This window comes from Scyliorhinus torazame, chromosome 2, assembly GCF_047496885.1.
Source record: "Scyliorhinus torazame isolate Kashiwa2021f chromosome 2, sScyTor2.1, whole genome shotgun sequence".
Classification (NCBI taxonomy): Eukaryota; Metazoa; Chordata; class Chondrichthyes; order Carcharhiniformes; family Scyliorhinidae; genus Scyliorhinus; species Scyliorhinus torazame.
The window spans coordinates 235,433,245-235,576,886 of NC_092708.1; positions in this window are offsets into that span (position 1 = coordinate 235,433,245).

A 143,642-nucleotide genomic window follows, 5' to 3' on the forward strand; every position below is an offset into this window, starting at 1 on the left:
ACTGTACTTTAACCCCGTGCGGCGAGCAACGCATTGCTGCCATTTCCGGGGTGCTGGCTCACTGGCGCCTGGCCCGATTTGGAAGTTGGAGGCTATTCTCCGCCCAATCACGTTTTGTAATTTTGGAGTCGGCAAGCGGAGAATTCCGCCCGACGTGTTGGCGCCAGCGCAGCATTCCTGGAGTTCCCCGACAGCAAAACTGCCGCCGCACCTGGACGGATTCAGCTACTGGCAAGGGCCTCGCACCGGCGCCACGTGGAACACAATTGATTCCAATGAGAAACGGTGCCGGATTTGCCGGATTCACGATTGACACTCAGGAGGCTGACAAGCTGCAGCCGCCTATACACACTTCACACCGCACACACACCATCCCAGACAACAAGATGGCAGCAAGGAGAGCAGCGCCACACTTCACTGACGCCGAGCTGGAGACACTCCTGGACAGGGTGGAAGAGAAGTGGTTGGCTCTGTACCCCGGCCTGGGAAGGAGGCTGCCAGCTGCTGCCGTTCGCTGTGCCTGGGCACAGGTGGCAGAGGCAGTCAGCGCCACCAGCAACAGTGTCCGGACGGCCGGCAGTGCCGGAAGAAACTGCACCACCTCCTCAGGGCAGCCAGGGTGAGTAGGCAGCCCTGTGCCCCTGGCACTAACCCACATCCCAACACCCCGAACCCGACCCCCCCCCCCCGCCCCCCCGCCACCCGGGGAGGCGGACGGTACTCCACGTTGCACAACGTGCCGGTACCCATACCAGCCGCCATGGCTGGGTGTCCTGGCCACTGAGGCCACCAGATGCCTACCCCTGGGATGCATGTGACGAACTGTCTGACACTGTCACTTTCCGTTTGCATTCCCTCTCCCCCTCACCCCCCCCAAGGAGAAGGCCGCTCATTACCCCCGGAAGTGGGGGGAAACTGGAGGGGGACCGCCGGACCTGCGACCCCTGACTGGCAGAGCAGAGGGCCGTGATGTGGTTGGTGGCCCGCAGGAAAGGTAGGTCACTGGGATGGAGTTCAGCTGCGGGCAAGAAGTGAGACCCTGCTGAGTTGCGGTTCCCCATGATACGAGTGTCAACCCCCTCCCCAACACAACCCTCACCACCATCCTCACCCCACTCCATCCTCACCCTCACACTCACACCTACTGGCGCCAAGAGCAGCGTGAACCACTCCGGCATCGGGCCGCCTGGAAGTTGCGGAATCCTCTGCACTTCCGGGGGCTAGGCCGGCGCTGGAGGGGTTGGCGCCGCGCCAACCAGCGCCGAAGGGTCTCCGCCGGCCGGGGCATGCGCAGGACTGCCAGCGTGTTGCTCTTGCCGCCAGTACAGGCCGCCCCGCTGATTGCGGGATAATCTTGCCCAAGGTGTTCAGATCACTTTATAATTTAAAAGTGATAACTGGTCTCTGTAGAGAATTCAAACCTACTGCCTTTGTTAAAAAGTGTTTTGGCTTATGGATGTTGTTAGGAAAGTTACTAAGAGTTACCGATAGAGTACTGTACCTTTTTGGGGGGTTATCAGTGTTGGTAGTTGATAAGATGTTTACTGTGTGTTTATAAAATGTTAACTGGATTCATAGTGTCATGTGAGAGTACCTTTAAGAACTGGATGTTTAAGCACTGTACCTTTAAGAAAACAGTGATGTCATAGAGTGGGTGGAGCTCAGTTCAGCCATTTTGTAGTTTGGTTGTGCAATTTAAAAAGTGCCTGGCTGGTTTTGCTGAGAGCAGTTTAAAAGTAGAAAGCCAGTTTGAGACAGCAGCTTGAGAAGTTCTGGTTTGCTGTGAGTGCTTGAAGGGAGAAAGCCAGGTGTGAGAAAGCAGCTTGGGGTGTGTCTGTGTGTTTCCAGAGAGTTTGCAGGAAGAAAGCAAGGTGCTGGAGCTGAAGTCACCCAAGCTAATATATCTCTGCCATTCTACAGAAAATATATATATCCTTTAACCTGATGTGATACTGTTTAAAGGTGTTAAGTCTCTTGGAAGTTTGAAGGAACATTTTAAGGAGTTATTTACTGTTGCAATATTTTCTGAGTTATCTTTGAAGTAAGGGGTCTTAAGAGATCCAATGTTTATTTAAGATAAACAGTGTTTTGTGTTTAAAAACCCACGTGTCCATAATTGTAATCCCACACTTAGGGAACAAGCCGTGTGCTAGGAAAAGCAACAAATACATTAAAGGGAGAGGTTGGTTGAACTCCATGATACATTTTGGGGTTCTGAAATCGCCTCGCCCATAACAATAGAATAAACATTGTTTTTGTTTAAAAGTACTTTAGATCTCTGTTTCATCACACCTGCAAAGTGGGACCTTGTGCTCCTCATAACTAAAATCTATTAAAAGTTGTGGGTCAGGTGAACTCCATGATACACTTTGGTGTTCTCTAACCCCTGGCCCATAATACATAGATAATGATTGTGATGACAGCGGCTTGGAGATAGCAGTAGTGGGCAACTCTGAGACTGAACATAAGGAATTGATGACAATTGCATTATGCAGCTCCACAGACCACTCACACATTTGTGAGTCTGACCAAGATGACCCAGTGCCTGGATCAGCTCAGCCAGAGAGTATTGTCATCTCGAGTGACGATGAGCAAGTGAGCGATGCTCCAGAAAGCCAAGAAGGGGGGAGACCTGCGACTCCAGTCCCAACCTTCACACAGGCACCAGAAAGCGAGGTACTCCAACATGTCGGTGAGGCCACAGAAGTGGGCGTGGTCATACCGCCCAAAGATGATGCGACGCCTGAAACCCTGCAGACCTCTCAGAACACAACAACTGCCAACACCACACCAGAGGCTGCTACGAAAAAAAAAGCAACAGACGCAAAAACACCCATCATCGTGGTCTCAAAATAAAGAGGAGGAAGATGAGACGACTGGGAGAGCTAGCTCAACCCACCAACAAACCAGCAACGATAACAATGGCAAGTAGCATACTGAATCATGAAAATTTGCGCAAAGAGGGGACATTCGGCGACGGTGATGAGCAGACGCACATCAGGTCGCTCTCCTCCCAACTAGAACCAAAACAGTTCATTTCAGAAGAATTTGGCCTGAGAAGCCAACGGAAAAGAATCCCAAAAGTTAAGGAGATACAACGGAGAAGAAGATGCCGGCGAATGGAAGCGCGAGTGGATGACGAGAGGGTAGAAGTGGTGGAAAGAGACACGATCAGCGAGCCAGTGGACCCACGAGGTGAGGTGGAAGCCCCGGCCGCCCAAGAGCGGGGAAGATCGGCTACCGGGGGATTTGCCGGGGGTGGCCACTGCCCCTGACCGGCGCGGCGCGATCCCCGCCCCTGCCCGAAAACCGCCGCCGGAGAATTCGGCAGCGGGCGTCGGAGCGGTGGGGCGGGATTCACGCCGCCCCCCGCCGGGTCGGAGAATCCTGCCCCTTGTTTGCCATACAGAGAGAGAGACCAATATACATCTGCTTGGTTTGAATGCAGCTCTCCAACTGAAAACGAATCTAAAACACAGAGCCAAATAAAGTACAGCTCAAAACTGTAGTAAAAAGCCAGAATCACACTCCTGCTCCACCCCCACAATGACATCACTGCAGCCAGTTGATAAAACACACTTCTCTTAAAGGGACTCTCACATGACAATGACCTCCCATTTGTCATCGTCGTCGATGGTATGGGAGTGAATTACAGGAACCTTGCCAAAGACCTGGAACGAGTCGCCAGGTACCTCCGAGGCCAGTATTTTTAAGGTCAGTCAATGGCTGATCTTCTGTTGTATCAGCAACTTGAATTTCTAAATACATCTCCAAACTCCTGCTCTCCACAGAGTCCAGTGCAGTCTGGGCCCCGTGATCTCCTCGCCATTCCTTTCAGACCATCGGAGCCGTGCCTCTGGAGCTTTGTCTGTGCTGCTGGAAAAGAGATCTGCAAGCACGGTAGCATTGTGGATCGCACAATTGCTTCACAGCTCCAGGGTCCCAGGTTCGATTCCGGCTTGGGTCACTGTCTGTGTGGAGTCTGCACATCCTCCCCGTGTGTGTGTGGGTTTCCTCCGGGTGCTCCGGTTTCCTCCCACAGTCCAAAGATGTGCAGGTTAGGTGGATTGGCCGTAATAAATTGCCCTTAGTGTCCAAAACTGCCCTTAGTGTCCAAAATTGCCCTTAGTGTTGGGTGGGGTTACTGGGTTACGGGGATAGGGTGGAGGTGTTGACCTTGGGTGGGGTGCTCTTTCCAGGAGCCGGTGCAGACTCGATGGGCCGGGTGGCCTCCTTCTGCACTGTAAATTCTGTGACAATCTATGAAGCAGCTCATAGTGCTCGTCACTTCCATGTCATCACTTTCTGCATCATCGCCACACCGTCGAGCAGATATTTGTAGTAGTCGTTATCGGATTCAGCATCATCCGCAATGATTTCCCCTGTAAAATACAACAGTGCACACAGAATTGTGTGTTTATGCAGTCGGCCGCCAATTTCAAATTCAGCCTTGTGTTTGGCTGCCAAACTTTGGCTTAACATTGCACGCTATGAAACGTCAGGAGGACTGATGAAATTAAAGAACGATTCATTTGGTACAGTTTTCGTAACTGTCCTGGGAGCGCTGCGACCTTTATGCTTCAGTTTTGTTTGAATTGTTTTCAACGTTACATTTTTGCCCCCCGCCCCCAGTCGATCTTCCAGCCTGTGCACCCCATGATTTCTGGTTTATCAAAGAATGATTCAAGCGGCCGTGATCACCTCATTTGTGAAATACTCATTAGGCCCGAATGTAAACTCCAGAGTGAAGCTCCGGGCTTCCCATGCTCTGTCCATTGAACACTCACACCTTGTAGATGCTTTAATACTTCATGCTCCAGTATCATGTCACTGAGCCTATGTACGTTCTTGAAGACTGTTCAGCAGAGATGCGGAATGCTCGCTGGCTGTTTCGTCCCCTCGTCTGATTTGTCATCCTCCACCTGGATTTCACCCGAATCCTCATAAACCTTGCACACTGTAATGTCTTGTGGGGATCTGGTATTCAGGTAACTAGCCATCTTCTGAGACACACAGTCGCTTGACTAGGTTCAGGTAGTCACATCACTCTCCTCCTAGGATGGAGTCAACGTCCATGTCCACAATGTGAAAAAGTAATGTGTGCTTCATGTCTGGCACGGAGAGCACTAGTTCGCAAACATCGAAGGTCTCCATAGTTCTTGTTCCGAAGTCTATCATCAGCCCTGGCCGATTAGCGAATTTCCACTGCACGTTTAGCTTTTGCAAAGCTGACCGACTCACGAGGTTGGCTATTGCTTTAGGGTCAAAGTCACAATATATTAAAGAATTGTTCAGTATCATCATCGATTTCAATTTAGATGTAAAGGTTTTCAGAGAGTTCTTACTTGCTTCAGTCTTTCTTAAGATTTTGTTTTCATCATTCTTGTTTGGACTCTTCTGGTTCCTGGCCGCGATGAGATCGATGAAAAGCTGTTCTTCGGTATTTATCTCATCACTGCATTCACCGATCGTGCATGATCCATTGTGGAACGCGCAAAACATTGTTTTGCAAAATGCCCAATATGGTTGCACCAGGAACAGACTTTTCCAAAGGCCAGACATTGCCGTGTGGCATGTCGAGTGCCACACTTCTGCTCCTGTCGGCTGCTTAAAATGGCCGCCCGCACTGAGACCACGTTTCTTCATGATGTGTGTTACAGCACAAACGGCGCTGGCACTCTCTTCCGAATTGGCTCTAAATAATTTGTGAACTAAGTGCGCTGTTTTGCTGTGAAGGCACCTCTTTCACAAGACACATCTTAATGTGGCTTTCTGATTGAAGCCCTTTTTCTGGGTACACATACGAACTATATTACATTCACATGCTTCGTTATTTTTCATAGAACAATACTGATGCACGATCAATTGCACAAAGACTAAAGTTGGGTACAACTGTGGCTTTATTACAGTCAGATGCGTGGCCTCCTGCTGCAGCTGGCGAAATGGCAGGGCACTGGAGGTCATACATATTTATACAGGTCTCCGTGGGCGGTGCCAGCTGGCAGGAGCTACCGGCGAACCTGCAGGTCCTACCTTACATCTCCTATTACAGTGGTTCACCACATTCACCCCCTGTTAAAAATGAGTCCGGTGGGGGTGACGTGAAACTATATACAATTAGTGCAATTATGTACAGTGGTAGGGAAACAAAAGTCCATGTTGACGGTCCGGAGTCCGTCAAAGGTTCAGCCGGTCCGGTGCTTTGGTGCTTCGTTGGGAGCGGCGTAACGGTGGCGGCAAAGTCGGTGCTGGCGGTGGTGGAGGTGGCACCGATGGCGGTAAAGGCAGTGCTGATGCTGGCCAGTCATCAGGGAACTCCAGGCGCGTGCCAAAGTCCTCTTCGTCCTCTTGTGCGGAAAAGGGGAGGGGGTGGTCTGGTGGGGTCAATATTGGCGGCACGGTGGGAGGTGGGGGGGGGGCGCATTGGTGGGGGTGTGTGTTGTGGTGGAACCTGATGGTGCCAGGTCCCGGAGTGAGACAATATCGGGGAACTCAACGTAGGCATATTGAGGGTTGGCGTGGAGCAGGTGAACCCTGTCCACCAGGGGGTCCACCTTGTGGAGTCAGACGTGCCTACGGAGAAGGACCGGTCCTGGAGCAGCGAGCCAAGTCGGGAGCGACACCCCGGATGTGCACTTCCTGGGGAAGGTAAAAACACGTTCATGGGGTGTGTTATTAGTGGTGGTGCACAATAGTGACTGGATGGCGTGCAGAGCGTCAGGGAGGACCTCCTGCCAGCGAGAGGCTGGGAGGTTCCTGGACCATAGGGCCAGCTGGCCGGCCCTCCAAACCGTCCCATTCTCCCGTTCTACTTGCCCGTTTCCCCGGGGGTTGTAGCTGGTAGTCCTGCTGGAGGCTATACCCCTGCTGAGCAGGAACTGACGCAGCTCATCGCTCATGAATGAGGATCCCCTGTCACTGTGGATGTAGGCGGAGAAACCGAACAGAGTGAAGATGGTGCTGAGGGCCTTGATGACGGTGGCAGACGTCATATCGGGGCATGGGATGGCGAAGCGGAATCTGGAGTACTCGTCGACCACACTGAGAATGTACGTGTTACGGTCGGTGGAGAGGAGGGGCCCTTTGAAATCCACGCTGAGGCGTTCAAAGGGGCGTGAGGCCTTCACCAGGCGCGCACGGTCTGGCCAGTAGAAGTGCGGCTTGCACTCCGCACAGACCTGGTAGTCCCTGGTGACTGTCCTTACTTCCTCGACGGAGTAGGGCAGATTGCGAGTTTTGACCAGATGGTACAATCGAGTGACTCCCGGGTGACAAAGGCTGTCGTGTAGGGCCCGGAGTTGGTCCACTTGTGCGCTGGCACATGTACCTCGGGAGAGGGCATCTGGGGGCTCGTTGAGTTTACCGGGGCAATACAAGATCTCGTAATTATAGGTGGAGAACTCGATTCTCCACCGCAAGATTTTATCATTTTTGATCTTGCCCCGCTGTGTGTTATTGAACATGAAGGCTACCGACCGTTGGTCCGTAAGGAGAGTGAATCTCTTACCGGCCAGGTAATGCCTCCAATGCCGCCCCGCTTCAACGATAGCTTGGGCCTCCTTTTCGACGGATGAGTGTCGAATTTCAGAGGCATGAAGGGTGCGGGAAAAGAATGCCACAGGTCTGCCTGCCTGGTTTAGAGTGGCGGCAAGGGCGATGTCTGAAGCGTTGCTTTCTACTTGGAAAGGCAGTGACTCGTCCACTGCGTGCATCCCGGCCTTGGCGATGTCTGCTCCGATGCGGGCGAAAACATGTTGTGCCTCGGCTACGAGGGGGAATTGGGTGGTCTGGATGAGTGGGCGGGACTTGTCCGCATAGTTTGGGACCCACTGAGCGGAGTAGGAAAAGAACTCCAGGCAGCGTTTGAGGGCCTTGGGGCAGTGGGGGAGGGGAAGTTCCATGAGGGGGTGCATGCGGTCGGGGTCGGGCCCGAGAAGTCCTTTTTGGACTATATAGCTGAGAATGGCTAACCGGGTCGTGCTGAACACACACTTCCCTTTGTTGTAGGTCAGGTTGAGAAGAGTGGCAGTGCAGAGGAATTTATCGAGGTTGGCATCGTGGTCCTGCTGATCATGGCCGCAGATGGTGACATTATCTAAGTACGGAAAGGTGGCCTGCAAACCGTACTGGTCGACCATTGGGTCCATTTCTCTTTGCAAGACGGAGACCCCATTTTGTCATGATATTCAGGTAAACATCATGGTGCAAACATACATACATACTGATGGACAGATCAGCGGGCCAATCAATACACACACACAACACCACAGCCAATCACAGGCAAGAGCATACACACTATAAAACGGGGAACACGACACTTCCCGCTCATTCCAGCAGGAGACAGCTCAGGGCACAGAGCTCACATCAAGCCACTCAGACATCCACCATGTGCTGAGTGCCACTCCAAGATAGTGTTGGGGATAGGTCCACAGATTCAAGGGTAATGAACGAACCACAGTAACCAATTTACCATTGTAAATATTGTTAGTAATAAACTGAGTTGTACCATCCGCAACCGTGTTGGTTCGTCTGTGTAGCAGAGCACCCAACACGACATAGTACCAGGATTGGAACCCGGTAACTGTGAGACCTACCTACGAATCCTCAGGAATCCGCCATCCTGCGCCATGGACACCGTCAGCACGCCGCAGCCGTTACAAATCGCTGGAAATCTCGGCGTCAATTGGAAGCTGTTTAAACAGCGCTTCCAGCTCTTCCTGGAAGCCACCGAAAGGGAGAGCGCTTCGGACACCAGGAAAATCGCCCTCCTCCTCTCCACGGCAGGGCAACACGCCATCCATGTCTACAACTCCCTGGTGTTCGCGGAAGGTGAGGACAAGACCAAGTACAAGACGGTCCTTCTCAAACTCGAGCAACACTTCAGCCTCGAGGTAAATGAGAGTTTCGAGAGGTATCTCTTCCAGCAGCGCCTGCAGGGTAAGGATGAGCCGTTCAAATCTTTCCTTACACACCGCCGTATCCTCGCGCCGTCCTGCGGTTACGACACCACCTCCGATTCAATGATTCGGGACCAGATTGTTTTTGGGGTCACTTTGGGCGCCCTACGCCAGCAGCTCCTCACAATTACAGGCCTCACCGTAGCCTCCGCAATCGAAGGCTGTGTCCTTCATGAAAACGTGACCAGCCGCTACTCCCAATTTCAAGCGGCCGAATCGGCGCGGCAGGGGTCCTACGCGGCCGGATCAGCGAGGCAGGCGTCCTACGAGGCCGAACAGGTCCAGGAGATCGAGTTCCTCCCGACCCACGGCCCGGATGAGGGCGGCCATTTCGCACGCTTTCCGTGGCCTCCCGTGTTTGTGCGCGCCAAAAAAGACATTGACGCAGAGGGACATGATACGCAGGCTCGCTCGACGCAAGACCAAACTGCGCATGCGCGGTGGCGCAACGAACGTCATGACGTCACGGCGTGCGGCAACTGCGGAGCCGCACATTTAAAGCGGCAATGTCCGGCAAAAAACCGACAATGCCTCCGCTGGGGCAAGATGGGCCACTACGCTGCCTGCTGTCGAGCAGCTCAACCTGCCAATGCTCCCCAATTCCGACAACTTCGCAGGGACGTGCGGGCCATTCAGCCTCCTTACTACGAGTCGTGCCCAGACGACATCCAAACCAGTGACACAGACGACCGGGACGCCTTCCGTGTTGCGGTCATTGATAGGAACCGGGTGTCTCTAGGCAGGACCCACCAGCCGATGCCAGTGTACAGCGTTAATCCGGGTGATGAATGGTGTGCCACCCTAACGGTCAACCGATCACCAATCACATTCCGTCTGGACATTGGTGCCTCTGCCAACCTAATAGCATGGTCAGCCTTCTATGCCTTGAAGGTCAGACCACTAATTCAGCCATCCCGTTGTAAGATGGTCGACTACAACGGAAACGTTATCCCGGCCATGGGATCCTGCCAGCTGCAGGTGACACACAACACATACACGGCCACACTGTCTTTCGAAATAGTCGGATCATCAAAGGACTCCCTGCTAGGCGCACAGGCATGCAAGGTTCTCCACCTGGTTCAGCGGGTACACGCTCTGTCTCCAGAAGGCACATCAGACTTCCCGGATGCGGAATTTAGGGCACAGCTTCAATCGCTCCTCGCCCACAACCAGGAGGCTTTCGAGGGCATGGGCACACTGCCCTACACTTACAGAATACGGCTCAAACCGGACGCCACCCCGGTCATTCACGCACCTCGCAGGGTCCCAGCGCCACTCAAAGACCGCCTCAAGCAGCAGCTGCAGGATCTCCAGGGCCAAGGGGTCCTACCCCGGGTCATGGAGCCCACGCCATGGGTCAGCTCCATGGTGTGTGTTAAGGAGCCCTCTGGCGAACTCCGGATCTGCATTGACCCGAAAGACCTGAACAACAACATCATGAGGGAACACTACCCCATACCCAAACGGGAAGAGATCACGAGCGAAATGGCCCGGGCTAAAATCTTTACAAAGCTCGATGCCTCGAAGGGTTTTTGGCAGATCCAACTGAACCAGTCCAGCAGTAAGCTGTGCACCTTCAACACTCCTTTCGGCAGGTTCTGCTATGACAGAATGCCGTTTGGCATCATCTCGGCATCCGAGGTATTTCACAGGATCATGGAACAGATGATGGAGGGCATCGAAGGGGTGCGCGTCTACGTTGACGACGTCATCATCTGGTCCACCACACCACAGGAGCACATCAATCGTCTCCAGCGCGTCTTTGCGCGGATATGGGAAAACGGCCTGCGCCTCAACCGAGCCAAGTGTTCTTTCGGCCAAACCGAGCTGAAGTTTCTGGGGGACCACATATCCCGGTCAGGGGTGCGTCCGGATGCAGACAAAGTGACAGCTATTGCAGCCATGCCGCAGCCGGCAGACAAGAAAGCAGTGCTACGCTTCCTAGGCATGGTCAACTTCCTGGGGAAGTTCATTCCCAACCTTGCCTCCCACACAACGGCTCTGCGCCACCTAGTCAAGAAGTCCACGGAGTTCCAGTGGCTGCCCGCACACCAGAAGGAATGGGAGGAGCTCAAAATGAAGCTCACCACAGCCCCGGTACTGGCGTTTTTCGACACATCTCGTGACACTAAAATTTCGACTGATGCCAGCCAGTCCGGCATTGGGGCGGTACTCCTACAGCGGGATGACACTGCATCATGGGCCCCGGTCGCCTATGCCTCGTGGGCCATGACCCCCAGAGAACAGCGCTACACGCAGATCGAAAAGGAGTGCCTGGGTTTGTTAACCGGAATAGACAAGTTCCATGACTAAGTGTATGGTCTCCCCCAGTTTACCATTGAGACTGACCATCGCCCCCTGGTCAGCATCATACATAAGGACCTGAACGAGATGACCCCTCGCCTCCAGCGCATCCTGCTCAAACTCAGGAGGTACGACTTCCAGCTGGTCTACACCCCGGGAAAGGACCTTATCATTGCGGATGCCCTATCTAGAGCAGTGAGCACACCGCCCGACTCGGAGGGGTTCGTCTGTCAGGTCGAAGCGCAGGTGGCCTTCACATCGGCAAATCTGCCAGCCGACGACTCCAGTCTGGCCCGTATTCACCGGGAGACTGCGGCTGACCCCCTTCTACAACGTGAGATGCGCCACATGACGGGCGGGTGGCTCAAAGGACAGTGCCCGCAGTTCTACAATGTCCAGGACGACTTGGCTGTCATTGATGGTGTCCTCCTAAAACTGGACCGGATTGTGATTCCGCACAGCATGCACAAGCTGGTCCTCGACCAACTACACTAAGGCCATCTGGGGGTCAAGAAGTGCAGACGGAGGGCCCGAGAGGCGGTATACTGGCCGGGCATCAGTGATGACATTGCCAATATGGTGCTCAACTGCCCCACCTGCCAAAGGTTTCAGCCGGCGCAACCTCCTGAGTGTCCAAAATTGCCCTTAGTGTTGGGTGGGGTTACTGGGTTATGTGGATGGGGTGGAGATGTTGACCTTGGGTGGGGTGCTCTTTCCAAGAGCCGGTGTAGACTCGATGGGCCGAATGGCCTCCTTCTGCACTGTAAATTCTATGATAATCTATGATAATCTATGTTAACGGAGCAGCGCCTTACCGTATTTGGGTGTACAAAGCTCTCGGTGCTCCCGGAGTCCAGTAGGCAGGAGGTCACATGGCCATTGACTTTCACGCTGGTGGATGCGTTGGTCAGGTTATGTGGTCGTGACTGGTCGATTGCCATGGAGGCGAGCCGTGGTTGATCGTCGGGTAGTGAGGTGGCCGTTGAGTTGAAGTCCTGGAAAGCCGTTGGTATCCATGTGTCGCGGGGTGGACAAGATGGCGGCGCCCGGAGATCCTGGGGAGTACAAAATGGCGGCGCCCATGGAACACACGTTGCGGGGGTGGAGCAAGATGGTGGCGCCCATGAAACACATGTGTTGTGCGAGGGAGAAGTTGGCGGCGCCCATTGGTCGCACATGGCCTGGGGGGGGAGGAGGATGGCGGCGCCCATTGTCGGTGACCGGGGGGGGGGGGGGGGCGACCGCGGCCGCTGAGCGGGCCTAGCGCACCGCAGCGAAGTGGCCCTTCTTCCCGCAGGCCTTACAAAGGGCAGCGTGGGCCGGGCAACGTTGGCGGGGGTGTTTTTGCTGGAGATCACTGGCTGGCGCATAGCGCAGGCGTGTTGGGTGGGTAGCGCCCCCATTGGGGCGGCTGCCTGTGGGGCCAATGAAGCGTAGGAGAAGTGGGCCGCGCGATTGGGGGCCTAGGACTGGACATTGCACAGTGCGACCGTCACGGAGAGCGCTAGTGTTTTAGTCTCAGTGAGGTCGCGCGTGGCCCCTTCTAGGAGCCGCTGCCTGATAACATCAGAACCAATCCCAGTTACAAAAGCGTTCCGCATAAGGAGATCGGAGTGCTCCTTAGCTGTAACGTCCTGGCAGTCACAGCCCCGAACTAGTGGGATCAGGGCCCTCCAGAAGTCCTCGATTGACTCACCAGATAGTTGAGTACGCGTTGCGAGCGCGTGTCTGGCGAAAAGCGTGTTCGTCTTCTGTTCGTAATTTTCTTTGAGTCGAGTCATGGCATCAACGTAATTGGGCGCATCCTGGATCATGGAGTACAATATTTGAATCTTCTGAGCCTCTGGAACAGGGGTCGGTGCCGCGTTGATATACGCTTCAAAACAAGCTAGCCAGTGCTGGAAGTCCTTTCTGGCGTCGCTTGCGTGTGGAGCCAGCTGCAGGCGATCTGGTTTAATCTGGAGGTCCATCTTCTGAATCAGATACTAATAAATTGAGGCACGATCAATTTGACTGGAGACGAAGTTGAATCCAAACTGAGGCTTTATTAGTATCAGATGTGTGGCCCTCCACAGCAGCTGGCGAAATGGCTGCGAGCTGGAGGCCACACATATTTATAACCCGCCTCTTGGGCGGAACTAGTATGCAGGGGCCACAGCTGAACCTGTAGTGCAGGTTCTACCGTACAACCCCGAATATCAGAACACTGGTTTACCACAGAAACGCCAATTTTTTCCCACGTTACCCGTGAACCGGAGTTGGCGGGGTCGCCTGACCTCGTCCATCTGTAGTTCCCGCATCTTCTAGTGCGTTGCGTCGCTCAGACTGCGGTTCACCGGATCGGTCTTCCAGCCGAATACCGAACATCATCACTGCCATCGCTATCTTTAAATCTTCAGCACTTAAATCTTCAGCCGGGTCGGAGAATGGCCGTTGGCCGCCGTGAATCCCGCCCCCGCCGAAGTCTCCGGTACCAGAGATTGGGCGGGGGCGGGAATTGGGCCGCGCCGGTTGGCGGGACCCCCCGTTCAATTCTCCGGCCCGGATGGGCCGTAGTCCCGCCCAGAAATTGCCTGTCCCGCCGGCGTAAATCAAACCTGGTATTTACCGGCGGGACCAGGTGGCGTGGGCGGGCTCCGGGGTCCTGGGGGGGGGGTGCGGGGCGATCTGACCCCGGGGGGTGCCCCCACGGTGGCCTGGCCCGCGAACGGGGCCCACCGATCCGCGGGCAGGCCTGTGCCGTGGGGGCACTCTTTCCCTTCCGCCTCCGCTACGGCCTCCACCATGGCGGAGGCGGAAGAGACTCTCCCCACTGCGCATGCGTGGGAAACTTTCAGCGGCCGCTGACGCTCCCGCGCATGCGCCGGGAAACTGTCAGCGGCCGCTGACGCTCCCGCTCATGCGCCACATTTCCTCGCCAGCTGGCGGGGAAACAAACGCCATTTCCGCCAGCTGGCGGGGCGGAAATCCCTGCGGCGTCGGCCTAGCCCCTCAATGTTGGGGCTAGGCCGCCAAAGATGCGGAGCATTCCGCACCTTTGGGCCGGCGCGATGCCCGTCTGATTGGCGCCGGCTTTAGCGCCAGTCGGCGGACATCCCGCCGTTGGGGGAGAATTTCGCCCCAGATTCTTTATTGAGTCTCGTGTGGTAAGATAGCAATCTGTTACAGAGCACATTATCATGGAATCTGCTTATTACTCCTCTGGAACTGCACCTAGCACCGCCATTCACTTGTTTGTCTTATCACCCTCTCAATCGTCTTCTGAAGATGGCCAGATGTGTCCCCCCTAATATGGGAATCGCTTGGTCCAACGTTACCTTGGTCTTGGGACCGCATGGTGTGTCTGCACCGCCACCTGCTGGTTGGAGGTCGCACACCATCCATGTCTGATATTGCCCATAGGCATAACACCACATGAGGGTACTGTTGTTGGTGCCCCTTCCGTTCTCGCCGGTCAGGTACTCCATGAGCTTGGTGGTGGTATAAGCACTGAGGATTTGGAACTGGTGTCGGCAGCACTTTGGACTGAAAGGCATGTCTCTGTGGGCGGCGATTTGCAATTATCATAGGTTTGCTCTGGTGAGGTTGGATGCATGTTTGGGCAATAATGTTATGAAGTTTGAAGATGAAATGAAGATGTTGGAAGCTATCCAAAATTGTCACTCGCTTCAAACTCTGGCCCAGGAATAGGTGGAAGGGGAAACACAGCAAGTGAAGAAAAATAAACGGCTACATAAGAAATACGAGCAGGAATAGGCCATTCAGCACTTTGAGCACACTCTACCATTTATGGCTGATTTTCTACTTCAGCACCAGTTTGCGCAACCCCCGCTTCCCATTTAATATGTAGAAATCTATCGATCTTGGTCTTGAACATACTCAATGACGGAGCCTCCTCGCGGATTCGGAGCAGCGAATTCCAAAGATTTATCCCCCTCTGAGCGAAGACATTCCTCCTCATCTCAGTCCTACATGGCTTGTCTCTTATTCTGGGACTGTGTACCCCAGTTCTAGACCCCCCCCCCATCCCCAGTCGGTGGTGGGGGGGGGGGTGGAGGGATCGAGCTCTGTAAGAATTCTGGATGTTCGAATGAAATCACCGCTCATTCTTCTAAACTCCAGAGAGCAAAGTCCTAGTCTATTTAATGTTTCCTCATTGAATAATTCCTCCACCCTAAGAATTAGTTTGGTGAACCTTTGTTGCATTCCTTCTGTGACACGTAAGGAGACCAAAACGCCATACAATACTCCAGGTGTGGTTTCACCGAGGCACTACATCAGTGGTTCCCAAACTGTGGTCTGTGGTGATCCACAAGTGTACAGCAGGTAGTCGGCAGGGGGGGGGGGGAAATACAATTACGTGTACCTCGTATGTATCATATTCAATGTTACATTATTATTCACAACGTAATTTGCTTCATAAACATCCTTGTGCAATATAATCCGCAATGCGTTTGCGAGTGTGCATCATAAACCATCAGAAATGGCTCCGTTTTTAATACCTGTTAATATGTAAATTTGACTCCCGTCAGCCGTAGACCATGTAAAAAATAATGATTAAAACTGTTTGCTTACATTATGGCCCGCAAAATATTTTGATGGCTATCTACAGTCTACATAAAGGGAAAGGTTGTGTACCGCTGCTTTATATATTTGCATTAGGACATCTTTATTCTTATACTCAAATCCCCTTGTAATAAAGGCCAAGATACCACTTGTCTTCTTAGTTGCTTGCTTCATGCCTCATGAACAAGGAAGCCCAGGTTCCTGTGAGGTTCAACACTGTAAAATGGGGGTAATCTTAAACCCTGCAAAATAGGTGGGTTAGGGTCAGATGAGGGGGGGGGATGCCTGGAGAGATGGGCAAAAGGTTCGGAGGTCAGCCCGCATTGTGGAAGAAAGTGACGGAGGCATCATAATGGTGCAAAAAGGTGTTTAATGTGTTTTACGATCCCCCACTCTCCCGATGGTGCCGCCCCCCCCCCCAACCCGACAATTCCCCATCCCCCCTCCCCACCATTACCTGCCTTTTCCCCCAACCCCTCCCACGGTGCCCTAAGGGATCCTCAACGTGCTTGGCCCTCCTAGCTCTACCGCTACGTCTAGATGTACATCCAGCCAGCGGTTTACATCGTCCCATGTCCTTCGATGCCCCTGGCGGGGATCCTCTGGGGGCTCTGGGGCTGGAGGGCCCCGGCTCACTTGTGGTGGCACATAAAAAGCCATGTCGCCCTGGCCATGTGCTGACTTTGAGATGCAGCCTCATCAGAGGGGTGGAGCCCGGGGGAGCTGGTGGCCACCGTCACCACTCCTTGGGATGGGTCCTGGTTGGCGCCCAGCAACCCCTCCTCCCAGTCAGTGCCCATAGGGCCCTGGGGTTCACCTTGAGACAGAGGGGCACAGCTGGTTCGAGCCCCAGCTGCCCCTGCATCATCTGGCTCTGCCAGCCCTGGCGGCTCCCCGATGTCTGCACCATAGTGTCGACTCCCTCGGCGATGCTCCTCAGTGATTGGGCCATGCTCTGCAGTGCCTTGGCATTGCCCACCTGCAACTGGGACAAGATCCACAGCACCTCAGTCATGCCCATTTTAGAGCGGGACATGTCCCACCGAACTTCATCAAGGTCAGGCTATCGCGTGACATCCCCCAGCGAGTCGGACATTCTACCGAGATCCTTAGCCGTGGCCGTCACCGACTGCACGACGCCTTGAACACCTTCACTCATGTTGCTGACATCGTGCACCAGGCTCTCCACTGCGGTCGCCACCCTAGCAGTGTTGGCCTCGGTGCCGCTCATTGCCGGCGACATCTCCCGCGCCCGTAGCCTCTGGGACTCCTTCAATCGGCTATGGATCTGCTGGAGTGATACTGACTTCTCCTCCTGAATGTCCCGGCTGCTCCCTATCGTCTCCAACAGCTCCGGGTATCCCTGTACCACAGGCTCAGCATCAGGCTGGGACCCAGCTGGGTCCTGGGATCCAGCAGTCCTCCGACTGCTGTCTCGCCTGGGGGTTCCTGCCTCCTCCTGATGTGCATCAACAACAGTGTGGTGCTCACCAGATTGTGCCCCAGAAGCCTGACCACTAACATTTCCTACCGAGCTGCTTACATCTGCGCTGGTGAAGAGTGGGGATGACAGCTGAGCTCTCCTCCGAGGTGTTCTCCTCAGAGTCAGGAGAGGGGGCCACCCGGGATGAGCTGGTACCGTCGGCTGGAGGACCTGCAGGAGAATAGACATGTGGTCAGTGGAAGGGATGGATCAGTCAGTAAGGCAACAACAATTCACGTTGGACAGGTCCTCTGGGTGGAACCTGCTGGCTCCTCATCTCTGCGACGTCCGCCAGCCTCCACGTTGGTGGCCAATCTGTCCTCGGCCACACCGGTCACCTCCAGGGCGCGCTCATACAATCGTAGAATCATAGAATTGATACGGCAGAAGGAGGCCATTCGGCCCATCGAGTCTGCACTGGCTCTTGGAAAGAGCACCATATTTAAGCCCATGCCTCCACCCTGTCTCTGTAACCCAACCTGACCTTTGGACACTAAGGGGCAATTTAGCATGGCCAACCCACCTAACCTGCACATCTTTGGACTGTGGGAGGAAACTGGAGCACCCGCAGACACGGGGATAACATCCAAACTCACAGACAGTCACCCAAGGCCAGAATTGAACCTGGGATCCTGGAGCTGTGAGGCAGCATTGCTAACCACTGTGCCACCATGCCACCCATAAAACTATACAAATACAACTATTTGAATAGAAGGCAAATTGTATGTCAGCCTTTATTTCAAATTCAAAATGTATATCTATCCCCAATAATGGTGGCACAGTGGTTAGCACTGCTGCCTCACAGCGCCAGGGACCTGGGTTTGATTCTGATCTGGGTGACTGTGTGGAGTTTGCACTTTCTCCTCGTGTCTGCGTGGGTTTCTTCCGGGTGCTCCGGTTTCCTCCCACAATCCAAAGATGTTCGGGTTGGGTGGATTGGCCATGATAATTTGCCCCTTAGTTTCCAAAGGTTAGATGGGGTTATGAGTAAGGGAGGAGGATTGGGCCTAGGTATGATGCTCTTTCAGAGGGTCGGTGCAGACCTGATGGGCTGAATGGCCTCCTTGTGCACTGTAGGGATTCGATGAAACCGCTCATCATATTTGAAACTAGAGCTTAGGACAGCATGTTACGAAGAAGTTCTTTTTTTCCCCTTAAATTTAGAGTATCCAATTCATTTTTTCCAATTAAGGGGCAATTTATCGTGGCCAATCCACCTAACCCGCACATCTTTGGGTTGTGGGGGCGAAACCCACGCAACCATGGCGAGAATATGCAAACTCCACACAGACAGTGACCCAGAGCCGGGATCGAACCTGGGACCTCGGCACCGTGAGGCAACCGTGCTAACCACTTGCGCCACCGGGCTGCCCTACGAAGAAGTTCTTAACCTTTTTTAAAGGAGTCTGAAATGGATGTGAGAGAGTGGATGGGGGAAAGTGAAATTGTCAGTGGCTGGAGGCCAGATTATTTGTTCTTTCACCGGATGGAGGCATCGCTAACTAGGCCAACATTTGTTGTCCATCCCGAATTCCCTTTGAGAAGGTGGCGGTGTGCCACCTTCATGTGGGGTTATGGGGATAGGGTGGGAGAGTGGGCCTAGGTAGGGTGCTCCTTCAGAGGATCGGTGCTGACTCAATGGGCTGAATGGCCTCCTTCTGCACTGTAGAAATTCTATCGTTCTAAGACTATTTATCCACAGGAATAACTCGACAGCAAGGTCCAATATACCCTCACTCCATATCCATCACATGCACTCTTTCCACCAGGATCCCTGGCTATTTGCCTGGATGTACTGAGGTCAATTCGACGTGGGATCTTCCCAACCTGTCTGGCTCAGTACCGGATTACACTCTGCATTTGCTCACTAACTCAGGTGAGTGAAGTGTTGGGTACTCTGAGACACAGACGAACCAACACGGTTGCGAATGGTACAACGCAGTTTTATTTCATTTAACTATTGACATAGCAAACTCTGGTACTCAGCACATGGTGACTGTCTGAGTGGCTGGCAAATGAGGTCTGTGCCCTGAGCCGTCTCCTGATGGACTGCCCAGGAAGTGTCGTGTTCCTTGTTTTGTACTGTGTATGCTCTTGTCTGTGATTGGCTGTTGTGTTGTGTGTGCTAATTGGTCCGTTGATCTGTCCATCATTATGTATGTGTGTATGTGCTGTGATGTTCACTTGAATATCATGACATCCTTCCCTTTTTAAAAAAATTTTTTTTTTAATTCTCCTCCATTTTCACATTTTCTCCCACATTTACATCCATCAACAATAAACAATAATCAGCAAGATATGTCAGTCCCCATAATAACAACAATGATCCCATCTACCCACCAACCCCCAAACCTCAACCCGCATGTTTACATAAACAAATGACAAAAAGGAATCAGGGATTACCCGTAGTCACCCTTAATCTTACACAGCTCCCACCCACCCACCCCAGGTCTCCAGCTCCTCCCGTCCACTGCCTCTTGTAAAACTCCTCCCCCTACCCTCGGTTCCTTCCCCCCCCAACTTTCCACCCCGGCTAGACCACTCGGACCCTGTTCTGCCAGGCTCCGATGACCGCAGCCCCTCCCCCACCTCACTCCCGTTCACTGGCCGGCACACACCGGCCGGCGTGGAGGCCCCCACCCGGGTCCCTTTCCCACTTGTCCGGCCCCAGGAAAGCCCAAAGATCCCCTTTTAGCACACAAACCCCATCTATCCACCTACACCCCAAAGAACATAAACATGTTAATACAGTGGTTGCATGAGTTCAACGTGTAAAAGTCTCATAAGTTCAGTCTAGTAGGTGGGTGACGAATTCGGGTTGACCGTCTCAAGGGTAGGTCTGGAACCACCGGCTGAGGTGCGGGCCTGGCCACGGGCGACGACGGAAGGGGCATGGTAGCAGGCAGCTCCACGAAGTCGCTATCAGGAACAACAGGAGCACACGGTGTCAGTGTAAGGACTCGTAGCGAGCGTGGAAGTAGGCGAAGAGCCCGGCGATTGCGCCTACGAACGGATTCATCAGGCGTGCGAACCAGGAACGAGCGGAGAGCCACGCATCAGAGTACTTCGGCAGGTGCTGACCAGCCACCTTCTGGTAGGTGGATGCGGACGTCGTCTCCAGGGGCCAGGGCGGGAAGATCGGTTGCCCGTGTGTCATATGACCTCTTCTGGCGACCGCGCTGCAGTTGCATCCTGTGCAGTACCGGAGCATGGTCTATTGTGGGTGCCAGGATGGAAGGCACAGTGGTCCTGAGGGCGCAACCCATCAGCAGCTGGGCTGGTGAGAGGCCAGTGGCTAGTGGGGCCGAGCGATAGGCCAGCAGGGCGAGGTGAAAGTCCGATCCGGCAGCAGCAGCCTTGCAGAGGAGCCGCTTTACAATGTGAACGCCCTTCTCCGCCTTTCCATTGGACTGGGGGTGCAGAGGGCTAGACGTCACGTGTGTGAAGCCATACGAGGCAGCAAACGATGACCATTCCTGGCAGGCAAACAGGGCCCATTGTCCGACATGACAGTCATCGGAATGCCGTGGCGAGCGAAAGTGTCTTTGCAAGCCCTTTTAACAGCAGACGACGTCAAATCGTGCAGGCGTATGACTTCTGGGTAGTTGGAGAAGTAGTCAACGATGAGGACATAGTCCATGCCGAGCGCATGAAATAGGTCCACACCCACCTTCGCCCAGGGGGATGTCACCAGCTCATGGGGCAGAAGCGTTTCAGGTGGTTGCGCCGGCTGAAACCTTTGGCAGGTGGGACAGTTGAGCACCATGTTGGTAATATCGTCACTGATGCCCGGCCAGTATACCGCCTCTGGGGCTTTCCGTCTGCACTTCTCGACCCCCAGGTGGCCTTCGTGGAGTTGATCGAGGACCAGCTTGTGCATGCTGTGCGGAATCACAATCCGGTCCAGCTTTAGGAGGACACCATCAATGACGGCATGTGGCACATCACACGTTATAGAAGGGGGTCGGCCGCAGTCTCTCGGCGAATACGGGCCAGACTGGAGTCGTCAGCTGGCAGATTTGCCGATGTGAAGGCCACCTGCACCTCGACCTGACATACGAACCCCTTCGAATCTGGCGGCGTGCTCACTGCTCTGGATAGGGCATCCGCAACAATGAGTTCCTTCCCTGGGGTGTAGACCAGTTGGAAGTCGTACCTCCTGAGTTTCAGTAGGATGCGCTGGAGGCGAGGGGTCATCTCGTTCAGGTCCTTGTTTATGATGCTGACCAGGGGTCGGTGGTCAGTTTCAACAGTGAACCGGGGAAGACCATACACATAATCATGGAACTTGTCTAAACCGGTTAGCAAGCCCAGGCACTCCTTTTCGATCTGCGCGTAGCGCTACTCTGTGGGGGTCATGGCTCGCGATGCATAGGCAACTGGGGCCCATGACGCCGTGTCATCCCGCTGCAGGAGCACTGCCCCAATGCCGGATTGGCTGGCATCAGTTGAGATTTTGGTGGCACGAGACGTGTCAAAAAACGCCAATACCGGTGCAGTGGTGAGTTTAAGTTTGAGCTCCTCCCATTGCAGCTGGTGTGCGGGCAGCCACTGGAACTCTGTGGACTTTTTGACGAGGTGGCGCAGAGCTGTCGTGTGGGAGGCAAGGTTGGGAATGAACTTCCCCAGGAAGTTGACCATGCCAAGGACGCGTAGCACTGCTTTCTTGTCTGCCGGCTGCGGCATGGCTGTGATGGCGCTGACCTTGTCTGCATTCGGACGGACCCCTGACCGGGAAATATGGTCCCCCAGGAACTTCAGCTCAGTTTGGCCAAAGGAACACTTGGCTCGGTTGAGGCGCAGGCCGTTTTCCCGTATGCGGGCAAAAACGCGTTGGAGACGTTTTATGTGCTCCTGTGGTGTGGTGGACCAGATGATGACGTCGTCCACGTATACGCGCACCCCTTCGATGCCTTCCATCATCTGCTCCATGATCCTATGAAAGATCTTGGATGCCGAGATTATGCCAAATGGCATCCGGTTGTAGCAGAATGTGCCGAAAGGGGTGTTGAAGGTACATAGCTTTCGGCTGGACGGATCGAGTTGGATCTGCCAAAACCCCTTAGAGGCATCCAGTTTCGTAAATATTTTCGCCTGGGCCATATCGCTTGTGATCTCCTCCCGTTTGGGTATGGGGTAATGTTCCCTCATGATATTGTTATTGAGGTCTTTTGGGTCAATACATATCCGGAGCTCACCGGAGGGCTTCTTGACACACACCATGGAGCTGACCCACGGCGTGGGCTCCGTGACCCTGGATAGGACCCCTTGGTCCTGGAGATCCTGCAGCTGCTGCTTGAGGCGGTCTTTGAGTGGCGCAGGGACTCTGCGAGGTGCGTGAATGACCGGGATGGCTTTTGGTTTGAGGCGAATTCGGTAGGTGTATGGCAGTGTTCCCATGCCCTCGAATGCCTCCTGGTTGTGGGCGAGGAGCGATTGGAGCTGTGCATTAAACTCTGCATCCGGGAAGTCAGACGTTCCATCTGGAGAGGGCGAGTGGACCCATTGCATGAGGTGGAGAGCCTTGCATGCCTGTGCGCCTAGCAGGGAGTCCTTCGATGAGCCGACTATCACGAATGAGAGTGTGGCCATGTGTGTGTTGTGTGTCACCTGGAGCTGGCAAGATCCCATAGCCGGGATAACGTTCCCGTTGTAGTCGACCATCCTGCACCGGGGCGGCCGGATTGGTGGTCTGACCTTCATGGCGTAGAAGGCTGACCATGCTATGAGGTTGGCGGAGGCGCCAGTGTCCAGGCGGAAAGTTATCGGTGATCGGTTGACCGTCAGGGTGGCACACCATTCATCACCGGATTGATCGTGTTAACTCGGTTCCCATCAATGACCGCAACCCGTAAGGCGTCTCGGTCATCTGTGTCACCGGTCTGGATGTCGTTGGGGCCCGATTCGTAATGGGGAGGCTGAATGGTCCGCACGTCCCTGCGAGGTTGTCGGAGATGTGGAAGATCGACAGGTTGAGCTGCTCGACAGTAAGCACTGTAGTGGCCCATCTTGCCACAGCGTAGGCATTGTCGGGTTCTTGCGGGACATTGCCCTTTTAAATGTGCAGCTCCACAGTTGCCGCACGTCGTGACGTCATGGCGTTCGTTGTGCCACTGCGCATTCGCAGTTCGGTCTTGCGTCGAGCGCACCTGCGCATCACGTACCTCAGTGTTGCCGTAGGTTTTGGCGCTCTCAAGCGCGGGAGGCCTCGAAAAGCGCGCGAAACGGCCGCCCTCGTTCGGGCCGCGGGCCGGGAGGAACTCGATCGCCTGGACCCGTTCGGCCTCGTGGGGCACCTGGCTCGCCGATCCGGTCGCGTAGGATCCCCTCCGCGCCGATTCGGTCGCCTGAAATTGGGCATAGCGGCTAGTCGCGTTCTCGTGCAGGACACAGGCTTCGATTGCAGAGGCTAAGGTTAGGCGTTTTATTTTTAAAAGCTGCTGGCGTAGGGTGCCCGAGGCGATCCCAAAAACGATCTGGTCCCGGATCATGGACTCTGAGGTGGTGTCGTAACCGCAGGACTGCGTGAGTATGCGGAGATGCGTCAGGAATGACTGAAAGAGCTCATCCTTACCTTGCAGGCGCCGCTGGAAGACATACCTCTCAAAGCTCTCGCTGACCTCGACGTTGAAGTGTTGGTCGAGCTTGAGGAGGACCATCTTGTATTTAGATTTGCCCTCGCCTTCCGCGAACACCAGGGAGTTGTAGACATGGATGGCGTGCAAACCTGCAGTGGTGAGGAGGATGGCGATCTTTCTTTTCTCCGAGGCGCTCTCTTTGTCGTTGGCTTCCAGAAAGAGTTCGAAACGCTGTTTGAACAACGTCCAATTTATGCCAAGGTTCCCAGCGACTTGCAACGGCTGCGGTGTGTTGATGGTGTCCATGGCGCAGGATGGCAGATTTGTGGGTAGGTATTAATTCACTTCTGGTACCATGAAGTGTTGGGTACTCTGAGACACAGACGAACCAACACGGTTGCGAGTGGTACAACGCAGTTTTATTTCATTTAACTATTGACATAGTAAACTCTGATACTCAGCACATGGTGACTGTCTGAGTGGCTGGCAAATGAGGTCTGTGCCCTGAGCCGTCTGCTGATGAACTGCCCAGGAAGTGTCATGTTCCTTGTTTTGTACTGTGTATGCTCTTGTCTGTGATTGGCTGTCGTGTTGTGTGTGCTAATTGGTCCGTTGATCTGTCCATCATTATGTATGTGTGTATGTGCTGTGATGTTCACTTGAATATCATGACAGTGAGATGGTGGTGTAGTGTAACTGGGTTATTAATCCAGGCTAATGCTCTGGGGATATGGGTTCAAATCGCACCACGGCGGCTTGTGGAATTTACATTTGATTAATAAATCTGGAATGTAAAGCTAGCCTCAGTAATGGTCTCCGTGTAACTATCATCGATTATTATAAAAACCCATCTGGTTCACTGATGCCCTTTTGGGAAAGGAAATCTGCTGTCCTTATCAGGTCTGGCCTACATGTGAGTTCAGTCCCACAGCAACGTGGGGTTCCTAACTGCCCCATTGTGGTGAATGTATTCACCTAATGCATGATCTGCCTGTATAATGATGTGACCTATTGTAACCTATGACCTGGAAGTGATGATACGGGCTACTTCCAGGTACTGTACTGAAACCCCGGTGGGCTCCGCCTCTGGCTCCTCCCTCACCGGGGCCATATATAGACCGGCCACCTGTGGGTGGCACTCATCTCTCCAGCCGACTCTGGCTAGGCGAGTTAATGGTTAATAAAGCCTAATGTTCACTCACTCTCATGGTCTCTCAGTGAATTGACGGAATCACACCCATGAAATGACTAAGCAAACCATTCAAGGGCATTTAGGACAGGGCAGCAACAAATGCAGGCCTTGAAAGAATTTTTTTAACTCACAATCGCAATCAGGTGGAGAGGGTGGGGAACATTCACCAAAACAAAATGTCCACCACCCCGCCCCCATGTATAGAAGCAACAACTGGCTCAAAGTTAGTGTGCAGTACTGTGAGGCACAGGTGTACCATCAACATGTGAACAGTGGCTACAAGTCAATGACCGATCGTGCAGGAAGATGTATCGATATGTGGCTTCATTTACTACTGCATTGTCGTCAGCCATGCTGATAACCCCTCGTGTTTACCTGTGTCACGTTTACACATTGGAAACATTTACTTTGATCTGAAGTTCCGAGTCAGAATGGTCAGCAAAATAAAAGTTCCGGGAGGCTTCTCTGGTTATTTTAAAATAAAAATTGGTTAATTGCTCAGACTTAAATATTCTTTTTTTTTAAATAGGCGGGCTCCTTAATGAACTCTTTATCCCACGGGGTCCAAAAGGCAATTTTCAATGTAGTTTTCTTTCCATTGGGAGAACAAAAGGCATTGGCTGCATTGCCAGACCAATGGCCTTATCATAGCATCTAGTTGGGGCAGTTGTGATGGAAACGTTTGGTCCCCAAACCAAACCATTTTAATGCCCATTGCCTGGCTGCAAAACACTTCATAGTGGCCAAGTATCAGATCCCAGTTGGACATATAAAGCTGCAAATAAAACAGAAATCATTTATAAAACTACACTTCAAAAATTAAATTGTGTGTTGTATCTCAAGCAGATTTGCTAAGGGACCTCAAATGTGTGTGAAAATCAGACTTCACAGCATTCCATAGAACAACAGCATAGAAACAGGCCATTTAACCCATTTGGTTTATTCCAGTGTTTATGTAAACACCAGGCCCCTCCTACCTTAATTCATATTTCATCTCACCCAGTCAGTGTATCCTTATATTATATTCTCCCTCATGTGCTCATGTGGAGCTCACGCTTGCAAAACCCAAAACAAAACATCTACTGTTAGGTGTGAATCTGTGATTGGGCAGCGCTTACTGAACAACCTTGAGTGTGCTCATAGCTACACTAGCAACCAATTTAAGATAATCAGCCGAGCTCAAAACAAGGCTCATTTACTCTTGCTAGAAACTACACATATTCAGCCGCAGGCAGATGTCCTCTGCAAACAAAATGTTCAAGCCTTGCACCTTTTTTGAATTACCTAAGAGCTTGGGGAGCCTATCGTTCCCCACTGCATTCTCCAGTGCAATGCTTCGCCCAATCAGAGTTGACTTGCCAACCATTCAGCACCCTTTTTTTGCAGTATGTATTATAGTGATTCGAAATTTGACATTTTTGCGTCAGCTCTGATGAGTGCAAGGCAAAATATTTGGGCAACGTGTCTCTCCAGCAAAATTCAAGTTCTGTAATAAGCCGTGACCATTCCTTAAACGCCTTTCACATCAACTGCTCTTTATGCTCCGTATTTTCACCAATTTCTTCTGAATTCCCTATTGGAATTATTAATGACTGTCTTAAATTATGGCCTTAAGTTTTGGTCTCCCTCATAAGTGGAAATATCTTCTTGATGTCTACCCGATAAATGAACGCTTTTTGTTTGTTTTGACCATGGATGTGTGCATTTGCGGATTGGTTTATCAGAACATTTTTCACATTAGATGGATTCACTGGTTGCCAACTCTGGCTGGACATATTCCTGCAGACTTCATCATGTAATCTCCTGCCTTCAATGGCCTGCCAGGTCAAACAGCTTGTCTTTTCCCCCTCCATCTCCAATACTTTTACAACTAATAAATGATAATGTTCAAAGAGGATGAAAAAACACACAATTTACCTGCCGAATCATCCCGTGCAGAAGAAAATGTTGAGCGATCAGTAAAACCAGGCTGAGAAGAGTTGGGGCTGTGGAATTGTCCTTTTTTTAAATTCAGAGTACCCAATTATTTTTTTCCAATTAAAGGGCAATTTAACGTGGTAAATCCACCTACCCTGCACATCTTTGGGTTGTGGGGGTTAAACCCACGCAGACACAGGGAGAATGCGCAAACTCCACATAGACAGTGACCCGGGGCCGGGATCGAACCCGGGTCCTCAGCGCCGTAGGCAGCAGTGCTAACCACTGTGCCGCCTTAGAATTGTACTTTTTAAGGTGAATAATGAAGGTATCTTGGACAAGTCACACTGTCAGCGAAGAGCTGCTGATAAAATCTGAGATCAAAACAATTCTGTTGACCAAGATCAAGAAGAGACAGTTGGACTTTCTTGGGCATGGAATAAAATCTGATGCTGGTGGGAAGGATCAATGCTAAAAGAGATCGAACAATCTTTTTAAAGCACCTCACAAACTGGATGAATGTACCACCAGCTAAGATGATTCATGCCTCTAGAGCAAGATTAACATGAAGGTCCATGGTCGCCAATGTCCTCGACGGAGAGAGAGAATGATTTTCCTCCTGGAATGCCCTCAGCAGTGGGCACTGTTCAGTGAGGTGGGCTGAGGGTGGTGCTGGAAAGCTAGCTGGGTTCCGAACTCTGATTGCAACCGAATGACTGTCGCAGGGAAGTGAGCAGCTGTGAATGCTTTCGAGCAGAATTAAGATGACAAACACATCACTGATGGGCTGGCGTGCCACATCAGCAGTGCACAAATCACAGGAAAACATGCTCAAACTGTAGAGTGGTCTAATCAGACCGCACCATTAACATGTTGAATTCCTGTCAGCAATACGCAAGGGAAACATTCAAGCCCTAAACACTGTTGAGAGAAAGCCTGACATGTTGACCATTTGAAAGAACAAAATACATTTAATTTTGTCTCTTGGAATGAGAGGGTTGTGAATTTGGAGTTTTAAAAAAAAATTATTTCCCGGGATGTGGGCAAGTCATCGTTGCTGCCCATCCCCAATTGCCCTTGAACTGAGTGACTTGCTCGGCATCTCAGAAGGCAGTTAAGAGTCAAACACATTGCTGTGGGTCTGGGGTCACACCTAGTCCAGACCACGTAAGGATGGCAGATTTCCTTCCGTAAGGAATATTAATGAACCAGATGGATTTTTATGACAATCGATGATAGCTTCGTGGTTATCATGACTATCTTTCAATGCCAGATTTATTAATTGAATTTAAATTACTCAAGCTCCCATCATAGGATTGGAACCCATGCCTCCTGAGCATTACCTGGGCCTGGGCATTGCCACTACCCCACCAACTCTCCTGTAAAATCTTGATCCCTGAGAGCTGTGGATGCTCATTCATCGATGCTCAAGGCTGACACCAATCATTGAGTGCTAAAGGAATCAAGAAAAATGAGGGTTGGACAGGATACTGTCGTTGATGTAAAAGATAAAACATTGTTAAATAACAGAGCAGACTCCAGGTGGTTTACGCCTGTTCCTTTTCATAAGCTAAGCTCTTATTAGCAGCCATACAACCCATGGATCGCTTCTGAAGTGCAACTGATGTGCTCAGTAGGCCACAGGGGTGGCTAATGTGGACACTACAAGACCATGCAAACAGCAACTGAGAGAATAGCCAGACTATCTTGTTTTAATGATGTTCATTGACCAGAGAAAAGGAATGGCCAGGAAAGAAAAGAAACTCCCTGCTCATTTTTCAAAATGCCACGGATAAGCTGAGAAGGTTGAGGCCTCGATCATTTACCTAATCCGGAAAACTGCACCTCCAACAATCTAACATGTCATCAGAACTGTCTGTAAAAAGCCGAGATTCCACACTCACATCGAGAATAAAGATCAAATCCGGAATCCTGTGGCCCAGATAAAAGAGCGAGACGCAAGGTGACACCAGATTCAGCTACAAGGGTCAATTACAAGAACGAAAATTCTTTAGTTTAAAAGAAAGAAAATGATGGCGAAAATCTCTAGCTATACAAGATTTATTTTTTTATAAATTTAGAGTTCCCAATTCATTTTTTCCCAATTAAGGGGCAATTTAGCATGGCCAATCCACCTTCCCTGTGCATCTTTGGGTTGTGGGAGCGAAACCCACACAAACACGGGGAGAATGTGCAAACTTCACACAGACAGTGACACAGAGCCTGGATCGAACCTGGGACCTTGGCGCGTGAGGCAGCAATGCTAACCACTGCGCCACTGTGCTGGCCCTGCTATGCAAGATTTATAATGCAAAATTTATAAGGTAAACGTGAAACATTTCTTCAAGGGAAGGCATAAGGGAGTACAAGTTGAAATTGGCATAAAACTAATATTGGATTGATGTCAGGAGGATTCACTTCACGTGGAGCACAAACAACACCAGAGTGCAGGGTTTAAACTTCACAAAGCACAGGTGAGATGAAAATCTTCAAGATGTCAGGGGGTGGAGAAGCTGCAGCCTTTACCTTTATGGATGGAAGAACCAAGGTGCCAGAATAGCCTTTCTCATCTCAAGAGCTTTGTCCAGGATCTGGCTCGTCTGGTGGCCAAAGATCCTGCTCCCACATGCTGCCAAGGAATAGTTGAAGAATGGTTTTATCACTAACGTCATGGATGACAATTTGTGGAACGCAGTTCAGTTACAGACTCTGCATCTTTAGGGTGTTAATGGGAGAAAATTGAGAACTCTTTTTTTTTTTAAAGTATTATTTCACAAACTTTCAACATTTTTACAATTTACAACAAACAAACAAACCCCCCAACCCACTAAGCCCCCCGCCCCTCCCCCAGCAGTCAATAGTAACCAACTCTCCAAAATGCAATATAAACAAACCCCAACTATTGGAGAACCCATTATTCGCCCCCCTAAATTTTTTCCAGGGCCAAAATCTCCAGCAGGTCCCCATGCCACACCGAGGGCGGAGAAGCTGACCTCCACCCCAACAGGACCCGCCTACGAGCAATCAGCGAGGTGAAGGCTAAAACATCTGCCCCTGCACCCGCCTGCATCTCGGGCCGGTCCAACACCCCGAATATGGCTTCAAGGGGACCGGGTTCCACCTCCATATGTAAAACCCCCGAAATGGTGCTGAAAACCATCCTCCAAAACCTTTCCAACTTCGGGCAGGACTAAAACATATGCACATGGTTCACATCGCTCTCCCACATCGCCCACAGACACCCTCCACCCTTTCGAATTGTCGGCTCATCCTAGACTTTGTAAGGTGCACATTCAACTGTATCAGCCCCAGCCTCACACATGAGGTTGAGGCATTTACCCTCCGGAGCACCTCACATCACAATCCCTCCTCCAGCGCGGCCCCCAACTATTCCTCCAACATCACCATAATCCCCTCCATGGACACCCCATCCTCCTCCAACATCCTCCCATGAATCGCCAAGATGACCCCCCCCCCCCTTCTCCAATCCCCTATCCTTACTGACAGCACCGCCTCCAACAACGATGAGGCAGGTGCTATCAGGAAGGTCGGGAAGACCTTCCTCGCAAAGTCCCGCACCTGCATATACCTAAAACTTCCGCCCCGCGCCAGCCCAATCTATTCGCCCAATTCTCCAGACTCGCAAATCGCCCTCCCAGAAATAAATGCTTCATTTCCTCGATTTCCCTTCTCTTACCATCCCTGGAACCTTGCATCCATCCTCCATCGCTCAAACCCATGATTCCCCCTAACCAGCAACCCCCCAACCCAGCTGCCAATCTAAAATGCTGCCGAAGCTGCCCTCACATCTTCAGCGTGGCCACCACCACCGGACTAACCGAAGGCGCCCTGGAGCGATCAGGAGCAGTGCTGTTGCAACCCTGACCCCCTACATGAACTCTCCTCATCCTCACCCACGAAGCTCCCACCTCCCTAGTCCATCCTTGAACCTTCGCTGCATTCGCCACCCAGTAGTAATGCATCTCATTTGAGAGGCCTAGCCCCCCTGCCTGCCATCCTCTCTGATGTATCACCTTCCTTAACCTCGCCACCTTCCCCGCCCAAATAAAGGAGGAGATCAGCCTATCCACCTCCCTGAAGAAAGACCTTGGGCAAAAAGACTGGTGGACACTGAAAGAGAAACTAGAATAAACGACAGAGGAAGGTTGCCCAACCTCAACAAATCAGCCTCCCCACCAAGCTAACGAAATTGAACTTCCAGAGAACTGCCCAGTCCTAGTCCCAGATAGCTAAAGTGAGGTGCTGCCAAATGAAATGGCAGCCCCCATCCCCCACCCCAGCTCCCACCCCTGGAGAGGAGATAAAATACTCACTTTTCCCAAAATTCAATTTGTACCCTAAAAATGTCCCAAATCTCTGAAGCAACCCCATTATGTCCTCCACCAAAGAGCTCGTCTCTGAAATATACAACAAGTCATCAGCATATAAGGACACCTTAAGCTCCACCCATCCCTCACTATCCCCTTCCACAAGCCTAAACTCCTCAGCGCAATGGCCAAGGGCACTATAAAAATGCAAACAGAAGGAGAAATGTGGGGCACCCCTGCTTCGTGCAAAATATCCTGAATTCATATTATTCATGACCACGCTCACCATCGGCTCCTTATACAGCAATTGCACCCACACCACAAACTTTCTCCCAATCCCAAATTTCTCCAACACCGCAATCAAATAACTCCACTCCACCCAATCAAACGACTTCTCCGTTTCCAACGCCAACACCACCTCCGCCTCCCTACCCGTGCCGGAGAAAGCACCACATTTAGCAGCCTCCGCACATTCGGGGACAACTGTTCTTCTCTTTACACATCCCATCTGATCCTCCCCAATCACCTTTGGAAGACACCCCTCAAACCTTAATGCCAGCACCTTTGCCAATACCTTGACATCTACATTCAGCAGAGATGTGGGCCTGTATGACCCACACTCCACAGGATCCTTGTCCTTAAGCAACAATGAGATGGAGGCCTGTCCCATTGTTTTCAGCAAGATACCCCTGTCCATGACATCCTTAAACATTCCCACCATCAATGGCTGCAGCCTATCCTTAAATCTTTTATAAAATCCGACTGGGAACCCATCCTGCCCCACCGCCTTCCCTGTCTGAATCTTCCCAATTGCCACCTTCCCTTTCTCCATCCCCAACAGCTCCTCCAGCTCTCCCCTCTCCACCTCACCCAACCTCAGGCATTCTAACCCACCCAGAAACTCCCTCCTCCCCCGCTCATCCTCTGATGGTTCTGACTTATACAAGCTCCTATAAAACTCCTCAAACACCTTGTTGATCTGCTCCGGAGCCACCACCAACTCCCCCTTCTTGTCCCACACCCGAACTATCTCCCTCACCGCAGCCTCCCTACGAAGCTGACCTGCCAGCAAATTCCCTGCCTTCTTCCCATATGTGCAAACAGCCCCCCTCACCCTTCTCAACTGACACACCGCTTTCCCCATGGACAATAGGTCAAACTTCGCCAGCAACTCCTTCCTCTTTCCCAGGAGCCCCGGGTCCCTCACGTACCTCACATCTAGCTCCAAAATCTCTTCTATCAGCCGTTGTGGTTCCTCCTTCTCCTCCCTATCCACCTTGGCCTTAAACAAGATCACCTGCCTCCTCACCACTGCCTTCAGAGCCTCCCAGACCGCTGACAGGGAGATCTCCCCTGTGCAATTGAACCTCACATACTCTTCAATCACCTTCCCTATCTTGTCACAGAAGCTCCGATCTGCCAACAACCCCACATTCATCTCCACCCCAGCTTCTGGGCTGCCCCCTTCTCCAGTACCACATCCATCCAATATGGAGTGTGATCCAAAATCATTTTTTTTTTTTTAAATATAAATTTAGAGTACCCAATTAATATTTTCCAATTAAGGGGCAATTTAGCATGGCCAATCCACCTATTCTGCACATCTTTGTGTTGTGGGGGCGAAACCCACGCAAACACGGGGAGAATGTGAAAACTCCACACGGACAGTGACCCAGAGCCGGGACCGAACCTGGGACCTCGGCGCCGTGAGACTGCAGTGCCACCACTGCGCCACCGTGCTGCCCTGTGATCCAAAATCATAATTGCCGAATTCTCTGCCCTCTTAACTCCAGCCAACAGCGCTTCTCTCATTACAAAAAGGTCAATCCTTGAGAACACCTTGTTCACCGAGGAGAAAAACGAATACTCCCAGTCTCTTGGGTGCAAAAATCTCCATGGGCCCCCTCCACCCCCATCTGCCTCATGAAGCCTGCCAATGAATTTTCCCCCCTCCCCCACCACCCCGCCCCCGATGGGGTCAATGAGCGTGTCTGTGACCGGTCTACCCTTGGCTCCAGCACTGTGTTCCAATTCCCATCCCCACTATCAACTCGTGGGTATCCAGATCCAGAATGGCAACCAACTTTCTTTTCATGAGCCGCATCATCCCAATTGGGGGCTTATATGCTTACCAGTACCACCAGCCTCCCCTCCAACCCACCCGTAACGATCACATACTTGACCCCTGATCCATACCACTTTCTCCATCTCACCCACTTGCCCATCAGGATCGCCACCTCCCAAGCCCTACTATCAAACCCCGAATGAAACACCTGGCTCACCCACCCCTTCCTAAGCCTCAGATGGGTCCTTTGCAGCATCACCACATCAGCATTTTAAACTCTTCAAATGTTTAAAAACTCTCGCTCTCGTCACCGGTCCCCTAACCCCCTCACGTTCCACGTCACCATGCTGGGCAGGGGTCTCCCACCCACTCTCCTATCTCCCATCACAATTACCCCGGGCCCCGCCCATCCGGCCAGACCCACCCCATCCTTTTGTTACCGTTGACTCCCTCCCAGAGACCCCCATCCACTTCCTCTCTTGCAAACGCCTCACCCAGTATCGATCCCCTCCCCCCATCATTCAGACCTCCCAAGTTAAGAACTCTTTTTTAAAAATATTTTTTTTTAATGAGTTTACCACAACACAAAGTGGGACGGAGAGTCAGTACTGCAAAAGGTTACGCCCGAAACTCGTTTTCATCTCATGTCAGAAACTGAAATTTCTGTTTTAAAAACTTTCTTTGAAACCAGACAATGAGCAAAATCATATGCACTCAGAACCTGACGCAACATCGGGACCATGTCCGAGTTGGCAACCTGGCCCTTGTAAGTAGCAGCCCTGCTGGGCCAGCTAATTAAAAGGCACCTTGAGGTCTGCCACCCAAATAGGAGAAGTGGGTGGGAGTGGGAAGCAGTCAGGAGTCCAGTGGAGGGCACAATGTTAAAGGGGACCCTGCAACATGCACGGTGCATTTTGGACATTGATAGCTACAGACGCAAAAAGGGAGAAGATGGATGCCAGAAGGGGAAACACAGCCCCACGATTTACTAGCGTGACACTTGAGGTGATGCTGGAAGCTGTCAGGGCATGGAGGCATCTTCTCTTCCCAGAGGGCAGCAGGAGGAGACCAGCCAGCAGTTGAGTAGCACTCCCATGACGAAAGCAACCCCTGTTCATATGTAGGTGGGTCAGTTGTCAAAACGGCCCTTAAGACCACCAGCACCCAGAGGGCATGTGCCACAGACATCACAGTGGCACAATGGGTAGCACTGCTGCCTCACAGCACCAGGAATCCGGGTTCAATTCTGGCCTTTGGTAACTGTCTGCATGAAGTTTGTACGTTCTCTCCATGTCTGCGTGGGTTTCCTCCGGGTGCTCTGGTTTCATCCCAATGGTGTGCAGGTTAGGTGGATTGGCCATGCTGAATTGTCCTTTGGTGTCCAAAGATGTGCAGATTAGGTAGGTCTAGGGCCGCGGGCCTAGATTCAGAGGGTCGGTGGAGACTCAGTGGGCCGAATGGCCTCCTTCTGCAGTGTAGGGATTATATGATTCTAAGATTTTAGGTCCTGGAACTGGGCAGCTTGCCTCCAGCTCTGCCGCGGCGACCGGGGTAACATATGTAGAAGTGAAAGAAAGAGGATGCCGACAAAGTCTTAGTGGCACAAAGTGATTTATCTGGATGCAGCTTCCTTTGTTATTGTTGAATAATCTTAAATTTTCAATTCAACAAGTCCTCCTCTTGTTATCTGGGATGTGTTACCCTCTTTCTCATTTCCAATCTCACAATGGCAAAGAGGTATCGGAGTGCCCAATGGTTCTCAGTGAAGGTAGAGCCATTATGTGGGGCCATCTTACCAGAGAGCCTTCTTTTCAGAAGGTGAGTATGTGTGACAATGTCAGTGCCAGGGCAACTGCTGCCATATTAAGTTGAACTGAGAACATCGCCGGCTTCTCTGGCGCACAGGTCTAAGCCAGGACATGTCCTTTGGGTCTCTGAACTTTCAAGCTCAATTGGCACATCCTCCTCATGTTCCTCTTCCTCCGAGGAGGCTTGTCTGCCCTCTTCCGGCCCCTGCTCCACTCCTCTTTGAAGTGCCAAATTGTGTCGCACACTATTAACATCCTAGGGGGTTACCATTGACCAGAAACTGAACTAGCCATATAAATACTGTGGCTACAAAAGCAGGTCAGAGGATGGGAATCCTGCAGCAAGTAACCCATCTCCTGACTCCCCAAAGCCTGTCCACCATCTACAAGGCACAAGTCAGGAGTGCAATGGAATACTCTCCACTTGCCTGGATGAGTGCAGCTCCAACAGCACTCAAGAATCTCAACATCATCCAGGACAAAGCAACCTGCAAGATTTCAACCCCATCCACACACCTCCCTCTACCATCAGTGCACAGTGGCATGTGTGTCATCTACAGCATGCACTATAGGAACGTACTAAGGCAGCACCTTCTAAACCCACCTCTACCATCTAGAAGGACAAGGACAGCAGACCCACAAGAACATTAACAGCTGGAAGTTCCCCTCCAAGCCACACACCATCCTGACTTGGAAATATATTGCTGTTCCTTCACTGTCGTTGGGTCAGAATCCTGGAACTCCCTTCCTAACAGCATTATGGGTTTACCTACACCAAATGGACTGTAGCTGTTCAAGGAGGCAGCTCACCATCACCTTCTCAAGGGCAATTAGAGATGGGCAATAAATGCTGGCCTCGCCAGAAATGTCTGCAACCCATGAAGAGGTTAAACTGCCACAACTACAGAGAAGAGCCTTGCTGCCCATTTGGAAAGTGTCTCCAGAGGGGCCAAGGCACCTGAACTAGAGTATAAGTGAACCAATGGCCCTGGTAGGTAGACGGCTGTGGATGTTCAGCTGTGGAGCCCATCTCACGAGTGGGTAGAGCCCATTGCCCAATACAAAGACACAGCTTTAAACACCGGCACAGCCCATAATGTCTCTCTCACTGCAAAGTAAACAAAATAAGTGCTGCACCAACAACACTCAAGAAACTCGACACCACTCAGGACAAAGCGGCCCGCTTGATTGGCACCCCTTCCACAAACCTTCCTCTACCAATGCACACTAAGAGCTGTATGTACCAGCTACACGATGCACTGCAGGAACTCGCTAAGGTTTCTGAGGCACCACCTTCCAAACCCACAGCCACTACCATCTAGAAGGAAAAAGATACCAGATAGTTGGGAACACCATCACCTGGAAGTTGCTCTCAATCAGCTCTTCCCTTACATTTACGGTCATTTTCCCCTTAATAGTTCTGAAATGATGGCTGTTTGATCTGTCAATGCCTTCCCATTGTGCTCTCCCCTTCCTTCCTTACCACGTGACCCATTCGATGTTGGGAAAGAGCCACTGCACCTGTAAATGGCGCTTCATTCACCAAACAGTGGGAGGCAGGAAGACAACGGGTTCCTGGTCCAATATCCATTTCCACGAGTCTGCCTACCTACCCAACACTGATTCCCCCCCACACTCTCCCAATTGCCTAGTAAAATTCTACCCTTGGTCTGCTCCTGGACCTGGCCAGGATGGTCCTACCTTCAACCAATCCATGGTTTGATCATGATAAAGCACAAAAACAGAGCTTTACATTATTGTTCAACCAAGGTTGATTCGTGACTGGGTTTGAGCACACGTGTGCACTAAGGCCAACCTCTCCCAGCAGAGCTTTACTGTGGAATCCAACTCAGAAGCTTTGCTCCATCCATCAGTAAGGGGCAATGTAGTGTTGCTCTTTTCTTTATCTAAACCACAGTGTGTGTTTGACCCGTATACGGTGGACAAATGATCACATGAGTTGTTTTAGTACAATAATAGTTTATTAACATGCACAGGTTATTTACTTAATTAATCATGCATGTTGGACTGTAAACTAATACACTTAAACGACCTTGACTTAATTTCCAGATGACCGGCAGATAAAGAGTAGATAGGCCTTATCTGGATTCTGGTTGTCTGGCCATGCTGAAGTTCTGGAAGGTGGTTTGGAAGGTGTTCTAGTCCCTCTGTGAATGGCGTGGGCGCGTCTTGGCTGGTGATGGATATGGATTCACTGTTGTTGATGGCTGCCGATGCTGCAGTCGAGAGAGCGAGTGATGGCCTGCACAGTGCCTTTTATCCTTCTGCCTTTCGCTCCCTTTTGGGCGGTCCCAGGTGAAGGTCCAATGGACTGATAGGGTCTCGATCACCCTGATCGATCCTGACCAATTTGGGGCGGACACCTTGATGGCTGGGCGGTACCTGGTCGGCCATGGCCGTTAGTGTCCAAGGCACCTAGGCCTTCCCAAATAAGGAGAGCAGCGCCGCTGAGTCTGCTTATTGTTAGTTTCTACCTGGAGCCCATTGTCCCGGGAAGACCTCCAAATGGCCTTTCTCCCATGTCAGTTTCTGCATAATCTGAGCATAAACAAGAAGCGCCCACGCCATTCACAGAGGGACTAGAACAGAGGACACAGACCACCTTCCAGAACTTCAGCACTGCCAGAAAACCAGAATCCAGTTTGTATATTTGCAGGCTGAAGCCTGTCTGTGTTCCAGCTTGGCCCAAATTTCCCATCACTCTTTGCAGGTGGCCATTTTAGATGGCTGTGGTAAACCACAGTGTTGCATTGTGTTGTACATGCCTGGGCTTGTCCCGGCTGGCTCCGCCTGTGGCTCCTCCCCTCGGGTCCTTGTACAAAGGTGGCTAATCTCCGCCCCAGTTTGGGACCAGAGGCCAGGAAGCTAGCTGTTTAGTGTAATAAAGCCTCAGTTACATTCATCACTCGTCGTGTGCTTATTGAAGGCATATCAATTTATTACACTAAACTTCTAAGATGAACTCATCACTCAAGCCTGATCGCCTGGAGCTGGACCCACAGGCAGCCGACGCCACAGAAACTTTTGAGCACTGGCTAAGCTGCTTCGAAGCGTACCTTGCACCTTCACCGAAGACTTCACAGACCTCCAAAAGAAGCAGATCCTCCATGCACGGGTGAGCCCAAGAGTCTTTCTTCTCATCAGGGACGTCCCCTCGTATGCGGACGCAATAATTTTGCTGAAGGGACAATACGTGAATCCGTTAACGAGGTGTATGCTAGGTACCTCCTCGCCACGAGACGGCAACGTCAGGGGGAATCGTTTCCAGAATTGCTGCGTGCCTTGCGTGTACTCTGCCGGAACTGTGATTGCCGGGCGCTATCGGCTACCCAACACGCGGAGCTGCTGATCAGGGACGCTTATGTCGCAGGCATGAAATCAAATTATATCCGCCAGCGATTACTAGAAGGGGGTACAATCGGCCTCCCAGAGACAGTGCAACTCTCCAACACGCTGGAGGTGGCCTCCCAGAACATGGAGGCCGCGCGGCATGGAGACCTCGTGGGTGCAGCCATCATCCGACCCGGGTGTGACGCAAGACTGTGCCGCGCAGCGGTCCGCCAACGCCGGAGGTCCGAGGTGCTACTTTTGCGGCCAGGGCAGCCACCCCAGACAACGCTGCCCTGCACGGAACGCAACTTGCAACGGCTGTGGGAAGAAGGGCCACTTTGCAAAAGCCTGCCAGGCCCGATCTCCCCCTAAAACGTCTCGGCCCAGCAGCGCTGTCTGCTGCCTGTTGGGGCTGCCCCCAGCTGCCGCGCCACCCACCATGTGCGACCCGTGGGCACTGCCATCTTCAATTTCAGCAGCCACGTGCGACCCATGGGGGCTGCCACCTTTAGCGCATCCTCCAACCGCCACGCGCGACCCACGGGGGCCGCCATCTTGGATGCCGCACTTCTCTCGTCCAGATAGAGCACACCTAGTAAAGGCCTCTCGCCACTTTGAGCGCCTCAGCATCGATTTCAAAGGGCACCTCCCTCCACTGACTATAACGTGTACTTCCTCAACATTGTTGATGAGTGCTTAAGATTCCCCTTCGCCATCCCATGCCCTGACATGACCTCTGCCACTGTCATCAAGGCCCTGCACAGTCTTTTCACCCTGTTCAGGTTCCCCGCCTACATCCATAGTGATCGGGGATCCTCCTTCATGAGCAACGAGTTGCGTCAGTTCCTGCTCAGCAAGGGCATCGCCTCCAGCAGGATGACCAGCTATAACCCCCGGGGAAACGGACAGGTAGAGAGGGAGAATGCGACGGTCTGGAATGCCGTCCTCCTGGTCCAACGGTCTAGGAGTCTCCAAGCCTCCCGCTGGCAGGAGGTCCTCTCCGATGCGCTCCACTCTATCTGGTCGCTCCTGTGTACAGCCACCAACGGGACTCCTCACGAGCGTATGTTTGCTTTCTTCAGGAAATCCACCTCCGGGGTCTCGCTCCCATCCTGGCTGGCAGTCCCAGGGCACGTCCTTCTCCAGGAGCATGCAAGGAGCCATAAATCAGATTCCCTCGTCGAGAAGGTCCTGCTCCTCCATGCCAATCCACAATATGCCTACGTGGCACATCAGGATGGGCGACAGGACACAGTCTCCCTTCGGGATTTGGCACCTGCAGGCTCCCCAGCGACCATCACCGCCACCCCCGATCCTACACCCTCTTTCCCCACCCCGCCCAACTACCTCACAAACTAGCACCCGCAGGCCCACCGGCGAGCAGCACCACCACCTCCGCCCATACGCCGCCCCCCCCCCCCCCCCTCCCTTCACCGACTCAACAACTGGGTGAAGAAGAGGATAAGATGCTCCGGGCGCGCAGGTCTCGACACCGGTGCCCACACCACAGCCGGGACTGAGGCGATCACGGCAGAAGGTCAAGGCCCCCGACAGACTTGATCTTTAAGACCACTTCACCCCCGCCGGACTCTTTTTTTTAAACAGGGGGTGAATGTGGTAAACCACTGTGTTGCATTGTGTTGTGTTGTACATGCCTGGGCTTGTCCCGGCTGGCTCCGCCTGTGGCTCCTCCCCTCGGGCCCATGTATAAAGGTGGCTTGTCTCCACCTCTGCCCCAGTTTGGGACCAGAGGCCAGGAAGCTAGTGTAATAAAGCCTCAGTTACATTCATCACTCGTCGTGTGCTTATTGATGGCATATCAATGGCCACAGTAACAAGGCCAATCCACCTACCCTGCACATCTTTGGGTTGTGGGGGTGAGGCCCTCACAGACACGGGTGAATGTGCAAACTCCACACGGACAGTGGCCCAGAGCAGTGATCGAACCTGGGTCCTCGGCGCCATAAGGTAGCGGTGCTAACCACTGTGCCACCGTGCCGTCCTCGCCATTTTTATTTTCATTCCCTCTCCCAAACTAAAGAAAAAGCCAAAATGCTTCATAGGTCATGTGCAACTTTATTAACTAACTCCAAAAATTGAGACTGACCAGAAAAATAAGTCACAAGGGGGTTTTAAGCCTAACAACTCTACTGCACCTGTCCAAATAAATACTGCGCAAGATGTTGGTGACTTTATTCCATAAGTGAAGGTGACCACATCAATTTAGAATTAAATCAATACCATCAGTGCCAGGTCTCTGGCGTCATTTATTTGATTTCATTTCACCTTGTTAATGCTTTTAAATAAACACGCCTTCTGGTGTCAGAATTTTAGACCAGACTTGTTTGAATGTTTTATCGTTCACAATGCAGAGTTCAACAAGTTAGCAGTTTGTTACTATAGTGACCAGCTGAATACTTAATGATGTTCAGGATTTTGGGCTGGAGTGAACCGGGCTTTGTGATGTACAGGAAGCTGTCATTATGCTCCAGTTTCTAACTCGGGCTCTCATTCACCAATCTCAAAAACTAGCAAAACTTGAGCAACAGAGTGAGAAAACAAGTAATTAAATGCAAGTCCAGTGGGACATAGGCTTGGAACTGGAGTTGTAAATACACCAAGTAATTCCTTCCCTTTCTGAAAGCATTACAAAATGGGTGTACTCCAATTACTTTTAGGTCATAATTGAATAGATTAAAAATCAACGAGAAGATACATGCTGAAAATCTGATACGAAACTGGAAAATGCTGGAAATGCACTGTTCAGAGCACTGCGCTCCAAGTTTCCTCTCCAACTCTCTCTCCCTCCCAACCCAGGGGTTGCTGGAGTGCTGGGGGGCTGGTGGAGTGCTGAGGGGGCTGGTGGAGTGCTGAGGGGGGGTCTGGTGGAGTGCTGAGGGGGGGCTGGTGGAGTGCTGGGGGGGGCTGGTGGAATGCTGAGGGGGCTGGTAGAGTGCTAAGGGGGGGGCTGGTGGAATGCTGAGGGGGCTGGTGGAGTGCTGAGGGGGGTCTGGTGGAGTGCTAAGGGGGGGCTGATAGAGTGCTGAGGGAAGCTGGTGGAGTGCTGAGGGGGGCAGGTGAAGTGCTGGGGGGGTGCTGGTTGAATGCTGAGGGGGGGCTGGTGGTGTGCTAAGGGGGGGCTGGTGGAGTGCTGGGGGGGGGCTGATGGTGTGCTGAGGTGGGCTGGTTGTGTGCTGGGGGGCTAGTGGAGTGCTGGGGGGGCTGGTGGTGTGCTGGGGGGGAGCTGGTGGAGTGCTGAGGGGGGGCAGTTGAAGTGCTGGGGGGGTTGCTGGGGGGCTGGTGGAGTGCTGGGGGGGCAGTTGAAGTGCTGGGGGGGTTGCTGGAGTGCTGGGGGGCTGGTGGAGTGCTGGGGGGGGCTGGTGGAGTGCTGGGGGGGGCTGGTGGAATGCTGAGGGGGGGGCTGGTGGAATGCTGAGGGGGCTGGTGGAGCGCTGAGGGGGCCTGGTGGAGTGTTGAGGGGGGGGAGCAGGTGGAGTGCTGGGGGGCTGGTGGAATGCTGAGGGGGGGGGCAGGTGAAGTGCTGGGGGGGAGCTGGTGGAGTGCTGAGGGGGGCTGGTGGAGTGCTGGGGGGGCTGGTGGAGTGCTGAGGGGGGCTGTGGAGTGCTGAGGGGGGGCTGTGGAGTGCTGAGGGGGGGCTGTGGAGTGCTGAGGGGGGGCTGTGGAGTGCTGAGGGGGGGCTGTGGAGTGCTGAGGGGGGGCTGTAGAGTGCTGAGGGGCTGGTGGAGTGCTGAAGGGCAGGTGAAGTGCTGGGGGGGAGCTGGTGGAGTGCTGAGGGGGCTGGTAGAGTGCTGGGGGGGCTGGTGGAGCACTGAGGGGGCCTGGTGGAGTGCTGGGGGGGGCTGGTGGAGTGCTAGGGGGGGCTGGTGGAGTGCTGGGGGGGCTGGTGGAGCGCTGGGGGGGGCACTGGTGGAGTGCTGGGGGGCACTGGTGGAGTGCTGGGGGGGCTGGTGGAGTGCTGAGGGGGGGCTGTGGAGTGCTGAGGGGGGGCTGTGGAGTGCTGAGGGGCTGGTGGAGTGCTGAGGGGGGGCTGTGGAGTGCTGAGGGGGGGCTGTGGAGTGCTGAGGGGGGGCTGTAGAGTGCTGAGGGGCTGGTGGAGTGCTGAAGGGCAGGTGAAGTGCTGGGGGGGAGCTGGTGGAGTGCTGAGGGGGCTGGTAGAGTGCTGGGGGGGCTGGTGGAGCACTGAGGGGGCCTGGTGGAGTGCTGGGGGGGGCTGGTGGAGTGCTAGGGGGGGCTGGTGGAGTGCTGGGGGGGCTGGTGGAGCGCTGGGGGGGGCACTGGTGGAGTGCTGGGGGGCACTGGTGGAGTGCTGGGGGGGAGCTGGTGGAGTGCTGGTGGGGCTGGTGGTGCGCTGGGGGGGTTGCTGGAGTGCTGGGGGGCTGGCGCAGTGCTGGGGGGGCTGGTGGAATGCTGAGGGGGGGGCTGGTGGTGTGCAAAGGGGGCGCTGGTGGAGTGCGGGGGGGGGCTGGTGGTGCGCTGGGGGGGCCTGGTGGAGTGCGGGGGGAGGCTGGTGGAGTGCTAAGTGGGGGCTGGTGGAGTGCTAAGGGGGGGCTGGTGGAGTGCTGGGGGGTGCTGGTGGAGAGCTGAGGGGGCCTGGTGGAGTGCTGGGGGGGCTGGTTAGTGCTGAGGGGGGGCTGGTGGAGTGCTGAGGGGGGGCTGGTGGTGTGCTGGGGGGGGGCTGGTAGAGTGCTAAGGGGGGGCTGGTGGCGTGCTAAGGGGGGCTGGTGGTGTGCTGGGGGGGCTGGTGGAGCGCTGAGGGGGCCTGGTGGAGTGCTGGGGGGGGCTGTAGTGCTGAGGGGGGGGGCTGGTGGAGTGCTGAGGGGGGGCTGGTAGAGTGCTAAGGGGGGGCTGGTGGCGTACTAAGGGGGGGCTGGTGGTGTGCTAAGTGGGGGCTGGTGGAGTGCTTGGGGGGGCTGTAGTGCTAAGGGGGGGTCTGGTGGAGTGCTGGGGGGTGCTGGTGGAGAGCTGAGGGGGCCTGGTGGAGTGCTGGGGGGGCTGGTTAGTGCTGAGGGGGGGCTGGTGGTGTGCTGAGGGGGGCTGGTGGTGTGCTGGGGGGGGGCTGGTGGTGCGCTGGGGGGGCTGGTGGAGTGCTAAGGGGGGGCTGGTGGCGTGCTAAGGGGGGGCTGGTGGTGTGCTGGGGGGCTGGTGGAATGCTAAGGGGGGGCTGGTGGAGTGCTGGGGGGGGTCTGGTGGAGTGCTGGGGGGTGCTGGTGGAGAGCTGAGGGGGCCTGGTGGAGTGCTGGGGGGGCTGGTTAGTGCTGAGGGGGGGCTGGTGGTGTGGCGGGGTGCCTGGTGGTGTGCTGGGGGGGCTGGTTAGTGCTGAGGGGGGGTTGGTGGTGTGCTGGGGGGGGCTGGTAGAGTGCTAAGGGGGGGCTGGTGGCGTGCTAAGGGGGGGCTGGTGGTGTGCTGGGGGGGCTGGTGGAGCGCTGAGGGGGCCTGGTGGAGTGCTGGGGAGGGGCTGTAGTGCTGAGGGGGGGGCTGGTGGAGTGCTGAGGGGGGGCTGCTGGTGTGTTGGGGGTGCTGGTGGAGTGCTGGGGGGGCTGGTTAGTGCTGAGGGGGGGCTGGTGGAGTGCTGAGGGGGGGCTGGTGGTGTGGCGGGGTGCCTGGTGGTGTGCTGGGGGGGCTGGTGGTGTGCTGAGGGGGGCTGGTGGTGTGCTGAGGGGGGCTGGTGGTGTGCTGGGGGGGGGCTGGTGGTGCGCTGGGGGTCCTGGTGGAGTGCTGGGGGGGGGGCTGGTAGAGTGCTAAGGGTGGGCTGGTGGCGTGCTAAGGGGGGCTGGTGGTGTGCTGGGGGGTCTGGTGGAGCGCTGGGGGCCTGGTGGAGTGCTGGGGGGGGGCTGTAGTGCTGAGGGGGGCTGCTGGTGTGCTGGGGGGGCTGGTGGAGGGCTGAGGGGGGCTGGTGGTGTGCTGGCAGGGCTGGTGGTGTATGGGGGGGGGGCTGGTGGAGTGCTGAGGGGTGTCTGGTGGAGTGCTGGGGATGGTCTGGTGGAGTGCTGCGGCAGGGCTGGGGGAGTGCTGAGGAGGGCTGGTGGTGTGCTGGGGGGTGTTGCTGGAGTGCTGGGGGGCTGGTGGAGTGCTGGTGGGGCTGGTGGAGTGCTGAGGGGGTCTGGTGGAATGCTGAGGGGGGTCTGGTGGAATGCTGAGGGGGGGGCTGGTGGAGTGCTGAGGGGGGCTGGTGGTGTGCTGGGTGGGCTGGTGGAGCACTGAGGGGGCCTGGTGGAGTGCTGGGGGGGGGGCTGGTTGAGTGCTAAGTGGGGGCTGGTGGAGTGCTGAGGGGGGGGCTGGTGGTGTGCTGGGGGGATTGGTGGAGCACTGAGGGGGCCTGGTGGAGTGCTGGGGGGCTGGTGGAGTGCTAAGTGGGGGCTGGTGGAGTGCTAAGGGGGGTCTGGTGGAGTGCTGAGGGGGCCTGGGGGAGTGCTGGGGGGGGGGCTGGTGGAGTGCTGGGGGGCTGGTGGAGTGCTGAGGGGGGGCAGGTGAAGTGCTGGGGGGGGCACTGGTGGAGTGCTGGGGGTGGGAGCTGGTGGAGTGCTGAGGGGGGCAGGTGAAGTGCTGGGGGGGAGCTGGTGGAGTGCTGAGGGGGTTGCTGGAGTGCTGGGCGGCTGGTGGAGTGCTGGGGGGGCTGGCGGAGTGCTAAGGGGGGGCTGGTGGAGTGCTGAGGGGGCGCAGGTGAAGTGCTGGGCGGGTTGCTGGAGTGCTGGGCGGCTGGTGGAGTGCTGAGGGGGGGGGCTGCTGGAATGCTGAGGGTGCTGGTGGAGTGCTAAGGGGGGGCTGCTGGAGTGCTGGGGGGGTCTGGTGGAGTGCTAAGGGGGGGCTGGTGGAATGCTGAGGGGGGGCTGGTGGAATGCTGAGGGGGCTGGTGGAGTGCTGAGGGGGTGGGGGCTGGTGGAATGCTAAGGGGGGCTGGTGGAGTGCTAAGGGGGGGCTGGTGGAGTGCTAAGGGAGGCTGGTGGAGTGCTGAGGGGGGGCTGGTGGTGTGCTGGGGGGGCTGGTGGAGCGCTGAGGGGGCCTGGTGGAGTGCTGGGGGGGGCTGGTGGAGTGTTGAGGGGGGGAGCAGGTGGAGTGCTGGGGGGCTGGTGGAATGCTGAGGGGGGGCAGGTGAAGTGATGTGGGGGCAGCTGGTGGAGTGCAGGGGCGGGAGCTGGTGGGGTGCTGGGGGGGCTGGTGGAGTGCTACGGGGGAGCTGGTGGAGTGCTGAGGGGGGGCTGGTGGTGTGCTGGGGGGGCTGGTGGAGCACTGAGGGGGCCTGGTGTAGTGCTGGGGGGCTGGTGGAGTGCTAAGGGGGGGCTGTTGGAGTGCTAAGGGGGTGCTGGTGGAGCGCTGAGGGGGCCTGGGGGAGTGCTGAGGGGGGCGGCTGGAGTGCTGAGGGGGGCTGCTGGAGTGCTGGTGGGGCTGGTGGAGTACTGAGGGGGGGGCAGGTGAAGTGCTGGGGGGGCACTGGTGGAGTGCTGGGGGGGGGAGTTGGTCGAGTGCTGAGGGGGGCAGGTGAAGTGCTGAGGGGGCTGGTGGAGTGCTGAGGGGGGCTGCTGGAGTGCTGGTGGGGCTGGTGGAGTACTGAGGGGGCCTGGGGGAGTGCTGGGGGGGGGGGCTGGTGGAGTGTTATGTGGGGGAGCAGGTGGAGTGCTGGGGGCTGGTGGAGTGCTGAGGGGGGGGGCAGGTGAAGTGCTGGGGGGGCACTGGTGGAGTGCTGGGGGGGGGAGTTGGTCGAGTGCTGAGGGGGGCAGGTGAAGTGCTGAGGGGGCTGGTGGAGTGCTGGTGGGGCTGGTGGAGTACTGAGGGGGGTTGCTGGAGTGCTGGTGGGGCTGGTGGAGTGCTGGTGGGGCTGGTGGAGTGCTGAGGGGGGTTGCTGGAGTGCTGGTGGGGCTGGTGGAGTACTGAGGGGGCCTGGTGGAGTGCTGAGGGGGGCTGGTGAAGTGCTGGGGGGGCAGCTGGTGGAGTGCTGATGGGGGGCAGGTGAAGTGCTGGGGGGGAGCTGGTGGAGTACTGATGGGGGGCAGGTGGAGTGCTGAGGGGGCTGGTGGAGTACTGAGGGGGGGCTGGTGAAGTGCTGGGGGGGCTGGTGGAGGGCTGAGGGGGGGTGCTGGTGGAGCACTGAGGGGGTCTGGTGGAGTGCTAAGGGGGGGCTGGTGGAGTGCTAAGGGGGGGCTGGTGGAGTGCTGAGGAGGGGGCTGGTGGAGTGCTAAGTGGGGGCTGGTGGAGTGCTAAGTGGGGGCTGGTGGAGTGCTAAGGGGGGCAGGTGGAGTGCTAAGGGGGGAGCTGGTGGAGTGCTGAGGGGGCTGGTGGAGTGCTGGGGGGGCTGGTGAAGTGCTGGGGGGGAGCTGGTGGAGTACTGAGGGGGGGCTGGTGGAGTACTGAGGGGGGGCTGGTGAAGTGCTGGGGGGGCTGGTGGAGTGCTGAGGGGGCTGGTGGAGGGATGAGGGGGTCTAGGAGAGTGCTGGGGGAGAGGGGAAGGTGCAGTGCTAGGGGGGAGTGGGGAAGGTGCAGTGCTGGGGGAGTGGGGAAGGTGCAGTGCTGGGGGAGTGGGGAAGGTGCAGTGCTGGGGGAGAGGGGAAGGTGCAGTGCTGGGGGAGTGGGGAAGGTGCAGTGCTGGGGGAGAGGGGAAGGTGCAGTGCTGGGGGAGTGGGGAAGCTGCAGTGCTGGGGGACTGGGGAAGGTGCAGTGCTGGGGGAGTGGGGAAGGTGCAGTGCTGGGGGTGGGGAAGGTGCAGTGCTGGGGGAGTGGAGTAGGTGCAGTGCTGGGGGAGTGGGGAAGGTGCAGTGCTGGGGGAGTGGGGAAGGTGCAGTGCTGGGGGAGTGGGGAAGATGCAGTGCTGGGGGAGTGGGGAAGGTGCAGTGCTGGGGGAGTGGGGTTGGTGCAGTGCTGGGGGAGTGGGGAAGGTGCAGTGCTGGGGGAGTGGAGAAGGTGCAGTGCTGGGGGAGTGGGGAAGGTGCAGTGCTGGGGGAGTGGAGTCGGTGCAGTGCTGGGGAGTGGGGAAGGTGCAGTGCTGGGGGAGTGGGGAAGGTGCAGTGCTGGGGGAGTGGGGAAGGTGCTGTGCTGGGGGAGTGGGGAAGGTGCAGTGCTGGGGGAGTGGGGAAGGTGCAGTGCTGGCGGAGTGGGGAAGTTGCAGTGCTGGGGGAGTGGGGAAGGTGCAGTGCTGGGGGAGTGGGGAAGGTGCAGTGCTGGGGGAGTGGGGAAGGTGCAGTGCTGGGGGAGTGGGGAAGGTGCAGTGCTGGGGGAGTGGGGAAGGTGCTGTGCTGGGGGAGTGGGGAAGATGCAGTGCTGGGGGAGTGGGGAAGGTGCAGTGCTGGGGGAGTGGGGAAGGTGCAGTGCTGGGGGAGTGGGGAAGGTGCAGTGCTGGGGGAGTGGGGAAGGTGCAGTGCTGGGGGAGTGGGGAAGGTGCAGTGCTGGGGGAGTGGGGTGCGCTGGCGGGGATGCTTGGCCTGCCCGCAAAAGTAGAAGCGGGGCCCCCCGGGATTGCCTGGCCGCCTTGCAGCAGAAGCTTGTGGGGGTGTGGGGGAAGTCTCTGTGTCAACCGTGGAGGGGTTCCATGCTGCCCAGGGGGCTGCAGCGCGGTCAGGAACGTAATCATGAGGGTTTCTGGAGGCCATGTCCAGGGAGCCTGCAAGGGCCCGTGCCTCCCTGAGACCCAGGGTGTCTTTTTCCAGCAATCGCTGGCGGATTTGGGAGGACAGTATACCTGCCACGAAAGCGTCCCGGATCAAGAGTTCTGTGTGGTCGCTCGCCGAAACCTGCGGGCAGCTGCAGTTTCTCCCCAACACCAGGAGTGCACGGTAGAATTCTTCCAGCGTTTCCCCAGGGGTTTGTCGCCTTGTTGCAAGCAGGTGCCGGGCCTAGACCTGGTTTACCGGGCGAATATAGTGTCCTTTTAGCAGCTCTATTGCTGCATCGAAGTCTTCCGCTTCCTCGATGAGGGTGTAAATCTCCGGGCTCACCCTTGAGTGCAGGACTTGTCATTTCTGTTCTCCCGTGGGTGCGTTTTCGGCTGTCCCGAGATATCCTTTAAAACACGCCAGCCAGTGCTTGAATATTACCGCTGAGTTCGCCGCATGGGGGCTGAGTTGCAGACACTCGGGCTTGATTCGGAGCTCCATCCTTTCTTCTTAAAAAACTAGCTTATTAAATTGATGCACGATCAATGACCACTAAAGCGAGGTTGTAGTCCAACTGAAGGCTTTAATAAGCTAAATGTTTCCCCCAGCAGCTCAGGTACAGAATTAAGGCTGCTGGGGCGGCAAGGGTTCTTATACCCCGCCTAGCAGGGCGGCGCTACCATACATCCTAACAAATAGAAAGCATACAGTTTCCACCAATGGTGCTTCAGCCTATCAGGTATCGAAATACCGATAATACCACAAGGTGAAGTGCTGGGGGAATGGGGAAGGTGCAGTGCTGGGGGAGTGGGGAAGGTGCAGTGCTGGGGGAGTGGGGAAGGTGCAGTGCTGGGGGAGTGGGGAAGGTGCAGTGCTGAGGGAGTGGGGAAGGTGCAGTGCTGGGGGAGTGGGGTTGGTGCAGTGCTGGGGGAGTGGGGAAGGTGCAGCGCTGGGGGAGTGGGGAAGGTGCAGTGCTGAGGGAGTGGGGAAGGTGCAGTGCTGGGGGAGTGGGGTTGGTGCAGTGCTGGGGGAGTGGGGAAGGTGCAGTGCTGGGGGAGTGGAGTAGGTGCAGTGCTGGGGGAGTGGGGTTGGTGCAGTGCTGGGGGAGTGGGGTTGGTGCAGTCCTGGGTGTGGTAATACCAGGTATTGCAGTAATTGAGAGGTGAATGACCATTGGCTAGACCGCGGGGTCTACCATTGAGTAATGTACATAGCCCCGCCCTGAGAGGCGGGGTATAAGAACCGATGCCGTCCCAGCAGCCTTCACTTCTGTAACATCGCTGCTGGGTACAGTTCTATCTGATTAAAGCTGAATCGATATGACTCCACGTGGACTCAAGCGTATTGATTGTGCATTAATTTAATCAGATAAGTACTTTTGAAGGATGGATCTCTGCATCAAGCCGTCGTGCCTTCAGCTCAGCCCGCACGCAGAAAACTCCGCCGCGATTTTTAAGCATTGGCTGGCGTGCTTTCAGAGCTACCTCGATACGGCTGCCGACACCCCCACGGAAAGGCAGAAGATACGCTCGCGGGTCAGCCCGGCGATCTACCCCCTGATCGAAGGGGCGGCGAACTATGATAAAGCCATGGAACTGCTGGAAGGACATTACATTCGTCCACTGAACCAGGTCTACGCCCGTCACCTGCTGGCAACGAGTCAGCAGAGCCCAGATGAGACAGTCGAAGACTTCTACCGGGCACTGCTAGTGCTGGGCCAAAACTGCGGCTGCCCAGCGGTGACGGGGAACGAGCACACTGAACTTTTAATTCGAGACGCTTTCGTGGCAGGTATGGTTTCCCCGGACATCCGCTGAAGGCTCCTCGAAATGGACACACTGGGCCTCACCGAGGCCCGGGCCCTGGCAGGGTCCATGGACGTGGCGTACAAGAACGCCCTTGCGTACGCCCCCATGCGCACCGCGCCCCCCTGGGCTGCGTGGCACCCCGCCGCGGCAGCCCCCCAGACTTACCCGCTTAACCCGCAGACTTACCCGCTAACTCCGCAGGCCTGCGCGGCAAGGCGCCCCGCTACCGCCGCCGGCCAACGCTGCTTCTTCTGCGGCCAGGCGAATCACCCGCGCGCGCGCTGCCCGGCCCGCACCGTCACCTGCAAAGAGTGCGGCAAGAAAGGCCATTATGCCGCGGTCTGCCTAGCCCGCGCGGTGGCCGCGGTATCCAGCGAGTACCCACAGCCGTTTTTCCAAGTCCCTGCTGTTCAACCGTTGACGTTTTTTCAAGTCCCGACTGTCCAAGGCCCACCGCAGTCCTTTTTCCCAGCCCCGCCGGAACGCGCACCGCAGCCTTTGTCCCTCCAGGCAGCTTGCGACCCGCAGCTGCGGCCATTTTGCTCCCTGGCAACCACGCTGGAGGAGTGCGCGCCGCCATTTTGTCCCTCGCCGGTCCAATCTTCGGAGTCCCCGTCCCCGGACTCCATGTGCGATCCATGGTCACCGCCATCTTGGATGGGGCCTCAAGCCCCCAGCACGGCTGACTACGAGCTGCCCGACCTAAACTCCTTTGCTGCAGCTGGCCTCCGTTACCCTGGACCAGAGTCGGCCCCGAACGCTAGCGAAGGCTACCACTACGATCGCCATCAACGGCCACGTGACGTCGTACCTCATCGACTCCGGGAGCACGGAGGGCTTCGTCCACCCCGACACAGTAAGGCGCTGTTCTCTGGTCACCTATCCCATCCAACAAAGGATCTCCCTGGCCTCCGGGTCACACGCGGTGCAGATAAAAGGGTTCTGCCTCGCGAACCTCACCATCCAAGGCAGGGAATTCTGCAATTTCCGCCTATACGTGCTGCCGCATCTCTGCGCAGCCACCCTTCTGGGACTGGATTTCCAGTGCCACCTACAAAGCCTGACCTTTAAATTTGGAGGCCCTATACCCCCCTTACTGTTTGCGGCCTCGCGAACCTTAAGGTCGACCCGCCTTCCCTGTTTGCGAACCTCACCCCAGATTGCAAACCCGTCGCCACCAGGAGCAGACGGTATAGCGTCCAGGACCGGACCTTCATCAAGTCCGAGGTCCAAAGGCTGCTGAAGGAAGGGGTCATCGAAGCGAGCATCAGCCCCCGGAGGGCTCAAGTCGTGGTGGTAAAGACCGGGGAGAAACATAGGATGGTCATTGACTACAGCCAGACCATCAACTGGTTTACGCAACTGGATGCGTACCTTCTCCCCCGTATAGCCGACCTGGTAAACAGGATCGCGCAATACAAGGTCTTCTCCATGGTGGATCTCAAGTCTGCCTACCACCAGCTACCCCTCCGTAATGGTGACCGCCAGTACACTGCCTTCGAAGCAGATGAGCGGCTCTACCACTTTTTAAGTGTTCCCTTCGGTGTCACAAATGGCGTTTCAGTCTTCCAGCGTGAGATGGACTGAATGGTTGACCGGTACGGCTTAAACGCAACGTTCCCGTATCTTGACAACGTCACCTGGCTAGCGACACCTGGACCCGTCCTGCTGCGGAAACATGCGAGGGCGCACAAGTCGGACCCGTTGGTTGAGAGGGTCCACCTGCTGCATGCCAACCCCCAGTACGCCTACGTAGCGTTCCCCGACGGATGGCGAGATACGGTCTCCCTTCGGGACCTGGCGCCCGCCGGAGCCCCATGCGCGCCCGCGCCACTGCCCCCCTCCCCCCCCCCCCCCCCCCCCCCCGCAGCACCTGAACGGAGGGTCAGTACTGCCGCCGGAACCCCTACCCAGCGCCGAATAGTCACCGATGCCCCCTACAGGCGCCCCTCCCCCCTGCCCATTTTTCCCCCCTACAGCGCCGCCTAGGGGTGACGAAACTGCCTGGGAGGAAGACACCACGTTCCCGGTGTCACAACCGCCGGGGCCCTCACCAGGATCGCCGCCAAAACATAGACGCTCCAGTAGGACGACCAGGCCGCCCGATCGTCTAATTGCAGCACCATGAAAAAAATAAACAACACAAGCACTTTCTGAATTACCCTCGACAGCATGGTACCTGCAATACCTGGTCCTACCATGCAAAGACGACAGTAACACTGGCCATCACCCTGCTGGCTCTTTTTTTTAAACAGGGGGTGAATGTGGTAATGCCAGGTATTGCAGTACCTGAGAGGTCAATGACCATTGGCTAGACCGCGGGGTCTACCATTGGGTAATGTACATAGGCCGCCCTGAGATGCAGGGGATAAGAACCGATGCCGTCCCAGCAGCCTTCACTTCGTAACATCGCTGCTGGGTACAGTTCTATCTGATTAAAGCTGAATCGATATGACTCCTCGTGGTCTCAAGAGTATTGATTGTGCGTCACGGGGGGAGTGGGGTAGGTGCAGTGCTGGGGGAGTGCGGAAGGTGCAGTAATGGGGGAATGGGGAAGATGCAGTGCTGGGGGAGTGGGAAAGGTGCAGTGCTGGGGGAGTGGGAAAGGTGCAGTGCTGGGGGAGTGGGGAAGGTGCAGTGCTGGGGGAGTGGGGAAGGTGCAGTGCTGGGGGAGTGGGGAAGATGCAGTGCTGGGGGAGTGGGGAAGGTGCAGTGCTGGGGGAGTGGGCAAGGTGCAGTGCTGGGGGAGTGGGGGAGGTGCAGTGCTGGGGGAGTGGGGACGGTGCAGTGCTGGGGGAGTGGGGAAGATGCAGTGCTGGGGGAGTGGGGAAGGTGCAGTACTGGGGGAGAGGGGAAAGTGCAGTGCTGGGGGAGTGGGGAAGGTGCAATGCTGGGGGAGTGGGGTTGGTGCAGTGCTGGGGGAGTGGGCAAGGTGCAGTGCTGGGGGAGTGGGGAAGGTGCAGTGCTGGGGGAGTGGGGACGGTGCAGTGCTGGGGGAGTGGGGAAGATGCAGTGCTGGGGGAGTGGGGAAGGTGCAATACTGGGGGAGAGGGGAAAGTGCAGTGCTGGGGGAGTGGGGAAGGTGCAGTGCTGGGGGAGTGGGGAAGGTGCAATGCTGGGGGAGTGGGGAAGGTGCAGTGCTGGGGGAGTGGGGAAGGTGCACTGCTGGGGGAGTGGGGTTGGTGCAATGCTGGGGGAGTGGGGAAGGTGCTGTGCTGGGGGAGTGGGGAAGGTGCAGTGCTGGGGGAGTGGGGAAGGTGCAGTGCTGGGGGAGTGGGGTTGGTGCAATGCTGGGGGAGTGGGGAAGGTGCAGTGCTGGGGGAGTGGGGAAGGTGCAGTGCTGGGGGAGTGGGGAAGGTGCAGTGCTGGGGGAGTGGGAAGGTGCAGTGCTGGGGGAGTGGGGAAGGTGCAGTGCTGGGGGAGTGGGGTTGGTGCAGTGCTGGGGGAGTGGGGACGGTGCAGTGCTGGGGGAGTGGGGAAGGTGCAGTGCTGGGGGAGTGGGGAAGGTGCAGTGCTGGGGAAGTGGGGTTGGTGCAGTGCTGGGGGAGTGGGGAAGGGGCAGTGCTGGGAGAGTGGGGAAGGTGCAGTGCTGGGGCAGTGGGGAAGGTGCAGTGCTGGGGGAGTGGGGAAGGTGCAGTGCTGGGGGAGTGGGGTTGGTGCAGTGCTGGGGGAGTGGGGAAGGTGCAGTGCTGGTGGAGTGGGGAAGGTGCAGTGCTGGGAGAGTGGGGAAGGTGCAGTGCTGGGGGAGTGGGGTAGGTGCAGTGCTGGGGGAGTGGGGAAGGTGCAGTGCTGGGGGAGTGGGGAAGGTGCAGTGCTGGGGGAGTGGGGACGGTGCAGTGCTGGGGGAGTGGGGAAGGTGCAGTGCTGGGGGAGTGGGGAAGGTGCAGTGCTGGGGGAGTGGGGAAGGTGCAGTGCTGGGGGAGTGGGGAAGGTGCAGTGCTGGGGGAGTGGGGAAGGTGCAGTGCTGGGGGAGTGGGGAAGGTGCAGTGCTGGGGGAGTGGGGTTGGTGCAGCGCTGGGGGAGTGGGGAAGGTGCAGTGCTGGGGGAGTGGGGAAGGTGCAGTGCTGGGGGAGTGAGGAAGGTGCAGTGCTGGGGGAGTGGGGAAGGTGCAGTGCTGGGGGAGTGGGGAAGGTGCAGTGCTGGGGGAGTGGGGAAGGTGCAGTGCTGGGGGAGTGGAGAAGGTGCAGTGCTGGGGGAGTGGGGAAGGTGCAGTGCTGGGGGAGTGGGGATGGTGCAGTGCTGGGGGAGTGGGGAAGGTGCAGTGCTGGGGGAGTGGGGTTGGTGCAGCGCTGGGGGAGTGGGGACGGTGCAGTGTTGGGGGAGTGGGGAAGGTACAGTGCTGGGGGAGTGGGGACGGTGCAGTGCTGGGGGCGTGGGGAAGGTGCAGTGCTGGGGGAGTGGGTAAGGTACAGTGCTGGGGGAGTGGGGAAGGTGCAGTGCTGGGGGAGTGGGGAAGGTGCAGTGCTGGGGGAGTGGGGATTGTGCAGTGCTGGGGGAGAGGGGAAGGTGCAGTGCTGGGGGAGTGGGGAAGGTGCAGTGCTGGGGGAGTGGGGAAGGTGCAGTGCTGGGGGAGTGGGGATGGTGCAGTGCTGGGGGAGAGGAGAAGGTGCAGTGCTGGGGGAGTGGGGAAGGGGCAGTGCTGGGGGAGTGGGGAAGGCGCAGTGCTGGGGGAGTGGGGACGGTGCAGTGCTGGGGGAGTGGGGAAGGTGCAGTGCTGGGGGAGTGGGGAAGGTGCAGTGCTGGGGGAGTGGGGAAGGTGCAGTGCTGGGGGAGTGGGGAAGGTGCAGTGCTGGGGGAGTGGGGAAGGTGCAGTGCTGGGGGAGTGGGGAAGGTGCAGTGCTGGGGGAGTGGGGAAGGTGCAGTGCATGGGGAGTGGGGAAGGTGCAGTGCTGGGGGAGTGGGGAAGGGGCAGTGCTGGGAGAGTGGGAAAGGTGCAGTGCTGGGGAATGGGGACAGTGCAGTGCTGGGGGAGTGGGGAAGGGGCAGTGCTGGGGGAGTGGGTAAGGTGCAGTGCTGGGGGAGTGGGGAAGGTTCAGTGCTGTGGGAGTGAGGAAGGTGCAGTGCTGGGGGAGTGGGGAAGGTGCAGTGCTGGGGGAGTGGGGAAGGGGCAGTACTGGGAGAGTGGGAAAGGTGCAGTGCTGGGGGAGTGGGTACAGTGCAGTGCTGGGGGAGTGGGGAAGGGGCAGTGCTGGGGGAGTGGGGAAGGTGCAGTGCTGGGGGAGTGGGGAAGGTGCTGTGCTGGGGGAGTGGGGAAGGTGCAGTGCTGGGGGAGTGGGGAAGGTGCAGTGCTGGGGGAGTGGGGTTGGTGCAGCGCTGGGGGAGTGGGAATGGTGCAGTGCTGTGGGAGTGGGGAAGGTGCAGTGTTGGGGGAGTGGGGAAGGTGCAGTGCTGGGGGTGGGGAAGGTGCAGTGCTGGGGGAGTGGGGAAGGTGCAGTGCTGGGGGAGTGGGGAAGGTGCAGTGCTGGGGGAGTGGGAAAGGTGCAGTGCTGGGGGAGTGGGGAAGGTGCAGTGCTGGGGGAGTGGGGAAGGGGCAGTGCTGGGAGAGTGGGGAAGGGGCAGTGCTGGGAGAGTGGGAAAGGTGCAGTGCTGGGGGAGTGGGGACAGTGCAGTGCTGGGGGAGTGGGGAAGGTGCAGTGCTGGGGGAGTGGGGAAGGTGCAGTGCTGGGGGAGTGGGGACAGTGCAGTGCTGGGGGAGTGGGGAAGGGGCAGTGCTGGGGGAGTGGGGAAGGTGCAGTGCTGGGGGAGTGGGGAAGGTGCTGTGCTGGGGGAGTGGGGAAGGTGCAGTGCTGGGGGAGTGGGGTTGGTCCAGCGCTGGGGGAGTGGGGATGGTGCAGTGCTGTGGGAGTGGGGAAGGTGCAGTGTTGGGAGAGTGGGGAAGGTGCAGCGCTGGGGGTGGGGAAGGTGCAGTGCTGGGGGAGTGGGGAAGGTGCAGTGCTGGGGGAGTGGGGAAGGTGCAGTGCTGGGGGAGTGGGGAAGGTGCAGTGCTGGGGGAGTGGGGTTGGTGCAGTGCTGGGGGAGTGGGGAAGGTGCAGTGCTGGGGGAGTGGGGAAGGTGCAGTGCTGGGGGAGTGGGGAAGGTGCAGTGCTGGGGGAGTGGGGAAGGTGCAGTGCTGGGGGAGTGGGGAAGGTGCAGTGCTGGGGGAGTGGGGTTGGTGCAGTGCTGGGGGACTGGGGACGGTGCAGTGCTGGGGGAGTGGGGAAGGTGCAGTGCTGGGGGAGTGGGGAAGGTGCAGTGCTGGGGGAGTGGGGAAGGTGCAGTGCTGGGGGAGTGGGGTTGGTGCAGTGCTCGGGGAGTGGGGAAGGTGCAGTGCTGGGGGAGTGGGGTTGGTGCAGCGCTGGGGGAGTGGGGAAGGTGCAGTGCTGTGGGAGTGGGGAAGGTGCAGTGTTGGGGGAGTGGGGAAGGTGCAGTGCTGGGGGAGTGGGGAAGGTGCAGTGTTGGGGGAGTGGGGAAGGTGCAGTGCTGGGGGAGTGGGGAAGGTGCAGTGCTGGGGGAGTGGGGAAGGTGCAGTGCTGGGGGAGTGGGGAAGGTGCAGTGCTGGGGGAGTGGGGAAGGTGCAGTGCTGGGGGAGTGGGGAAGGTTCAGTGCTGTGGGAGTGAGGAAGGTGCAGTGCTGGGGGAGTGGGGAAGGTGCAGTGCTGGGGGAGTGGGGAAGGGGCAGTGCTGGGAGAGTGGAAAGGTGCAGTGCTGGGGGAGTGGGGACAGTGCAGTGCTGGGGGAGTGGGGAAGGGGCAGTGCTGGGGGAGTGGGGAAGGTGCAGTGCTGGGGGAGTGGGGAAGGTGCTGTGCTGGGGGAGTGGGGAAGGTGCAGTGCTGGGGGAGTGGGGTTGGTGCAGCGCTGGGGGAGTGGGGATGGTGCAGTGCTGTGGGAGTGGGGAAGGTGCAGTGTTGGGGAAGTGGGGAAGGTGCAGTGCTGGGGGTGGGGAAGGTGCAGTGCTGGGGGAGTGGGGAAGGTGCAGTGCTGGGGGAGTGGGGAAGGTGCAGTGCTGGGGGAGTGGGGAAGATGCAGTGCTGGGGGAGTGGGGAAGGTGCAGTGCTGGGGGAGTGGGGAAGGTGCAGTGCTGGGGGAGTGGGGTTGGTGCAGTGCTGGGGGAGTGGGGAAGGTGCAGTGCTGGGGGAGTGGGGAAGGTGCAGTGCTGGGGGAGTGGGGAAGGTGCAGTGCTGGGGGAGTGGGGAAGGTGCAGTGCTGGGGGAGTGGGGAAGGTGCAGTGCTGGGGGAGTGGGGTTGGTGCAGTGCTGGGGGAGTGGGGACGGTGCAGTGCTGGGGGAGTGGGGAAGGTGCAGTGCTGGGGGAGTGGGGAAGGTGCAGTGCTGGGGGAGTGGGAAAGGTGCAGTGCTGGGGGAGTGGGGAAGGTGCAGTGCTGGGGGAGTGAGGAAGGTGCAGTGCTGGGGGAGTGGGGAAGGTGCAGTGCTGAGGGAGTGGGGACAGTGCAGTGCTGGGGGAGTGGGGAAGGTGCAGTGCTGGGGGAGTGGGGAAGGTGCAGTGCTGGGGGAGTGGGGAAGGTGCAGTGCTGGGGGAGTGGGGAAGGTGCAGTGCTGGGGGAGTGGGGAAGGTGCAGTGCTGGGGGAGTGGGGTTGGTGCAGTGCGGGGGGAGTGGGGACGGTGCAGTGCTGGGGGAGTGGGGAAGGTGCAGTGCTGGGGGAGTGGGGAAGGCGCAGTGCTGGGGGAGTGGGGAAGGTGCAGTGCTGGGGGAGTGGGGAAGGTGCAGTGCTGGGGGAGTGAGGAAGGTGCAGTGCTGGGGGAGTGGGGAAGGTGCAGTGCTGGGGGAGTGGGGAAGGTGCTGTGCTGGGGGAGCGGGGAAGTGGCAGTGCTGGGGGAGTGTGGTTGGTGCAGCGCTGGGGGAGTGGGGATGGTGCAGTGCTGGGGGAGTGGGGAAGGTGGTGCTGTGGGAGTGGGGAAGGTGCAGTGCTGGGGGAGTGGGGTTGGTGCTGTGCTGGGGGAGTGGGGAAATTGCAGTGCTGGGGGAGTGGGGAAGTTGCAGTGCTGGGGGAGTGGGGAAGATGCAGTGCTGGGGGAGTGGGGTTGGTGCAGTGCTGGGGGAGTGGGGAAGGTGCAGTGCTGGGGGAGTGGGGAAGGTGCAGTGCTGGGGGAGTGAGGAAGGTGCAGTGCTGGGGGAGTGGGAAAGGTGCAGTGCTGGGGGAGTGGGGAAGGTGCAGTGCTGGGGGAGTGGGGAAGGTGCAGTGCTGGGGGAGTGGGGAAGGTGCAGTGCTGGGGGAGTGGGGAAGGTGCAGTGCTCGGGGAGTGGGGAAGGTGCAGTGCTGAGGGAGTGGGAAAGGTGCAGTGCTGGGGGAGTGGGGACAGTGCAGTGCTGGGGGAGTGGGGAAGGTGCAGTGCTGGGGGAGTGGGGAAGGTGCTGTGCTGGGGGAGTGGGGAAGGTGCAGTGCTGGGGGAGTGGGGAAGGTGCAGTGCTGGGGGAGTGAAGAAGGTGCAGCGCTGGGGGAGTGGGGAAGGTGCAGTGCTGAGGGAGTGGGAAAGGTGCAGTGCTGGGGGAGTGGGGACAGTGCAGTGCTGGGGGAGTGGGGAAGGTGCAGTGCTGGGGGAGTGGGGAAGGTGCTGTGCTGGGGGAGTGGGGAAGGTGCAGTGCTGGGGGAGTGGGGTTGGTGCAGCGCTGGGGGAGTGGGGATGGTGCAGTGCTGGGGGAGTGGGGAATGTGGTGCTGTGGGAGTGGGGAAGGTGCTGTGCTGGGGGAGTGGGGTTGGTGCAGTGCTGGGGGAGTGGGGAAGTTGCAGTGCTGGGGGAGTGGGGAAGTTGCAGTGCTGGGGGAGTGGGGAAGATGCAGTGCTGGGGGAGTGGGGTTGGTGCAGTGCTGGGGGAGTGGGGAAGGTGCAGTGTTGGGGGAGTGAGGAAGGTGCAGTGCTGGGGGACTAGGGACGGTGCAGTGCTGGGGGAGTGAGGAAGGTGCAGTGCTGGGGGAGTGGGGAAGGTGCAGTGCTGGGGGAGTGGGGAAGGGGCAGTGCTGTGGGAGTGGGGAAGGTGCAGTGCTGGGGGAGTGGGGTTGGTGCAGTGCTGGGGGAGTGGGGAAGGTGCAGTAATGGGGGAGTGGGGTTGGTGCAGTGCTGGGGGAGTGGGGAAGGTGCAGTGCTGGGGGAGTGGGGATGGTGCAGTGCTGGGGGAGTGGGGAAGGTGCAGTGCTGTGGGAGTGGGGAAGGTGCAGTGTCGGGGGAGTGGGGAAGGTGCAGTGCTGGGGGAGTGGGGACGGTGCAGTGCTGGGGGAGTGGGGAAGTTGCAGTGCTGGGGGAGTGGGTAAGGTACAGTGTTGGGGGAGTGGGGACGGTGCAGTGTTGGGGGAGTGGGGACGGTGCAGTGCTGGGGGAGTGGGGACGGTGCAGTGCTGGGGGAGTGGGGAAGTTGCAGTGCTGGGGGAGTGGGTAAGGTACAGTGCTGGGGGAGTGGGGAATGTGCAGTGCTGGGGGAGTGGGGAAGGTGCAGTGCTGGGAGAGTGGGGAAGGTGCAGTGCTGGGGGAGTGGGGACGGTGCAGTGCTGGGGGAGTGGGGAAGGTGCAGTGCTGGGGAGTGGGGACGGTGCAGTGCTGGGGGAGTGGGGTTGGTGCAGTACTGGGGGAGTGGGGATGGTGCAGCGTTGGGGGAGTGGGGAAGGTGCATTGCTGGGGGAGTGGGGAAGGGGCAGTGCTGGGAGAGTGGGGAAGGTGCTGTGCTGGGGGAGTGGGGACGGTGCAGTGCTGGGGGAGTGGGGAAGGGGCAGTGCTGGGAGAGTGGGGAAGGTGCTGTGCTGGGGGAGTGGGGACGGTGCAGTGCTGGGGGAGTGAGGAAGGTGCAGTGCTGGTGGAGTGGGGAAGGTGCAGTGCTGGGGGAGTGGGGAAGGGGCAGTGTTGGGAGAGTGGAGAAGGTGCTGTGCTGGGGGAGTGGGGACGGTGCAGTGCTGGGGGAGTGGGGAAGGGGCAGTGCTGGGGGAGTGGGGAAGGTGCTGTGCTGGGGGAGTGGGGAAGGTGCTGTGCTGGGGGAGTGGGGAAGGTGCAGTGCTGGGGGAGTGGGGTTGATGCAGTGCTGGGGGAGTGGGGATGGTGCAGTGCTGGGGGAGTGGGGAAGGTGCAGTGCTGGGGGAGTGGGGAAGGTGCAGTGCTGGGGGAGTGGGGAAGGTGCAGTGCTGGGGGAGTGGAGTTGGTGCAGTGCTGGGGGAGTGGGGAAGGTGCAGTGCTGGGGGAGTGGGGAAGATGCAGTGCTGGGGGAGTGGGGAAGGTGCAGTGCTGTGGGAGTGGGGAAGGTGCAGTGTTGGGGGAGTGGGGAAGGTGCAGTGCTGGGGGTGGGGAAGGTGCAGTGCTGGGGGAGTGGGGAAGGTGCAGTGCTGGGGGAGTGGGGTTGGTGCAGTGCTGGGGGAGTGGGGAAGGTGCAGTGCTGGGGGAGTGGGGAAGATGCAGTGCTGGGGGAGTGGGGAAGGTGCAGTGCTGTGGGAGTGGGGAAGGTGCAGTGTTGGGGGAGTGGGGAAGGTGCAGTGCTGGGGGTGGGGAAGGTGCAGTGCTGGGGGAGTGGGGAAGGTGCAGTGCTGGGGGTGGGGAAGGTGCAGTGCTGGGGGAGTGGGGAAGGTGCAGTGCTGGGGGAGTGGGGAAGGTGCAGTGCTGGGGGAGTGGGGAAGGTGCAGTGCTGGGGGAGTGGGGATGGTGCAGTGCTGGGGGAGTGGGGAAGGTGCAGTGCTGGGGGAGTGGAGTTGGTGCAGTGCTGGGGGAGTGGGGAAGGTGCAGTGCTGGGGGAGTGGGGTTGGTGCAGTGCTGGGGGAGTGGAGTAGGTGCAGTGCTGTGGGAGTGGGGAAGGTGCAGTGCTGGGGGTGGGGAAGGTGCAGTGCTGGGGGAGTGGGGAAGATGCATTGCTGGGGGAGTGGGGAAGGTGCAGTGCTGGGGGAGTGAGGAAGGTGCAGTGCTGGGGGAGTGGGAAAGGTGCAGTGCTGGGGGAGTGGGGAAGGTGCAGTGCTGGGGGAGTGGGGAATGTGCAGTGCTGGGGGAGTGGGGAAGGTGCAGTGCTGGGGGAGTGGGGAAGGTGCAGTGCTGGGGGAGTGGGGAAGGTGCAGTGCTGAGGGAGTGGGAAAGGTGCAGTGCTGGGGGAGTGGGGACAGTGCAGTGCTGGGGGAGTGGGGAAGGTGCAGTGCTGGGGGAGTGTGGAAGGTGCTGTGCTGGGGGAGTGGGGAAGGTGCAGTGCTGGGGGAGTGGGGAAGTTGCAGTGCTGGGGGAGTGGGGAAGTTGCAGTGCTGGGGGAGTGGGGAAGATGCAGTGCTGGGGGAGTGGGGTTGGTGCAGTGCTGGGGGAGTGGGGAAGGTGCAGTGCTGGGGGAGTGGGGAATGTGCAGTGCTGGGGGAGTGAGGAAGGTGCAGTGCTGGGGAAGTGGGAAAGGTGCAGTGCTGGGGGAGTGGGGAAGGTGCAGTGCTGGGGGAGTGGGGAATGTGCAGTGCTGGGGGAGTGGGGAATGTGCAGTGCTGGGGGAGTGGGGAATGTGCAGTGCTGGGGGAGTGGGGAATGTGCAGTGCTGGGGGAGTGAGGAAGGTGCTGTGCTGGGGGAGTGGGGAAGGTGCAGTGCTGGGGGAGTGGGGTTGGTGAAGCGCTGGGGGAGTGGGGATGGTGCAGTGCTGGGGGAGTGGGGAAGGTGGTGCTGTGGGAGTGGGGAAGGTGCAGTGCTGGGGGAGTGGGGTTGGTGCAGTGCTGGGGGAGTGGGGAAGTTGCAGTGCTTGGGGAGTGGGGAAGTTGCAGTGCTGGGGGAGTGGGGAAGATGCAGTGCTGGGGGAGTGGGGTTGGTGCAGTGCTGGGGGAGTGGGGAAGGTGCAGTGCTGGGGGAGTGAGGAAGGTGCAGTGCTGGGGGAGTGGGGACGGTGCAGTGCTGGGGGAGTGAGGAAGGTGCAGTGCTGGGGGAGTGGGGAAGGTGCAGTGCTGGGGGAGTGGGGAAGGGGCAGTGCTGTGGGAGTGGGGAAGGTGCAGTGCTGGGGGAGTGGGGTTGGTGCAGTGCTGGGGGAGTGGGGAAGGTGCAGTAATGGGGGAGTGGGGTTGGTGCAGTGCTGGCGGAGTGGGGAAGGTGCAGTGCTGGGGGAGTGGGGACGGTGCAGTGCTGGGGGAGTGGGGAAGGTTCAGTGCTGTGGGAGTGGGGAAGGTGCAGTGTCGGGGGAGTGGGGAAGGTGCAGTGCTGGGAGAGTGGGGACGGTGCAGTGCTGGGGGTGTGGGGAAGTTGCAGTGCTGGGGGAGTGGGTAAGGTACAGTGTTGGGGGAGTGGGGACGGTGCAGTGCTGGGGGAGTGGGGACGGTGCAGTGCTGGGGGAGTGGGGAAGTTGCAGTGCTGGGGGAGTGGGTAAGGTACAGTGCTGGGGGAGTGGGGAATGTGCAGTGCTGGGGGAGTGGGGAAGGTGCAGTGCTGGGAAAGTGGGGAAGGTGCAGTGCTGGGAGAGTGGGGACGGTGCAGTGCTGGGGGAGTGGGGAAGGTGCAGTGCTGGGGGAGTGGGGACGGTGCAGTGCTGGGGGAGTGGGGTTGGTGTAGTACTGGGGGAGTGGGGATGGTGCAGCGCTGGGGGAGTGGGGACAGTGCAGTGCTGGGGGACTGAGGAAGGTGCAGTGCTGGGGGAGTGGGGAAGGTGCATTGCTGGGGGAGTGAGGAAGGTGCAGTGCTGGGGGAGTGGGGAAGGTGCAGTGCTGGGGGAGTGGGGAAGGGGCAGTGCTGGGAGAGTGGAGAAGGTGCAGTGCTGGGGGAGTGGGGACGGTGCAGTGCTGGGGGAGTGGGGAAGGGGCAGTGCTGGGGGAGTGGGGAAGGTGCAGTGCTGGGGGAGTGGGGAAGGTGCTGTGCTGGGGGAGTGGGGAAGGTGCAGTGCTGGGGGAGTGGGGTTGATTCAGTGATGGGGGAGTGGGGATGGTGCAGTGCTGGGGGAGTGGGGAAGGTACAGTGCTTGGGGGAGTGGGGAAGGTGCAGTGCTGGGGGAGTGGGGAAGGTGCAGTGCTGGGGGAGTGGAGTTGGTGCAGTGCTGGGGGAGTGGGGAAGGTGCAGTGCTGGGGGAGTGGGGAAGATGCAGTGCTGGGGGAGTGGGGAAGGTGCAGTGCTGTGGGAGTGGGGAAGGTGCAGTGTTGGGGGAGTGGGGAAGGTGCAGTGCTGGGGGTGGGGAAGGTGCAGTGCTGGGGGAGTGGGGAAGGTGCAGTGCTGGGGGAGTGGGGTTGGTGCAGTGCTGGGGGAGTGGGGAAGGTGCAGTGCTGGGGGAGTGGGGAAGATGCAGTGCTGTGGGAGTGGGGAAGGTGCAGTGCTGTGGGAGTGGGGAAGGTGCAGTTTTGGGGGAGTGGGGAAGGTGCAGTGCTGGGGGTGGGGAAGGTGCAGTGCTGGGGGAGTGGGGAAGGTGCAGTGCTGGGGGAGTGGGGAAGGTGCAGTGCTGGGGGAGTGGGGAAGGTGCAGTGCTGGGGGAGTGGGGTTGGTGCAGTGCTGGGGGAGTGGAGTAGGTGCAGTGCTGTGGGAGTGGGGAAGGTGCAGTGCTGGGGGAGTGGGGACGGTGCAGTGCTGGGGGAGTGGGGACGGTGCAGTGCTGGGGGAGTGGGGAAGTTGCAGTGCTGGGGGAGTGGGTAAGGTACAGTGCTGGGGGAGTGGGGAATGTGCAGTGCTGGGGAAGTGGGGAAGGTGCAGTGCTGGGAGAGTGGGGAAGGTGCAGTGCTGGGGGAGTGGGGACGGTGCAGTGCTGGGGGAGTGGGGAAGGTGCAGTGCTGGGGGAGTGGGGACGGTGCAGTGCTGGGGGAGTGGGGTTGGTGCAGTACTGGGGGAGTGGGGATGGTGCAGCGCTGGGGGAGTGGGGACAGTGCAGTGCTGGGGGAGTGAGGAAGGTGCAGTGCTGGGGGAGTGGGGAAGGTGCATTGCTGGGGGAGTGGGGAAGGGGCAGTGCTGGGAGAGTGGGGTAGGTGCTGTGCTGGGGGAGTGGGGACGGTGCAGTGCTGGGGGAGTGGGGAAGGTGCAGTGCTGGGGGAGTGGGGACGGTGCAGTGCTGTGGGAGTGAGGAAGGTGCAGTGCTGGGGGAGTGGGGAAGGTGCAGTGCTGGGGGAGTGGGGAAGTGGCAGTGCTGGGAGAGTGGAGAAGGTGCAGTGCTGGGGGAGTAGGGACGGTGCAGTGCTGGGGGAGTGTGGAAGGGGCAGTGCTGGGGGAGTGGGGAAGGTGCAGTGCTGGGGAATGGGGAAGGTGCTGTGCTGGGGGAGTGGGGAAGGTGCAGTGCTGGGGGAGTGAGGAAAGTGCAGTGCTGGGGGAGTGGGAAAGGTGCAGTGCTGGGGGAGTGGGGAAGGTGCAGTGCTGGGGGAGTGGGGAATGTGCAGTGCTGGGGGAGTGGGGAAGGTGCAGTGCTGGGGGAGTGGGGAAGGTGCAGTGCTGGGGGAGTGGGGAAGGTGCAGTGCTGAGGGAGTGGGAAAGGTGCAGTGCTGGGGGAGTGGGGACAGTGCAGTGCTGGGGGAGTGGGGAAGGTGCAGTGCTGGGGGAGTGTGGAAGGTGCTGTGCTGGGGGAGTGGGGAAGGTGCAGTGCTGGGGGAGTGGGGAAGTTGCAGTGCTGGGGGAGTGGGGAAGTTGCAGTGCTGGGGGAGTGGGGAAGATGCAGTGCTGGGGGAGTGGGGTTGGTGCAGTGCTGGGGGAGTGGGGAAGGTGCAGTGCTGGGGGAGTGGGGAATGTGCAGTGCTGGGGGAGTGAGGAAGGTGCAGTGCTGGGGAAGTGGGAAAGGTGCAGTGCTGGGGGAGTGGGGAAGGTGCAGTGCTGGGGGAGTGGGGAATGTGCAGTGCTGGGGGAGTGGGGAATGTGCAGTGCTGGGGGAGTGGGGAATGTGCAGTGCTGGGGGAGTGGGGAATGTGCAGTGCTGGGGGAGTGAGGAAGGTGCTGTGCTGGGGGAGTGGGGAAGGTGCAGTGCTGGGGGAGTGGGGTTGGTGAAGCGCTGGGGGAGTGGGGATGGTGCAGTGCTGGGGGAGTGGGGAAGGTGGTGCTGTGGGAGTGGGGAAGGTGCAGTGCTGGGGGAGTGGGGTTGGTGCAGTGCTGGGGGAGTGGGGAAGTTGCAGTGCTTGGGGAGTGGGGAAGTTGCAGTGCTGGGGGAGTGGGGAAGATGCAGTGCTGGGGGAGTGGGGTTGGTGCAGTGCTGGGGGAGTGGGGAAGGTGCAGTGCTGGGGGAGTGAGGAAGGTGCAGTGCTGGGGGAGTGGGGACGGTGCAGTGCTGGGGGAGTGAGGAAGGTGCAGTGCTGGGGGAGTGGGGAAGGTGCAGTGCTGGGGGAGTGGGGAAGGGGCAGTGCTGTGGGAGTGGGGAAGGTGCAGTGCTGGGGGAGTGGGGTTGGTGCAGTGCTGGGGGAGTGGGGAAGGTGCAGTAATGGGGGAGTGGGGTTGGTGCAGTGCTGGCGGAGTGGGGAAGGTGCAGTGCTGGGGGAGTGGGGACGGTGCAGTGCTGGGGGAGTGGGGAAGGTTCAGTGCTGTGGGAGTGGGGAAGGTGCAGTGTCGGGGGAGTGGGGAAGGTGCAGTGCTGGGGGAGTGGGGACGGTGCAGTGCTGGGGGTGTGGGGAAGTTGCAGTGCTGGGGGAGTGGGTAAGGTACAGTGTTGGGGGAGTGGGGACGGTGCAGTGCTGGGGGAGTGGGGACGGTGCAGTGCTGGGGGAGTGGGGAAGTTGCAGTGCTGGGGGAGTGGGTAAGGTACAGTGCTGGGGGAGTGGGGAATGTGCAGTGCTGGGGGAGTGGGGAAGGTGCAGTGCTGGGAAAGTGGGGAAGGTGCAGTGCTGGGAGAGTGGGGACGGTGCAGTGCTGGGGGAGTGGGGAAGGTGCAGTGCTGGGGGAGTGGGGACGGTGCAGTGCTGGGGGAGTGGGGTTGGTGTAGTACTGGGGGAGTGGGGATGGTGCAGCGCTGGGGGAGTGGGGACAGTGCAGTGCTGGGGGACTGAGGAAGGTGCAGTGCTGGGGGAGTGGGGAAGGTGCATTGCTGGGGGAGTGAGGAAGGTGCAGTGCTGGGGGAGTGGGGAAGGTGCAGTGCTGGGGGAGTGGGGAAGGGGCAGTGCTGGGAGAGTGGAGAAGGTGCAGTGCTGGGGGAGTGGGGACGGTGCAGTGCTGGGGGAGTGGGGAAGGGGCAGTGCTGGGGGAGTGGGGAAGGTGCAGTGCTGGGGGAGTGGGGAAGGTGCTGTGCTGGGGGAGTGGGGAAGGTGCAGTGCTGGGGGAGTGGGGTTGATTCAGTGATGGGGGAGTGGGGATGGTGCAGTGCTGGGGGAGTGGGGAAGGTACAGTGCTTGGGGGAGTGGGGAAGGTGCAGTGCTGGGGGAGTGGGGAAGGTGCAGTGCTGGGGGAGTGGAGTTGGTGCAGTGCTGGGGGAGTGGGGAAGGTGCAGTGCTGGGGGAGTGGGGAAGATGCAGTGCTGGGGGAGTGGGGAAGGTGCAGTGCTGTGGGAGTGGGGAAGGTGCAGTGTTGGGGGAGTGGGGAAGGTGCAGTGCTGGGGGTGGGGAAGGTGCAGTGCTGGGGGAGTGGGGAAGGTGCAGTGCTGGGGGAGTGGGGTTGGTGCAGTGCTGGGGGAGTGGGGAAGGTGCAGTGCTGGGGGAGTGGGGAAGATGCAGTGCTGTGGGAGTGGGGAAGGTGCAGTGCTGTGGGAGTGGGGAAGGTGCAGTTTTGGGGGAGTGGGGAAGGTGCAGTGCTGGGGGTGGGGAAGGTGCAGTGCTGGGGGAGTGGGGAAGGTGCAGTGCTGGGGGAGTGGGGAAGGTGCAGTGCTGGGGGAGTGGGGAAGGTGCAGTGCTGGGGGAGTGGGGTTGGTGCAGTGCTGGGGGAGTGGAGTAGGTGCAGTGCTGTGGGAGTGGGGAAGGTGCAGTGCTGGGGGAGTGGGGACGGTGCAGTGCTGGGGGAGTGGGGACGGTGCAGTGCTGGGGGAGTGGGGAAGTTGCAGTGCTGGGGGAGTGGGTAAGGTACAGTGCTGGGGGAGTGGGGAATGTGCAGTGCTGGGGAAGTGGGGAAGGTGCAGTGCTGGGAGAGTGGGGAAGGTGCAGTGCTGGGGGAGTGGGGACGGTGCAGTGCTGGGGGAGTGGGGAAGGTGCAGTGCTGGGGGAGTGGGGACGGTGCAGTGCTGGGGGAGTGGGGTTGGTGCAGTACTGGGGGAGTGGGGATGGTGCAGCGCTGGGGGAGTGGGGACAGTGCAGTGCTGGGGGAGTGAGGAAGGTGCAGTGCTGGGGGAGTGGGGAAGGTGCATTGCTGGGGGAGTGGGGAAGGGGCAGTGCTGGGAGAGTGGGGTAGGTGCTGTGCTGGGGGAGTGGGGACGGTGCAGTGCTGGGGGAGTGGGGAAGGTGCAGTGCTGGGGGAGTGGGGACGGTGCAGTGCTGTGGGAGTGAGGAAGGTGCAGTGCTGGGGGAGTGGGGAAGGTGCAGTGCTGGGGGAGTGGGGAAGTGGCAGTGCTGGGAGAGTGGAGAAGGTGCAGTGCTGGGGGAGTAGGGACGGTGCAGTGCTGGGGGAGTGTGGAAGGGGCAGTGCTGGGGGAGTGGGGAAGGTGCAGTGCTGGGGAATGGGGAAGGTGCTGTGCTGGGGGAGTGGGGAAGGTGCAGTGCTGGGGGAGTGGGGTTGATGCAGTGCTGGGGGAGTGGGGATGGTGCAGTGCTGGCGGAGTGGGGAAGGTGCAGTGCTGGGGGAGTGGGGAAGGTGCAGTGCTGGGGGAGTGGGGAAGGTGCAGTGCTGGGGGAGTGGAGTTGGTGCAGTGCTGGGGGAGTGGGGAAGGTGCAGTGCTGGGGGAGTGGGGAAGATGCAGTGCTGGGGGAGTGGGGAAGGTGCAGTGCTGGGGGAGTGGGGAAGGTGCAGTGCTGGGGGAGTGGAGTTGGTGCAGTGCTGGGGGAGTGGGGAAGGTGCAGTGCTGGGGGAGTGGGGTTGGTGCAGTGCTGGGGGAGTGGAGTAGGTGCAGTGCTGTGGGAGTGGGGAAGGTGCAGTGCTGGGGGTGGGGAAGGTGCAGTGCTGGGGGAGTGGGGAAGGTGCAGTGCTGGGGGAGTGGGGAAGGTGCAGTGCTGGGGGAGTGGGGAATGTGCAGTGCTGGGGGAGTGGGGAAGGTGCAGTGCTGGGGGAGTGGAGTTGGTGCAGTGCTGGGGGAGTGACTGTCTACGAATTCAGATCTGGGTTCCCGAAACACTAGATCAATGTTTGAAACGCAGCAATTTGCCAGCTATTGAGGAAGGGACACTTCGGTTTCTAATGCACGCTCTGCTGCTGATTTTTCCAGGATGTTGAACCAATGTGGGCTAGGCAGGGGTGTCATTGTTGTATTATTTATACGCTGCACCACTGTGTGCTTCAACACCATCATGTTTATTTGGTGCACAATTGTTGGGTCCGTGACATACTGTGAAACATATGCCGCTAAGAATTGTTATCACCCTTGAATGAGGAAAATATTTAGAATGGATGAAAAAAATTCTCCATGGCCCCCGTCATCGGTTTTACTGCCTGGCCGGCGGCCATCCCAGCAATGCCCCTTATCCTAGCAAGAAAGAGAAAAGAAAATCAAGCAAAGCTTGTCGGCCTGAATTTTTAGGATGGCGGAGGGCTCTTAAGGTTCGCAACTGGCAGGGGGGGCTTCCCGTTCGAGGCCTTACCCGGCCTGGTGTAAAATCGCTGCAGGCTGGGGTCTGGGAATCCGGAGGACAACCCGTCCTTGTCCTTGTTTCTATTTTCTTCCAGTGACCTCAGCTCGAATGGGAACAATGTGAACTTGTGTGTAACCGCCGTACAGTCAAAGGACCCTGAAACTCTGCCTCGGAGGTGTGAGAGCTGCTTCATGTTTGTCGGTTGACCTTTGTGTTATTTTACAGATGTCCTGCCTGCGCTCAAAATGGAAAATACTGACTGGGATAGCGAACATAACAACAGATGCTTCCTGTCCAGTTGGCTGTAAATGTGGAACATCCTGTAAAAGCTGGCTGTTGGAGCAACTATTGTGCCTTTTGACAGCAGCGTTTTCACTTTGCACCACATCTCAATTCTTGCCTGTGTTCTATGTATACAACACACCATTCAGTCAGTGTCACAGGAACGTCTGAAATAGGAGCCGGATTAGGTCATTCAGCCCATCAAGCCATCTCCGTAAGTCAATAAGATCATGGCTGATCTGAGGCAGCCTTATCCACAGTTTTCCTGTGGTGGGGCGGTCCGGGGGGGGGCGCGAGCCGGCCGAAGGGGGGACTGTTTCGCTGGCCAGGTCCACGGGCTGCGTCCGCCATGAAGCACGGCCCAGCCGCTGCAGGCCACCGCCATGCGCATGCGCGGCCGTGGACCCGGCAATTCTCTGGGGCGCATCAGCAGCTGGAACTAGGAGCTCTACGCTGCCTGGCTGCTAGCCCCCAGCAAAATGGGGAATCGGTGGCCATTTTGTGCCAGTTTTCCACCGTCTTCACGCCGGCGTGGGGACATAGTCTCCAAATCGGAGAATCCAGCCCATGTCAATCGAGAATATGTCTAACTCAGCCCTGAATATGTTCAAAAACCCAGCCTCCACTGCCAGCTGGGGAACAGAATTCCCTTCCTCCCTTGGTCTCTAGGCCTTTTAGAGGGGGTGGGTCTGCTTGTTACTTCTGTTTCTTCCCATATAGGGGAAGCCTGTGCTCCCTCCCTTAGATGGCCCTCCCCCTTCGACTATTTCCCTATTTTTCACTAGCTCTCCTGTCCCTAGGCGACTATACCTATCTATTCCCCCCTTCCCCCCCTTCTGCCCCCCCCCCCCCCCCCCCCCCCCCACACCACCACCACCACCACTCCCACTCCCAACTGGCTGCTGGTCGCAAGCAGGTCCATTAATAAGTTTGTGAATTTGCTCCTCGTGGTGTGGAACCTCAGTTTTGCCGGCCTCAGGAATTCGTCCAGGTCTGTGAGCCACTCTAAGGCCCTGGTTGGTGTTGCCGACTTCCATCCCAGCAGAGGTCTCTGTCTGGTGGTCAGTGAGGCGAAAGCCAAGGCGTCTGCCTCTTTTCCTGTCCAGAGCTCTGGGTGCTCGATACTCCAAAGACTGCCACAGACGGGCACAGCTCCATCCCGACCCTCACCACCTTGGACATAGCCTCGAAGAAGGCCGCCCAGAATTCCCTGAGTCTGGGGCATGATCAGAACATGTGGGTGTGGTGGCCAGAACCCCCCCCCCCAGCACCTTTCGCACTTGCCCTCCCCCCTCCAGCAATAACTCGCTCATGCGTGTCTTGGTGAGGTGTGCTTGGTGCACCACCTTGAGCTGCATCAGGCTTAGCCCGGTGCAAGAGGAGGTGGAGTTGACTCTGTGCAGTGCCTCAATCCAGAGTCCACCCCCTATCTCCATACCCAATACCACTCCCTATTTTTGTCGGATCTCATCCAGTGAGTCCTAACCTTATCCATGAGCCTCCTGTATATGTCACCGCACTTGTCATCCCCTAACCAGTCTAGCCCCACCATCGTGTCCAGGAGTGTTTACGTGGGTTTTTGGGGGAACACCTTTGTTTCCTTATGGAGAAAGTTACGTAGCTGCAGATATCTGAGCTTGTTTTCTTTCAGGAGTTAGAGCTTCTCTGAGTTCCCACAGGGTCGCCAGCCTGTCATCCACGTACATGTCCTCTAAGTCAACGTTCCTCTGTCCCCTCACAATGTCCCAAAGGTAGCATCCATCCCTGCTGGTGTGAACCTGTGGTAATTGCAAATGGGTCCCCTGTGGACTTCTTGCTCAGTTTAAAATGGCGCCTAAACTGCTTCCATGTCCTAAGGGTAGCCACTAACACCGGGCTCCTGCAGAATGTGTGCATGGGGCCGGGAGTGGTTCGGTGGCCAACGCTCGGAGAGAGGTCCCTGTGCAGGGGGGAACCGCTGGGAATTTTTGTAAATGTCTGCCTGGAACCCATCTGGTCCCGGCCCTTTCCCTGACTATGGGTTCATGCACGCCATGATTTTGCCCAGCCGTAGGGGTGATTCCAGTGCCTGCTTCTTGTCCTTCCCCACTGCCGGTATGTCCAGTCTATTGAGGAACTGTTCCATCTCTGTGGACTCCTCTGGGGGCTCGGAGGTGTATAGCCCTTGGTAAAAATTTGTAAAGGCCGATTGACCTCATTTGGGTCCGCTACCATCCTACCGTTACTGTCCCTGATCTGGGCAATCTCTTTTGTGGCAGCTTGTTTTCCTCGCTGGTGTGTCTGCATGTGGCTGCCCCCCCCCCCCCACCTTCCATGGAGTTAGCCATATTCATCTTGTGGGCCCGGCCCTGTCTGATCGGGCCTGCCCTCATTCCCGGGCCATTCGAGATGGCCGGCAACTGCTTCCCCTTTCTCGCTGATTCCACATGCAGCCCATTGCAACCAGTAACTACCCCTCCCTCCTCTCCACCCACCCCTGTCGCTCCCCCACTTCCCCCTCTTCCCCCTTACTCTTGAGTTTCCTCCCCTAGCTAATTCACCCCCCCCCCCTCCCGGCTCTACCGCCCCCCCCCCCCCCCCACTTCTTTTGCTCTTTGTATCCCCTAAACTCTGTTTCACCTTCCTCCTGTCAGATGCCCCTTCCCTCCTGGGAGGCGTGCCGCGGCTTCCTCCTTCACCGCCTCATTATTATTTACATATCTAGCAAAAACCTGTGCCTCACTTATGCATTTGGCCGAATCCAAAGTGAGAAATGAAAAGTTAGGGTATTCTGGGATGATTTTCATGATTCAGGGACATTGTTTATCCATTGGGCACAGGGCTTTGTCCGGTCCCCAGAGAACAGCAATAAATGGCCACCCTACCTTATTTCGAGCTGGGGATAGAAGGCTTATACTTTCAATCCTTCCACACATGCCCAGTCTGTGCCACCTTTGAGACTGTCCCGATTCACAGAACCAGACAGAGTTTACAGAGGATACACAAGGCCTTCCTATGATCACATCAAAATAATTGCATTTGCAGCTGGGCTGAATGGAGGTGGAAAACAAACACATCGCAATGATAACAGAAATGAGAGACTTTTCAAAATATGTAACGTCAGACAAGTAGTGGGATGCCAAGCGAAGGATTCTATCTGACAGCACTTCAACCCTAGACAGTCCTTTGGCCTTTCAGTGTCGCCACATTAGTGACTCCTCTGGGCTTTACTGCAATTGTTAAAACTATCGGTTCTTTGTGCGCACAAGCCTGTTATCTGATAGGAATCCATCTAACGACATACAATCTGTTTAAACTTGTTACCATATCAGCTTGAACTCAAAGTCACAACAGAGACCAGCAGTGTTGAAATTGTGTGCATTGGCAATAACGACAAAAGACACAATTTCCCACGTTGTGCTTTTGTGCGTCAAGGAACGGGAGTGAGGGAAATTTAAACTATTGTGCCACCACCCTGACACATCTCCCCCTCCCCCCACAGCCCAAAACCTGGTCGGTGGGAGAAGCAGAACTAACCCAGTATTCACCTATAATTTGGATAAGACCATAAGACGTAGAAGCAGAAGTAGGACATTCAGCCCATTGAGTCTGCTCCACCATTCAATGAGGTCATGGCTGATCTGATATAATCCTCAACTCCACTTTCCCGCCTTATCCCCAAAACCCTTGATTCCCTTACCGATACAAATTTTGTTTATCTCAGCCTTGAATACACTGAATGACCCAGCCCCTCTACAGATCTCTGCGGTAAAGAATTCCAGAGATTCACTGCCCTCTGAAAGAAGAAATTCCTCCTTATCTCTGTCTTAAATGGACGGCGCCTTACTCTGAGATCGTGCTCTCTGGTTCTATACTCTCTCACAAGGGGAAACATCCTCCCAGCATCTACCCTGTCAAACCCCCTGGGAATCCTATATGTCTCAATAAGATCACCTCTCATTCTTCTAAACTCCAATGAGTACAGGCCCAACCTACTCAACCTCTCCTCATAAGAAAATCTCTCCACACCCGGGATCAACGTAGTGAACCTTCTCTAGACTGCCTCCATTGCCAGTATGTCTTTCCTTAAACAAGGGAACCAAAACTGTTCATAACTAGTACCTTGTATAGTTTTTGCAGAACGTCACTATTTTTACACTCCATCCTCTTTGAAATAAAGGCCAACATTCCATTTGCATCCCAATTACCTGCTGAACTTGTGATTTATGCATGAGGACCCCCAAATCCCTCTGTGCTGCAGTTTTCCACAGTCTTTCTCCATTTAAATAATATTCAGCTCTTTTATTCTTCCTACTAAAGTGCATAACTTCACATTTTCCTACATTATACTCCATCTTCCGAGTTTTTGACCACTCACCTAACCTGTCCATATCCCTCTGTAGAATCTATGTCGTCCTCACCACTTGTTAATATACTACCCCCAACATCATGGGCTCTTATATTATTAAGTAGCCTTTTGTGCAGTACCATATTGAACACTTTTTGGAAATTCAAGTATATTACATCTACTGGTTCCCCTTTATCTATCCAGCTCGTTACCACTTCACAGAATTCTAATACGTTTGTCCGGTATGATCTCCCCTTCATGAAGCCATGATGACTCTGCTTGATTATATTATGTATTTCTAAACACTTTGCTATTACATCCTTGTCAATGGACTCTGACATTTTCCCAATGACAGATGTTAAGATAACTGGCCTATAGTTACTTTATTTTTGTTTCCTTCCATTTTGAATAAGGGTGTTACATTGGCAGTTTTCCAATCATCTTGGACTGCTTTCAGACTTTCAGGATTCTTGGAAGATTACTACCAATGCATCCACTATTTCTGTACCTACATGTTTTAATTTGTATTTATTTTTGTAATGTTATTAGTATCTTCCACTGTGAAGACGGGCGCAAAGTATTTGTTTAACTCCTCTGCCATGCCCTGGTTCCCCATTATTATTTCCCAGTCTCAGTCTCTGAAGGGCCTATGTTCACTTTGGCCTCACACTTTTTATATATTTAAATAAACTCTTGCTGTCCATTTTTATATTAATTGTTAGTTTACCCTCATAGTTTACATTCTTCCTCTTTTTTTTTTGGTAATCTTTTGTTGGCTTTTTAAGCTTTCCCAATCCTCTGGTTTACCACTAATCTTTGCCACATTATATGTCTTTCAATTTAATACTATCCTTCACTTCCTTAGTTAACCATGGTTGATTTATCCCCTACCTAGAATCCTTCTTCCTCACTGGGGTGTATTTTTGTTGTGAATCATTAACTATATTCAGAAACGTCTGCCTTTGCTAATCAACTGTCTTTCCTGCTAAACTCTTTTCCCAGTCCAGTCCAGCCCTTATTCCTTTATAAGTGCCCTTATTTAAGTGCAGCACATTTGTTTCTGACCCATGTTTCTCACTCTCAAATTGAATGCTAAATTCTACCATGTTATGATCACTGCTTCCTAGGTGATGTTTTACTCAGATTGTTTATTCAACCTGCCTCATTACACATTACCAAATCCAAAATGGGCTGATCCCTGGTTGGATCCACAACATATTGTTTTAGGAAACTGTCCAGAATACACTCTATGTGTCCTTCCTCATGGCCACCTCTGTCAATTTCATTTTCCCAATCTACATGAAGATTAAAGTCAGCCATGATTAGAGTATTGCCTTTTTTACATACCTTTATTATCTCCTTATTTATTCTCCATCCGACAGTATAGCTACTCTTTGGGGCCTATGGACTACTCCCACCAGTGTCATCTTCCACTTGTTATTTCTTACCTCCACCCATATAGATTCTTCGTCCTCCGATCCAAGATCATTTCTTGCTACTGTACTTATTCCATCTCATATTAACAAAGCTACCCCACCAGGCCTTCCTTCCTGTCTGTCCTTACGAAAAATTCACATACCCCCGAATATTTAATTCCCAGTTTTGAGCTCCCTTAACCACGTCTCTGTAATGGCTATAAGATCATACCCATTCATCTCAATTTGCGCCGTCAATTCATTTATTTTGTGCCTATTGCTACGTGTATTTAAGTAAATAACTATTAATTTTGACTTGTTACCATTTTTTCCCCTTTTTGACCCTATTTGATTCTTTTCTTCATGTTTGTACACTCCTGTCACACTCCGGATATCATTGCCTAAAAGCTGCCATGTAATGCTGTCATATCCTTTGCTTTGAAAGCCTACATATCCCCTCTACCGAACCACTGCCACTTCCCCCTCTATTAAGTTTAAAGCACTCACGACTTCATTAGTTATGCAGTTTGCAGCAACACTGGTCCCAGCACCGTTCAGATGGAAGCCATCCCAATGATACGGCCCCCATTTACCCCAGTACTAACACCAGTACCCCACAAACCAAAACCGACTTCTCCAACACCAGCCTTTCAACCAAATATTCATTTCTCTAATTCTATGTCAATTTGCATGTATCTCAGGTAATAATCCAGAAATTCTAACCTTGGAGGTTCTGTTGTTTAATTTAGCGCCTAGCTCCTCAAACTCTCTACGCAGAACTTCTTTCCTCATTGACCCTGTACCCGGTCCGGGAACAAGGCTGTCAGCTGCCGCTGTTCGCCAGGGCGCAGGTAGCAGAGGCGATCAGCACTGCGAGGAATCCTGTCCGGACCAGCCAGCAGTGATAGATGAAACTGCACAACCTTCTCAGGGTGACCAGGGTGAGTAGGCAACACTGTGCCCCTGGCATTAACCCGCACCCCCCACCACCCGGAGGACAGTCAGGCCCCCACCCTGCACCACATGCCGGCACCCTGGCCACTGAGGCCATCAGCTACCCATCCCCTGGGCTGCATGTGTCGGACTATCTAACACTGCCATTTTCTGCGCCCCCCCCCCCCCCCCCCCCCGTGGGCAAGGAAGAGACACCCCGTAGTCGATAACCCCTGTCGCCCAGGAGACAACCCCCCAGCTGGGGGGGCGTGTGTTGAATATGTCAGGAATCGTTGAGTGTGCCATGCACAACCAGGTCCACTGGATTACATGGTAACCCCGGTTGGCTCTGCCCCCGCTTGACCCCCTAGCCCTGTTGGTGCCCAGCTCCAGCTCCGTGGGGGCCTCTGGCCATGGTGCCTGTCCCTGCTTCCAGGGATTTGTCAGCTGGCGCTACCCTTGCCATCAGTAAGCTCCGAAGCCCCTGACCCGTGCCCCCATGGGGGATATAGTGGGCGTTGCCCTTGAGTGGAGCACCTTATACCCTGCCGCCAAGTGGCGGCCGGGTGCAGGAGGTATGGCGGAGGGTGAAGTGCGGGGGTGGTGGCACCCCAAAGGCCGGTGTCATTCTGCAGAACCAGGGGCCAAGGTGGGTGGTCAGTGGGGCACACAGCAAGATGGCTGCCTTGCAAGCTGTGGCAATGGTGGTCCGTGCCTGGACACTGCCCCAGTCCCATGAGGGGGTCACCCTGGCTACACAGCCCATCCCCTGGTTATCCCCCTCTGCGGCCCTGGCAGGGCCCCACCCCCACTCCAGCTAGTGTCTGGCTGGGCAACCCACTGTCGCACCTCTCTGTGTCCTACCTCCTTCTCTCCCTCTTCAGCCACGATGCCAGTTTCATGATTTTGAAAAGCACAAGTGAACCGCTCATCAGGAACTTGGCCCATCGGAGGTGGAGAATCACAGAGGCCCAGGAGAATACCAGTCCGGGCCTGCTAATGATACGCAAACAGCGTTTACTGTATGTGCGTTCCGGTACACATTGACACTACTGTCGAGGTGACGGAGAATTCTGATTTGGCGTCAAATCGGCGCCCGTCCCAATTTTGGCATCGGAACAGAATCTCTGCCCAATCGCGTTTCCCGATTTCGGCGTCAGCCAAGGGAGAATCCCATCCAGAATGTTTTGACCCATAAGAGAAAGTCACTATTATAGAATGATGCAGGACAGGAGTGTTGCTAACTTTTGGTTGGTTCAATTTGCTCTGTTTTATAACCTTTGCTCTAGAGTCGCCAGGTATCTTTATGATACCACCACGAGGTTCAAGTTCAAGTACTGATCAATAACTTAATACACCAGTTAGTAAGTTTCAAATCAAAACACATTTATACAGTCAATCACTACTCATGCATAAAACTCTACTTACTAGACTATCTCTATACTAAAAGGCCTATACTTAGCTTTGGAAATGGCCCACCAGGTCAGGGGAACAAATGGCCTTTCGTTCGGGTTCTGAATATGCAGGCTTCAAAGCTGGTATAGACTGGTAGCTATGAGCGCCTATCTCGTAGCGTGCGTTGACTGGAGACTTACTTGGTTGGTGCAGCAACTTAGGCAGTTCACTGTCAAGGGTTGGTTTGATCTGCTGAGTGACCCTGCCAAGAAGGACGAATTGAACTTGGGGACTCTACTTTATAGTCCCCAGGGGCTTCCCTCCCTTTTGGGCAGACCCCGTACTTGGTTTCAAGTGATTGGACTGCGTTCCGATCACTTGGATCGATTTCTCCAGTACTGGAGGCGTTCCCTGATCGCTGGGCGGTCCCTGAGTGTCCATGGCTTTCCTTTGTCTTGGCTCCTGCTGGCGCCGAGGAGTCTGGCTTGGCCTTATTCACCTTAAATGTTTCAATTGTTCCCAGGGATCGCTCATTAATATGCAGATGGCTGCTGGTTTCAGTGCTGTCTGGGTTCCTGCAAAGTCTAATACACAGGAAAATTTGCAACTGCTAGTTTTTGCCTGTGTTGGCTGAATTTCCCTGCAGTCTTTGCGGGTCACCATTTTAAGTCGGGAAGTGACCAACCCAGGTGGCAACGGGAGGCCATTTAACCTGTCATGCCAGTACTGGCACTTGTGGTAGACCTATTAAATTATTCCCACACCTCTGCTCTGATAGCGTAGCCTCGGAATTTATTTTTACAACTGTATTGTTCTCCACCCTCTCCCATGTGCCAGGCTTTGGGTAGCTGCCATGACATTTCAAGTGTCCCTTACCCCACAAACAACTCAAGTCCCTCGTCTTCAGAACCTTTTAGCAAATCCCCCCTGCATCCTTTCCAAAACCCTGACATGCTAGTGTGGGGCCCAAAATTGAACACAAGACTCCACCTATGGCCCAACCAAGAGTTCTACAAAGGCTCAGCAATACATTCCCTGCCCTTATCCTTTATTCTTCCATCAACAAATCCAAGGATCCCATACACGTTTTCAACAGCCTTCTCAACTTGTCCTACCAGAGTCAAGCACAGACACGTGTAGGCCGTTCTGCTCCTGGAAATATCCCACACAGGACTGTGCCATCCAGTCCACGCTACCTTATCTTACTCTTCCCATCAAAATGCACCACTTAACACCCTCTCCATGTTACATTTCATCTGTCGTGTCTACCCATTTCAATCATCTATGCCTTCCTGAAGTTTGTCACCACCCGCCACACCATTCAATACCTTTTTGAGTTTGGTGTTGCCTGAATGATGCCATGCATCTCCAAGTCCAGCTCCCTAATACAGGGAGAGTTGGTGGTGCAGTGGTAATGTCACTAGACTAATGAGCCAGGGGCCCAGGTTAATGCTCTGGAAACATGTGTTCAAGGCCCAACATGGCTGCTGGTGGAATTTAAATTCATTTGATAAGTTAAATTAATTAAGAAGATATCTAGGATTGAAAGCTAGGCATCAGTAATGGTGACTCTGAAACTAACATCAACTGTTGTAAGAACTCACCTGGTTCACTGATGTCCTTCAGTGAAGGGAATTTGTTCTGGTCCACATGTGGCCGAGCGAGCCTCTCAGTTCAAGGGCAATAAATGTTGGCATTGCCAGTGGTGCCCAATTTCCACGAACAAATTAAATACCAATCCCAATGTTTTTTTAAAAAATATTTTTATTGAAGTATTTGTAAAATTTGATAACAATAACAAAATAAAGAACAATTAACTTTGAACAGTAACATGGTGAAAAAATAGACATTTCCCAAATCGGCTCTATCTTCACAAACCATATGAAATAACATAAAATAACACTTACCACCCCCCCCCCCCCCCACCCCCCCCCCCCCACCCCATCCCCCTCTCGGAATGTTGCTACTGCCGACATTTTAAATTTCTCCAAGAAAGTCGACGAACGGCTGCTACCTCCGGGAGAACCCTAGCATTGATCCTCTTAAGGCAAACTTTATTTTCTCGAGGCTGAGATACCCAGCCATGTCATCGACCCAAGTCTCTACACTCGGGGGTTTCGGGTCCCTCCACATTAAAAGGATCCGTCTCCGGCCTATCAGGGAGGCAAAGGCCAGAACGTCGGCCTCTTTCACTCCCTGAACTCTCGGATCTTCTGACACTCCAAAGGTCGCTACCTCTGGACTCGGCACCACCTGCGTACCTAGCTGTGGTGGTCACCACTGTTGTATTGTATATACCACATACGAGGAGTATTACGGTAAGTCATCTGTACTACAGGTACGGGGGTAGATCCCTGCCTGCTGGCTCCGCCCAGTAGGCGGAGTATAAAAGTGTGGGCTCTCCGAGCTGCAGCCATTTCGGCAGCAGCTGTGGGAGGCTCCACATCTCTGCGTAATAAAGCCTCGATTACACTCTACTCTCGTCTCGTCGTAATTGATAGTGCATCAATTTATTACGCAGAGATTTTATAACGATGGATCTGCACATCAAACCTGATCGCCTGCAGCTGCACCCTCAAGCAGACAATGCCAAGTCGGCCTTCGCACATTGGCTAGCTTGCTTTGAAGCCTACATCGGATCTGTGACAGAACCACACTCAGAGGCACAGAAGCTCCAGATCCTTTCTACGCGGCTGAGCTCCGATATCTTTCCCCTCATTCGGGACGCGCCGACCTACACTGAGACCATGGCGCTACTGAAGGAGAACTACACTCAGCAGACCAACAAAATCTACGCCAGGAACCTCCTGTCCACGTGGTCTGTGAGTCTGTGGAAGATTTCTGGCATGCCCTGCACGCCCTGGTGAGAGTCTGCGATTGCCAGGCCGTTACGACCGTTGAACATTCTGACCTGCTACTTAGAGATGCGTTCGTTACGGGCATAGGGTCGGCCTACATCCGCCAGCGCCTCTTAGAACGGGCTACCCTCGACCTCGCGGTGACCAAGAAGCTAGCGATCTCGCTCACAATCGCCTCACGCAATGTACAGGCGTATGCCCCCGACCACATGGCCCACCCCTCCTGGGCATCATGGACCCCGCCAGCGAACACCCCATCGTGGACCCCATCAGCGACCGTCCCCAGCCAACACCAGGCCTGCGCCGCGCGGCAGCCTTCCAACCCCGGGGGACCCAAGTGCTACTTATGCGGACAGACAAAACACCCCCGGCAGTGCTGTCCGGCGCGGAGCGTGCTCTGCAGGGCCTGCGGGAAGAAAGGACATTTCGCTGCTGTGTGACAGGCCCACTCGATTGCCGCTATTGTCCCTGCACTCTCCACGTGCGACCCGTGGGTACTGCCACCTTCCTCACCTCAGACCACGTGGGGCAAAAGGGCGCCGCCATCTTCCCCGCCTCAGGACCCCTGCTCGTCGGGCACCTCATCGGGCCGCTCATCGCCTGCAACCGCCGCCGACCAGCTGCGTCTCGCCTCCATCATGATCGACCAGTCCCGACCGCACAACCTCACGACCGCGTCGACGACAGTGAAGGTCGACGGGCACAAGATATCCTGCCTTCTGGACTCCGGGAGCACTGAGAGCTTCATCCACCCCGATACAGTAAGGCGCTGCTCCCTCACGGTACACCCCATCAACCAGAAAATCTCCCTGGCCTCCGGATCCCACTCTGTGGCGATCCGGGGGTACTGCACCGCCGCCCTCACCATCCAGGGCGTAGAGTTCAGCGGCTTCCGGCTCTACATCCTCCCTGACCTCTGCGCTGCCTTGCTACTCGGCCTGGACTTCCAGTGCAACCTCCAGAGCCTAACCCTGAAATTTGGCGGGCCCCTACCACCCCTTACTGTGTGCGGTCTCACGACCCTTAAGGTCGACCCGCCTTCTCTGTTTGCAAACCTCACCCCGGATTACAAACCCGTCGCCACCAGGAACAGACGGTACAGTGCCCAGGGCAGGACCTTCATCAGGTCTGAGGTCCAGTGGCTGCTACGGGAAGGTATCATTGAGGCCAGCAACAGCCCCTGGAGAGCCCAAGTGGTAGTTGTGAAAACTGGGGAGAAAAACAGGATGGTCGTTTATTGCAGTCAGACCATCAATCGGTACACGCAGCTCGACGCGTACCCCCTCCCACGCATATCTGATATGGTCAATCAGATTGCACAGTCCCGGGTCTTCTAGACAGTGGACCTGAAATCTGCCTACCACCAGCTACCCATTCGCAAGGCGGACCGCCCGTATACTACGTTTGAAGCGTACGGCCGCCTTTACCACTTCCTTAGGGTTCCCTTTGGCGTCACTAACGGAGTCTCGGTCTTCCAATGGGAGATGGACCAAATGGTTGACCGGTACGGACTGCGGGCCACCTTCCCGTACCTGGATAACATCACCATCTGCGGCCGCGACCAGCAGGACACGACGCTAACCTTTCCAAATCCCTCCACACCGCTAAACTCCTCAACCTAACCTACAACAAGGAGAAGTGCGTGTTCAGCACGAACCGATTAGCCATCCTCGGCTATGTGGTCCAGAACGGAGTGCGAGGGCCCGACCCCGATCGCATACGCCCCCTCATGGAACTCCCCCTCCCCCACTACCCCAAGGCCCTCAAACGATGCCTGGGCTTCTTCTCGTACTACGCCCAGTGGGTCCCTAACTATGCGGACAAGGCCCGCCCACTCATTCACTCCACTGTTTTCCCCCTGATGGCCAAGGCTCACCAGGCCTTCAACCGTATCAAGGCCGACATCGCCAAGGCCGCGATGCACGCGGTCGATGAGACGCACTCCTTCCAAGTCGAAAGCGATGCATCAGACGTCGCTCTAGCCGCCACCCTCAACCAGGCAGGCAGGCCTGTGGCATTCTTTTCCCACACCCTCCATGCCTCCAAAATTCGGCACTCCTCCATTGAAAAGGAGGCCAAAGCTATCGTTGAAACTGTGCGGCATTGGAGGCATTACCTGGCCGGCAAGAGATTCACTCTCCTCACAGACCAACGGTCGGTTGCCTTCATGTTCAACAACACACAGCAGGGCAAGATCAAAAATGATAAGATCTTGAGGTGGAGGATCGAGCTCTCCACCTTTAATTACGAGATTTTGTATCTCGCCCCGGTAAGCTCAACGAGCCCCCTGATGCCCTATCCCGAGGTACTTGTGCTAGTGCAAAAGTGGACCGACTCCGGACCCTGCACGACGATCTCTGTCACCCAGGGGTCACCCGCTTTTATCACTTCATAAAGGCCCGCAATCTGCCCTATTCCATCGAGGAAGTCAGGGCTATCACCAGAGACTGCCAGGTCTGCGCGGAGTGTAAACCGCACTTCTACCGGCCAGACTACCTCTGGGGTTTCGCTCCCAACACGGCTGGCAGCTCCAGGACCCGTTCTCCTCTGCAAGCACGTGCGGCTCTACAAGGCGGACCCGTTGGTTGAGAGGGTGCAGCTACTCCACGCGAACCCGCAGTACGTCTACGTAGCGTACCCCGACGGCCGCCAAGACACAGTCTCCCTCAGGGACCTGGCACCAGCTGGGTCCCCACACATGCCCCCCCTCTGCCCCGGCGCCACCCTCACTCCCCCCCAGCGCACCCCACCACAACCCCCCGCTCCAGGACGATCCGTCCTCCCCTTGTCCCACCCGGGGATGAAGATGAGGTCGACACACTCCCGGAGTTACCGACGACCGAACTGACGCCGAAATCGCCACCAGAACTGCGGCGCTCACAACGGCGGATCAATGCGCCCAATCGTCTGAATTTGTAAACTTTTCCTTAAAATGTTAAACCCCTGAATGTAAATAGTTTTCCACCACCCCCGCTGGACTCTTTTTTAACAGGGGGTGAATGTGGTAGTCACCACTGTTGTATTGTATATACCGCATACGTGGGGTATTATGGTAAGGCCCCTGTACTACAGGTACGGGCCTAGATCCCTGCCTGCTGGCTCCGCCCAGTAGGCGGAGTATAAAAGTGTGGGCTCTCCGAGCTGCAGCCATTTCGGCAGCAGCTGCGGGAGGCTCCACATCTCTGCGTAATAAAGCCTTGATTACACTCTACTCTCGTCTCGTCGTAATTGATAGTGCATCACTAGCACTGTGGACATTGCCTTCGCAAACCCCTGCCTGAACCCTCCAAGCTTTGGGCATGCCCAAAACTTATGGACATGGTTTGCTGGGCTTCCCGCACACCTCGCACATCTGTCTTCTACCCTGAAAAACTTGCTCACCCTCGCCGCCGTCATGTGTGCCCGGTGGACTACCTTAAACTGGATCAGACTGAGCCTGGCACATGACGAGGAGGAATTGACCCTACTTAGGGCTTCCGCCCACAGACCCGGCTCTAACTCTCCTCCTAGCTCGTCCTCCCATTTGCACTTAAGCTCCTCCACCGGGGTTTCCTCAGCCTCCAACAGTTCCTGGTAGATGTCCGACACCTTCCCCTCCCCCAACCAGGTGCCGTACACTACTCTATCTTGTATCCCCCGTGGTGGCAGCAGCGGGAAGGCCACCACCTGCTTCCGCAGGAAGGCCCGCCCTTGTAGATACCTAAAGCCGTTCCCTGGCGGCAGTTTAAATTTGTCCTCCAGCACCTGCAGGCTGGGAAAGCTCCCATTATTAAACAGGTCACCCATCCTTCTAATACCCGTCCTCTGCCAGCTCTGGAACCCGCCATCCATCCTGCCCGGTAGAAACCTGTGGTTATTACTTATCGGGGTCCAGACCGACGCACCTTCCACTCTCTTATGTCTCCTCCACTGCCCCCAGATCTTGAGAGCCGCCACCACCACCGGGCTTGTGGAGTAGCGGGCCGGTGAGAATGGCAGAGGTGCCGTTACCAGAGCTCCCAAACTGGTGCCTTTGCATGACGCCGCCTCCAACCGCTCCCATGCCAACTCCTCCCCCAATACCCACTTCCTGATCATGGCTATGTTGGCCGCCCAGTAGTAGTTACAAAATTTCGGCAACGCCAGCCCACCCTCCCCCCGACTGCGTTCCAGCAGCATTCTCTTCACTCGTTGGGTCTTATTCGCCCACACAAATCCCGAGACAAATCCCGCTTGAAAAAGGTCTTAGGGATGAAGATGGGAAGGCACTGAAATAGAAATAAAAATCTGGGGAGGACCGTCATTTTCACGGTCTGTACCCTCCCCGCCAGTGACAGCGGGAGCCTGTCCCATCTTTTAAAGTCCCCTTCCATTTGTTCCACCAGCCAGGTCAAATTAAGCTTATGCAACGAATCCCACTTCCGGGCCACCTGTATTCCCAGGTAGCGAAAGCTCTTCTCTACCCTCCTCAGCGGCAGCTCTCTCAGTCTCTTCTCCTGCCCTTTAGCCTGGATCACAAACAACTCGCCCTTCCCCACGTTCAGTTTGTACCCCGAGAAACTGCCAAATTCCCTCAAGATCTGCATGACCTCCCCCATCCCCTCCAGTGGGTCTGTGATATACAGGAGGAGATCATCTGCATGGAGCGAGACCTGGTGCTTCACCCCCCCCCCCCCCCCCCCACACACACACACAGAACAGCCCCTGCCAGTTCCTTGAGGCTCTCAATGCCATGGCCAATGGCTCAATGGCTAGAGCAAATAATAGCGGGAAGAGGGGGCACCCTTGCCTCGTCCTTGAAAGCAGACCAAGGCAGGCCAGCAGCACGGTTCAATTCCCGTACCAGCCTCCCCGAACAGGCACCGGAATGTGGCGACTAGGGGCTTTTCACAGTAACTTCATTTGAAGACTACTTGTGACAATAAGCGATTTTCATTTCATCATTTCATTTAATTTTAAAATACTCCGACCTAAGCCGGTTCGTGCGCACGCTTGCCACAGGCGCCTGGTACAGCAATCGCACCCACCGAACAAAGTCCTCACCAAACCCAAATCTACCCAGCGCCTCCCACTGGTACTCCCACTCCACCCGATCGAAAGCTTTCTCTGCATCCATTGCTGCCACAACCTCTGCTTCCTCTCCTTCCGGGGGCATCATAACAATATTTAAAAGCTCCGCACATTGGCATTAAGTTGCCTGCCCTTAACAAATCCAGTCTGGTCTTACCTTATCATCCCCGGGACACAATCCTCTATCCTTGTGGCCAAGATCTTAGCCAATAGTTTGGCATCCACATTTAGAAGCGAGATTGGCCTGTAAGACCCACACTGTTCAGGGTCCTGTAGCCACCTGGGATGGCCATGTCCCGATTACAAAATGGACACTTGCAAAGAATGCAGGGAAAATTGGACAATACTGAGAAACAAGCAGGTGCAAGGTCTGTCTGTTGATTAGAGCCTTGGCTCTCAGACAGGACAGAAACTGCTAAGCCATCTACATACTAATGAGCCATCTCCGGTGACAAAAGGGAAACATTTAGATAAACAATGTTAAGGCAGACACCCCGGCGCCAGAGGAGACTCAAACAAAGCAGACCAATGGTCACCTAGGACACGCCCAGCAGCCAGGGAACCCACCCCTCTATTGGAGGAAGATCGATACGAATGATTGGGAAAGGCCCAATTAATTGAGGCCAAGTTCAAGGCCCGCCCAAAAGCGTGTGAAGCCCTTTTAGGTATTAAAGGTATTCCCAAGGGAGAATCTTTCTTCTTTGGCCTTGGCTCTCAGCGAAGAGAGAGACCAGCCTAGCAGCTACACCAGACCAAGTAAGTTCCAAGTCAACGCACGCTACGAGATAGACGCTCCTAGTTGCTACCCCTGTAAACAGCTCAACCCAGCAGCATCAGAAGCGAGCAACGACCATTGTTCCTCTGACTGAGTGAGCGCCCAAAGCTAAGTATAGGTTTTAGTAATAGTGATAGTTTAGTTTGTAGAGTTTATGCATGAGTAGATTTGACTGTGTGTAAATAAATGAGCATTGCTTTTGAACTTACTAACTGGTGTATTGAGTCTTTGATCAGTATTCGGTTCTGAACCTTGTGGCGGTGTCGAAAGATACCTGGCCACTCTTGAGCAAACGTAATTAAACAGACCCAAATTAAGAGACAACACCAAAGAGAGCAACAGTCCTTCTCCCGTTGAAGAATGAGTGAGATCGAGGCCTGCGACATTGTAGGGGGGAGGATTCCCTTCTCTCTCGCCTCATTAAAGATCCTCATCAGCAGTTGGCTCAATGTCTCTGAAAATGTCCTTAGAAATTCCACGGAAAGCCACCCGGCCCCGGAGCTTTGCCCGATGGCATGCCCTCTAGCCCCTTAATAATTTCTTCTATCTCGATCGGGGCCCCCAGCCCCTCCACCAGGCCCTCCTCCACCCTCGGGAACCTCAACTGGTCCAGAAATTGCCTCATCCCTTCCGCTCCCGCCGGGGGTTCCGACTCATATAATTTGCTGCAGAATTCCTTAAAAACTTCATTCACCAATCCCAATGTTACAAATAATGGCTAATGTCTCTGCGTCATAACGCCAAGTGGATTTTGATGCTTGTCTCCAGTAATCTTTTCTAAAAATCTAAACAAACTAGATTATGGACTTCAAGTTCTGTGATCAAGTTTGCTCTTGGGCTTTAATGCAAAGCCACAGCAAATTTTACAGTTACTGGAAAATGATATGCTAATATGACTGAAAGAAGGTTGGTGATGGGGGAGGGGGGTGCGGTCCACAGATGAGACTCCTTAAAACCAGATAGCTAGGATAACACTACAATAGCTCTACATAAGTTAGTTTATTGGGGACTGAAACTAACCACAGAAAATATACCCAGTAATCATTAATAACCATTAAACATGTATTCTTAGAGGGGGGGACCTAGCTGAGGGGGGACCAGGTTGCTGCTGGAATGGTCAAGGGGGAGCTGGAGTTGGTAGAGGAGGTCGGGGCGGTGGTCTGCCGCTGTGGGGAACGGGTCGTGTGGGGGGCGCGGGCACGTGGCTGGCCTAGAAAGGGCTATGGTTAGTCAGCGGAGGAGGGGAGTGAGTAGCCCCCTGATCTGGCTGATAACCTGGAATGTAAGGGGACTGACTGGGCTGGTCAAGTGGGCCCGGGTGTTCGCGCACCTGAAGGGGCTGAAGGCGGATGTGGCCATGCTTCAGGAGACGCACCTGAGGGTGGCGAATCAGGTAAGGTTGAGAAAGGGGTTGGTAGGGCAGGTGTTTCATTCGGGTTTGGATGCAAAAAATCGGGGGTGGCGCTGGTGCGTAAGTGGGTGATGGAGGGGGATGAGGCGGCATGGAAGAGGCTGGAGATGGCGTCCTGTGCGGGCACGAGCCTGGAGGCGCTGGTGACGGCGCCACTGCCATTTCCTCGAACGAGGTACACCACGAGCCCGGTGATGGCGGCTACCCTCAAAATATGGGGGCAATGGAGACGTCACAGGGGGGAGGTGGGGGCCTCGGTGTGGTCCCCGATTCGGGGGAACCACCGATTTGTCCTGGGGACGATGAATGGAGGGTTCCTGAGCTGGCACAGGGTAGTTATTAGAAGGATGGGGGACCTGTTTCTGGACGGGAAGTTTGTGAGCCTGGGTGAGCTGGAGGAGAGGTTCGGGCTGCCCTCGGGGAACACCTTCAGATATATGCAGGTAAGGGCGTTTGTTCGGCGGCAGATGGTGGAGTTCCCACTGTTGCAGCCACGCAGGGTCCAGGACAGGGTGCTGTCGGGGATGTGGGTTGGAGAGGGGAGGAGCTCGGCAACGTATCAGGTGATGCAGGAGGAGGAGGAGGCCTCAGTGGAGGAGCTAAAGGGTAAGTGGGAGGAGGAGTTGGGTGAGGAGATTGATGAGGGACGTGGGCGGATGTCCTGGGGAGAGTGAACTCTTCCTCCTCTTGCGCAAGTCTCAGCCTCATACAATTTAAGGTGCTGCATAAGGCTCACATGACCGGGGCAAGGATAAGCCAGTTCTTTGGGTGCGAGGACAGGTGTGTTTGGTGCTCAGGGAGCCCAGCAAACCACACCCACATGTTCTGGGCGTGCCCAGTGCTGGAGGCCTTTTGGAAGGGTGTAGCGAGGACGGTGTCGAGGGTGGTAGGTTCCAGGGTCAAGCGGGGCTCGCAATATTTTGGTGAGATGGGGGGGAGGAATAAAAATTATTTTTTTAAAAACATGTATTCTTAGAACATCACAGTAATAAGCATTTACACTCTTGCTAATAGTAGTGGCCACAATATATAGTGGAATTTAAGCTAGCTAACTTGATCACATTCCTGAGAAAGACAGAATCATACAGAAATAATGTGGTCAGCAGAAACACACGCAGAGGAAGCAGTTTTTATCAGATACCCCAAACATCCCGTACGCAGACACACAATGGTACACCTAGGAACCACACTCTGATAAGAGGAAATGGGAGTGCCGGAGAGCGAAGGACAGTGGATGAGGGGATCTTGAAAAACAACAGATGGCCAGAAGGCAGGACCTGACTACCCCATAAGCTGATTACGCAGTTACCTTGCCGCCTAAACTAAAATTCAATGGTCAAGGTATAATCTATAGTTACAAGGATTGGACAAAATCCTGCTGAGGCTAGGCTACTGATTTTTGGAAATTGTATTACTGTTGAACCTAAAGCAATGTAAAGCAGAGTTGGATTTGGCACGGATCCAAATCGCTCTCCCTCATACGCTGACCAAGCTTGAAAAGAAAGCCATCCTAACTCGTGTTGCTGTCTCCATGAGTCTTTGTCTTAGTTGAGCTGTAATTAAGAAGGGAAATGCCCCACTTAAAAGTCAGCTCAATACTTAGTCACTGGAAACACTCTTACAGAATGTCTCGCTGCGAGCAGGGTCACCCACCACACTCCGGTGCAGTGATGCGTCTCCTAGGCGGGTGAGTACGTTTTTATTTACCACCTGGTAGACAGAGGAATGGCGTGTCAGGCGGCCGGAGCCATAAGTTGTGCAACCCGAACAAAGGAAAAAAGCTGGGAAGGAGGAAGCGGCGGACACACGCAATATGCACTAATATCGGGTGGAAAAAGACGGACCACGCCAAGAAGCAGAGTATGATAACCGTAAAAGAAACAGGAAAGGATAGGGCCCCGCGACTAATCGATGGCGGCCAAAACAGGGAATCCCCAGTGGGGATACCGATGGCAGCATGTTGCAAACCATCGTAATTGAGCATAAAAAGTTGATCAAAAAGATGGTTAAAAGGGGATATGATCGGAATTCTGGTGGCGGCTATGAAGGAATTGTGGTAAACCACTGTTGCACCTATATTAGGTGATGTAAGGTAGGACCTGTAATACAGGTTCGCCGGTAGTCCCTGCCTGCTGGCTCCGCCCAGGAGGCGGAGTATAAATATGCATGTCCTCCATTTCGCCAGCTGCTGAGGGAGGCCACACATCTTAGAGCAATAAAGCCTCAGTTGTATCCAACTCTAGTCTTTGTTCAATTGATCGTGCCTCAGGAGTAAGTTGCACATTTGGTGGCTCCCGCTCTGGTCGGACTTTTGGACCTTTTCCCCCGATTTTCTACCGGACTTGAGTTGTAAAACTGATGACAGAGGCAGTTGTGTACTGAATTACCACATCGGTGCATGGAGAGGAGGACTAGAAGTGCTCGTAAAGGCAGAAACAGAAAGACAGAGAAGGCTTGGGCTGAAGCTGCAGCAGGAGACAGCATGGCGGAGGGCTGGACCTCTGGTTTGTCGACCCAACGGTCAATGGAGCAGCTGATGCAAGTTATTCAGGAAGGTTTTGCTAAGCAAAAACGGGACTGCTTGGACCTGATAAAAGAGTCAATTGAGCGGCTGGAGCTTAGATTGGACGCCCAAGATCGGGCGATCCAGAAGGGAGAGAAGGAGCAACATCAAACTGCGGTGGAGTTAGAGGAGGGGATGCTGAGAGACCAGCAGAAGAAGCTCCTGGAGAGGGTGGAGGACCTAGAGAATAGGTCCCGCCGGCAGAACTTGAGAATCGTTGGGCTCCCGGAAGGATCCGAAAGAGCGGATGCTGGGGCATACATTGCAGACATGTTTGAGAAGCTCCTGGGGGATGGGGCATTCTCCCGGCCCTTGGAGGTGGATAGGGCTCACAGAGCACTCGCGAGGAAGCCGTGAATGGGAGACCCCCCAAGGGCAATGGTGGTGAGATTCCACAGGTACTTGGATAAGGAGCGCATTCTACAGTGGGCCAAGCAGACATGGAGCTGTAAGTTGGACAATAGTATCCTGTGGGTTTACCAAGACCTGAGTGTAGAGGTGGCCAGGAGAAGAGCAGGCTTCAACCGGATTAGGTCGATCCTTTTTAAGAAAAAGGTGAAGTTCGGACTGTTGTATCCAGCCCGTCTCTGGGTCACACACGAGGAACAGCACTTTTATTTCGAGTCGCCTGAGGACGCGCTGGATTCACAAAAAGGAAAGGACTGGTGGTGGACTGGGAACTTTTGAACTTTGCTGCAACGTTCATGGTTTATTTTTTTTTGTTTTTCTGTTCTTTTTTTTAAAAAAGTTTCTCATTTATCGTTTTGTGGAAGCTGTTTGTAATACCTTAATTGATTTGGGACCAGTGGCAGAGCTGAGTGAGTTAAGGTTTTCATTTGCACTGTTGGGGGATGGAGGTGTGCGTGTTTAGATCTTGGTGTTTTTCTCTCGGGCAATTGTGTGGGGATTGTTTGATGTTGGAGTATGTTTGTATGAGCGGGGGGGGGGGGAACAATAGATGGGAGACTATCTGGTGCCGGGGATGGGGGCCACCAAGCTAGCTGGGTGGGCTAGCTCTCGGAAGCGCAGTGGGGGGGTGCGCATATGTTCTGTTTATTAAAGGGGTTGGGTTACAGAGTGTTGTTACTAGGGGGAGGGGGTAAATGTTCTGCTGACGAGGGAGGGACTTGGGCTAAGGAACAGAGAGGAGGTTGGGGCGGAGACTGCCTGGGGGCGGACCAGTGGAGGCATGGAGCATGGGCTGGAGGCGGGCACAAAAAAGGGGATGGCTGATCGGCGGAGGGGGGGCAATGAGCCCCCCAACTATGCTGATCACCTGGAATGTTCGACGGTTAAATGGGCTGGTCAAGAGGGCACGTGTGTTCGTGCATCTTAGGGGACTGAAGGCGGACGTGGTAATGTTGCAGGAGATGCACCTTAGAGTAACTGACCAGATTAGATTGACGAAAGGCTGGGTCAGTCAGGTCTTTCACTCGGGACTAGACTCAGAGACTAGTGGTGTGCGATCCTGATCAATAAGCGGGTGGTGTATGGTCTCGGATGTGGGAGCTCGGTACATTATGGTCAGTGGGAAGCTAGAGGGGGTGCAGGTGGTATTAGTAAATGTGTATGCGCCAAATTGGGATGATGTGAAGTTGATAACGAGGGTGCTGGGGAAGATACCGGACCTGGACTCGCACAGGTTCGTCATGGGAGGGGACCTCAACACAGTTATGGATCCTGGCTTGGACCGGTCAAGCTCGAAAACGGACAGGGTGCCAGCAATGGCAAAAGAACTAAAAGGGATCATGGAGCAGATGCGGGGGGGGGATCCATGGAGATTTGGGCAGCTGAGGGTGAAGGAGTTCTCCTTCTACTCACACGTGCATAAAGTGTACTCCCGGATTGATTTCTTTATTTTGAGCAGGGCCTTACTGACGGGGGTGGTGGACACGGGGTACTCGGCGATCACAATCTCAGACCATGCTCCGCATTGGGTTGACCTGCAGTTTAGTAAAGACGGGTGGGCAGCACGGTGGCGCAGTGGTTAGCACTGCTGCCTCATGGCGCCCGAGGTCCCAGGTTCGATCCCGGCTCTGGGTCACTGTCCGTGTGGAGTTTCCACATACTCCCCGTGTTTGCGTGGGTTTCGCCCCCATAACCCAAAGATGTGCAGGGTAGGCGGATTGAACACGTTAAATTGCCTCTTAATTGGAAAAAATTAATTGGGTACTCTAAATTTTTTTTTAAAAAAGATTAGTAAAGACAGTAACCAGCGCCCGCACTGGAGGTTAGATGTGGGACTTTTGGCTGACGAAGTGCGAGTGGCTGAGGAAATGTATTCAGAACTACCTGCAGGTCAACAACACGGGGGAAATTTCAGTAGCGGTGGTGTGGGAAGCACTGAAGGCGGTGGTCAGGGGGGGAGCTGATCTCGATCCGGGCCCACAGGGAGAAGGTTGACAGGGCAGAGACGGACCAACTGGTAAAGGAGATATTACAGATTGATAGGAGGTATGCGGAGACCCCAGAGGCAGGGCTTTTAAGGGAACGGCGGAGGCTACAGGCGGAGTTCGGCTTGTTAACAACTGGGAGGGGGGTGGAGCAGCTGAGAAAGACGAGGGGGGCGATCTATGAGCATGGAGAGAAGGCCAGCAGAATGCTTGCACAGCAGCTTAGAAAGAGGGAGGCAGCCAGGGAGATAGGGTATGTAAATGACGGAGATGGGAACCTAGTTGGAGATTCAGCAGGGGTGAATAAGGCGTTTCAGGATTTCTACAGTAGGCTATACAGGTCGGAACCCCCTACGGGGCCAGAGGGGATGAGGCACTTCTTGGAGGGGCTGAATTTCCCAAAGATGGACAGGGAGCGGGTAGAAGGGCTGGGGGCCCCTATAGGGTTAGAAGAGATAGTGGAGGGTCTGAAGACCATGCAGCCGGGTAAAGCCCTGGGGCCGGATGGGTACCCAGTGGGGTTCTATAAAAAGTTCTCTGGGATATTGGGGCCGGTGTTGATGAGGATGTTCAATGAGGCAAGGGAAAGAGGGGTGCTGGCCCCGACGATGTCACAGGCCACGATTTCGCAGATTCTGAAGCGGGACAAGAACTCGGAGCTGTGTGGGATATACAGGCCGATATCCCTGTTTAATGTAGATGCCAAATTGCTGGTCAAAATGTTGTCCTCCAGGATCGAGGATTGTGTTCCGGGCATTATTGGGGAGACCAGACGGGGTTTGTTCAGGGTAACAAACCCGTATCTGTGGAAGGTACTGGGACGGTTCGGATTTGGGCGGGGTTTTATTGACTGGGTCAGGTTGCTGTATCAGGCTCCTGTGGCAAATGTACGGACAAATAGGACAACATCGGACTATTTTAGACTGCACCGGGGAACGAGACAAGGATGCCCCCTCTCCCCACTGTTGTTCGCGCTAGCTATAGAGCCGCTGCCAATATGAGAGCCTCAAGGGCCTGGAAGGGGCTGGTCCGGTGGGGGGTTGGAGCACAGAGTCTCACTCTATGCAGACAGCCTGCTTCTGTATGTATCGGACCCATTAGAGGGGATGGAAGAAATCATGAGGATTCTAGGGGAATTTGGCCGGTTTTCGGGGTATAAGCTAAATATGGGGAAAAGTTAGATGTTTGCGGTCCAGGCGAGGGGACAGGAGAGGCGATTGGGGGAGCTGCCATTTAGATTAGTAGGGGGAAGCTTTAGGTACCCTGGCATTCAAGTGGCGTGGGAATGGGACCGGCTGCATAAATTAAATCTGGCCCGACTGGTAGACCAAATGAAGGACGATTTTCGGAGATGGGACGTGCTTCCGTTGTCACTGGCTGGGAGGGTGCAGACGGTGAAGATGACGGTCCTCCTGAGATTCCTGTTCGTGTTTCAATGTCTCCCCATCTTTATTCCGTGGTCCTTTTCTAAACGGGTCAACAAAGTGATCTCTGGCTTTGTTTGGGCAGGAAAGACCCCGCGGGTAAGAAAGGTAATGCTGGCACTGCCAAATTTTAGTAACTATTACTGGGCGGCGAATATAGCCATGATCAGGAAGTGGGTGGTGGGGGAAGGGTCGGCATGGGAGCGTATGGAGGCGGCTTCATTCAAGGGCACCAGTTTGGGGCCGTTGGTAACTGTGCCTCTGCCGTTCCCGCCGGCACGTTACTCCACCAGCCCCGTGGTGGTGGCGGCCCTGAGAGTCTGGGGGCAATGGAGGAGACATGTGGGAGCGGAGGGAGCATCGGTCTGGTCCCCAATCTGTAATAATCATCGGTTTGCCCCGGGAATTATGGTTGGGGGGTTCCGGAGGAGAAAGAGGCAGACGTTCTGGCCTTTGCTTCCCTGGTAGCCCAGAGATGGATACTATTAGCTTGGAGGGACTCAAAGCCCCCGAAGTCGGAGACCTGGCTATCGGACATGGCTAGCTTTCTCTGTTTGGAGAAAATCAGGTTCGCCTTGAGACGGTCACTGTTAGTGTTCACCCGGAGATGGCAACCGTTCGTCAACTTCTTCACGGAAAATTAATCGTCAGCAGAGATGGGGGGAGGGGTTAGTTTAGCTTCGCGTAGGGGGTTAATAAAGGTGGGACCTGTAAGGGAGGGAGACGCCTTTTGCACTATGTTTATAGTTTCATGTACATTGTTTATTGTGTTGTTAGATACTGTCAGAGTTCAGCGTTGAAGACGGCATCCTCTTGTGGGGCACGCGTGTGATTGTCCCGGAAAAAGGCCAGGAGCTGATATTATCAGACTTGCACAATGGGCATCCAGGTGTGACCAAGATGAAAATGTTGGCCCGGAGTTATGTCTGGTGGCCAGGCCTCGACACTGACATTGAGAAGGTGGCCCAAAACTGCTCCATTTGCCAGGAGCATCAGAAGCTTCCGCCGGCCGCGCCCCTACATCACTGGGAATGGCCAGGGCGGCCTTGGGCACGCTTACATGCAGATTTCGCAGGCCCTTTTCAGGGATCCATGTTCCTTCTACTAATTGACGCCCAGTCCAAATGGCTGGAGGTGCATAAGATGCAGGGGACAACGTCCTGCGCAACAATTGAAAAAATGCGTTTATCTTTTAGCACGCATGGCCTCCCCGAGGTGCTGGTCACGGATAATGGCACTCCATTCACGAGTGAGGCGTTTGCTAGGTTTACAAAGATGAACGGCATCCGCCATATCCGCACTGCCCCTTACCACCCGGCTTCAAATGGGTTGGCAGAGCGTGCAGTGCAAACATTCAAAAGAGGCCTAGAGAAGCAGTCTTCCGGATCAATGGACACGAGACTGGCTCGCTTTTTGTTTATGTACAGGACCACCCCCCATACAGTGACTGGGGTAGCTCCCGCAGAACTCCTAATGGGCCGGAGACTTCGCACCCGCCTTAGTATGGTCTTCCCGGACATTGGCGCAAAGGTACGCCGCACACCAGAACGGCAGGGACCGGGATCGTCTCGGCATCGTCCGATTCGGCAGTTTGCGCCCGGTGACCCAGTATTCGTGCGGAATTTTGCTGGTGGTGCCCAATGGGTTCCTGGTGTAATCTTTCGCCAAACGGGCCCTATATCGTACCAAGTGCAAGCCCAGGGTCGTCTCCAGCAAAAACATGTAGACCACGTCCGGTCCAGAAGATCATCCCCGCAAAAGATTCCCCGCCCCCGGAGCTCAGTTCAACAGCGGCAAAGACCAGAAACAAGGGAAGGTAGTCCTCCAAATCTTCCACTGGTGCCTCACTCGAAGCCTGCGCAGTTCGGGACGGGACCGAATGGGGATAGAGACGCTGACATGACGGAGGCAGCAGACTCTGACTTCGAGATGGAGTCACAGGATGAATCAGAGGGGGAATCCTCGGGTCCACAGGCCATGGATGTACAACCGTGCCGTTCATCACGGAAGCGCCGGTCTCCGTCTCGTTATACGCCGCCTGATCCAGCGCCGCGTGCAAATGGCATCCGGCCTGCAGCCAAACGAGTTCGACGCCTTCCTTCGCCAGGGCCTACGGTGGATTCCTTGGACTTTGGGGGGGAGGGATGTTATAACCTGCCTACTGACGATTGGCTGGGGACTAATGACTATCTCACAATCCTATGGGAGTATGAACTTCCCCAATGAGGGGGGCGGAGAAACTCCTACTATAAATAAGCTGGCCAGTCCAGGAACCAGGAGGAAGGAGAAGGTAGCAAGGGAAGTTACTGCTACTGTTATGTATATATTGTTATAGTAAATAAACGTTATTATTTTGTATCCTTAAAACTCGTGCTGGATTCTTCGGGGCCCTTACAAAAATTATTTTAGTTAGGGCCGGACTGAATCCGTCCTTTAATACATTTAGGAATATCTCGTCATCTTCCTGGGGGTTGGCTTAATCGACATAAACTCTGTACTTCCTTTCCTCATATTCTGCTACTGTTTCTTTGGGGCCTTACTTAACGAGAGTCACCCTTGTCCAATTAGCACTCCCTCGGCCTAAAGCCTGCCGTAGTTTGAGTTTTAAGTTGTCAGATTTCTGCTGGGCTGTTCTGCCTGGCGCAGTTCTCCAACCCCTACTTGGTACCTACAGGTAACATCTGCCAACTTGGACCTGGTAATTTTTCCTTTGCTAACAGTCTCACGTCATCCAGGATTAGTTCATGATTTTGCCTTAATTCGTCCATAGTTTCCCAGAAGGCTGAATTAGCATGGCTTCGGTGCAACAGGCCGACTTTGTCTATGAACATTTGTTTCTCCAGTATGGTCAGCGGCATTTCTTGAGTGACCATTATTGCCACTCTTCCACCCGCTGCAGTTTTACTGTGATTCGAATTGGTGCCAGTGGATGGAACCCTTGAATTATAAGGGGGTGGATTGTCATTGTACTGTGCGAACAACAGTGGGGAAAGGGGGCATCCCTGTCTCGTCCCCCGGTGCAGTCTAAAATAGTGCGATGTTATCCTATTTGTCTGTACACTTGCCACAGGAGCCTGATACAGTGACCCAGTCAGTAAAGCCCCGCCCAAATCCGAACCATCCCAGTACCTCCCACAGATAATCCCATTCTGTCCGATCAAAAGCCTTTTCTGCATCCATTGTGATCACTACCTCCACCTCCCTACCTTCCGGGGGCATCATGATCACATTTAACAGCCTTCTTACATTGGCCACCAACTGCCGACCCTTAACAAACCCCGTCTGGTCCTCCCCAATAACATACGGAACACAATCCTCAATCCTGGAGGACAAAATTTTGGCCGGCAGTTGAGCGTCCACATTCAACCGGGATATCGGCCTGTAGGACCCACACAGCTCCGGGTTCTTGTCCTGCTTCAGAATCAGCTAAATCATGGCCTGTGACATCGTCGGGGGCAGCACCCCTCTTTCCCTTGCCTCACTAAACATCCTCATCAACACCGGCCCCAATATCCCAGAGAACCTTTTATAAAACTCCACTGGGTACCCGTCCGGCCCCGGGGCTTTACCCACCTGCATGGCCTTCAGATCCTCCACTATCTCTTCCAACCCAATCGGGGCCCCCAACCCTTCTACCAGCTCCCCGTCCACCTTTGGGAAATTCAGCCCCCCCCAAGAAGTGCCTCATCCCCTCCGGCCCCGTAGGGGGTTCCGACCTATACAGCCTACTGTAGAAATCCCTAAACGCCTTATTCGCCCCTGCTGAATCTCCAACCAGGTTCCCATCTCCGTCATTTCCTTTCACTATATCCCTGGCTGCCTCCCTCTTTCTAAGCTGCTGTGCAAGCTTTCTGCTGGCCTTCTCTCCGTACTCATAGATCGCCCCCCTCATCTTTCTCAGCTGCTCCACCGCCCTCCCTGTGGTTAACAAACCGAACTCCACCTGTAGCCTCCGCCGTTCCCTTAAAAGTCCTGCCTCTGGGGTCTCCGCATACCCCGTATCGATCTGTAGTATCTCCTTAACCAGTCGGTCCGTCTCTGTCCTATCCACCTTCTCCCTATGGGCCCGGATCGAGATCAGCTCCCCTCTGACCACTGCCTTCAGTGCTTCCCAGACCATCACTGCTGAAATTTCCCCCGTGTCGTTGACCTGCAGGTAGTTCTGAATACATTTCCTCAGCCGCTCGCACACCCCTTCATCAGCCAAAAGTCCCACATCTAACCTCCAGTGCGGGCGCTGGTTACTGTCTTTACTAACCTGCAGGTCAACCCAGTGCGGAGCATGGTCTGAGATTGTGATCGCCGAGTACCCCGTGTCCACCACCACTGCCAGTAAGGCCCTGCTCAAAAGGAAGAAATCGATCCGGGAGATCACTTTATGCACGTGTGAGTAGAAGGAGAACTCCTTCACCCTCGGCTTCCCAAATCTCCATGGATCCCCCCCCCCCGCCAATCTGCTCCATGAACCCTTTTAGTTCCTTTGCCATTGCTGGCACCCTGCCCATTTTCGAGCTTGACCGGTCCAAGCCCGGGTCCATAACTGTGTTGAGGTCCCCTCCCATGACCAACCTGTGTGAGTCCAGGTCCAGTATCTTCCCCAGCATCCTCTTTATAAACTCCACATCATCCCAATTTGGCGCATACACATTTACTAATACAACCTGCACCCCCTCCAATTTCTCACTGACCATAATGTACCGACCTCCCACATCCGAAACTATTCTACCCGCCTCAAACACCACCCGCTTATTGATCAGGATTGCGACCCCTCTACTCTTTGAATCCAGTCCGGGGTGAAAGACCTAATTAACCCAGCCTTTCATAGAACATAGAACATACAGTACAGAAGGAGGCCATTTGGCCCATCAAGTCTGCACCGACCCACTTAAGCCCTCAATTCCACCCTATCCCCGTAACCCAATAACCCCTCCGAACCATTTTGGTCACTAAGGGCAATTTATCATGGCCAATCCACCTAACCTGCACGTCTTTGGACTGTGGGAGGAAACCAGAGCACATGGAGGAAACCCACGATTGAGCCTTTCCTCAATCTAACCTGGTCTATTACTCTAAGGTGCGTCTCCTGCAACATTACCACGTCCGCCTTCAGTCCCCTAAGATGCGCGAACACACGTGCCCTCTTGACCGGCCCATTTAACCCTCGAACATTCCAGGTGATCAGCCTAGTTGGGGGGCTCATTGCCCCCCCCCCTCCCGCCTCCATCCCATGCTCCGCGCCTCCACCGGCCCACCCCGAGGCAGCCTCTGCCCCCAACCTCCTCTCAGTCCCTTGGCCCAAGTCCCTCCCTCATCAGCAGAACATTTTACCCCCCTCCCCCCCGGTAACAACACTCTGTAACCCAACCCCTTTGATAAACCGAACATATGCACACCCCCCACTGCGCTTCCGAGAGCTAGCCCGCCCAGCTAGCTTGGTGGCCCCCACCCCTGGCGCCAGATAGTCTCCCACCTACTGTCCCCCCAAAACATACTCCAACATCAAACAATCCCCACACAATTGCCCGACAGAGAAACACCAAAATCTAAACAAGCACACCTCCATCCCCCAACAGTGCAAATGAAAACTTTAACTCACTCAGCTCTGCCACTGGTCCCAAATCAATTGCGGCATTACAAACAGCTTCCACAAAACGACGAACGAGAAACTTTTTTTAAAAAAAGAACAGAGAAACAAAAAGAAGAAAAAAAACATGAACGTTGCCAGCGCGTCCTCAGGCGACTCGAAGCAGAAGTGCTGTTCCTCGTGCGTGACCCAGAGACGGGCTGGATACAACAGTCTGAACCTCACCTATTTCTTAAAAAGGATCGACCTAATCAGGTTGAAGCCTGCTCTTCTCCTGGCCACCTCCAAACTCAGGTCTTGGTAGACCCGCAGGATACTATTTTCCCACTTACAGCTCCGTATCTGCTTGGCCCACTGTAGAATACGCTCCTTATCCAAATACCTGTGGATTCTCACCACCATTGCCCTCGGGGGGTCTCCCATTCGCGGCTTCCTCGCGAGTGCTCTGTGAGCCCTATCCACCTCCAAGGACCGGGAGAATGCCCCATCCCCCTGCAGCTTCTCAAACATATCTGCGATGTATGCCTCAGCGTCCGCTCCTTTGGACCCCTCTGGGAGCCCAACGATTCCCAAGTTCTGCCAGCGGGACCTATTCTCTAGGTCCTCCACCTTCTCCAGGAGTTTCTTCTGCTGGTCTCTCAGCATCCCCACCTCCAACTCCACCGCAGTTTGGTGTTCCTCCTGCTCAGCCAGCGCCTTCTCTACCTTCTGGATCGCCCGATCTTGGGCGTCCAATCTAAGCTCCAGCTGCTCAATCGACTCTTTTATCGGGTCCAAGCAGTCCCGTTTCTGCTTAGCAAAGCTTTCCTGAATAACTTGCATCAGCTGTTCCGTTGACCGCTGGGTCGACAAACCAGAGTTCCAGTCCTCCGCCATGCTGTCTCCTACTGCAGCTTCAGCCCAAGCCTTCTCTGTCTTTCTGTTCCTGCCTTTACGAGCACTTCTAGTCCTTCTCTCCATGCACCGATGTGGGAATTCAGTACACAATTGCCTCTGTCTTCAGTTTTACAGTTCAAGTCCAGTAGAAAATCGGGGGAAAAGGTCCAAAAGTCTGACCCGAGCAGGAGCCACCAAATGTGCGACTTACTCCTTCATAACCGGCACAGGAAGTCCACCCCGGGGAATGTTGAGAGTCCATAAGCTCTCTAAACCTGGGTAAGTGTGATGTATCTACAGAGATGAGCACTGCATATTGGGAAAACAGAAACTAGAGGTTGGTGCAGTTGTCCCACCTACTTGATTTGAAGACTTTGTAAGCATTGTGTTGGATATCCACAAGTGGTAGTCACCTATAGGGCCATGGTTAGCTCAGGTGGTTAGAGCGCAGCAGTTAACAGTGCCAACTGCGTGGGTTCAATCCCAATATCGGCTGAGGTATTCTTAGGGCCTGCCTTTGCTAATTGGCTCATAGTGATGATCTGACAGCATTGAGCCATGATTAGCAACTTTCAGACAACCAAGGATGCCACATGAAGAGAGATTTGGTTAGTCAGCTGGCTGATTGAAAAGTAACCCAAACAGAAACAACAGTCATCATGATAGTCAAAATGTCAGCATTTGGAAGAACTTACATGCTGAGATCTTCAGCTTATTTAGATCGATTGAATGGATGCATGAAGATAGATTGTGCTTCCTCTTCACTAGGATAAGGTTCTAGTTAATGCACCAAGGCCTTTGTGCATTTCTTGAAATCAAGCAAGTTATTTCCAATCTCCACACAAATTCTGATGGCTTTTCATTTATTATAAAACCTTAGTTACCTCAGAAATCAAAGTTTAGTTCATTTGTGACAAAATTTGCAAACACTTGTCATGCCTCCTTAAACTGATATCTACCGGTTTACTGACACAACCAAATATTTCCTTTGCTATTGAAACTAACTGGGTTGATTTACAATCTTTGTACTTGACAAAATTTCAATCAAAAGTTGTTCAAAGACTCTAGGGTTGAAAATAAGCAGCGGCATTGAGTTTGGTAAAGACGTTTGAACTATTGCGCAACTTTTTTTCCATAACTTATTTGTTTCCCCCTGTCGTAACCTGGCAGGGACTAGTTTTGAGCCCAATTAAACTGTATATTTTAAGTTAAAGAATTGGGCATGTTAAATCAAACAGCAGTCAAACCTGAGGCAGGCTGTGGGGATTCAAACTTGACCAAAGTCGAATGCACAACCCACAGACCGACTGCCAGAAACTTATCAGGAGATCAACCCACCCTATTGATATGCAGCAGTGTATTGTCAGCAGCCCAGATCGAGCCACACTCTCGAGCACCCAGGGTTTCCTTATATGAGAACAGCTTAGGTGCAGACCACTCCACCAGAGATGGACACCTGGGGCGGGCTCAGTTGTCCTATCAAACAGTCATCAACTGGACATTGGATGCTACAACCCCCTCCCGAGGCCTCACTGGCAGAAAGCCAGAGGAAACAGCAAAAGGGTGGGAAGGGAGGGGGGATAAAAACAGGCACCTGAGGACATCAGCGGTGAAGACTCCATGCAGAGGCAATCGAGACATCTAACCAGAGACGGAAGGAAATGTGAGACCGATCTTCGCAAGGACGGACCTGAGCTACTCAGAGAATGGGACCCACGGCTCAACTGCCATCATCTTTACAGGTAGTATATCGATTCTTGGGAATCGTCAGTAAATGTTATTGGGTTCATTTAAGGGTAAATATTGTAGTCAAATAAAGTTGGTTTGATTTTATACTTGTGTTGCCCTTTGTTCTCCTCGTTATTAAAGACATCCGGTTAAAGCTTTCATTAAAATACTGGTCGAAGTATCTGAGATTTTATGGACACAACACCGCTCTCACTCTAAACTCTCAGATAACTTTCTGACACTAGATCTATTCGAACAGATGTAATTTCAGGATCCAAGTCATTGCCAAAGCATTTACGACGTCACCGCTCACTGGGACTTAAGGAACTTGTGGGATGGAAACTCAAACTCACGTAGATGGTAGCCAAAATTCAGATGAAAAGAAACAAGCTTGTCTTTGTCGGCAAGATAACAAAAAATCCATATCGCGCAATCAAATAAGCTTCTGTCATAATGCATCTGTAACCAAAAGCAAATATCAAAGTGGCAAGTTACTGCCATTCACTTTTGAAAATCAAAGGAATGGTAAAGAACACACCAAAATATTGTTTTTGACATGGCTCAGATCTACTAACATGCTTCGTATTCCCCCACACTAACCTGAAAATCCCCCCCCCCCATGCACACAATCCATGGGATGACCTTTGCTGTGGTATTATTCCATGCACACTTACAGTGATGCATCCAAGTGGCTCTTGCTTGAAGGAAAGCTACAGCAGTTAATGTTGACAGTCTATTGGACTACATAAGAGTGTCACAGCTGAAGCTGTTCTTGCCCTTTCAGTGGGTGCACTTTTCAGGAGGACAATAATTAGGAACAGGAGTCTAAAATAATTATTTGTATCCCTGGTCCAATGGCTGATGGGATTCTTCCCCTGTAAAATGGAGGCCATCTATTCAGCTCCCTCACTCAGTCTCTTCCTCCTTAGTCCCATACCTAGCGTGTCGCATCACCCCATCTCTACCTAGCATTTATCAGACTGGTCTCCTCTGTGTAACTCACCTCCTGCACCCTTTTTATGACTTCTGACAACTTAACGCCCACTCCTCAGTGCAGTGTCCACCATTGATTATAAAAGCTTCCTCAAACACATTTACCGTTCTGTGTCCCCTCTCCTGCACTCAACGGTTCAAATTCCTTCTGTGTGATTTCCACGCACTAATCACAGACACTCTGTTCAAGTCAACAACTAAATCCTTGGTGGCTGCATTCTCAATTTGTCCTGGTCAACCTCTTCACAACCCTCAATATGATTGGTAAATCCATCTTCATACGATACTAGTTAGTCATCCAGCTAACCTTTTCACCACCATCCTCAAATTCATGACTGTTACCGTGCTATCTAATACAAAGCTACAGAGACTGAGACTTTCTCTAGCTTAACACGGCACATCAGGAGATGGGTTCCCCTGTCAGAAACTCTGCAGCAGAGTCACCTATTAATTACTCAGGTTGAATCTGATGCGCTGCAGGAACTCATGTAAGCTCCTTCGGCAGTAACTGCCAAACCCGCAACCTCTACCATCTAGAAGAACAAGGGCAGCAGCTGCATGGGAACATTCTGCAAGTTCCCTCCAAGCCATTCACCATCCTGACTTGGAAATATAGCGCTGTTCCTTCACTGTCGCTGGGTCAGAATCCAGGAACTCCCTTCCTAACAGCACTGTGGGTGTACCTACACCACATGGCTGCAACGGCTCAAGAAGGCGGTTCACCACCGCCTTCTCAAAGGCAATTAGGGATGTGCAATAAATACTGGCCTAGCCCGTGACACCCACATCCCATGAACAAATAAATAATGACTAGGCAATAGAGTCATTGGTTGGGGTAAGAAGGAAAGTCATGGATTGACTTGTAAAGAGGGAAAAGTGGGTTGAGAGACAGAGAGATAATGGCGGTCAATGAGGACAGGATGACAGGAAAGCAAAGGAGATTCATGGCCGCAAAGTCATGGATAATTTACCGTACACTGGTTGCCATTTAGGAGATCAGGGACAATGGCACTGGAGAAAAGATAGATGAAGATCTTAGCGGCGGGTGATTTACGAACAGAGGAGGATAATATATTGGAAGTGAGGGAGATGATGTTGATGATGGAGGTTATGAAGGGTTTAACAGCAAAAAATACCTGCCAGGTTTCAGGATATTATGATAATTTTCCCACAGAGAGGATTGCAATTAATGTATTACTTTTTTTTTCAAAAGACCTCACTCTTGATTACTAATTAAAATTGTTGCATCCCAAAATGAACCAGTGAGCAATTGTCCAGGCAATGGAAAAACAACTTTCCCCATGATGTTCTGAAACAAGAGAGAAGTTACGAGGCAGAAGCCTCGGTAATGGCAAACTCAGGAACACAGGAGGATGCAGGAGAGGTGAGAGCACAAACTGAGTATTCATTATTTTCCTCTTGTACAAAGAACAGTTTGATTGTCTGAAATGTGACTTTAATGCAAGAAGCTTCCCCTCACCAAACGTTCAACTGATCCACTGTAAGAGAATTTGAAGAAATGCAGAAACATAGAAAATAGGAGCAGAAGGAGGCCATTCGGCCCTTTGATCCTGCTCCGCCATTCATTATGGTCATGGCTGATCATACAACTCAATAGCCTAATCACGCCTCCCCCCCCCCCCCCCCCTCCCACAATATCCTTTGATTCCCTTCACCCCATGCACTACATCTAACTGCTTTGTGAAACCTGGGGCGGGATTCTCCGCAATCGGCGCCAAAAGCGGCGCGAATCAGTCCGGCATCGCGCCGCCCTAAAGGTGCAGAATTCTCCACATCATGAGGGGCCGAGCCCTCACCTTGAGGGGCTAGGCCCGCGCCGGAGTGATTTTCGCCCCACCGGCTGGCGGGAAAGGCCTTTGGCGCCCCGCCAGCTGGCGCGGAAATGACTTTGCCGTGCGACGCATGCGTGGGAGCGTCAGCGGCTGCTCACGGCATCCCCGCACATGCGCAGTGGAGGGGTTCTCTTCCGCCTCCGCCATAGTGAAGACCATGGCGAAGGCGGAAGGAAAAGAGTGCCCCCATGGCACAGGCCCGCCCGCGGATCGGTGGGCCCCGATCGCGGGCCAGGCCACCCCGCGCCCCCCCCAGGACCCCAGAGCCCGCCCGTGCCGCCTTGTCCCGCCGTTCGAAAGGTGGTTCAATCCACGCTGGCGGGCGAGGGTTGACAGCGGCGGGACTTCGGCCCATCGCAGACCGGAGAATCGCCGGGGGTGGGCCCGCCAACCGGCGCGATTTCCGCCGACCGGTGCGGCGCAATTCCCGCCCCTGCTGAATCTCCGGTGGTGGAGAATTCGGGACACGGCGGGGGCGGGATTCACGCCGGCTCCCGGCGATTCTCCGACCCGATGGGGTGGTCGGAGAATCGCGCCCCTCTACTAGAGGTTCCCAGAAGCAGACGTTTTAGTGAGGAGCTGAAGGAAATTAGTATTAGTAAAGAAATGGTTTGGGGGAAATTAATAGAATTGAAGGTGGACAAATCTCCAGGGCTGATAATCTTCATCCCAGAGTACTTAAGGAAGAAGCCTGAGAAATAGTGGATCCATTGGAGGTCATTTTCCAAAATTCTTTGGACTCTAGAATGGTTCCTACAGATTTGGGGGTAGCGAATATAATCCCACTATTCAAAATGGAAGGCAGAGAGAAAACAGGAACTATAGATCAGTGAGCCTAACGTAAGTAGTAAGGAAGTTGTTGGAGTCCATTATTAAGGATTTCATAGCACAGCATTTGGAAAGCAGTGATGTAATCAGACTAAGTCAGCATGGATTTACAAAAGGAAAATCATGCTTGGCATATGTATTAGAATTCTTCGAAGATGTAACTACTAGAGTTGACTAGGGAGAACTGGTGGATGTGGTTTATTTAGACTTTCAGAAGGCTTTTGACAAGGTCTCACATAGCAGATTAATATGTAAAGTTAAAGTGCATGGGATTACAGGTAGGTAGTGTCTTGACATGGATGAAAAGCTGGTTAACAAACAGAAAGCAAAAAACTGCCTGCAATATTCCCGGTGTGGTCTCACCAAGGCCCTGTATAATTGCAGCAAGACATCCCTGCTCATGTATTCAAATCCTCTCACAATGAAGGCCAGCAAACCAGTTGCCTTCTTTACCGCCTGCTGCACCTGCAAGCTTACCTTCAGCAACTGGTGAATGAGGACAAATAATAATCTGCCTTCCCGTTTTTACTACCAAAGTGGATAACCTCACATTTATCCAAATTATATGCATTTGTCGTTCATTTGACCACTCACCCAACTTGTCCAAATCTGATGGATATCTGCATCCTCCTCATAGCTCACCCTCCCACCCAGCTCTGTGTCAAATACATGTCTGAGAAACACAGCCATTCAGGTCAGGTTCCAATTATGCAAGTAGATATAGGGAAGCAAGAGCCAGCTCCCAGGCAAGTAAGGCACTCAGAGTACTTATGAGAGGCTGATTAATGTTCCTGAGTTTGAAAAGCTATTAATGGCAGACTCAAATTTGTGATGCAATAAAAGCAAAAGATTGCAGATGTTGGAAATGGAAATAAAAACAGTAAATGATGGAAAAACCAGCGGGTCTGACAGCATCTGTGGAAAGAGAAAGGGGCCGGCTATTTCTGCACCCCCCTCTGCCACGGCGTGTTTCCAGCAGAGAAGGCAATGGTGTTTTCCAATGGCTTGCCATCCGCATTGCCAGGAAACCTGCCACGCTGGGAGAAGGAAATCGAGGCCAGAGTTAATTTATAATTAAGAGGCAATTTTTTTGTATTTGTTCATGGGATGTGCTTCGCAGGATGTGCCAGCATTTATTGCCTGTCCATAATTGCCCTTGAGGGGACAGTTAAGAGTCAACCGCATTGCTGTGGGTCTGGAGTCACTTATAGGCCAGGCCAGGTAAGGATGGCAGATTTCCTTCCTTAAAGGACATTAGTGAACCAGATGGATTTTTACGACAATCGACAATGGTTTCATAGTCATCACTACACTTTCCAGATTTTTATTGAATTCAAATTTGAACATCAGCAGATGCGGGATTTGAAACTGGAAGTACTCTGGGTCTCTGAATTACTAGTCCAGTGACAATATCACAATTCCACCACCTCCCCATTTAGCGTGGCCAATCTGCATCTTTGAGTTGTGGGGGTGAGACCCACGCTGACACAGGGAGAATGTGCAAACTCCTCACAGACAGTGACCCGGGGCCAGGATCAAACCCGGGCCTTCGGTGCCGAGAGGCAGTAGCGGTAACCACGGGGCCCCCGTGCTGCCCTCATATCCAGGCCAGAATTAACGTTGCGAGCCCATATGGCTCTTCTTCAGAGCCCAAATTTGTAACGGTTGATGACAGAGTTCTGATAAAACATCCACTCCGAAAATATCCTGTCTGCTCTCTCCACAGATGCTGCCTGACCTACCGAGTGTTTGAATAGTTTTTTTGTTTTCATCTCAGATTTCTGGGATCTATTGCATGCCACAGTCATAGAGTCATAGATGTTTACAGCATGGAAACAGGCCCTTCGCCCCAGCTTGTCCATGCCGCCCAGTTTCTATCACTAAGCTAGTCCCACTTGCCCGTGTTTGGCCCATATCCCTCTATACCCACCCTGCCATGTAACTGTCTAACTACTTTTTGAAGGAACAAATTGTACCCGCCTCTACCACTGCCTCTGGCAGCTCATTCCAGATGCTCACCACCCTCTGTGTGAAGAAATTTCCCCTCTGGTCTCTTTTGTATCTCTCCCCTCTCCCCTCTCACCTTAAACCTATGCCCTTTAGTTCTAGACTCTTCTACATTTGGGGAAAGTTGTTGACTATCTGCCTTATCTATGCTCCTCATTATTTTTTCTGTGATGTGATCCAATTTTTTTTTTTTTAATCTTAAAAATAAATTATGCTGTGAAATCAAGCTTGGTTTTGGGGTGCTTTGAAGCACAACAGAGTTAAATGAGATTCCAATGTGACTGTCCACAGTCAACAGAACAAACTATAGGGCGCGATTGAACGGCCACACTGCACCCGAAAAGAAGCGCAATGCGGCGCAATGCGGCGCAACGTGGCCACGCTCCTGGAACCTACCCATTCACAATGCCTCGCAAGATCTAACGCAGTCTCGCGAGATATTGTGGGCAGGATCACCTTTTGCCAAATATGCATATTAGAGCGAGACAACTAGTCTCACTTTAATATACAGGTTCCCGAGGAACCCAAGGCATTGGGGTCAATCCCCTTTGTCTCAGAGACCTCAGGTGAGAGTTGTTCAGTACTGGTCGCCACAACAGGGACAAGATGGAACGGTACTCCTGGCACTGCCCAGGTGACACTGCCAGGGTACCAGGTTGGCACTGCCAAAGTGCCAAGCTGGAATTTTTTTGCGCAGTTGCATTCGAGCCAGGTGTGCCCTGTGCAGGTGTTTGGGGGGGGGGGGGGGGGAAGAAGGTGACTTCCTCATAGTGAGTTGGGGCTTGGGGTCGCAGGTCACGTCGGGGGCTCCAGAGATTGGGATGCCATTTTAAAATGGAGTACCGATCACTCGCTGCACTGAGGAGTTCCGATGAGCGGAACTCCTCAGCGCAGAAAACAGGGCTATGTTTGGCTTCGGCCGTGCGTTTCCCTGCTGAAGTCCCTTATCTAACCCGCATGATGTTAGATAGCGTTAGAGCGGCTAAACGCACTCGCTGTGGGACTTTGTTCCCATGTAAGTTTCAGGCAAGAGTCGCCCACTGACTTTTCCGGTGTAATCTTATCCACAACTTAAATCATACAACAGGGCAGAATGAGATCAACTAATTCCTAGATTACAGCTCATCAACTGCGTGTAGTAACACTAGCCTCTTGTGCAACACACCACATCGCCAAACAGCTGTTTGAAACATTTAACTTTTGTACAGTATAGTCGTCAAGTTTTGTTTTGGTTATGCTGTTTACATCTAGTTAATTTGACCTTCAGAAGGAAGTTTCTCACATATATCACAAATAGAATAATATAGGTATAATCTTTAGCTTCTAAATTTCTTTGCATTTTCTTTTGCCTGAAACTTACATCTGCTGGATCAAGATCCTGACAAGATTGGATGATAAAGTGTTCAATGTCCCCATAATGAGTCCATATGCGAATGGACCACAAGATACAGACCAGATAGGCTGGATTTTCCAGTGGGCCTTGGGTCCCCAGCTTCCAGCCCATAAGAGGGACCAAAGCCAAGCCTTGTCAGTAGCACCTTCAATCCCGCAACATTTGTGGTGGCTGTCATAATATCCATGCATGTATATAATGAAGTGCAGACAGGCAGTGCTTGACACACAGGATGACCAGTAAGCACACACCACAGTGTAGCCAATCACCAGACAGGACACCACCACTATAAAGCCAGAGGGCACTAGGTTTCCTGCTCTCTCTGGACCCAGCCACTGAGACAGTCAGAGTCCACGAGCTAGCACAGTGCAAACACCATGCGGTAGCTAGTAAGTCTGGTCAGGCTAGTACAAGGTCTCCAGTCAGTTCAGTAATGTGTCGACCCACAGCTGAATATGTATGTTAGTTCGATGTTCAATAAAACTGTGTTGGATCTTCTACAGTGTTAGAGGTCTGTTTCTCGCATCGTTGCATCAAGTGCAGTCCACACCGAACCAACCTGCCTAACACATCATGGTACCACGGAGTGATACTGAAAATTGACGGGCCTACCTCGAGTGAATCAGCATTGACCAGCAAGCAGCCATCCGGTGACATGGAAAACATCCAGCCTCCTCCGCAGCTCTGCATCTCCGGCAGCCTCGGCGCAAATTGGAAGCTCTTCAAGCAAAAGTTCCTCCTGTATATCAAGGCCTCCGACCTCGAAGCAGCATCGGATGCCAGGAAGATCGCACTATTTCTCTCCACCATGGGGGACCACACCATCCACATCTACAACTCCCTCACGTTCGCTGACGGCGAAGACAAAACAAAATTCAACACAGTCCTGCTGAAGTTTGACAGCCACTGCGACATTGAGGTGAATGAGAGCTTTGAACGGTACGTTTTCCAGCAGAGGCTTCAGGGTAAGGATGAACCTTTTCAGTCCTTCGTCACCCATCTCCGCATCCTAGCGCAGTCATGTAACTATGACTCGAAGGCTGATTCCATGATCCGGGATCAGATCGTTTTCGGGGTCCACTCCGACTCCCTTCAGCAGCAGCTCCTGAAAGTCAAACAGTTGACCCTCTCTGTCGCTATCGAGATGTGCGTTGTCCATGAGCATGCCAAGAATCGTTACTCCCACATCAGGGCGGCAGAAACTGCGAAGCTGGCCTCCCACGAGGCGGAACGGGTGCAGGCTGTGGTAAACCACTGTGTTCTGATATTAGAGGTTGTACGGTAGAACCTGCACTACAGGTTCACCTGTGGCCCCCTGTGGCCCCTGCATGCTAGCTCCACCCAGGAGGCAGGGTATAAATATGTGTGTCCTCCAGCTCACAGCCATTTCGCCAGCTGCTGTGGGAGGCCACACATCTGATACTAATAAAGTCTCAGTTTGGATTCAACTTCGTCTCCAATCAAATTGATCGTGCCTCAATTTATTAGTATCTGATTTAGAAGATGGACCTCCGGATTAAACCAGATCGCCTGCAGCTGGATCCACACTCAAGCGACGCCAGAAAGGACTTCCAGCACTGGCTAGCTTGTTTTGAAGCGTATATCAACGCGGCGCCGACCCCTGTTCCAGAGGATCAGAAGATCCAGGTCTTATATTCCAGACTCAGCTCCAAAGTCTTCCCGCTGATCCAGGATGCGCCAAACTACGCCGAAGCCATGACTCGACTCAAGGACAATGACGAGCAGAAGACAAACACGCTCTTCGCCAGGCATGCGCTCGCAACTCGTGCTCAACTACCTGGTGAGTCCATCGAAGACTTCTGGAGGGCTCTAATCCCACTAGTTCGGGACTGTGACTGCTAGGACATTACAGCTAAGGAGCACTCAGATCTCCTTATGCGGGACGCTTTTGTGACTGGGATTGGGTCCGATATTATCTGGCAGCGGCTCCTAGAAGGGGCCACACACGATCTCGCAGAGACTAAAACGCTAGCGCTCTCTATGACGGTCGCTCTGCGCAATGTCCAGTCCTACGCCCCCAGTCGCACGGCCCACTCCTCCTACACTTCATGGGCCACACAGGCAGCCGCCCCAGCGGGGGCGCTACCCACCCAATACGCCTGCGCTACGCACCAGCCAGCGAACCCCGGGGGCCCCGATGTTACTTTTGCAGCCAGCAAAGACACCCCCGCCAACGCTGTCCGGCCCGCGTTGCCCTTTGTAAGGCCTGAGGGAAGAAGGGCCACTTCGCTGCGGTGTGCCAGGCCCGCTCAGTGGCCGCGGTCGCCCCCACCCTCTCCAGTCACGACCAGTGGGCGCCGCCATCTTCTCCGCCGCACAACACATGCATTTTGCTCCACCCCCGCAACGTGCATTCCATGGGCGCCGCCATTTTGTAACCCCCAGGATCTCCGGGCGCCGCCATCTTGTCTACCCTCAGCACATGGACATCAACGGCGTTCCAGGACCTGAACACAACGGTCGCCCCATTACCCGACAATCAACGAAGACTCGCCTCCATGTCACTCAACCAGTCTCGACCACATAACCTGACCAACGCATCCACCAGCGGAGGAAAATCGACGGCCATGTGACCTCCTGCCTACTGGACTCCGGGAGCACCAAGAGCTTTATACACCCAAATACGGTAAGGCGCTGCCCCCTCACGATACACCCCGCCAATCAAAAAATCTCCCTGGCCTCCGGATCCCATCGCGTAGCAATCTGGGGGTACTGTATGGTCACACTCACGGTCCAGGGCGTAGAGTTCCACGGCTTCCACCTCTACGTTCTCCCTAATCTCTGAGCTGCACTTATCCTCGGCCTGGACTTTCAGTGCAACCTCCAGAGCCTGACCCTTAAATTCGGCGGACCCTTACCACCCCTCACTGTGTGTGGCCTCGCAACCCTAAAGGTCGACCCACCTTCCCTCTTTGCCAATCTAACTCCAGATTGCAAACCCGTCACCACCAGGAGCAGACGGTACAGCACCCAGGATAAGGCCTTCATCAGGTCCGAGGTTGCTTCGGGAAGGCATTATCGAGGCCAGCAACAGCCCTTGGAGAGCTCAAGTGGTAGTGGTTAAATTGGGTAGAAAAACCGAATGGTCGTGGACTACAGCCAGACCACCAGCTCCCCATCCGTAAATCGGACCGTCCATACACCGCCTTTGAGGCAGCCAGCCGGCTATATCACTTCCTTAGGGTCCCCTTCGGCATCACTAACGGGGTCTCGGTCTTCCAAAGGGAGATGGACCGAATGGTCGACCGGTACGGTTTGCGGGCCACGTTTCCGTACCTAGACAATGTCACCATCTGCGGCCATGATCAGCAGGACCATGACGCCAACCTTGTTAAATTTCTCCACACCGCCACTCTCCTCAACCTCACGTATAACAAGAAGAAGTGCGTGTTCAGCACGAACCGCTTAGCCATCCTCGGGTACGTGGTCCAGAACGGAGTTCTGGGGCCCGATCCCGACCGCATGCGCCCCCTCATGGAGCTACCCCTTCCCCACTGCCCCAAGGCCCTCAAACGTTGCCTGGGGTTCTTTTCATATTACGCCCAGTGGGTCCCAAACTATGCGGACAAGACCCGCCCACTCATACAGTCCCCCCAGTTTCCCCTGACGGCCGAGGCCCAACAGGCCTTCGCTCGGATCAGAGCTGATATTGCCAAGGCCACAATGCACGCTGTAGATGAGACACTGCCCTTGCAAGTAGAAAGCGACGCATCGGACGTCGCCCTTGCCGCCACCCTCAATCAGGCAGGCAGGCCCGTGGCATTCTTTTCCCGCACCCTCCATGCCTCTGAAATTCGGCACTCGTCCGTCGAAAAAGTGGACCAGGCTATCATTGAGGCTGTGCGGCATTGGAGGCATTACCTGGCCGGCAGGAGATTCACTCTCCTCACTGACCAACGGTCGGTAGCCTTCATGTTCAACAACACACAGCAGGGCAAGATCAAAAATGATAAAATCTTGCGGTGGAGAATCGGGCTCTCCACCTATAATTACGAGATTACGTATCACCCTGGCAAACTCAACGAGCCCCCAGACCCCCTATCCCGAGGTACATGTGCCAGCGCACAGGTAGACTGACTCCGGACCCTGCACGACAGCCTTTGTCACCCAGGGGTCACTCGGTTGTACCATTTCATTAAGGCACAAAATTTGCCCTACTCCGTCGAGGAAGTAAGGACAATCACCAGGGACTGCCAGGTCTGTGCGGAGTGCAAGCCGCACTTCTACCGGCCGGACCGCGCGCACCTGGTGAAGGCCTCCCGCCCCTTTGAACGCCTCAGCGTTGATTTCAAAGGCCCCCTCCCCTCCACCGATCGACACACATATTTCCTCAGTGTGATCGACGAATACTCCCGGTTCCCCTTTGCCATCTCTTGCCCCGACATGACGTCTGCCACCGTCATTAAAGCCCTTAATTCCATCTTCACTCTGTTCGGCTTCCCCGTCTACATCCACAGTGACAGGGGATCCTCATTCATGAGTGATGAGCTACGTCAGTTCCTGCTCAGCAGGGGTATCGCCTCCAGCAGAACGATGAGCTACAACCCCCGGGGAAACTGACAGGTAGAAAGGGAGAATGGGATGGTATGGAGGGCCGTCCAACTGGCCCTACGGTCCAGAAATCCCCCGGCCTCCCGCTGGCAAGAGGTCTTCCCTGATGCACTACATTCCATTTGCTTGTTACTCTGACTGCCATTAACAATACACCCCATGAACGTCTTTTTGCCTTCCCCAGGAAGTCCACATCCGGGGTATTACTCCCGACTTTGCTTACAGCTCCGGGAACCGTGCTTCTCAGTAAATATGTGCGGCTCCACAAGGCGGACCCGTTGGTGGAGAGGGTGCACTTGCTCCACGCAAACCCACAGTACGCCTGTGTGGCGTTCCCTGACGGCCGCCAGGATACTTTCTCCCTCAGGGACCTGGCACCAGCAGGTTCCACCCCCACATCGCCCCCGTCGCCCCGGGCGCCACCCTCCCCTCCCCCGTCGCTCCAATCACCACCCCCCCTAGGACCATCCGTCCTCCCCCAGCCCACGCTCTTTGATGAAGAGGATTTCGGCACACTCCGGAAGTCAACTTCGACCATGTCTGCGCCAACATCGCCGTCACCACTTCGTCGATCTCAAAGGACGATCAAGGCACCGGACCGGCTGAACCTCCGACCGGCCTGCCGGATGCCAAGAGACATTACTTTTTTTGCTGCTCTGTAAATATTTAAATTTCTGATTGTGTATAGTTATCCACCACCCCCGCCGGACTCAATTTTTAACAGGTGGTGAATGTGGTAAGCCACTGTGTTCTGGTATTAGAGGTTGTACGGTAGAACCTGCACTACAGGTTCGCCTGTGGCCCCTGCATGCTAGCTCCGCCCAGGAGGTGGGGTATAAATATGCGGGTCCTCCAGCTCGCAGCCATTTCGCCAGCTGCTGTGGGAGGCCACACATCTGATACTAATAAAGCCTCAGTTTGGATTCAACTTCGTCTCCAGTCAAATTGATCGTGCCTCACAGGCCATTGCATAAATGCAGGGCCTGAGCATCGAGGAGACTGGCCGTTTTGCGTGCTTTTCCCAGGTCCCTGCGCATGCGCGCCACGACAGAGTGAACAACGAGCCCGACAACCCGACTGCGCAGGTGCATACGTCGACCAACCGCCCTGCACATGCGCGATGGTGCAAGGAACGCGCTGACATCGGCGGCATGACGTGTCCGAATTGTGGCTCCGCTCACTTAAAGTGGCAATGTCCGGCAAAAGGACGCCGGTGTCTACAGTGTGGCAAGCTTGGCCACTACGCAGCCCTTTGCAGATCTGCTCCACCGCTCAGCAGCCAGCGATCCCAGTTACGGCGCAGAAGTGTCCGCTCAATACAACAAGGCAGGCCCGATTACGATCCCGACAGCCCAATGGACCCTGATGCTGAGTGCCTCAAGTCCCCATACCGGGTGGGCATCATAACTACACATACGCTGCCTTCCACCACACCTACGCAACGCCTCTCGATCCTCAGTGTGCATCCCGATGACGAGTGGTCTGCTGTCCTCACAGTGAACAAGGCCCGCATCCGGTTCAGACTGGACCACCGGCGCAACAGCGAACCTCATCTCGAAATCCGACCTCGACACCATCCGCGCCAAACCAAGCATTCTTCCACCGGCCTGCCAGCTCCTTGACTACAATGGCAACGCCATAGCTGCCAGTGGCTCGTGTCAACTGGGAGTATCCAATAAGGCGATCAAGGCAACGCTGCGGTTTGAAATCGTCGGGCCTGACAGAGCATCTCTGCTCGGTGCTCGTGCCTGCAAGCTCCTGAACCTTGTTCAACGCGTCCACACCATATCATCATCACCGGCGACAGCCTCGCCGATGGAAACTTGCAAGCCGACATAGATGACATCATCACGCAGTACCACAGCGTGTTCGACGGAATGGGCACGCTCCCATACCGATACAAAATCCTGCTCAAGCCGAACGCCACCCCTGTAATTCATGCACCTCGCCGGGTGCCGGCGCCCCTCAAGGATCGTCTGAAGAAGCAATTACAGGACCTCCAAGACCAGGGCATCATATCAAAGGTTACAGAGCCCACAGACTGGGTCAGCTCCATGGTCTGCGTCAAGAAGCCATCAGGCGAGCTTCACATTTGCATTGACCCTCAGGATCTAAACCGAAACATCATGAGGGAGCATTACCCAATACCAAAACGAGAAGAGTTGACCAGTGAGATGGCTCATGCCAAATTTTTCACTAAGCTCGACGCCTCCAAGGGTTTTCGGCAAATAAAACTGGACGTGTCCAGTCGCAAGTTGTGCACGTTCAACACCCCGTTTGGTCGTTACTGCTACAACCGGATGCCTTTTGGCATCATATCTGCCTCCGGAGTATTTCATCGCATCATGGTACAGATGATGGAGGGCATCGAGGGGGTGTGAGTGCACGTTGACGATGCCATTATCTGGTCCACAATGCCCCAGGAACACATCACTCCCCTCAAGGAGGTATTCCAAAGAATCCATGAACATGGTCTTCAACTCAACAGGGCCAAGTGCTCATTTGGTCAATCGGAGATCAAATTCCGAGGTGACCACATCTCGCAGCAGGGCGTACGGCCAGACGCCGACAAGGTCTCGGCGATCAACGCCATGAAGATCCCGGAGGACAAAAAGGCGGTCCTCCGCCGTCTCGAAATGGTCAATTTCCTCAGGAAATTCATTCCCAATATGGCATCCCACACCACGGCCCTCCGCCATCTCGTCAAAAAGTCGACGGCATTCAAGTGGCTGCCCAGGCATGAAGAGGAATGGCGCGAGCTGAAAGCAAAACTCACGACAGCCCCGGTCCTAGCGTTCTTCGACCCAAGCAAGGAAACCAAGATATCAACCGATGCAAGCCAGGACGGCATTGCGGTGCTCCTTCAGCGGGATGACTCCTCGTCCTGGGCTCCAGTAGCGTATGCCTCCAGGGCCATGACGCCCACTGAGCAACGGTACACTCAGATTGAGAAGGAGTGTCTGGGCCTCCTAACAGGGACAGTCAAGTTCCACGACTATGTTTATGGCCTGCCGAAATTCACGGTAGAGTCGGACCACAGGTCTCTAGTCCACATAATCCAGAGGGATTTAAACGACATGACACCTCGGTTACAGCGTATTCTTCTAAAGCTATGCCGCTACGACTTCGAACTGGTCTACACGCCAGGTAATGAGCTGATCAGTGCAGATGCCCTGTCCAGGTCCATTACCACACCGCATGAACAAAGTGACTTCATCTGCCACATAGAAGCCCAAGTGCAGTTGTGTGCCTCGGACCTTCCGGTCCCTGCGCATGCGCGCCACGACCGAGTGAACGACGATCCCGTCAACCCGACTGCTCAGGTGCATACGTCGACCAACCGCACTGCGCATGCGCGATGGCGCACGGAACGCGCTGACGTCGGCGGCACAACGTGTCCAAATTGTGGCTCCGCACACTTAAAGTGGCAATGTCCGGCAAAAGGACGCCAGTGTCTACAGTGTGGCAAGCTTGGCCACTACGCAGCCCTTTGCAGATCTGCTCCACCACTCAGCAGCCAGCGATCCCAGTTACGGCGCAGAAGTGTCCGCTCAATACAACAAGGCAGGCCCGATTACGATCCCGACAGCCCAACGGACCCTGATGCTGAGTGCCTCAAGTCCCCATACCGGCTGGGCATCATAACTACACATGCGCTGCTTTCCACCACACCTACGCAACGCCTCTCGATCCTCAGTGTGCATCCCGACGACGAGTGGTCTGCTGTCCTCACAGTGAACAAGGCCCGCATCCGGTTCAGACTGGACACCGGCGCAACAGCGAACCTCATCTCAAAATCCGTCCTCGACACCATCCGCGCCAAACCAAGCATTCTTCCACCGGCCTGCCAGCTCCTTGACTACAATGGCAACGCCATAGCTGCCAGTGGCTCGTGTCAACTGGGAGTATCCAATAAGGCGATCAAGGCGACGCTGCGGTTTGAAATCGTCGGGCCTGACAGAGCATCTCTGCTCGGTGCTCGTGCCTGCAAGTTCCTGAACCTTGTCCAATGCGTCCACACCATATCATCATCACCGGCGACAGCCTCGCCGATGGAAACTTGCAAGCCGACATAGATGACATCATCACGCAGTACCACAGCATGTTTGACGGAATGGGCACGCTCCCATACTGATACAAAATCCTGCTCAAGCCGAACGCCACCCCTGTAATTCATGCACCTCGCCGGGTGCCGGCGCCCCTCAAGGATCGTCTGAAGAAGCAATTACAGGACCTCCAAGACCAGGGCATCATATCAAAGGTTACAGAGCCCACAGACTGGGTCAGCTCCATGGTCTGCGTCAAGAAGCCATCAGGCGAGCTTCGCATTTGCATTGACCCTCAGGATCTAAACCGAAACATCATGAGGGAGCATTACCCAATACCAAAACGAGAAGAGTTGACCAGTGAGATGGCTCATGCCAAATTTTTCACTAAGCTCGACGCCTCCAAGGGTTTTTGGCAAATAAAACTGGACGTGTCCAGTCGCAAGTTGTGCACGTTCAACACCCCGTTTGGTCGTTACTGCTACAACCGGATGCCTTTTGGCATCATATCTGCCTCCAAAGTATTTCATCGCATCATGGTACAGATGATGGAGGGCATCGAGGGGGTGCGAGCGCACGTTGACGATGCCATTATCTGGTCCACAACGCCCCAGGAACACATCGCTCCCCTCAAGGAGGTATTCCAAAGAATCCATGAACATGGTCTTCAACTCAACAGGGCCAAGTGCTCATTTGGTCAATCGGAGATCAAATTCCGAGGTGACCACATCTCGCAGCAGGGCGTACGGCCAGACGCCGACAAGGTCTCGGCGATCAACGCCATGAAGATCCCGGAGGACAAAAAGGCGGTCCTCCGCCGTCTCGGAATGGTCAATTTCCTCAGGAAATTCATTCCCTTTTTTAAAAAAAATAATTTTTATTAAAGGTTTTCATAAAATATCAATAACAAAATGAGAAAAAAAAAAGAACCCAACAGGGTTAAGTACAAAACACAATCTAAAAAAGCAACCCCCCAAACGCCTCCCCCCCCCCGCTGTACATAAATAATAAATTAACATTAACACCACGACTTAACACAACAGGTGTATACACCCCCTCAGACCGTCCAGTGTAAATAACATAAACAAAAATAAAGTTACCCGCCCCCCCCAGCAGCCCCTCCCCCCCACCCCACCCCCACCGCCCCCCCCACCCCCCGCCGCCGAGCTGCTGCTGCCATAGACCAATGTCTACCGTTCTGCCAGAAAATCTAAGAACGGTTGCCACCGCCTAAAGAACCCTTGTACCGACCCTCTCAAGGCAAATTTCACCCTCTCCAATTTAATGAACCCTGCCATATCGCTGATCCAGGATTCCACGCTTGGGGGCCTCGCATCTTTCCACTGAAGGAGAATCCTTCGCCGGGCTACCAGGGACGCAAAGGGGCCAAGTTCAGATCGACCCTTCTTCTCCTACCCGCAACCTTCGAGACCCTTCGACGAAAGAACAAGTATGTCTTACTCCAGCGATCGCTACCAGATAGGTGCTCCAGACTATCGACCCGTACCAGACTTTCTGAATCCCACAGGCCAGACCCAATTCGATAAGCCATTCGTTTCCCTGACCTGGTGGGCCATCACCAAAGTTAGGTATTGGCCTTACACTCCCTGGTCATTGTCTAGTGGCTGAACCAGAACGTTCAGAACGTTCAGAACCATGGCGTGCTGCCAGATTCTGAGTCAAGCTGCCAGCACCAAATTCTCATCATCACAAAAGCTGTTTAATTCCATTTCTGGAATATCACCATTCTCCATCCTAAGCCTCAGCTCATTCGCTGCTCAATTCCACACCTTTACCTTTGCTGCCTCCAGACCCAACCAGGCTCTCCTGGCCAGCTTCAAATCTTCACTCTCCAAATAGAAACATAGAAAATAGAAGCAGGAGGAGGCCATTCAGCCCTTTGAGCCTGCTCTGCCATTCATAATGATCATGTCTGATCATCCACCTCAGTAACCTGTTCCCACTTTCCCCAATATCCTTTGGTCCCTTTAACCGCCAGTCTGAGATCTAACTCCTTCTTGAAAACATACAATATTTTGGCCTTAAATGCTTTCTGTGGTAGTGAATGTCACAGGCCAACCATTATTGGAGCATATCGAACCCAGTGATTGGGACCAAGTCCAATCACTTGGGACCAGGGTCAAGGTCTGCCCCGAGAGGCAGGAAGCCCCTGGGAACTATAAAGATAGGGGCCAAGTTCAGATCGACCCTTCTTCTCCTACTCGCAACCTTCGAGACCCTTTGACGAAAGAACAAGTAAGTGTTACTCCAGCGATCGCTACCAGATAGGTCTTCCAGACTATCGACCCGTACCAGCCTTTCTGAATCCGACAGGCCAGACCCAATTCGATAGACCATTCGTTTCCCTGACCTGGTGGGTCATCACCAAAGTTAAGTATTGGCCTTTAGTGGTAGGTAATAGTCTAGAGGTAGTATTATTGTGTAAGTATTTATTGCTGTATATAATAAATGATCATTGATTTAACATTTACTAAGCGGTGTGCTGTCTTATTAATCATTACTTGAGCTTGAACCACGTGGCGGTATCAGAAAGATACCTGGCGACTCGTGAGCAAAGGTGACAGAATTAGAGCTAAGAAAACTAAGGCTAATAAGAGCAACACCACGCGCCCACCACGATGCCAGCGATCCCGCCTCTCCAAGCGCAGGTGGCTCCTAATCCGCCTCTGCGGCGATCAACAAGAATTTGTCGCCCACCACAAAGACTAAATCTATAGACTGAACTTTTGTACATTTTTGTGACTTCACCAGTTGGATCTCTGTAAATATCGTTTTGTTTGCCATGTGTCTGCACTATCGCAACCTTCCTATGTATATACGTTCGTTTAGACATCTTTCTGTATATAGTCAGGCACATATATATATATATTTATAAGCATACACACCTTAGTATTTATTTTTTTTAAAAAGGGGAGATGTCATAATATCCACATGTATATAATGAGATGCAGACAGGCAGTGATTGACACACAGGATGACCAGTAAGCACACAGCACAGTGCAGCCAATCACCAGACAGGACACCACCACTATAAAGCCAGAGGGCACTAGGTTTCCTGCTCTCTCAGGACCCAGCCACTGAGACAGTCAGAGTCCACGAGCTAGCACAGTGCAAACACCATGCGGTAACTAGTATGTCTGGTCAGGCTAGTACAAGGTCTCCAGTCAGTTCAGTAGAGTGTCGACCCACAGTTAAATATGTATGTTAGTTCTATCGTTCAATAAAACCGTGTTGGATCTTCTACAGTGTTAGAGGTCTGTTTCTCGCATCACTGCATCAAGTGCAGTCCACACCGAACCGACCTGCCTAACACATCAGTGGCAACTTCCTAATTCGCCACCTCTGCTCTCTCCTTCCTGGTGGTCAGGCTCCCGTTGCTGCCTGCCCAATCAGAGGGCCTGCAGTGATGTCCAATCAGAGGGCCTGTAGTGATGTCCCATCAGAGAGCCTGCAAACGATGTCGAGCTGGCAGCCCTACACGGGGAGGCTCAACATGGCAGTGGCCTCGATTGGCTGCAAAAAGGCAAATAATAACAAGCGGCCCGAAGCCTATAAGGTCAAGGTCTTTTGAAGACCACATTTCATAACTTGGCTTAAACCAAAATGCAATGGCTCAACATGTGACCAAGTAATTACACTGAGAGTGCAATGGGACAGAGGCATTCGTTGTAACTCAAGTTACAGGTATGCCCAATATTCCATCAATTGCATTGCAGGGAACATGGGATACACAAAGGAAGCCTATTTGTGGAATGACCACTTTAGTAGCTTCTGCAAAGAACATGAGCAGTGACGGCAAAATAACTATTTGACGGGAATGATCTCATTGTCTCTTGGCCCTGTCACAATCCCTGTTCCTTCCCCACGATCATTGAATTTACAGTGCAGAAGGAGGCCATTCGGCCCATCGAGTCTGTACCGGCCCCTTGGAAAGAGCACCCTACCCAAGGTCAACACATTCCACCCTATCCCCCATAAACCCAGTAACCCCACCCAACACTAAGGGCAATTTTGGACACTAAGGGCAATTTATCATGGCCAATTCACCTAACCTGCACATCTTTGGACTGTGGGAGGAAACCGGAGCACCCAGAGGAAACCCACGCACACACGGGGAGGATGTGCAGACTCCCACACAGACAGTGACCCAAGCCGGAATCGAACCTGGAACCCTGGAGCTGTGAAGCCAATTGTGCTATCCACAATGCTATAGTGTTGCCCTACCCCTGGTCATTGTCTAGTGGCTGAACCAGAACGTTCAGGAACGTTCAGAACCATGGCGTGCTGCCAGATTCTGAGTCAAGCTGCCAGCACCAATTCTCATCATCACAAAAGCTGTTTAATTCCATTTCTGGAATATCACCATTCTCCATCCTAAGCCTCAGCTCATTCGCTGCTCAATTCCACACCTTTACCTTCTGCTGCCTCCAGACCCAACCAGGCATCTCCTGGCCAGCTTCAAATCTTCACTCTCCAAATAGAAACATAGAAAATAGAAGCAGGAGGAGGCCATTCAGCCCTTTGAGCCTGCTCTGCCATATGATCATAATGATCATGACCTCACTAACCTGTTCCCACTTTCCCCAATATCCTTTGGTCCCTTTAACCGCCAGACTGAGATCTAACTCCTTCTTGAAAACATACAATATTTTGGCCTTAAATGCTTTCTGTGGTAGTGAATGTCACAGGCCAACCACTCTCTCGGTGAAGAAACTTCTCCTCATCTCAGTCCTAAATGGTTTACTCCATATACTTAGACTGGAACCCCAGTTCTGAACACCCCGCCATTTGGGAACATCGTTCTTGCATCTACCCCATCTAGTCCTGTTAGAATTTTCTAGGTTTCTATGAGATCTCCCCCCTCATTTTTCTAAACTTCAGTGAATATAATCCTAACTAACTCAACCTCTCCTCATACATCAGTCCCGCCATCCCAGGAATCAGTCTGGTAAACCTTTGCTGTACTCCCTCCCGGGGCAGCACGGTAGCATGGTGGTTAGCACAATTGCTTCACAGCTCCAAGGTCCCAGGTTCGATTCCCGGCTTGGGTCACTGTCTGTGCGGAGTCTGCACGTTCTCCCCGTGTGTGCGTGGGTTTCCTCCGGGTGCTCCGGTTTCCTCCCACAGTCCAAAGATGTGCAGGTTAGGTGGATTGGCCAAGCTAAATTGCCCTTAGTGTCCAAAGTTGCCCTTAGTGTTGGGTGGGGTTACTGGGTTATGGAGATAGGGTGGAGGTGTGGGCTTGGGTAGGGTGCTCTTTCAAAGAGCAGGTGCAGACTCGATGGGCCGAATGGCCTCCTTCTGCACTGTAAATTCTATGACTCTATGACTCTCTAGCAAGAAGATCCTTCCCCATCGGAGTTCATTGAAAACTTTGCTGCTCACCAATTAGCTGCATCAATTAACCGGCAATCCTGCACACACTGAACGTACATTGGCTTGCCAATGTGCACAAATGCCTCAAATTTAAAAATTCTAATTCTCGTGCTTAAATCCCTCCAACGCCCCACCCTCCCTGGCTGTTATTCCCTCCAGCTATGAAACCCTCCAAGAGTTCCTAAGGTCCTAGAACACTGGCCTCTTGTGTAATCTCAATCTCTTGGACCCACCATTAACTGTTTGATCTCCAGCTGCCCAGCTAGGGCGTCGACAGTGCTGGTTTTGCCGAGACATTCCTGGTTTTTCATTAAATGTTCCAGTGTCCCAATAATTTCCGAAAAGCAGTTCAAATGTACTGTTTTCCACGATTAGCATTTTTGTCAGATATAAACTGGGTCCGGGGGGGGGGGGGGGGGGGGGGGGGGGGTGAATCTATGTGAAACGTAGTCCCTTTTCCTATAACATTCATCACATTGCATTGCATCGTATGCAGATGCCCCCAACTGCTCCCTGGATGTTTCCAAGGGAGTTGCCACTATCCTTCTGGCTCCATTGCTGATCACGCATTTTCAACGATCCATGGAATCGACTTGCCATATTCTGGGAAATATTCTGGGACATATTCTGGAAGACGTCGACCTCCCACCATCAACTGCCCCTTCCCACTCTTGCCATTGGTCACCCAGCATGCCAATCATAAAAGAGCCCCCTCTTCCCATGACTTTTCAATGTGTGCTGGTTTTGACTTTTGAAAATCTGATCACCCTTCTGGGCCCTGCATCGAGCTCCAGAATTCACTCGGTCAAACCCTTGACTCTCTGCCACCCTTTAAAGCCCAACTCATTGATTCAGCTTTTGCTCACCCACATTAATGTTTCCTTACTTGGCGCAGTGTCAACTCATCTCCTGCATCGAGCCTTAAAAAATGTGCTTGCTGATTTCTGTTACAATTGGACGTTGTTCTGTGACCTGTTCGGCGGGAATTGTCCGTCCGTTCACGCCGGTGGGAATTCTCTGTCCGTTCACGGCGGCGGGATTCTCCAGTCCCAGTGCAGTGAATGGAGCTTTGGCTGAGCGGCAAATTCTCCGTCGTCGCTGGCCACGATGGCGGGGCAGACTCACATCGGAGAATCCAGGCGAATATTTCAGCTGCAAGTTTTAGTGACTATTCAACAGATCAGTAATTAATTCTCACGTACTCTGCCAGTTTTGTTTGCATGAAGAACAATATTATTTTCCATTGTGCATCTACAGTCAAATGCACCATTCGTAAATGATTACAACCAGTTTAACAATGGGCTATTCAATTTTTTAATCAATATGCCCATAGAAAAGTGAGAGAACAGCTAATCATAACTAAACACGTCAACAGTGTCTCCAAATAACAAATATGCAGTATCCAGATTTAGCTAATCATAAATAAACCTTTCCACACATTGTCCAACAAATAACACACCCAGCACATGTTTGCACAGCCCAGGCTCCAGGCTAGCCTAGCTATTGAAATAAATTGTTGGTTACAAAATCTTCCCTGCCCTCCCTCAACTGAAGTCAGAACAAGGATTTGAAATATATCATCCAATTAGTTCATCAATGAAATTATCATCATCTTTACATTCATCAGCACTGCCAACAAAACTTCAACGCAGCAAGAAAATCTGCAGGATCTTATCAGTGAATATTCCCCCCAGCCCCCTCCGCCAATCAATAGTTCCTCTCTGCAAGGATCCAAGAAGGAGCACAAAACATTCTTTTCTAAGCCTAATGTTTATTACTTAGTAGCAGAGTGTGCTCTACGAAGCTTGTGGTATAATATCAGCAAGTACTGGAAGTACTCAGCTGCAGGTCTAGCAGCATCTGTGGAATGAGAAACAGAGTCAAACGTTTCAGGTTCTTTCAACAGAAGGTAGCTGGCTGGAATCATAACCAGCAAAAGTGGCAGATGGTTGAGGTTGTTGGAGGCCAATCAACTCAGCCCTAGGATTGCTAGTGTAGGCCCAACTATCTTCAGCTTCTTCATGAGTGCGATCTTCCCTCCAAGAAAAAGTCAGAAATGTGGATGTTCTCTGATGGTTGCACAACGTTTAGTATTATACATAACCCCCCCGATACAGGGCGACACAGTAGCGCAGTGGGTAGCACTGCTGCCTCACGACGCCGAGGACCCGGGTTTGACCCCGGGTCACTGCCCGTGTGGAGTTTGCACATTCTCCCCATGCCTGCGTGGGTCTCACCCCACAATCCAAAGATGTGCAGGTAGGTGGATTGGCCTCGCTAAATTGCTCCTTAATTGGGAAAAAAAATTGGGTACTTTAATTTTTAAAAGGAAATAAATTAATAACTCCTCAGATACTGAAGCAGTCGTGCTTATATGCAGCAAGACCTGAACAACATTCTGGCTTGAGCTGATAAGTAACAAATAACATTTTTGTCACACAATTGCCAATCTCTCCCTCAATGCCAGCAAAACAAAGGAGCTGGTCATTGACTTCAGGAAAAAAATATTGTACGCCCCTGTCTGCATCAATGTTGCCGAGATGGGGATGGTTGACAGCTTCAAATTCTTGGATGTGCACATCACCAACAATGTGTCATGTGACTCCCCATCCAGCATCCACTGTTGCCCACATGCTTTTGTTTAATTCAATAATTCCTTGATATATTCTCCATGGTAACACCTCAACAAATGAGAGTATACTTCCAACCAATCAGAACCCCTTTCTCCTGCAGTATAAATTGCTGCCCCCGTTGAAATTTGGTGTCCTTGCATCTGTCCTGTTGAGTGAAAGACCAAAAGCTTCAACAGCATTTCTCTTTTTTCAGCAATACTCAAGTTGTGTTACCATGTGATTATCTCATTATGATTAACTGCTTTATATTTTAATTTCAAATATGCGTGTGCTCTATTGGCAAGTTATTTGAAATTAGATGTACAGTGATTCAAATAGACACAAAAATGAAATTCCTTATGTGGTCAGCTACTCAGCTACTTTATCCACATCGACGCTACCACCAAGGAAAGCACAACAGCGCTTATACTTCCTCAGGAAATTCGGCATGTCCATATTGACTCTTACCAATTTTTACAGACGCACCATATGAAGCATCCTATTTGGCTGCATCACAGCCTGGTATGACAACTGCTCAGCCCAAGATCAGGCAGCACGGTAGCATTGTGGATAGCACAATTGCTTCACAGCTCCAGGGTCCCAGGTTCGATTCCGGCTTGGGTCACTGTCTGTGCGGAGTCTGCACATCCTCCCCGTGTGTGCGTGGGTTTCCTCCGGGTGCTCCGGTTTCCTCCCACAGTCCAAAGATGTGCGGGTTAGGTGGATTGGTCATGATAAATTGCCCTTAGTGTCCAAAATTGCCCTTAGTGTTGGGTTATGGGATAGGGTGGAGGTGCTGAACTTGGTAGGGTGCTCTTTCCAAGAGCCGGTGCAGACTCGATGGGCCGAATGGCCTCCTTCTGCACTGTAAATTCTATGATAATCTATGATAAAGACACTACAGAGAGTCATGAACACAGCCCAATCCATCACACGAACCCGCCTCCCATACATTGACTGTCTCTACACCTCCCGCTGTCCTGGGAAAGCAGGAATCACTGTACATCTTCTAATTTCAAATAACTTGCCAATAGAGCACACGCATATTTGAAATTATAATATAACAGTTAATCATAATGGAGATAATCACATGGTAACACAAAACTTGAGTATTGCTGAAAAAAGAGAAATGCTGTTGAAGCTTTTGGTCTTTGATTCAACAGGACAGATGCAAGGATGCCAAATTTCAACGGTTTGCAACAATTTATCCTGCAGGAGAAAAGGGTTCTGATTGGTTGGAAAGTATACTCTGATTGGTGGAGGTGTTACCATGAAGAATGTATCAAGGAACTATTGAATTAAACAAAAGCATGAGGGCAACAGTTGGATGCTGGATGGGGAGTCACAAAGAGAGTGGATAATATCCCTGATAGGCAGGGGACACCCTCCCATAGAAGGTATCCTGTGGGATAATGGACAAGCATTCTAATGCAGGATGTCAATTAGACAGCACTGGTAACCCAAGGGAATCTGTGTTGTAGCTCAGTTAATCACCTGTAGGTAAATAGGATAGGGAGCCACATACCAAGTTTGCTGATGACACAAAGATAGATGGAAAGTATGTATTAATAGGTTAAATAAATGGGCAAAACTGTGGCAAATGATTTCAGTGTAGGCAAATGTGGGGTTATTCAATTTTTTTCCAATTAAAGTGCAATTTAGCGTGGCCAATCCACTTACCCTGCACATCTTTGGGTGTGGAGGTGACACCCGCACAGACACGAGGAGAATGTGCAAACTCCACACAGACAGTGACCCAGGGCCGGGATCGAACCCGGGACTTCAGCGCTGTAGGCAGCAGTGCTAACCACTGCGCCACCGTGCCGCCCATCTTCCACCTTCTGACTGACGGTCCCTTTTACTCCCCCCCCACCCCGCTCCCATTTCACTGTTACAATCCTGGTCTTTGTAAGATGGTTATGTTTTGAGTTGTCTCTTTTAATTTAAAGTAAAACAGAATGCCATGGAATGAGGAATGATGTTAAGCTGTACTCTACTCTGGCCTGGTGACAGGCCCGTGTGATCTGGTTGCCTAATAAGGTCAGGGGCCTAGTTCAAAGTTTTGTGAAAGTAATGTGCAAGCTTTAACACCTGAACACAAAGGAGGTCACTGCTGCCTATACTCACAGGCTGTCAGGCCAAAAGGTTTTGTGCAAGAAGACACACAAACAGGTGTTGCTAAGCAAGGCAGAAGAAAAGAACTGTTTTTGGAGTAACCACCAAGTGGAGGGCTGGTGAGAATGGCACCCATGTTTGAGGAAACAAGGATTGTCAAAGACCATGGACCACCAGATACCGTGCAACATGAAGCCCAGTCGATTATGTTCAAAGAGTTGAGTGGAAGAGACTTTGGGGTAAAGATTCCATTCCCGCTCTCTGTGGGAATCGTCACGGATGGGATGGAAACTTTGATGAACCAGTTCAAGGTCCATTGACTTTGGGGATGACCTTGGGTATAAATTTTCAGTCTTGGGGATGACGCAACCAGAAATTCCAGCCCTTTGTTTAAAAGAATATTAGAAGGTTGACATGGTTAAGCAGGGGAAGAGATGCTTTAAAGCCGGGGACAGCTCTGAATGTTAAATTCAATGCTACATGTCCACGGAGAGTGTAATGGGTAACTGTGACATGGTGTTTTCTTTTGTGTTAAAAGTTATTTTTCTGTAGTGTATTAGTTTTTTTAAAAATATGTTTATTCAGATTTTCCAACAAATTTTAACAAAAGAAAAAAAGAACACAAACACAACAATCTAAATAATACAAAACTTATACATTGGGTTTCCCCCGTATATAGCAACCCCCCCCATATGACATTCAAAGGTACCTTGGGGAAGCCCCACCCCCACCCACCCAAATACCCCCCTCGAAGAGACCTCCCCCCCCCCGAGAGGTCCCCAAACTCCTTTAGGATCCGCATGACCTCCACCATCCCCTCCACTGGATCTGCCACATACAGCAACAGGTCGTCCGCATACAGCGACACCCGATGTTCTCTCCCCTCGGACCAATCCCCTCCATTTCCTGGACTCCCTTAGTGCCATGGCCAAAGGCTCAATTACCAATACAAACAACAAGGGGGACAGGGGGCACCCCGCCTCGTCCCTCGGTACAGCCGAAAGTACTCCGACCCTCCGCCGATTCGTTGCTGCGCTGCTGACCTCCTCCTAACGCTCCGCGAGATAGTCTAGGAACGGTTGCCCACCGCCTGAAGAACCCCTGCACAGACCCTCTCAAGGCAAACTTTATCCTCTCCAGCTTGATGAACCCTGCCATGTCATTTATCCAGGCTTCCACACTGGGGGGCTTCGCGTCCTTCCATAATAGCAAGATCTCCGCGGGCTACCAGGGACGCAAAGGCCAGGATACCGGCCTCTTTCGCCTCCTGCACTCCCGGCTCATCCGTTACCCCAAAATATGCCAACCCCCAACTCGACTTGACCTGGACTTTCACCACCTTGGACATAGTCCTCGTGAAACCCCTCCAGAACCCATCCAGTGCCGGGCACGACCAGAACCTGTGGACGTGATTCGCCGGGCTTCCCGAGCACCTCCCACACCTGTCCTCCATCCCAAAAAACCTACTCAAACTCGCCCCTGTCATATGCGCTCTATGAATAACCTTAAATTGTATTAGGCTGAGCCTGGCGCAAGAGGAAGAGGAGTTAACCCTACTCAGGGCATCAGCCCACAGACCCTCATCTATCTCCTCCCAAGCTCCTCCTCCACTTGCCCTTTAACTCCTCTACCGAGGCCTCCTCCTCTTCTTTCATCTCCTGATAGATCGCCGAAACCTTGCCCTCTCCGACCCATACACCCAAAATCACCCTGTCCTGAATCCCCTGTGCCGGGAGCAACGGGAATTCCCTCACCTGCCGCCTCACAAATGCCCTCACTTGCATATACCTGAACGCATTTCCCGGGGTAACCCAAACTTCTCCTCCAGCGCCCTGAGGCTCGCAAACGTCCCATCTATAAACAGGTCCCCATTCTTCTAATCCCTGCCCGATGCCAGCTCCGAAAACACCCCAACCATCCATCCTTCCCGAGACGAACTGATGGTTCTCCCGAATCGGGGACCAAACCGAGACTCCCACCTCGCCCCTATTGCCGTCTCCACTGCCCCCAGATCTTCAGCGTTGCCGCCACCACCGGACTTATGGTGTACCTTGTCGGCGAGAGCGGCAGCGGTGCCGTCACCAGCGCCCTCAGGCTCGTGCCCCTGCAGGACGCCATCTCCAACCTCTTCCACGCCGCCCCCTCTCCCTCTATTACCCACTTACGGATCATCGCCACGTTAGCTGCCCATAATAGTCACACAAATTCGGCAGAGCCAGCCCTCCCCTGTCCCTGCTACGCTCCAGAAACACCCTCTTTACCCTCGGGGTCTTATTTGCCCACACGAAACCCATGATGCTCCTACCTACCCGTTTAAAGAGGCCTTGGTCATCATAATGGAAGGCATTGGAACACAAAGAGAAACCTCGGGAGGACCATCATTTTACCCGACTGCACCCTGCCCGCTAGCGAGAGTGGCAGCACATCCCATCTTTTGAAAGTCTCCTCCATCTGCTCCACCAACCGGGTCAAATTGAGCTTGTGCAGGGCCCCAACTCCAGCCACCTGGATCCCCCAAGTACCGAAAGTTTCTTTCCGCCCTCTTCAACGTAGGTCGTCTATCCCTCTCCCTGGTCCCCTGGATGCACCATAAAGACCTCACTTTTCCCTACGTTGAGCTTATAGCCCGAGAGGTCCCCAAACTCCTTTAGGATCCGCATGACCTCCACCATCCCCTCCACTGGATCTGCCACATACAGCAACAGGTCGTCCGCATACAGCGACACCCGATGTTCCTCTCCCCCTCGGACCAATCCCTCCATTTCCTGGACTCCCTTAGTGCCATGGCCAAAGGCTCAATTGCCAATGCAAACAACAAGGGGGACAGGGGCACCCCTGCCTCGTCCCTCGGTACAGCCGAAAGTACTCCGACCTCCGCCGATTTGTAGCCACACTCACCACCGGGGGCTCTGTATAGCAATCTGACCCAGCTGATGAACCTCCCCCCGAACCCAAACCTCCGCAACACTTCCAAAGATACTCCCACTCCACCCGGTCGAAGGCCTTCTCCGCGTCCATAGCTGCACTATCTCCGCTTCTCCCTCCACCGATGGCATCATAATCACGTTGAGGAGCCTCCGCACATTAGTGTTTAGCTGCCTGCCCTTTACAAGTCCCGTCTGGTCCTCATGGATCACCCCCGGGACCCAGCCCTCAATCTCGTAGCCAGCACTTTTGCCAGCAACTTAGCATCCACATTGAGGAGCGAGATCGGTCTATACGACCCACATTGCAGTGGGTCCTTGTCCCGCTTCAGGATCAGAGAGATCAGCGCCCCGACATTGCTGGGGGCAGGGTCTCTCTCCCCCCTCCCCCCCACCCCCCACCCCCCCCCACCCCCCCCCCCTTGCTCATTGAAAGTCCTCACTAGCAAACAGGCCTAGCAGGTCCACATATTTCCTATAAACTCGACCGAGAACCCATCTGGCCCGGGGTCTTCCCCGCCTGCATGTTCCCCAATCCTTTAACCAGATCCTCCAACCCAATTGACGCCCCTAATCCAGCCACCTCCTGCTCCTCCACCTCGGGAACCTCAGTTGATCCAAAAATCGTTGCATCCCCTCTTCCCCCGCTGGGGGCTCAGATCTGTACAGCTCCTCATAGAAGTCTTGAATACCTCATTTACTCTCACCGCACTCCGCACCGTATTCCCCCGCTATCCTTAACTCCACCTATCTCCCTCGCTGCCTCCCTCTTACGAAGCTGGTGTGCCAGCATCCGGCTCACCTTCTCCCCATACTCGTACGTCGCCCCCTGTGCTTTCCTCCACTGTGCCTCTGCTTTCCCTGTGGTCAACAGGTCAAACTCCGTCTGGAGGCTTTGTCGCTCCTGAGTAGCCCCTCCTCGGGGGCCTCTACATATCTCCTGTCCACCCTTAAGATCTCCCCCACCAACTTCTCCCTCTCTCTGCTCTCTCTCTTCTCCCTGTGGCCCTGATGGAGATTAACTCTCCCTTGACCACTGCCTTCAACGCCTCCCAGACTACCCCCACCTGCACCTCTCCGTTGTCATTGGCCTCCAAATATCTCTCAATGCACCCCCGCACCCTCCCGCACACCTCCTCATCCACAATAATCCCACATCAAGACGCCACAACGGGCGCTGATCCCTCTCCTCTCCTGACACCAGCTCCACCCAGTGCGGGGCGTGGTCTGAGATGGCTATGGCCGAATACTCCATTCCCTCCACTTTCGGGATTGACGCCCTACTCAAACAAAAAAATCTATCCGGGAGTCGGCTCTATGTGGAAAAGAATGAGAATTCCCTGCCAGGGGCTTGGCAAACCTCCATGGATCCACTCCCCCCATCTGGTCCATAAACCCCCTAAGCACCTTGGCCGCAGCCGGCCTCTTCCCGTCTTGGACCTAGAGCGATCCAATGCTGATCCAGCACCGTGTTGAAATCCCCCCCCATTATCAAGCTTCCTACCTCCAGGTCCGGAATCCAACCCAGGCATGCGCTTCATAAATCCGGCATCATCCCAGTTCGGGGCGTATACGTTTACAGTACCACCCGCACCCCCTGCAACCTACCGCTCACCATCACGTATCGACCTCCATTATCCACTACAATATTCTTTGCCTCAAACGACACCCGCTTCCCCACCAGTATTGCACCCCTCTGTTCTTCGCATCCAGCCCCGAATGGAATACCTGTCCTACCCATCCCTTTCTCAGCCTGACCTGATCTGCCACCTTCAAATGTGTTTCCTGAAGCATGGCCACATCTGCCTTCAGTCCCTTTAAGTGCGCGAACACCCGGTCCTTCTGACTGGCCCATTCAGGCCCCTCACATTCCAAGTTATCAGCCGATTGGGGGCTGCTCACCCCCCTCCCCCCCCCCCCCCCCCCCCCCCCCCCCCCCCCCCCCCCCCCCCATGCGACTAGCCCATCTCCTTTTCTAGCCAGTCACGTGCCCGCGCCTCCCGCACCCTCCAGTCCCCCGAACGGTGGACCACCGCCCCGACCACCACTCCTATTTCCAGTTCCCTTTGGCCAATGCAGCAGCAACCCTATACCCCCCCCCCCCCCCCCCGCTAGATCCATATCTAGCTCTTTTGCTCCCCCCATAACACTCCCGTAAGTCAGCTGACTGCTGCTGACCCCGGCCTCTCCCGCCTTCCCATCGACCCCCCCAGTGTGGGAATCCCCCTCCCCCCTCCTCCCTGGCAGTCAATGTGCGCTCCTCTCCAGTACCGCCCCCCACCCTCGTCCCCCTCCCTAGCGCGTGAAAAGCCCGCGCCTTTCCTGAGCCGGGCCCGCCCCCTCTGGCGCAGCTCCTTTTGTGGCCTTACCTCAATTCCCCATCCCCGGGCCTCCCTCCCTCCAACAACCGACGCCCACACTCTCCCACAGTCTCCCCATCAAATCCCTTCACCCATCCCTCATCCAGCACCCAACCAAGGGATCATTCCCTACACGTAGTTAAAACCATATATACAGCAAACATCCCCCCCCCCCACAACAACAAACCCTCATTTGAGTCCAACTTTCAGTCTGTATAAAGCTCCAAGCCTCCTCAGGCGTTTCAAAATAGTGGTGCCGATCCTGGAACGTGACCCACAATCGCGCTGGCTGCAGTATTCCGAACTTCACCCCTTTCCGATGGGGCACCGCCTTAGCCCGATTAAAGCCAGCTCTCTTCTTGGCCACCTCTGCACTCCAGTCCTGGTAGATTCGGATCTCCGAGTTCTCCCACCTGCTGCTCCGCTCTTTCCTGGCCCATCTTAAAACACACTCTCTGTCCATAAAGCAGTGAAACCTCACCACTACAGCCCTTGGCGGCTCGTTGGCCTTGGGTCTCCTTGCCAGGACCCGGTGCGCCCCATCTAGCTCCAGGGGCCTCGGGAAGGCTCCCGCGCCCATCAGTGAATTGGGCATTGTGCTCACATATGCCCCGGCATCGGGCCCCTCCACTCCTTCAGGGAGACCCAGAATCCGAAGATTCTTCCTCCTCGACCTATTCTCCAGGTCCTCAAATCTTTCCACCACCTCTTGTGCAGCGCCTCGTGTGCCTCCACCTTCACCGCCAGGCCCAAGATCTTGTCCTCGTTCTCCGAGGTTTTTTGCCGCACCTCTCAGATCGCCACCCCTTGGGCCTTCTGGGTCTCTACTAGCTTCTCAATCGCCGCCTTCATTGGCGCCAGCATTTCGGTTTTCAGCTCCTCAAAGCAGCGTTTAAGAAACTCCTGCTGCTCCTGCGACCACTGCGCCCATGCTGCTTGGTCTCCACCCGCCGCCATCTTGCTTTTTCTCCCTCTCACTTTTCGCTGCTCCAAGATCCCTTTTTTCACCTCCCACTCCTGGTCCAATCCATATACTGTCGGGGGACCTTGCTGTCACCTTCCCACACTGGAAGCCGTCGAACAAGTGCCGTTGGGGCCCCTCTAGAGAGCCCAAAAGTCCGTTCCCGGCGGGAGCTGCCGAACGTGTGACCTATCCAGGCATGGCCGCCACCGGAAGTCCTGTAGTGTATTAGTTGCCTGCTTAGTAATACTTAGTCCAAGTTGATTTTAGTGTTTGCTACAGTAAAAGTCTTAAAATGTGGAAACCTGTCATGTGATCTGTTGAGTCATCGCTACAAAATGTATATCTCTTAAAGTTATCAGTCACTATGCAGTGTGTAACTACATCAGGACAGGTAACAGCACCTCCTCCACAATAGTCCTCAACACCGGGGCCCCGCAAGGATGTGTGCTCAGTCCTCTACTGTACTCCCTATACACACACGACTGTGTGGCAAGATTTAATTCCATTTCCATCTGTAAGTTTGCAGATGATACGACTGTGGTGGGTCATATCTCCAACAACGATGAGTCAGACTACAGAAGGGGGATAGATCACTTGCTTGCATGGTGTACCGAAAACAACCTCTCTCTAAATGTCAGCAAAACCAAGGAACTCATCATCGACTTCAGGAAGTGTAGTATGATACAAGCCCCCATCTACATCAGTGGCTCCGAAGTGGAGATGGTTGATAGCTTTAAGTTCCTCAGGGTCACCATTACCAACAGTCTGTCCTGGTCCACTCACATCGATGCAACAGTCAAGAAAGCCCAACAATGTCTCTCCTTCCGATGGAAGCTAAAGAAATTCAGCATGTCTGCATCAACTCTTTCAAACTTCTACAGATGTGCCATGGAGAGCGTCCTATCCGGCTGCATCACAGCCTGGTATGGCAACTGCTCGGTCCAAGATCGCAAGAAGCTGCAGAGTGTGGTGAACTCAGCCCAACGCATCACACTAGCTTGCCACCCCCACATTGATTCTGTATACACCTCCCACTGCCTCAGGAAAGCAGACAGCATTGTCAGAGACCCCTCGCATACAGGCTTTACCCTCTTCCAGACCCTTCCATCAGGCAGAAGATACAGAAGCCTGAAGACCCGCACATCCAGACTTAGGAACAGCTTCTTCCCCACAGCTACTAGACTCCTCAACGGCTCTCCCTCTGGCTGATCTGTTCCCTGTAAGACACTATTCGCGATGCCCTATGCTGCTCTTGCTCATGTCATATTTGCTTTGTTTGACTCTTGTTCCGTTCTGTAACCAATTATTTATTTGTCGATGTACTGTGTACTTTCTCGCATTCAGTAACTATCAACTATTCTTTTTTGTCTACTGTGTACGTACTGTGTACATTTCCTTGGCCGCAAAAAAATACTTTTCATTGTACTTCGGCACATGTGACAATAAAAATCAAATCAAATCACTATTCAAAAGCTATTATTTAATGTATTTTATTCCAAACTTATATAAAAGGTTACAAAACATAAAAATTTCGGGGAACAAACTCCCCAACACACAACTATATAGTTTGTACAGATTTTTCCCATTTCACCCCTCCTCCCCCCTCTCATCACCCCAGCCTCACCCCGCACGCGATGAACAGCTCCTCAAACACGGCCGCGATCACCCCCCAACTTGCCTCGAAGCCCTCCGCTGAACCCCTTAATTCGTACTTGATCTTTTCCAGCTGAATAAAGTAATTTAAGTCCCCCAGCTAAGCCAACATCCCTGGTGGCGTTACTGACCACCACTCCAGCAGAATTCTTCGCTGGGCAATGAGAGAGGCGAAGGCCATTACACCCACCTTTAACAAGGGTGCGAGGGATAGGCCAGAAAATTATAGGTCAGTCGGTCAGACTTTGGTGATGGTCAAATTATTGAAATCAATTCTGAGACAAGATAAACTGTCACTTGGAAAGGCACGGAATGATACAGCCAGCATGCTTTTGTTAGGGGAAGATCGTGTCTTAATCAAATTTTTTGAGTAAGTAGCAAAGAGGATTGATGAGAGTAGTGCAGTAGATATTGTCTCCATGGATTTCAGTGAAGCTTTTGGCAAGATCCCACATGGTAGACTGGTCAAAAAAGTGAAATCTCATGGGATTCGGGAGAACATCACGGGTTGGATCTAAAATTGACTGTGACAGGAAAAAAAGGTAAACGTTTTTGCGAATGATGTTCCACGGGGTTGTTTGCGCACTAGCTGATTGTTGTATATATTATGATTTGGACTTAATGTGGGTGACATGATTGGGTAATTTGCAGATGACACACAAATTGGCCATGTGGTTGATATTGAAGAGGATGGCTGTCGACTCCAGAATTATATCAATGGTTTGGTAGAGTGGGCAGAATTCAATCTAAAGAATGTGAGGTAATACATTTGGGGAGGGCAAGCAAAACAAGGAAATATTCAATAAACAGGAGGATATTGCGAGGGGTTGAGAACCATGTTCACCGACACTTGAAGATGGCAGGACAGTTGGATAAGGTGGTAAAGAAGACATATGGAATGGTTTCCTTTCTTGGGTGAGGTATTGAATCCAAAAGTAAGGATGTAATGATGGAATTGTATAACTGTACAACTCGTTAGATCACAGCTCGAGTTCTGTGTACAATTCTGGTTGCCACATTACAGCAAAGACATAATTGCTCTTGAGACAGTGTGAAGGAGATTTACAAGAATGTCGATAGAGCTTGAAAATTGGAGTTATGAGGAGAGATTGGGTAGACTAGAGTTATTTTCCTTAAAATAGAGGAAGCTAAGGGATGACCTAATTGAGGTGCACAAAGTTATGAGGGGTGTAGACAGGAAAGGCTCATCCCAGGCTGAGGGGTCAATTACCAGGGGGCATAGATTTAACGTGATTTGTAGAAGGGTTAGCGGGGAAATTAGGAAATCCTTTTTCACCCATCGGATTGTATCTGGAATTCACTGCCTAAGTTGAAACATTCAACTCATTTAAAAGGTGCCTGGGTGGCATGGTGACGCAGTGGTTAGCACTGCTTCCTATGGCGCTGAGGACCCAGGTTCGATCCAGGCCCTGGGTCACTGTGCGTGTGGAGTTTGCACATTCTCCCCGTGTCTGTGTGGATCTCACCCCCACAACCCAAAGGTGTGCAGGATAGGTGGATTGAGCATGCTAAATTGCCCCTTACTTGGAAAAAAAAAATGGGTTCTCTAAATTATTTTTAAAAAATCAATAAAAGGTAGCGGGATCTGCAGCTGAAGTGCTGTAACCTGCACAGCTGCGAACCAGGTACTGGAAAATGGGCGGCTAGTTAATTTTGGCCTGGAATCTCCAGGCCGCAGTTACGGGTTTTTCAGTGGTGTGCCGTTCGCTGGCAGTGAGATTTTCCATTCCCACCGCTTGTCAGTAGAATTTCCCTTTGAAGCCACCCCAAGCAGCTGGGAAACCCATGGTTGGGGGTGTGTGCTGTCGGTGGGAATAGAGAATCCCAAACAGCTGGAGAATTGTGGCCCTTCTCTCTTAGCCAGTGCAGATGTGATGTGCTGAATGGCCTCTTTCTGTGCTGCAACTTTTCTGTGGTTCTTTAGTACTCCCCTGGTACTGGGGTTTCAGCTCGACCTTCTCGATCAAGTCTCTGGAGCAGGACTTGCACCCACTGCCTGCTCACTCGCTGTGGGCTGTTCAAGGAGCGGAATCTGGAACATGAGAAAGGATTTGGTTATGTTGAAAGGGTTTGATGAACTGGCGAATTGGCGGGAGGGGGAGGGGATGCTGTTGAGCATAAACCTGTGGGCCGAATTTCCTGTACTGTTCTGTAAACATATAAACCCTTCATCCTCTTAAGCAAACCGGTGAAAGATTACTTTCATGTAAACTTCTGTTACCTCTCCCCGCCCCCAACAGTGGTTACTATAGATTTCCTCGTCTCGGAGAGCATTTCTCTACTGAGAACTTAACAGTAAGATATTTCAGTGCAACAGTCAGGTGGAAATGTTGCAGTCTCAAACTTTACCCGAAGACATAATGAAAGCTGCAGTTAGAATTCCCTGAAAGTCTGCCCTGGTAGTCGGTGGGTGTGTGGCGGCGGGGGGGGGGGGGGGGGGGGCGCGGAAAGGAACAGTACAGCCCACAGGTTTACTGCTTCTCTGGTTTCTCACACTATCCGACAGGAAAATTCCCGCCCGAGTCAGTTGCAGTGCCAGCCAGTGAGTGCCTGAGAAACACTTGAACATTCTCCACGTCATTATTGACACAGATAGTGGAATAGAACAAGCTGGCTCAGAACCCACTGACTGGGTGATTAGGGTGCCTGGCCCTGTTGCATTAGCGATTGGTCCTTTTCTATTTGCCTCTTTTGCCCCCGCCCCCAAGCTCCGGCGATTGGACAGTCCCGGGACTCACTCAACCCCATAAATTACACAGCAGGAGTAAACAAACTTTCCTCTCCCAGCTTTTTCGGTCTGCATAGAAACACAAGGGGGGCGGGGGCGAAATCGATATCGATGGGTCAAGAACTACTAAGGCAGAACTAGCAAGAAATAAACACACAAGGGAGACGAGCATGAAGGGAGGATGCATTAACATTTGGTTTGTGAGAAATCATTTGGCAGTCTAACTAAGAGTAGCGTAGAAACTCCAATCCGGGCGGTAAAAAATAAACTAACTTGCATTTGGGAAAAAATATGGTCACCTCCCAGGACAACTCCGTTTTAATACAGTCACCACTGTTATGGGGGGGGGGGGGGGGAACAAAACCACATAGCAAGCTAGGTCCCAAAATAAATGAATGATCAGATATTCTGATTAAAAAGGTCGTCGACCTTAAATATCAACGTTGCTTCTTTTTTTTTGTATAAATTTAGAGTACCCAATTATTTATTTTCCAATTAAGGGACAATTTAGCGTGGTCAAGCCACCTAACCTGCACATTTATCTATGTTGTTCTGTCCATGCAGATACATGCTAAATCTGTTGGATTTTTTGGCATTTTCTATTTTTTTTGTGTGTGTTTGACCAGATAATCTGTTGGTCCGGGCGCCGTGTTAGTTGAACAGGCAACTCAGTGCTGTGCAGATTGAAGCACCAAATAACTAACATTCACATCAGCGGGCAGGCAGGCCTTCACCTTAGCCAACCACCAAGAGCCTCCCTGATCTGAACATCAACCTCCAGGGCACTGCTGTGGGAAACCAGGGAGGGGAAAACTAAATCATTAGAAAAGATATTTTCTCATTTTATTTCAATCAGATATTAAAATATTACAAATGGGGGGAGAGTTGTTTGACTGACGATCAAGCATCATCTTTGGTGTAGGAAGCCAATGATCACAAAGATGGATATGTTGGTCGATTAATGGGGGGGGGATCTGCAGGAATATTGTTTTTTTAAATTTAGAGTACCCAATTATTTTTTTTCTCCAATTAAGGGGCAATTTAGCGTGGCCAATCCACCTAACCTGCGCATCTTTGGGTTGTGGGGGCGAAACCCACGCAGACATGGGGAAAATGTGCAAACTCCACACGGACAGCGACCCAGGGCTGGGATTCGAACCTGGGTCCTCAGCGCTGCAGTCTCAGTGCTAACCACTGCACCATATGCCGCCCGTGCAGGAATATATTCAACCACAGTTGGCAAATCTTATTAGCAATTTTCAAGAAAAGCCAATACAACATCTGTTAATACTACACACTGAGGTGTGGACCCGCGATTACGTACTCGGATTGATAGCAAGGCTTAACTCTGTTATGTTTTGGTCACATCTTTGGGCATGAGTACTGGAGCATTCAGAGTTTACTTCATGAATCTGCCAATGTGAGTGTTGACTGATATATTTGTTAGTTCAGTGCACAGAGTTTAGAATAACACTGCAGTGATTTGGCATCCTCGATACTAATGTATACCTATGCATACCAATATAATTCCCAAACACGTTTCAAATAACATGAACAGCATAACAGGTCCACCCTCAGTTTAGTTTAGGTAGACTCACTGAGTCACCACGACAACTGAAATCGATTCACACCTCAGGTTAAGCATGTGTTTAAAGCAATTAATTGTTAATAAATACACATTGTGAGGCAGCACATGACACAGTGGTTAGCACTGCTGCCTACGGCACTGAGGACCTGGGTTCGAATCCTGACCCTGGGTCACTGTCCATGTAGAGTTTGCACATTCTCCCCGTGTCTGCGTGGGTTTCACCCCCACAACCCAAAGATGTGCAGGTTAGGTGGATTGGCCATGATACATTGCCCCATTCATTGGAAAAAAATAATTGGATGCTCTAAATTTATATTTTAAAAAATACACATTATGGCTCACATTGTATTTTCCACCTTTCCGAGCATCACCATGCAGCGGAATGCAACCATTCCAATCAAATATAGAAATAAACAAATCCAGATATATTGTATATATAGCTTCTGCTTGGAATGGGAAATAGTAGGCAATGCAACTTCTGCAGAGGAGTGATCTTGCTATTTAGCAAGATCACTCCTCGGAACACTGAACTATCTGGCTCCTTGTTTGGGATAAACATTTCAATCCGTACAGCAATGCATTCTGACACACCGAAAATAGCAAATAATTTAGCTCACAATGTCAATATAATTGTTCTACTCTCATTAACATTTGAACATGAGGGATTGTCACCAGAGATGAGCTACCAAAGAGAGGGACGAGTACCCATGAAAATTTATTCAATAAGGGATCAATGTCATCAGATGAAAAGTTTCTAGCATTTTCTGTTCAGTAACTCGTTGAGGTAAAGTCACTGGAAGTACAATCTCTATTGTGAGAAACGTAGTCAAGGCAAATTATTGTACTTAAAAAATTTAGGTTTTGCTAAATGAAACTTTGTGATAGTCAATCCAAAGTCAATTTTTTGCTACAATAATGAGAGTTTATATAATGCTTTTAACAACAATATGTACTTGTATTGCATCTTCAATGGAGTAAAACATCCCAAGCTGCTTCGGCAGAGCATTGTCAAATAACTTTGACACTGAAATAAAAGTGGCGATATTCGGGAAGATGACCAAACATTGATGAAAGACAGGTTTTAAGGAGTGTCTTAAAGAAGGAAAGAGAGGCGGAGAGAGGGCGTCACAGTAGTTGGCACTGCTGCCTCATGGCACTGAGGACCCGGGTTCGATCCCGGCTCTGGGTCACTCTCCGTGTGGAGTTTGCACATTATCTCCGTGTTTGCGTGGGTTTTGCCCCCACAACCCAAAAGATGTGCAGGCTAGGTGGATTTGCCACGCTAAATTGCCCCTTAATTGGAAAAAAATGAATTGGGTACTCTAAAATTAAAAACAAAACAGAGTTTTGGATGATCCTCAAGTATACAGAGGGTAAAATTCAGGGGGGTGGGGGGGGCGGGGGGGGGGGGGGGGGGGGGCGGTTGTGGGAAACATAGTAAAAAAGTTGAAAGGTGTTTCACATTTGAAACTGAGCCATATGAGGAAGCTATTAGGTGACAAAAGAGTTTGGTGAAAGAATTAGGTTTTAAGGAGTGTCTTAAAGGAAGAGGCAGGTAAGTTTAAAGAGCTTAGAAACAGCTAAATACGCAGCAACCAATAAGGGATCAATGAAAATCGGGAAGGCAGAAGACTTCATTCTTCTGCAGAATTGTTTATTTCATTGTCGGAGCTCTGTTCTGCTGCCCTCATCCTAGTCACTCTGACTTTTCCATTTTCTAATCTGATTCTCCTCCTACCCCATTACAACAGGCTGTGGCTTCCACTGCATAATCATGACTTTGTTATTTCTTAATCTACCTACCTTTTCTTCAAATTTAAAGTACCCAATTATTTTTTTCCAATTAAAGGGAAATTTAGCGTGGCTAATCCACCTAACCTGCACATCTTTGGGTTGTGGGGGTGAGACCCACACAGACACACGGAAATTTGTGCAAACTCCATACGGACAGTGACCCAGAGCTGGGATCTGAAGCCGGGTCCTCAGTGCCGTGAGGCAGCAGGGCTAACCACTGCGCCACCCTGCCACCCTTTAATCTACCTACCGACCTTTATCTATTTATTTCTTAATCCACACTAGTTTGTCCATCTCCCATCTTTTTGTATTCTTTTCCAAATTAACTATTCAGGAGATACTTGTTTGCCAGAGTGTTACCAACTGTAAAACCAAAATGTTCCTCTTTTGAAAGGGCACGTAACGAAGATATTAATCATAAAAACAAAGACAATTTAAACAATAATGTAATCACTGTTATCTGCTACACGTGAACGGGGACTGCAGTGCTCCATCTGCAGGGTCACTCATGGACAAGATAGCAGATGAGGGACAGGCAACTAGAGTAGTCACCCCCATGGGTCCTTCCAATCCAGAGATTTAGATAACCAGCCCCCAAGCCCTGGCGAGATCCTCTGGCCTGCCTGCAAGCTCACCCACATCAGGTGGCCAAAGATCTGGAGCAGGGTACTGAAGTGGATCCAAAGGTTGAGAAGTGATCATAGAATCCCCACAGTGCAGAAAGAGGCCATTTGGCCCATCGAGTCAGCAGTAACCCTCTGAAAGAGCACCCGACTTGCACCCACTCCCCGCCCTAACCCTGTAACTTTTGGACATTAAGTGGTGGCAATTTAGCATGGCTAATCCACCTCACCTGCACATCTTTGGAGCACCGGGAGGAAAACCACGCAGACACAGGGAGAATATGCAAACTACACACAGTCACCCAAAGTTGGAACCAAACCCGGGTCCCTGGTGTTGTGAGGCAGCAGTGCTAACCACCGTGCCGCCCTCTATTCAAACAGAGAAAGAGGGACTGCAACCTACTGCATTGAGTTAAAAAATGTGGGGCATAAGACTCATCCAGGTCTCAAAAGGTTGAGAGTAAACTGGAAGTTCATAACCGTCTCCGTCCAATATTCTCCACCCTAGTATATTTTGTTTATTGAACAATCTATAAGCATACAAAAGATAAGAAAACAGGATAAAAAGCCAAACCACCTACACCACATGAATCATTAATCTCCGAAGAAAAGAAAGAGCACCGTGCCAGACACAGTCAAGCACCATTCATAAGTTCATAAGATATAGGAGCAGAATTAGGCCATTCGACCCATCGAGTCTGCTCTGCCATTCTATCATGGCTGATACGTTCGTCACCTGCCTACAATGTTACAGGCCAAGGGGTGGATTGCTATATCAGCCAGAGCATCTCCTCCGTAGAACACATGACCTAGGAGCAGGAGCAGGCAATTTAGCCTCCCGAGCCTAACGTCCTCAATGTGATCATGGCTGATCTCATCCTGGCCTCAACTCCACCGCTCTGCCCATTCTCGATAACCCTTCAACCCATTACCAATTAAAAATTTGTCTAACTCCTCCTTAAATTTACTCACTGTCCCTGCAGCCACTGCACTCTGGGGTAGTGAATTCCATAGATTCACAACCCTTTGGGAGAAGTAGTTTTTCCTCAAATCTGTTTTAACTTGCTCCCTCTTATTTTAAGATTATGACCTCTCATTTTAGAATGCCCCACAAGAGGAAGTATCAGCTCCACATCTACTTTATATATGTTTTAACATCTTGTATACCTCAAATAAATCTCCCCTCACCCAATGCCTCAAAGAAGGGGGCCAAAACAGTGCACAATATTCCAGGTGTGGTCTTACCAATGCCTTGTATAGTTGTAACAACATTTCCTTACCTTTATACTCAATTCCTTTTGCTCTAAATGCCAACAAGTCATTTGCTTTCCTTATTACCTGCTGCACCTGTAGCTCGTTTTCTGTGACTCATGCACGAGGACACCCAGATCCCTCTGCATCAGAGCACCCTGAAGTCTCTCCTGTAGCCATCTGGGATGGCCACTTCCCGATTACAAAATGGACACTCTGCAAAGATTGCAGGGAAAATGGACAATATTAAGAAAGCAAGCAGGTGCAAGGTTTATCTGTTGATTGGATCCGTAGCTCCCAGACAAGACTGATACTGCAAACTATTTCCATACTAATGAGCCATCCCCGGGAGCAAAAAGGTAACATTTAAATAAACAATATCAAGACAGACACCCCGGCGCCAGAGGAGACCAGAACAAAGCAGGCCAACGGCCACCTAGGAC